The sequence below is a fragment of the Magnolia sinica genome, chromosome 5 (assembly GCF_029962835.1).
Source record: "Magnolia sinica isolate HGM2019 chromosome 5, MsV1, whole genome shotgun sequence".
NCBI classification, from domain to species: Eukaryota; Viridiplantae; Streptophyta; class Magnoliopsida; order Magnoliales; family Magnoliaceae; genus Magnolia; species Magnolia sinica.
The window spans coordinates 3,858,259-4,002,437 of NC_080577.1; the positions used below are offsets into that span (position 1 = coordinate 3,858,259).

The window sequence follows — 144,179 nt, forward strand, 5'->3', positions numbered from 1 at the left end:
TATGTTTAATTAGTGGGACTAATTGTGTAGAGATTCCTTCGAAATCCGCAACGCGCGGTGTTTCTTCGGAATAAACGCTGATCGGCATCTTCTTACCTGGGTATCGGTTCGGTGCGCAAGTTACGGCGTTGGAACCGCGGCGACGACGCGATCACCAAGACATAAGTTTCGGATCGAGCCGACGTCGGTGTGCGGGACCTGGCTTAAGATCGTGCGCAAATACCGAATACGGTGCGAAGGTTGCCGGAATTTGACCGGAAGGACCGCGGAAGCTAATGAAATGGTACGGATTAGGACACGGGTCTTACAGGGATTGACCGTGAAATGCATGAAAATGACCGTGAAGTAAATGAAATGAATGAAATTGATCACGAACTAATTGAAATTGACCGCAAAGTGAATCAAATGGATTTTCAACCATCGACTTAATGGAATCTTGGAAAATAACTAGGTTAGTTGGCTAAAGTAGCTTCTCCTACCCCAAAATCATATAGGGTACATCAAGTAACTAATTTTGATTTAGAAGATATTCTTGTTAAATGAATAAAGAAAGAAATGAAAAAAAGAGAGAATTTTTTTTTATTTATGCTTATATATACATATTTATATAAATATGTACTAGAGAAAATTGTAGGTAGAATAAAGTTCTCCATGTAAAAAATTTAAAAAAAGATAAAAAATTGCGTAGACTTTTACGGACTGAGTTATGGCTACGACTATAATCCGTAGCTATATCTTCGATACATATCGAATACACTTCGATTAATTGAAAATTGCAGGATTTTTTTATGCAAAGTCACTGGACAATTTTGAACCTTTTTCGGTTAATCGAAAGACCTTTGATACATCGCAAAGGACATTTTGAAAAAACATGGGTTGATTATGGCTACGGTTATAATCCATAACCATATATTCTAGGCTTATTTTTTTCCTATTGTAATTCCCACCACCTTTGTGGGTTCTTTTATGAGGTATGTGTTATATCCAAATCGTCCATCTATTTGGCAAACTCGTATTAAATCTTGAGAAGAAAAATAAGATAAATTTAGCTATCAAGTGGATCAGACTGTAAAAGGCAGTGGAGGATTGAACATCTACCATTGAAACCCTTTTTAGGGGTCGCAGAAGTTTTGGATCATTACTAAATTTGTTTTTCCTCTTCATCCAGGTCTTTGTAACCTTATGAATAGATTGGATGGAAAATAAATGCTATGGTGGGCCCTACAAAAGTTTCAACGGTGAAAATCAATTTTCTACTGCTCTTTGTGGTGTGGTCCAGTTGCTCTTTGGATATGATTTTTTTTTGGGGATAATGATCCGAAATGATCTCGAAATATGGATGAACGTTGTGGATATAATAAATACATAACTGTGGGCCCATGTAACGTTGATCTCTTTTGAACCGTTCGTACAACTCGGAGTTCGAGGACCGTCAGCGCTCGTCTTCGAGCAGCGGTCGATCCGCTTGATGGAAAAGGCAGGGGCATTTTCGACCTTTGGGAAGCGTCCGTTCAGCTGGGGCTTATTCTTGCACGGTAAGATGAGGTGGCTTGGTCTCGTAAATGGGCCATAAATGGGTCGTACACTCGTAAATTTCTCGTGCTAATTTAATAAAATTCGTACTCTGGCTGAATACAAGCTCCATACACCGCCCACTCAGAATTACACATATAATAGCTTAAAATAAACCGACTTAATCGTGGGATCCCATGTCGGTAAGTTACACTCCAAGAATCAGGTTGGCAGACCAATTACAACCTCTGATTCGTGGACACTTGATTGTGGAAAAAACACCACTGGATATTTTCATTTTTGGCCATCAAATAATGGGTTTCATGAAAGATACACGGCATGGTGGCCCACAAATAAACCTATGGCTATCATTCCGTCCCCACTGTTTCCGTGGTTTGGCCCACCTGAGTTTTCGATCTAGATGATTTTTTGGCGCAGGTCCTTGAGTCGAGGATAAAACCTGATGAATGGCGCAGATTTTACAAATACAGTATGTTGGGTCCCACAAAACTTGGGTGTTTCAGGCGCTGCCTAAAACAGGCGTTGCAGAGGATTTCGGTTCCAACCACCAATTAAAAAAGAGGCAGTGTTCCAACGAATCTTATCCTCGAGGAATTTTAATCATTTAGCCAAGGATGTGCACAGTATTCTCGAGTATTCAATCGGTAAAAGTAGGGATATGACTCAATGATCGAGACCGTTGATACGTTGGTCCTTCCATGCGTTGAACATGCTTCAAAATCTCACTTTTTGGAAATTCTTAACCTCAATCATGTGGCTCTTTAATATTTGAATGCGGATGCTTGTTGTAATAAATCGAAAGGTTTGGACTAATATTTAAAACTGAAACTTTTGACATTGTTGACGATCCCTGGTGGGCCTAACAAATCAACGGTCTGGATCAGTGAACCATGAGCCACACTTTCTATAAAGCTACAAAACACAAAGTGAACATTCACGTAACGCGCATATTGATCCAGTGCTCCGTAGCGTCGATCCTACAATTACAAATCAGGACAATTCAACGCTCAGGTGGGACACACGTCACACACCACAGGAACGGTGTAAAATCATCAATAAAACCACTAATTTCACGTTGTGCGGCCCACCTGACGTTTGGAATAACGTGATTTTTTTTGGAGTTCCTACATCGGTGGATGAATAAATTGGACGGTTTATAAACTCCAGAGTGGGCCACACAAACAAGTAATGGTGGGCATCCCCTCCTCCACAGTTCCATATGGTGGGCACACGTGATGGACGGATTGGATCGCCTACACGTCTCCTCCACGTGGCGCTCGGTTAGCGGAGGCACGCTTCCTGTGCTACGCGAGTGACGCTTGTGCGGTTCTTAACGACATGAAAGGAGGGACAAAAGCGTCTTTATACACGGCAACTAATCATGGATTTACCGGCTCGGGACGGACTCCTCCTGTCTGAGGAGTTGAGTCCAAATCGCTACTTGCCTGACTGCGGGTAGTCATATGCGCACGTAAGTTTCCTGCATCGCAGAGCCACGTGGGGCCCAAATAGATGTCCATGGAAAATCCACTCCGTCCATCGGTTCTTAAAAATAATTTAAAAGGAAATGGATAAATTAACCAATAAAATAATCAAGTGGGTTACATCATATGAAACAGTGGGAATGGAAATGCCAACCACTGAAATATTTCTCGGCCTCATTGTGATGTTTATATTCCATCCAAACCGTTCATAATGTGAATACCACGGGAATGAAGGGAAAAAATGATTATCAGCTTGATCCAAAACTTCTTTTGGCCCTAGTGTGGTTTCAATGTTCCACGTTCAATACTCACTATTTCTTGTATTGTGGCTCACTTCAGTCTTGTACATGGTTAATTTTTATATTAACATTCTAATATGATTTGGAAATAATGATGGACGGACTGGATTTTACACAGACATCTCGGAGGGCCACATAGCTTTGTGTTAGAGGAACTCTGGGAGGCAAGAAACCGAAACAAGGTGTTGCAACAAACTCGAGTCCATGTAGGCGCGGGAATATTCGATGACGTGGGTGGAGGGATATATTTGGATAAGATCCACTCCGTCCATCAGGTGGGCCACCCTGTTTTTTTGTTGGGTACCAAAAATTTGATAGATGAAAAACTCAGATAGGCTACACCATGGGGACGGGAGGGCCCACCGTTAAATAGTCCAAATTGTGTCTGGGGTCCTCCATACTGTGTAAACTCCATCCAATCTACTCATCTGAAGCCCACCTCCGTGATGAACGTATTCCACGAATATAAGAACATTAAAAACTTATCTAATCCACAAAAATCTAATTTAGAATTTTTAGGAACGAATTTACACAGTTCCCTATGATTTGGCCTATATAAAATTGAATTTATTTTATTTTTAGTATCCACGGTGAAAATATGTCTGAACACCTGATGGACGGGGTGGATCTTATTTTATAATCTCTCACAAGTGATTCTCGGTTAGTCGTAGGCATGCCCTCCGAATGACTCGGCGTAAGTCAGGCGATCGCAGTCTTAAAAAGCAAGGAATGATCAACTAGCTTTCGCTCTGTTCCTTTTCTGCCCTTGAAGCTTTGATTGCAGTTGACCTCTCTCTTTCTCGCTTGAATTATCGATTTCTGCAAATACAGCCGTCTTTCTTCGAAATAATCTGCAGCCTTTAATGCGATCAACCACGAGATTCTCTGCGTGTTTGATTCCGAGGAGTTCAAGAGATTCCACGGTTTGTTCTTTCTTCTGTTTTTTGTTTTTCTTTCCTTTTTATTCCCTGGGGTGCGTTTGGATGCACTATCGAATTGAATTGCAAAAATTAGTGCAATAACGTTGAAATTTGAAATGGCCAAATTGCTTAGAATTCATTATAGTAAGGGACTTAGCTTCCAATTAGGCTTGAAAGGAATGTGCTAGTGATTCACTTAATATCGTTCATCCAAAAGCAGCCTTCGGATATTGATTGAATTCGAATTTGTCGTGAATAGATTTTTTCTTTCTTTTTTTAGTAACTTGTAATGGGTTTTTGTTGAGTGGAATCTTATGATCCCTGGCATGCCGATGTGTTGAGAATACATGCTCCTCGAGTCTGTACAATGGGGCCATGGTACTGTGATTTGGACAGTTGATGTGTTGGGCCCCACAGTGGATGGACCACGCTTCGGAAATCTCCTCGGCGAGATAAAATCCAACAATTCAACTGGTGGTCTTCTAATAGATGGTTAAGAATAAAATAGAGCAATGGTTCACATCCAATGGAAAAATAAAAAATAAAAAATCCAAAAGATTAGATTGATAGGATCTTGCAAGAATGTTGGGGCATGCTCCATCAACTCGGGGCCCATCTTAATCGTGATCACTGAATGATGGGGCCCACTTGTATAAACTCAAGGCCGAATGATGCCATACATATCTTTGGGCGTAGGTTCATATAATCCCTTGTCTATTAAATCAATATTACAATCAAGGTTTGAAATGGGTGTGCTACATAACATATTGTTAACCACCGATGCCCTCATGTATTGCCCCGTTTCATGCTGCTTTGAGCTGTTATGGAGCCAATGCAGATGTATTGTTCATGGGCGATACTGATACTTATCGATCGATCCTTCCCGGTTTCAGACAGTACTTAAACCTTGATTACAATTGAAAGTTCTTACTTTATCCAAATTTTGCTTATATTAATGTTGGTTTTATGGGATTTGATTTTGTTAGCATGGAATGGATAGATTCGCGGTGGTGTGTTATTTTGGATCTCCTTTCACTAGAGTTGTTGTTTTTCTTCTTTTTCTTTTTTATACTGGGTTTTTAGTCACAGTCACATTTATCCATTTTTGTTTTAAAATATTTTATCTTGTTATAGTGTAGTGTATGGCTATTGTAGTTGCTTAGGCCATGTTTGGACACATGTATTCCAAGGGAAAAGAAAGGAAAAGGTAATGATTATTTCCATGAGCTCTATTGAAACATGGATTACATTTTTAGGGGTCTTGTTTGTATAGCAAGTGGAAATCTCATATTTTTGTGACAACAGTCAGCTAGTTTATGTTCCAGGGAATCCAAACAATGAAAAGGTGCAATGATTGCCTCGTGGAATCCTCCAATTTTCTTTGCTATCCAATCTCGGACTGTCACATCAATAGAAAACCGTTTTCCCATTTCCATTGATTTCCATGGAATTGGTGATATTCAAACATGCCCTTAGGGAGCATGTGAAGAAGTTGATGCATTAATATTGCTTTCAAATGTTTGTAAAGTAACACTGTGGTAGTCATTCTTGCATTCCACATGGGCTCTAGAAAGGCATTTGGTTCCTCTTTGCCAAATTTCATGCTTGAATGGCAATGGGGCTCTAATTGGTTGATTTTTTGTTTCATTGTTTTGCCTACTGATGCAGGACAATTAACCACTTGCTCTAAAAGCTCGAACTGTTAGAGCATGGCGAATTAAGAGACCTCCCTCGTGGGCCCCGCCCACCCTGAGTGTGCCCCTGCATCCCACAGGCGACTCCACTCGAGCCCGGTATGAAAATGCCCTTGCATTAATCACTCCTGTTGAGGAGTATCGAACACGAGATCTCCTGCTCTGATACCAATTTGATGCAGGACAATTAACCACTTGCTCTAAAAGCTCAAACTATTAAAGCATGGCGAATTAATTCCTTTATCCCATAGCCCAGGCCCCACATCTCATGGGTTAGGATCTCGGCCGAACCTCCCTCGTGGGCCCTAAATCACATGGGTACCGCCTCACATGGGCCGCCCACCCCGAGTGTGTCCTCGCATCCCACAGGCTACCCCACTCGAGCCCGGTGTGAAATGCACATTAATCACTCACGATGAGGAGTCTTGAATACGAGACCTGCCCCGTGGGCCCCGCCCACCTCGAGTGTGCCCCTGCATCCCACAGGCGACCCCACTCGAGCTCGGTGTGAAAATGCCCCTGCATTACCTACCGGTTCTGCTGAGGGAGGCTAATGAGATAATTCAAAGTATCATTTCAGAACAATGCATTACCTGGTTCCCAAGGGTGCATTTGGATGCACCGTCAAATTGAGTTACAATTACCGATCAAGTAAAGTGGAGTTAACCTAGTTAATTTTCTTCATTTAGCATCCAAATTGCTGGCCTGAGTTTCAAAAAGCAATTATGTCACTTTCAAGCCAGACTTGAAAGTAATGAAACTAACTGCAATTCGAGAGCTACTTCCTCATGTGAATGCTAGGCGGAGGTATCATTATTTTTTGTCATTCGTCTTCATGATTCAATTCCATTGTACGTCCAAATGGAGATCGAGTCATTGTCCTAGAAAGTCTCACCATGAACAGTCACTTAGTTCCCCAAATAAGTATTATCATAATACAGACTATATCTTTTGTATCGGAGTAAGAATGTAATAGGATAGCAACGGACTGTATTTTTGGCATGTCATGTATTCAGTTACATACGCAAAGTCTCACCATGAACAGTCACTTTGTTCCCCAAATGAGTATTATCATAATACAGACTATCTTTATATCTTTTGTATCGGAGTAAGAATGTAATAGGATAGCAACGGACTGTATTTTTGGCATGTCATGTATTCAGTTACATACGCATACAAGGTCAATCTTGTTTTTGACATGACATGTGAAATAAAAATCTCAGAAAGTGACTTTTCAACATGTTAATATTTCAAAAAATATATTTGTTTTGAGAAAGTTTTGGCATTGCTTATAGGGTGTGGAGGACGATTTCAATCTAGCCACTGGTTATATATTGTGGTTTCCTGTTTATAATGATCGGCATTGAAGCAATCAGGCAAGTAAATTTCACTGAAGTCTCAATTGTTTTTTGCACGGCAATTTAATGTTGTTTGATTTAAGAGAAGCAGTTCATTCATTATTAGATTTTATGTTTTTATTTTATAAAAAATTTGGGTTTGCTTTTTTCAGGAAGTGGAGAATGGCTTAATGGATGGCAGTCTAGGAAAAATAGAGGTTTTTCCAGACCACTTTGTAGCTTCAACACCAGAAAAGGATTGTCTTCAGAAAGAGAGTTCAACAAATTCACAACCAAGGACAGACTACTCTTCTAGGTATTGCACAGTGTCTTAGTATGCATTTGGGTTAAATTACAAAATATTCTGGAATGACTTTATAGATTTCTTTACTTTTATATTACAGGTCTCGTAGTCGTTTGTGGGCTAGAAGGGGATTAGTGAGTGCCACAGCTATGCTGAACTTGTTTAGTCCATGGAGATCTGGCAGCAACAGTGACAAGGTTTGGTCTACCGGGCTTTCCACTTCAATTGCCATTAGCGCAATATTTCATTACTGAAGTCATGCCTTTGAGTTGCAGGTTGAACTAACTGTTGCAGAACTAGAATCTCTTCGTTCGGAAATTGTTGCCGCAGAAGAGAGAGAAGCTCATCTGAAAGCCCAGTAAGATCAACTGGATGGGTTGTTTTCTGTTTCTTCCATTTGTCCATCTTTTACTGTTGGTTTTATGCTCTCTGTCATGCATATATGGTTCATATGGAGGAATCGGCACATATATTTAGTCATGCTATACTAATATGTCAAAGAAGGTTTCAAAATGGAACGAAAAGGAAGCTGGGAGAATACTTTTCTAGCTTGTTCTGTTTTCTGACTTTTGTTATCAGGCTGTCGTAATCGGTGGTTGCCATGCATGAGCCAGTTTACTGCTGGTTGGTATTAGCCTTCTACATTTTAGTAATTGTGACTAGGATGAACTATATATTGTATGTGCCGTGTCTTCACGTGGTCTACATGGGTTTCCAATTCTTGCAAGTGGGGCCCATGGTTTGGTAATCCAGGCCATCAGTCTGCCGATTCCCACCTTGGATGGACCACACCCCAAAATCTCCAAGATTAGAAGATCCCAATGATTAATCTTGGGACTTACTGAGGAGATTAGTGAGGAATAATGCATCCATGGTGGGATCCAACATACTAATGGTCTAGATTAGTGGACAATATCCCCTGCTCTTAAGAACTGAATACCCACACATGTGCTGTGCAAAGATGCTGGTCAGGCATAATGTAATTCCATGGTTCTCACTCTTACTACATCTTTTCGTGCCGACTCTTATCAGCTGAATCCAGGATAAACATTTAGCAGCCTGTCTACTGGACTATGTTATAGTTTGTTCTAATATCCCTTGTCAAATTTCTAAAATAACAAATGGAACATTTTTTTTTGAATGCTTGATCCACTACTTGATATTTTTCATCTATAATTCCTTCATAGGACTCTTAACCAGAGGTATATTTCCTTCTTATCATCGTGCTAAAATCTCACTTTGATTCCAGAGATTCAGCACATGTTTTGGATCTTGGTTTTTCACCAAAAGATCCATGTAACATTCACCTGGTTCAAGGTAAAGCATCTTTTGACAGTTGGCATTCACCTATTGGTTGGTATTAATTTGGGTTTCATTCATTTTGTTCAAGTTTGTCTCTACCTTACACCCCCGCCACCCCCCCCCCCCCCCCCCCCACTCTAGATTCTTGAATCATTGCTGATATTCATGTGAGTTCATTTTAAGTGCTTGTTTTGACATGTATTGGTCCAGGAGCCCATCAACCGAATCTGTTGAGGCTTCGGTTTATTCCTTTGTGCTTATTGCCATTCAAGTCCATATCCAACTCTTGCAGCTTAAAAACTAAAACATGTTTTAAGACTGATTCTCCTGTAGACCTTTTAATATTCCATGTTCCTAAATTCAAGCTTTTAGCGCATGTAGCCGAAGTGCACCTGATGAGGTGAATTCTCATCCAAAATTTCCAGAGTTCATGTTTTAAATCGGTAGCAGGCGTACCTGTGGGGAACTGAAATCTTGTGGTTGTTTAAGATAACCAAATCACGTGTGTATATGTTATCAGGATTCTGATGTGCCTGTGTCCAATTTCAGATGAGACAACACGATCTAGGCAGCTATTTTCAGTTACCAAAGCCTGAGATTTAGCTTGGAATGCTAAAGCATGTCATATTGAGTCTGTCGACGAAGGCGTACTGGTGATTTCTTAGTTGCAGGAACCTTCTAACCGACAGGCCGCTCTTCCTTCCTAGGCATTTACAGTTTCTAACATTTTGAATTGGAATATTCCTCTCTTCTGCACCAGAAACTGCTCCTACTTCCCTCACTCATCGTGCGCCTATAGTCAATTTAATGCACTTGGGTAGTTTGCTTCATATTGTTTATCTTTTTAATTAATTCTAATTTCCCTATATTAATGCTTTAACATGCTGCAATGGCGGAATAATTCCACCCTTCGTTACCTCTTAGTCATTTTGCCACTCTAATGTTGCCTTGGAATAATGACAAATTCATACTCGGAACTTACCAAATACTAACTTCTTAGGTTTCAATAGTTCCACATTTTTATATGATTGATATTAATGATTCTAAAGGCTTGGAAACTTCCTCCCTTTCAGATTGGAACATCTTGACGAAGTTTTAAGGTCTGCTCGTCTTGCTGGATATTTGTATATTCGAACTGTAATGGGTTCCCATCCCTGTCTTGATTCACCTTTTTCTAATTGTAAATGTGTACACTTTCAATCTGACTGATGGTTCTCATGTTTTTTTTTTTTTCTTTTTAATTTTCATAGAGATGGACTGCCCTCCCAGGAGAACCACCACCTCTAGATGACGGGGAAGTGGATGATTGGCTTCCGCGCTTTGTTGTTCTTCATGGCTTGTGTATCTTCTTCTACCTGCATTCTATAGGTAATGGTCCTTGACAGTATCCATAAAAGGCTGCAGGTTACTGTGGTTATGAAACTTTTTCCACTTTTAAATAACTTAGGGCTTGTTTGGTAGACACCTAAAAATGAGTTCAACTCATTTTAGTTAATAGTAATTATCTATTGGAGATGATATAATTTGTTGGTTATCAAGATTATTTTTAACCCTACAAACAATCTCTAATACATAATTACTGTTAACTAAAATGAGTTGAGCTCATTTTTAGGAGTCTGCCAAATAGGCCCTTACATTTCAACTACTTTAGATTTGCCTACTCATACGATATCAAAATTTTCATTAGATGTAAGAGGGAATAAGTGTTATAGTACTTTATTAATGAGGGATGCCATTTTCTATCCTTCTACCCTGACGAGGTTTGCTTGAATAAATCCGGACATATTACAATAAGATTTATCAGGACTCATAGTCCAATTAAGAGATTTTATTTGTTGTGTTTTCACCATAGAAATTGAGAATTGTCATATGAACATGTTAGATCATTGGAAGAATACCCAGTTTCAACAGCCGATGTCCAGACGTATCGCATTGCAATATGTCGCGATGTATTCGAGCAAACCTCTACCCTGATTTGGTGAGATGGGTACCTTTTGAAATGTTCATGTTATTTACTCTCCCTCTTTTAATTGCCTTTCAAAAAAATAAAAAATAAAAATAAATAAATAAATGATAATAATAATAATAAAATCATCCTCATTTGATTCACTCCTAGTTTATCATGTAACATGGGGAAGGATTGCTTCTGTCTCCTTCTTATCTATACACATAAATCAAGGGACGCATGGTTTTTACTCTAATGGAAAGATATCTTCCACTCTTTTCTTTCATCAGCATGCCCATTGTCTTTTGTAACCTGTACATTTCTATTGACTTGTGAATTTACAATATGTTCCATGCAGACCTAAGTCCACAAGATTCCACTCTATTGTCCGATGTTGTTGAGGTAGGGCCATTGCCCAGCTTCTTACAAGAAGATCAACAACTACGCTATTCATTTTATATCTTGACTCGTCAAGGACTGCGATTGGAATGCTCGAGTGTTTCTAAAATGCAGGTAATTTCTTTCCCATGCATACCATTTTGTTCTTATCCTGCCTTGCCAGTTTATTTTTCATTTTTTGTTTTCAACGGGTCTTGAATGAAGTTGGGAAGAATGGCATGCCACTAGTCCAAACTCCAAAGTGCCTGTTTGGATGACACCCTTGCATTAAAGGGAATGATTTCTGGCCGCAATTGCGATGATACCATCAAGAATGTAGCTCTCAGCTTGTCCCCAAAAATGATTTGGGGAGGTGGTGTTTTTCTGCCATTGCACACACTTGCCTATGTGTTGCACCTGTACAAGATCAAACTGTCCATTAGATGTGGCGTCACATAATGATACCCTCAATAAAATAAATCAGCTCCATCTGCTCTTTAGCTGGGCCACGAGAGGAAAGTAAATTTGAACCGTCGGCCGACTTCCCAAACAGGCACAAACACATTTGCAGTGCCCATCAGTTAGAAATGAGAAGGAATTGTCTTTGGTTGTCATCGAAACAGATGCTAAGCCGATGAGATTAACTTTGTTCATAGAACGTGTAATAGGAAATCGTCTGCACAATGATTTTTTACCAATATTGAATACTCTCAGGTCACGTTTTTAGGCGTGAGAAGAAAAATCTAGATAGTTGGGAAAATACTGTCTGGAATCAGTTGCCCGATAAACTCCTCTAGGGGACTTTCGTGAACAACGGAATAACAGCATGTGGGGCCAGATTTCTATGATGCATGGCATAAGGATGTATATGCCAATCCTGAATGTCCAGATCATGGGGCCCTATTTTGGGTCGAGCATATTTCATAAACCACACTCATGGGATGATCCTAACCATGCCACTGGTGGCCAACAACTGTACAGTTAGAATGAAAACAGTTATAGCTGTCCAATTTAAGTAGTTTGCCCCATCCATGGTAGGTCCCGCCATTTGGACTGTATGGATTGGTGTCCATGTATGCAATATGTATGGTGGTTGGTGGATGAATTGAGAAATATGCTGGAGGCCTTTATTTAGTTCAAGTAGCCGAGTTTAATCCTCGCCATTCCTGAAAGCCCGTGTTCTCTCTCTTACATTCTTTTCTTGTTTTATGATTTGCTACTGGTGTGATTTTTCAGGTGGATTCCTGGTTGACAACATTGCAGGTTGACTGTTGTTTTGGATCCGATGCAGCCCTCAAGGATGAGATCAAATCATAGTATGCCTTCATGGAATACGTTGTAACCTGTAAATATATTAATATGCTACATAAGATCATTTTAAATGAATTAATGTAGTATAACACCATTGCTTAGGAGCTTTTGACAGGATTATTTCTGGGCTGTGGCTGACATGGTGGGCCCTGCCAGATGAACCGTTGAAGCAACGACCACGTTAATGAAATACTCTTCCCACGAGTCTTGCTTGTTTTCTCCTTCTTATTCTATCCCTGTTCTTGAATATGGTAAGTATCTGATTTTATTTTATTTTTTAATATCGTGATAATAATTTTTAATTTATTGGCTACATCCGGATGTAGGGTACGGCCCATTTTTGGTGTTAGAATTGTTTGTCTACTTTTGCCCCTGAAATTTTTTATTTTTTATTATTATTATTTACGCACGCACACACATCCCCACACACTCACGCTAGTGGAATTTCACCGCCTATGGGTACTTGAACCCTTGACCAGGTGTTGAAACTCCCGAGAGTCTACCACCAGAGCAGGTGTTGAAATTATTATCTGATTTTTATTTTTTATTTTAATATTGTGATAATAATTTTTAATTTTTGTCCAAATTAGAAATTTACACTCTGTATGAATGCCATTGACCAGAGAGAACTGATTGGCTACATCCGGATGTAGGGTCCGGCCCATTTTTTGCAGGCAACAGCACTGTAACTTGCAGTGCATGCGCCTTCTCCTGTCGGCATGCCACTTATGCAGGACATTGGTACGTAGGTCCTGTAATTAAGATGAACTTCTCCAAGATCAGGATGATCCACTCATTAGGTGGGCCACACCAGTATGTTGAGTCAGACCGTCAGTTGTCCAATGATGCCAACATGTCGCATTTCTGATGAGCAGAATGGCCTGATTTTTGGTGATCTTCATGATGGGGGTACCATTTTCGCAGCATTCATGTCTTACCCAGGTGGCATTTTGGCGGGGAAGGATGGAACTGCACCACAAGCTGTAGTATCTTGCCTCTAATTTTTTTCAAGGCAACTGACGTCCGCTACCCATGGACCCATGGTTACCATGTAGGCAGGAAAGATGGCATGGTACAAGTTGGATACCTTGCCCGTATCTGATCAGTTTTCTGAAAATAACAGATATTTTAGGGTCTTTTGGATTCATGGAATGTATGGGATTGATACAGTGTTTCCCATGAAAGTCATTTTCCGCTTTTTAGGTAGGCCTTTGTTTTAAGGAAATTGTGGGAAATACCATTTCCCACTTTCTCTGTATAAAAATAAATAAACTTACTTTTTCATTTTAATCCCTAAAAAATGCATTTTCCAACAAACACTTACATGTGTAAAGAGCCCTCAATATGCTACATTTGCCACTATCCATCATATCTTATGCCTCACATGTGTAAAGAGCCCTCAATATGCTAACGCATCATATATGTCATCATCCATCTTCTCTTGTGCGACATGTCATTATCCATATGTGCCTCACATGGGCTATTGTGTCACATGCACTACTATTCATCTTACCTGTATCACGTACCAAACATCTCACATGCACCAATGTACTATTGTCCATCTTCGATTCTCCAAATATGTATGTCTCGTGCCATGTGCCATGGTACAACTTCAAACACCTCACATTTATCATGCCTGCCACAATTCATCTTTAAGTACCCACATATGTTGTGTATGCTACATGTGCTACTATTCGTCTCTAGTATCCCACATGTGCCACATGTGCTAATCTAGCACATGCTAATGACTACCTAAAATCTTTTCATTTTCTTTTTTTTTTTTGTTTTTTATTTTACCAAATAACAAACTTGAAAATATATTTTAAATTTATATGAAAACCTTGTTAAAAAACAAACAAAGAAAATAATATTTTCTTTCCCATGATTTCTTAAAAATAAGGTTTTCCAAGAAACACTATTTTCTTTACATGCTTTTCACGAATCTAAACAAGCCAAGGAAAATACTTGCGAGTGTTGTGACCAGACCATTGGGTCCCACTTGACTATGTAGTGACCAGAAAATGAAGTTGAGTGAGCGGCCCCACCATGAAAATCAGGCAGATCCTCACTAGGTGGGCCATAATGTTGAGTCTGACCATCAGTTTTCTGCTGATTTCCATGGTGTGGTCCACCTTATGAGTAGAGTGACCTTATCTTTTCTTTTGTTTTTTTCCAGGTGATTTCAGGGTCCTTTTTACACAAACAAGTGTATCAGAGGTTAGGATTGTTCGATGAATTTGATCCTGGGTTTGTGATTTTGGAAATAATGGGGTGCACAATTGAGTTAGTTTTATTTCAATTCGTATATTCCACTTTTGTAATTTCTGAGGGCCGCATATCGACTGTCATACGCCAGCCTGAGTATCATATAACTTCCCTTACTCACAACCGGGAAATGCTCACTTATCAGACAGACCGATGGTCTAGATTGTGGAACCATTGCCCATTTATCAGAATTGAAAACCCTGTGCAAGTGGCCTGCACACAGACAATCTAGACCGTCAAAACTGTGGCCCCATTGAGCACGAAGCACAGCCCGAAGACTGACGAGCATCGAACCACTAATCCGCTAGCAAGGATTGTACCATAGGGAGATAATTTAAAGGCATGGCCTATCCTCTGTGGGGTCCCTCGGATATATAAAATGGTTTATTGACCGTGGGCCCACTCGCACCTACTCATGTCCCAGTAAAATCATATCTCCTCCCATGCCGCAGATACTATAATCCTCAAAGCCCAAGCCCGGCATGGCCCAAAAATCGACTTCATCTTATTTCCAACTAGGAATGATTATCATGGAATCCTATGGAACCCTCTCGTCCAGATTTCATACTAATGGGGGCCCATTGGTTTTATGATGCCAGCTATGGATTGATCATGCTCCAAACAAACCCCTAGGCGAGACAATCCCAACCATTGGCTGGTCTTAAAATAAACGGTCCAAATTTACAGCACTTGTCCACATTCAATGGGTATGGCTGGTATTATCCAATCTTGGACCCTTTCAATGAATGGCATATCTATAAGAGGTCCCATGGGCTCACCGGTCTAGATGGTTGAATTATGGAACCTAATGGCCCAGGAGTTTCTCTCGTCCTGGATGGGACTTCAGCTGCAGGAAATTCACGTCCTCTTAGATATGCTTTATTACTCATGAGACAATTGATACTCTGGTAGCGTGGCGCTTGATGCCTGGGCATTTTAGAATTATGAACATGGCATGTGTTAGTTAAAACTAAACAACAAAATTACATAATGGATTTGCTAATTGATAGTCACGAGGATTCGGATTGGTATTGCCATTGCATGAGAGGATTTAATTGGACGGTAGGTAGGTTGTTGTTAAAGTGGAGTTCAGTTATATAGACTAAACTACTTTCAGACATGACGCAGGGGAGGACGTGAGGTCGAGCACCGTCTTTCTCAAGAGGATAACTATTCCGAATCCACGGAACTTCTCTGGACTCCTCACAGAGACTTCTCGAATCCACGAGGAAAGAAAATAGAAAATAGAAATAAATTCTAATAAATTCGAAATTGATTAATGAATGAGTAAAAACGAGTTCACAACCCTTTAAATAGGGGTACCAAGCAATGAGAGTGAAATCAAAATCAGACTACAACTCAAACTCCTAGAATTCGCGACTTACTATAAATAGTAAACTTACCATTTATAGACGGTCATGATGCCTACTAGTGCGCAAGGTTTTCGGCCAAAAATAGTAAGTGTCCTATTTGGCTTCACAAAACCATTCTCCTAATTATTTTAAGCTCTTTTCACGTTGGGCGCAACTCCTAAAGCCCGACGGATGAAAAGTTATAATCAAACTAAAACTTACTATTTATAGTAAAAACGAAATTAAAATAGGGAAACGACCGTCGATCAAGGGGTTTTTCGCAATTCCGGGTTACGTAACCCGGCACAGCGGGGTTGGTTGGCTAAAGTAGCTCGTTCTACCCCAAAATCATATATTTTACATCAGATAACTCATTCCGGATTGCGAGATACGCCCGATCTAAGGTCCGATGGTCCGGATCACTTCTATCGTCGACCGGGCCTTTTCTGATCCATTTTAGCCATGAAACTGTCCGCGACCCGTTCTACATCAAAACATTTTTTTGTGGCTTTTTCTTTGATAGTGGCATGTTATTTGGCTAAGATATAACAGTTTTAGATGGACATTACAGATATAGTCATGTGCACGTGAGATATAGTAGCATGTTAATGAGCAAAATTTTGAAAGGGTGTTTTGAACATGTGATTTGAAAATAAGCGGTTGCAACAATTAAAGCTACATCAGTACTGAGAATGTGTTAAAGGCCATTGGTGAGATAAGAATGCATTCGACTAAAGGCCAGGCACAATTAAGTGAAGGTAACCGTTACTTCACAGTTAGTAGCATATGAGATCGTTACATAGCCAACGATTATTTTTATGACTTCATTAAGGAATTTATAAATAATATAGGAGAATACAAAGTGAAGCATTCATGATCAATCAATCAAACCCAACATAAGCAACAATTAATCAAGCACAACATTGTTTATCTAGTCCTCTAGGACATTTAGGTTTCTTCACCGCTTTGTAGCCGCAAAACCCCTAATATTTAAAATTAGCTTACTTCATCCATACCTCAAGTTAAACTGACCTAGTGATAGCTAGTAACTGCATTTTTCTTTCATTTGTGCATGTGTTCTAGATCTAAAGGAAGACTTTAGCCATAGGAATCATTCACGTATACCCGTACATTGGGTTGATAGTAAGTTGTAATATCGGTATTACTCGGTCATTAGTAAGTTGTAATATCGGTATTACTCAGTCATTATTTATCAGTGCCCTCCTCCATCCTTGACATATTTCCGCTCAAATGTATAATTGCCACACCTTCAACCGTCTTTAATTTTTAAGGCAAAAAAAGAAAAAAGAAAAATGACCCTCATTGAAGAAATAAAGAAATATCCCTAATATTTATAAATTACTCTAATAGCGCACTCAACAGTTAGTTGAATAACCGTTGGTCGCACATTTGATCCAGCACTGCTCTATTTCCACATCACGAGTCGAACATTTGATCCAGCACTGCTCTATTTCCACATCACGAGTCAATAATTTTAGTTTGAATCAGATCCAATCATTTCTAACATGCCTTTTAAACTCACACATGTACGACCAAATTCCAGACCAACACTTGTCGTCCAATCGAATTTCATCGTATCATACTTGCATACAGAGCTCAATGTATGCAATTTCTACGTGCCTGCACATCATCCATCACCCTCCTCCAGAGTATCTAATTCTTTCTTTTTATCTTGTTATTTTTTTGTTAGAAGGTCCTGGACCTGGTTTGAGCACTGCGCGTTCTTTATTTGGGTTGAGAAATGGCGTGACGTTGGCTTACTTAGTGTGGAACTAGTGTCATCCCTGACGATCGGTTGGATGGGCCAACAGGAATTGAGGAAGCAAAATCACTGGGCCCCACAGATTGACATTGCAGGGTTGATATTTCTTCTTTTTATATATGAATAAGACTACATAAAGAAAGTGGTCGTGGAATATAGAAGGTATATGTAGTGGGAGACCATGTCTTGTATGTACCACAAGTGTCATACAATATTGCAATCAAACCAACCAAATTGTGGGCCCCACCTCAGATGGGAGATATGACGAAAATAGATAGAATAGACCATCTTGATCATCGGCTAATGGACATTTGATTGTTGAAATTTGGATCATGATTTCTTTTTTTCATTTTAATAGTCTATTTGATGACCTCCTAATGTAGTAAAATTTTAATTATGCTGACCATCTGAAGTGGGGCCCAATATTTGAACGGTTTGGATTGAGATGCATGTATTCTAATAATGATACATCTGTGTGTATGAGTATGTGTATTCGTACTCTGCCACCGTATAATAAGCAAAAGGGCAAAATGATCCAATGATGTATCTATGTTCTCTTAAAAAAGAACAAAAGGCTTCGAATAAAAGTGAGAGGATCCTCCCGAAATGGAAGCGCACTTCCTTCGCCTATAACGTCCATGCGCGGGAGAATGTATTGAGGAGGTCAATCGCGATGCACTTGCCATTCTGGCATAGTTGGGAGAGATCCGGACCAATTGTTAGGTGGGATAAAATGTCAGCCTTTCGTTATCCATAAATCAAGATGATCCATTCATCATACAGTCCACAATTGTATTATTAAAATGGAAGGTTAGAAAAAAAGGCCAATAGCCTATAGTCTCCATATACATTTTACCTGTCTGATTAATGGACCAGCATAGTTTTGGGACAGGGTATGTTAACATAGATACCACCGTGATACATGGGGCGGATCTGGCACACGTGTGACACAATGGTATGTGTGCCGCGATTCACCTTTTCAATCTCTTCCTACTTCCTTCAGCACCTATCATCTTCCATCAGTTTTGGACTGTTTATCTCATGGGCCCCACTGTGGATGGGCCATCCTGAAATTTGTGCCAGCAAAGGATCGCAACCATCAAAATGTGGGACCTTTTCCCTTGGATTTGCACTGTTTGGTCACTTTCTTCGGAAGGCCTTGCACATGAATGTCAGGTCCGTGTATTTTTCCATCGTGGCCCACCCACTGGGGGACCGGACGCGGATTTCCTGCGAAAGCCTTTCGCAGGAAGTTCCTGCGTAAGGATTTTGGATGGGCCCACTATGATGTTTGTGAGATATCCAACCTGTTCATCCATTTTTTGAGATCATTTTAGAATTGAAATAAAAAATAAGGTGGATCCAAAACTCAAATGGGCCACACGATAGGAAACAGTGTGAGATTTAGTGACCACCATTGAAACATTTATATGACTACAAAAGTTCTGTTTAGGTCTAAGTTTTTTATATGTTCACATTCTCTCAATGAAAATGACTTTATAAATAGTTTGGATGGCATATAAACATCAATGCATAGCACAGGAAGGTTTCAACAGTTGGCATTCCTTTCTCCGCTGTTTCATCTCGTAGGGCTCCCTTGAGTTTTGGATATTCCTTTTTTTATTTTTATTTTTTTTATTTTATCAATTTTACATGTGATAAAATTAGCTCGAAAAAATAATGGACGGGTTGGATTTCTCGTAAACATCACGGTGGACCCCACCATGCATCATTTCGCAGGATCTTCCTGCTAAAGGCTTTGGCAGGAAATCCTCGTCCCTGGGCACCTGATGGATGAAAGACTCTCTACATGTGACACGTGTAAGCCATTTGAGTCACGTAAGTGCCGCTATTATTAAATAATTAAATAATAAGAAAGACTAATAGGCACGTGGGAATCGCCCTATTCCAAGAGAAGAGAAAGAGACCTTACACAAGCAAATATACGAACTCGGTTCCAATCCAACATCTACACGCATCTACACTTGTAAACCTTAAAAAATGGCTTCATGAGGCCATGTTGAAACGATCCAGACCGTTCATACGGCAGGCCCCATGTGGATAGGGAATACCCAGAACGGAATCTTGAATTGGAATATTTGAACCCTTTGATCATTCAATTCTTTTCCTTTGAATATGGACTGTCTCTTTATCCACCGTTTCCATTTTTGAAGATATTTTTTCGGCATAACCAATCCACGGTGAGGCCCATCTTATGAATGGTGTGGATCATTAGGACATGACCCTAGATCCATTGGCTGGGCAATTGTGCAATCTTCTAACCCAGCTAGCTGTGAAGCATGTGTACGGCAACAAACTCGTGTATCAGGACCGACCCCTGCAGATCACACGTGAAAGAAGAAAATAGACGGCCTAGAAAAAGACTTGCAAGTTCTCTTAGACCATGCATGGTTTCTTAGCGTCTTTTTGGTCAGAACGTCTACATGATGTGTCCCACTTGAGATATGGGTATGGTATGTTACACGCATGCTGACAAGTGTAGCCGCGTGTAGAAAGGGCGCGTGGGGCTGGAAATCCTCTTGTTTTATGTGTACAGAGTATGGATAGATAACACATACCGCCCCACTCATTAAATGGTGGGGGTGATGGTGGAGTTATCCATCAGTCCATTGGTCCGGGAATTTAGAACCTAAGTGGCCATTAGTTCTCTACCGTTTTAATATTCTTCTCTATTCAAAATAAGTATTTTTTTTTTTAAAAAAAAAAAAATTAAAATTATATATATAACTACTTAATATAATTTACATTGTAGTACGTTTTAATTTTTTAAATAAATTATTAGGTGGCTTGGGTGGGCTCCACTGTAATATTTATTAGAAATCTATCTTGACAATCAGGTGAGTCATCGCCTGTTAGGCAAAGGGGCTCAAAAATCAATGCCACCGTGATTCAGATGGAACACACAGCTGAAAAATAGTGTATAGGAAATCTCTCGAGTTGTCCACTTAATAACAAATGGGCCTGATTTCTGGGTAATTTCAATCATGATTTTCGGGCCACCCACTTACACTGTTTGGTAAGTGGGACCATCATTAGGTGACCCAAACCAGGCTGATATGATGGGACCCAGCTTGGATGAGCGATGCCCCGTAAATCCTTTTACTTGGGAGATATTAATTTTTTTGGTTTAGTGACCTACAATTAGAAGGTTTAGAAAATGAGAAGGATGTGTCAATGGTCCCAAAAATTACATTGGTAGAACAATCCTAACCATCTGTTTTACAACTGAATTTGGACCAGTGATCACTTTGCAACCATATAATTGTAGGGACCAATTGTACAAGATTTTTCGGTCAACCGATCCATGCTTTATCACAGACCGGCAAATTGGACGGTCCAGATTGTCATACATCGATGCCAATTCTATAGTGAAGTATGAATTGCCAATTCTAGCGTCGTATGAAAGTAACTTCCCCTGCCACCAGCCCATGGCTGGTCATCGGTGCTCTGTGGGCCACACTATGATGTATGTGTTTCATCCATGCCGTCCATCTATTTTTCTAGTCATTTTAGTGTTTAAGACTAAAATTAGGTAAATATAAATCTCAAGTGGACCACATTACAAGAAACAGTGTTGAATGAACTTCAATCATTTAAAACTTTTTGAGGCTTATAAAAGTTTTGGAACAAGCTGATATTTGTTTTTTTCCCCTCATCTAGGTCTGTATGACCTAATCAACAGATTGGATGCCAAATAAACAGTACAGTAGGCCTTAGGAGGATTTTAATGGTGGATATCCAATCACTATTGTTTTCTTGTGGTGTGGTTCACCTGAGATTTATATCCCTTTCATTTTTGGCATCAAGCCCTAAAATGATCTGTAAACATGGATGAAACACATACATCGTGGTGGGGCCCACAGAGTACCGACCACTAGCCACCGGGATAGTGGCAGGGTGAGTAGCCAATCCGTTTCTTTTTTGACCTCCTAACCAACAACCGTACGCTTCTTTTTGTTTAAAAATGAGGTTCAAACCGTGTCGCATAAGACCTACAATAACTGTTTTGTCCTTATAATATAATTTTTGGGCTAGGCTCCCATGATAGTTGTCCACCAAATATAAATGGTGGTGACTCTTCGAAGGTACACCTGCATGGTTGTGGCTTGAAAATCCAGACTGCCCAAATAGTGAACCATCTGATTTTGCTCTTGAAATTTGGAGCACTCACTGTTTAAATATAACCATTAAATTTGATTTTAGATCCATCAATTGGATAGTTAGCATTGCTTGATTAGTGCAATTTTAGCCTAGTTTCAAAACTCGTTGGCTCTACTCAAAACTCAGCCGAGTCAACCGAACATGGTAAGATTTTGAGCCAGTCGCATGGAAACTTTGTATTAGGCCTGATTCTGCGTGGACGCAGAGAGACACATCAAGTGTGGCGGTGTAGTTGTTGGCTTTAGTTATAATTTATGTTACTTAAGTGTTGTTTAATAACTTGAAAATAAGGTTTGAAAATTAATTTAAGTTCTAGAAAGTTAATTTGCCGAGTTTTAATATTTATAAGTACTAAAAATTTTGTTTTTTAAAATTATGTCTGAACAAAGTTATGATATCTAGAATTAAGCATTTTTTTATTTTTTTCATAAAATTTTCTTTGGTAAATATGGATTATAAATGTTTGAAAAATGACAATTTATCATATTTGCTCTTATTGTCTCAATTTACATATTTTTTAGAGTATGAGGTCAAACTTATTATTACCATGCCACCAAGTTTAACAAACTTATGTTCAATTCATATAATATATATCATGCTTTCGTACGCACCTATGCACGTGCGCACCTTCCACATGTGTCATGGGTGTCGAATCCGAACGGTCCATAAGATGCGGAATCCCATGAAACTTTTGGGGGTGAATTTTAACCCTAATTTAAGATTCTGATGGGCCATAGTAAAGATAAATTCAAATCAAGGGAAGAAACTGTTTGCATTTTTATGACCCACCAAAGTTTTATTTCAAAGTAAAAATTGGTAGCAAGGGGTTTTATAAGGTTCTGCTTTATGTGGACCATTCAAATTTTCGAGAATCATCAGATATGATGATTTTTCAAAAAAGTTCATAAGTAGTCCATGTTTGCAGTTGAGTGTTCCGCTATATATATATATATATATATATATATATAACACAATCTTTCAATGGATGTCCTTAAATTGGACAACTAAATATCTCATATTTAATTGATAATGGTTGATTTGATGGTTAGAATTATCTAATATTTATTTATTTATTATTATTATTTTTGCATAATCCATTCAACGTGGGCTCCATGTTGACAGCATTGTTGATAATGAAACCACTGAACTCACATGTATGAACAAAACCTAAGATAGATATATGATCCACACGCAGGTGATGCATCGTATGGTCATTACTCATTCCTCGGTGGCAGACTCACCAGAGTTATAATACGAGGCCATGAGAAGTACCCTTTTGGTGAAATCCCACTTGTGTCCCATCGAATGAATGAGCCACACATATATAATTTGTTATTTGACAAGTATGTTATGAAACGAAATTTTTATCATCCATCATTTAGTAATTGCCAGGTTATGCAATCATAACCTCCCCATCCATGACGTTCAATTACCACTTTTTATGTGCTGTGGTCCATGTAAGATTTGGATCAACCTCTTTTTTGGTACCATGCCTTAAAATAAGCTGACACAATGGATGGACGGTGTGGATAAGATACATACATCGTGGTGGAGCCCACAGACTGTTGTCGCGTACAATCCATGTGACCTACATGTTGTCATTCCCTCATGCATCCCAAAAACAAATGAGATAGTCCACCTTAATTTCCACATGAATTCCGTGTCATCCCACCATTTTGCCAATCCAAATCTTGGGTCGATGGACGACGTGAATAAACACGCATGTATATATTATGGTGGGGCCCACAGAGCACCGCCATATTCAATCCATGTAGCGTACATGTGTCATTCCCTCAAGATGCTTGTAGATTATGTATGCCTTTTGGCCATTCCGAAAGAACGAGATGACCCACTTTGATGTCTACGGAAAATTCTCACCATTCCACTGAATTTTCAGCTCGAAGTAGATCCAAATCTAAGGTAGACTACACCATAGGAAACAATAGCGATTGAATGCCAACCATTAACAACTACTTAGGGCCCACGGTAATGTTTATTTTCCATCCAACTTGTTGATAAGTTCAAAAAGACTTGAATTAAAGTATAATATAAAAAATTGGTTGACCTGAAATTTTTATGGCCCACAATAAGCTTTTAATGGTCAATGACCACATTTTTCAGTGTTGTGGTCTTCCTGAGATTTGATCTACCTAAGTTTTGGGATCTAGTTCTAAAATGAAATGTAAAGCGGATGAACAATGTGGATATACAACACATTCATCAAGGTGGGCCCCATACAATCAGGGTAACACCCACTAATGTGTTACCTCGGTAACCACCTAATCTTCTCACCGTACTTGCGTTCCTCCTTTAGCTCATTATTGTACTAACGTAGCAAAGTTCAGCGGATCCCACCATAATGTGTGTATTAGATCAACACTGTCCATCCAATTATTCATATCATTTTAGGTTATGAGCTTAAAATACAGGGCACATCCAAAGCTCCATGGTAGGTAAACTGGTTCAATGGTAAACATTTCTTTTCCCACATTTCCCTCTCTAATGGCCCACATGAGTTTTCCATCCACTTCATTTTTTGTCTCGTGTCTTAAAATGAACTAGAAAATTGGAAGGGCAGAGTGGATTTTTCACAAACATCACGATGGGCCCACCTAGCTTCCTAGTGTAGGAACCCGCAATGAGAGCCTTCAGCAGGCAATCCCAGGGTTGTCAACAGACTGGCCTAGGGTTGGTCTCCACCCGAATTTTGAATTGTTTTGGCAGGCACTATTTAAAATTCTAACATTTCACGCTTGGGCCCAGTCCATTGACACTCCTAATTAAAAACATGTCATGATGTGTTGACTTGGGAAAGTTTTGTAAGCCCCGCCATCATGTATGTGTTATATACACACCATCCATTTAAGGCTCAAGTGGACCACACTATAAAAAACAGTGGGGATTGAATGGCTAACATTAAAAACTTCTTCGAGGCCATAAAAGTTTTGGATATGAAATTGCATGTGGTGGTGGGTCACAAGCTATGCGCGAAAGCTTGGTGAAGCTATGGAATGAAGGTTATGTCCTAGAGGTACGGATTAGGACCAAAAAAAAATTTATGCCTCTTAGAGACATAATTACTTAAATTAAATTTCAATTAAACTAAGTAAGACAATTAACTATAAAGCTTCCTTCTAAGCCAATATAGGATCTAGTTACATAGACTTAATTAAATCATATTCCTATGAGACAACTAGTGTATAAACATAATAGTTTATACATGTGTGTAGGATGTGCTAACTATCAAATCATAACATTCATGAAATCATTCAAATATATAATTCATTAATCAATCAAATAAGTATAATAAAACAAGTGCTCAAATGATAATTCTAAACATAAGTATGTATAGTGCTTCAATTTTCCTACTCCACTCTCGGTTGACGTATTCAACCTATGAGTGTACCGAATTTTACTATTAAAGGTTTTAAATTAGGTTCACCTCTAACCTTTATAACCTTACACAAAGACTTTATCGTACACTCCCTTCGAAGGCTCCCGCAAGAGACTTGAGTCGATTTTTTATCGGCTAATCAACAAACTTTGTCCTAATCTAATGACCTATGTTTACACCTACCGGAGGCTCTTACGGAGACTTAACACTTACACATGTAATCACCCATGTCGGTAGCGTTACGGTCTTATATAAGAACATACACGAGTTTGGGTTACAAACTTTACACTCAATCTTACATAAGGAATGAGTGTGTGGACTCTTACAATATAAAAAAGTTTGATTGAGCTATTTTTATAGCGCCGTTTCAAATGGTTGAATTGTTACTCTCCTATGCTTCGATGAACCCCCCTGTGCTCCCCCGATCATTGATGCCAATGTTTTGCCAAAGTTTCTATTTCAATATCAAAAGCCTTACATGTAGTGCTCCTTTGAGGTGACCAAGGTGATAGGAGTTGGGTGAATCTACTACAACCAATGAAATGTTGTAATTCATAGGAGATTCGCTTAGATGGATCTTCTGGAGGATTTAGACAAAGGATACACCAATAGATGTTGGGTTTAATTTTTAGAAAATTGTGGAGTTTAACCACATCTTTAAGGTGAAGGTTGAAATCCTCATTAGAGTATTAATCTCAAAAAGATAACTTAGAACTTATTAGTTTAGAAGCTTAGGGTGAGGGATATGAACATATAATCACCTAGGCTTCTATTGCACCAAAAACTTATCGAAATGCCCAAATACTGAATGCTCTATATAAATGAATTGAGTTCCAATAGTTATAAAATGAGCACAAACGGCTAGTCTTCGGTTGCATTGAATAGAGTTCCAGTCACACCTAATTAGATAAGAAAGTCGTTGGACAAATTTTGACACTTTCAATCGTACAAAATGTGGTCTTTAGTTGCATAAAAAATGATCCTTGATTAGATTAAATGTGTCATTCGGTTGCAGTCGAACGACTCGATTTCTATCGAAGCACGCTGATCTGTTTAGTATATTTCGATGCGAATGAAGGTGTGTTCGGTGAGGCCGAAGGTTATTAAAATTGTACAGTTTTTTTAACAACTCGGGACCTCTAAAGGTAATATAACTATATAAGTATGTTTAATTAAGGCTCCTAGGGCTAAGAGGTGATCAATAAAGGTTTACCTATTAAGGTTAAAATCATTTAAAAGTTTAAGGTAGGGGTGCATATGGAACCGGTAGAACCGTGGAACCGGACCGAAATCAACCTAACGGTCCGGTTTGGTCTAGTTCTAGAGTGCACCAATTTCGATTTCGGTTCCAAAAATCAAAGAACCGTTTAGTTCAATTCAGTTCTCGATTTGAGGGTATATAGAACTGAATCGAACTGTGAACCGATCCTTAGAACCAAACCGTAGATCCGAATAACGGAATCAAACTATGGAACAAACCTAGAATTGAACCTATATTTAAAACAAAAAAAAAACCCAAACCCTAGGTCCCTAATCCCTATTCACGCTAACCTGACCCTGTCGTGGTTGCCCTCTCTATGACGTCGGTCCTCTCTCTCTCTCTCTCTCTCTCTCTCTCTCTCGCCATCGCAAATCCTCTCTCTCTTGTTGCTCCCCTCTCTCTCGCTAGTCCTCTCTCTCTTGTAACCAAAATTGGGTTGTCTGTTATACAGGTGGCTACGTGTTCAGATTGAAAAAACAATAAGTGACCTATAAACATAAGGATCACAAATGAGTGACTCACCGACATTTTTTAACCGTCATTTTAGATGGCCAACGTTTATACAGTTTGATTCATTCTATTGATGTAATTTTAATGTTATAACCAATAATTAAATTATTTTTTGGTATTACCATGTAACGCCCTGGAATTCGGGGGTCACACATTGCGCTCAACTCCCGAGTTTCCGAGAGTCACTTATAACCGACTTTCATTAATGAGCATTTAATCCGGTTTAATTTGTGCAGCCTGGAATTTCCTGGAACATGAACATAACCACACAAGTCTACTGAGATGAAAGAGATCTATCATATATACAGGTCCAAAATAAAAATGGGTCGCACAAAGCGTTGCCCAACCAAAACAACAAAAGAATACTATGTCCAAAAATAATACGGCTGAGCCCACAGCCCAGCAATCCCGATCCTGCCCATCAAGCCGATGGAGAGCCGTCCATCAACTGGAAATAAGATAGCTCGTACTCCTCGTCGAGGCTCGCCTCGCCAGGCTCCTCCAACCCTGGGTCACCTGCATTTATGAACGAGTCTAGTTGGTGTTTTAAAACACCATTCCAGAGTGGGAGTGAGTGATCAACTCAGTGGGTGCTATTAACCTTAAGTTATCATAGAAATCAATTATAATATGATCTTAATGAAAAGCAGACAATCACATACGTCTAAGTAATCTTATTAATGCGCATGTATGCAGCATGACATGATGCATGCCCTCACCACGACGCTCCCTTGAGCGACACCATCTAACGATCGCAAATGACAACACTCCCTCAGTGCGACCTAGACTGCCGAGTCGCCACCCTAATTAGTGCGATGCAATGCAATCGTGTTAGCCGAGTTATTAGTTAGGTCCATTCATCCAGCCGATTGGGGAATCTGGTACACCCCACGTATCAACGCCCTAAACGGGTTGTGAGGCCAAGACCCCCCAATGTGTGAGGCCGATACCCCGCGGTCTGTGATCCCGTCGGGTTCCTCATCCCCGACTTCAAGCACATGAGGAGTGCCGTGAGAAAGGAATCGCTCGCGTCACTACGGGGAGGCGCAGTACCCCAGCATAGGCCGACAGTTTGGACACAGTGTCCCATTCCACCATGCCCGACTCACGAGACTGTGGACCAATTTCAAGTGGGTTATTGATAGGCTACCACGGTTGTAGGGTATTCAAGGTTTCAAACATGTGTGAGCAAACAGGGTTAACAATTAAGGTTGGTTAGACGGTAGGCTAGACCTCACGAGTTAGGCGAGCGTGAGGCGTATGACATCGGGCACGAGGGTCCCATGTAGTCGAACTACAGCCACCCGCACCCGCCCCAACCCACAAGTCCAACCACAGCGTAGTCTTACCGATGGGACTACCGTCTCTCCTCAAGTTCCTGACCAACCCAAGGATAGGAATAGTGACTCATAGCATGCCAACAACCAATGCAACATCAAGTATATTCAACACCATGTTCTCATGTTGCTCAACATACAATTCAAATTTCTCTAACCAGCAACTATTAATATCATGAATAAAGTTTATGTGTGTGGTGTGGGTTGGTGAGGAAGTTAACACTTCCTCCATGTTGAGAAATCATATGTACAAGAGCAATAATCATACATTCTGTGAGGCAACAACACATGAGAAAATCACACAAGGCATGAACATGTAATCATCCATACACCAAATCATGTGAGAGGCAAGAACAATCATCATAGGAGTCAAACCAATAATTCCATATTATTTCAACAAACCTACTATTCCTAGGGTTTCTCTAGATTCTCTAAATATGACATCCAAGCAACTAAAATCATTAATCTCGTATTAAAATTGGTACTAGGCCACCTAAGAACAATAGTCTGCACCTTCGAATTTGTTGAAGGCTTGTGAACGACCTAGGAGTGTGGATTTTTGGGATCGAATTGCTAAAATCCCTAAAGCATACATTATATGTTAGAATCTCATACAAATCTCTCCTCTACACAAGGGTTTCAAGCAAAAAGGGATGAAGGATCTTACCTAGACTATTAACAGACGATCCTTGGGATTGTAGTGTTGGGTTTTCCCTTTGGGAAAAGTATAGGGAGATGTAAGATCGGCTTCCTTAGTTCCCACCTCGATATAGGGTCCACCTTGAATCACCTCCTCTCACACTATCCTCTCCTCTTGGCTCCTTCACTCTCTTTCTCTCTTAGTGGTTGTGGCAAATGAGGGAGAGTTATGAGAGCTAGGGTTTATTCCCTAGACTTGGACCCTTTGGCCTTAAGTTTCCTCAAATTCTCAAAATAGCCTACTGGGACTCATTTTTGGAGTTGGCGTGGCCTTAACACTCCTTTGGCTACCAAATTTGGTGGGTAGGTGCCCTATGGCCTGATTAGGGCCCGTGTAAAATTTGGAAACAAACGGATGGACGATTGTAGGGTTTGAGTCAATGGTTCTGATCTTTAAACGGCCCTTAGGGGTCCATTTTGGTGATTGGAGTGGTTCTGGTGGCCCTCTGGCTATGAAATTTCTAGTATAGTTGCTTTATGGCTCGATGAAGGGCCATACAAAATTTGGGGATAATCGGATCTGGGGTTTGGTCATACGGGTCCGATTTTTGATCGATGGTCACCGTTCCACGATCGGGTCCCAGAGTTGGTGGACAGGTGTAGGAAAATTCATTAGACCTCCACCGTAAATGTGGAAGAGATCCGACGGTTGGATAGCTTGATATCTCGGTTTCATTTGCAAGCGCCAAATTCCGGTCATGACATTGGTGGGGTGCATTTAGTCAGTGCCAGATCCCACTTTTGGGTGTCCGTTGGGTCCGTGGTCCGCGATGATCCACAAGCCCAGTGAGATTTATGCTTTCCTTCATTTTTAGAATTTTCTGACCTTCCTGTGTCACAGTGTAGCCCATACGGGCTGTTGCTAAGGGCAAATGAGCCATCTGGCTTGACGGCCTGCACCGGGTCCTATCATGACCCGACCGGTTTATTCTAATGGGCTAATCCTAGGTTGATTTGCTTGTGGTACCTCACCACGCATGGTTTAAATGATCGGTCCTGTGAAAAATCCTACGTGAATGCCCCAAGACACTGTACTGGTTGGACGGGTTGTTACATACCATCATGCCACATGTAAAATGGATTAAGAGCTTAGTAGCACTTTTGTTGCACGCGACTTTTCCACCTCTAAAAATGAAACAAAAAAAGGAAAAAGTCATTTTAGTCTTATTATGCTCGAACAAAAAAAAAAAGAAGAAAAAGAAGAAGAAGAAGAAGATTGCATTTCAAATTCCCCCAATTTCAAGGTGGCTACAACGACACAAATGATGGATTTGAAATAAAAACCTCCTAAATCCTTCAAATCTCCTCAAATGCAAGGTGTCGAATGTCCCGTAAGCTTAAACAAGTGGTGGCATGCAACGTGCACACTAAGAACTGAAACATAAATCTAATATCGACACGAAAAGAAATGAAAAAAACTAGAGAGTAATTCAGTGTCGAGAGCATACACTGTTCTTTAGTTGGCTCTTTATTTAACATCTTAATACATGATAGGCTGTACAAACATGGTATTTAAATGTGTCATTTGTGCACTTGTTCCATTATATTTAAAATATTTAAATACATATTGCTATAGCGTCAAGATGCATTGTCAGTACATCATCATGAATTCTAACATATAAACTATTTACATATTTTTTATTTATCATTTTCAAGTACATCTTATTGCAGGCTTTTGAGGTTTACTTGCTGCACGCCTACGCTTGCATGCAGCCCGTGCACCAACTTGGCGTATCCGTAAGACTCCTCATTTATATAGCAGAGGTGTCCACATATGATTTGTACAAAAATTAGACTAGTACTAAACTAATGATGTTGGCACACATGTATGAAAACAATAAATGATAAACTAATATCTTTAAACATAAATGGGAGAAAAAATGATGTTTGTAGGTTTTTCTAGACCCAATATTACCTAATCTTTTGGCCAGATAACCAACCCAGTGGGCCCCAACTTGTAAGCAGGATTAGATATCCTGCAGGTGTTCAAGGTGGCTGCATCTTGTAGGGAGAGAATGCAGTGAAGCCCTGACTATGGGGCCCACCTTGACGTATGTATTTTATATCCATGCTGTCCATCCGTTTTTACAGCTTATTTTATTTCATAAGCCCAAAAACGAATCAGATCCAAATCTGAGGTGGACCACACTATAGGATGCAGTGGTGATGGAATGCCTACCATTAAAAACTTACTAGGGAATACCTTAATGCCCGCCTTAATGTTTTTTTTTTTTCAACCCATTGATAAGGTTACACAGACCTGGATGAAGGTTAAAAAAAAGAGACATAACATTGATCCATAACTTTTGTGACACAGAAGAGGTTTTTATTGGTCAATCACCATTGTTTCATGTTCTACGTGAGATCTTCAATTTTGGTATTGTGCCCTAAAATGAGATGAAAAAATAAATGGAGGGCATGGATATACAATACATAGATCAAGGTAGGCCCCACGCTCAGGCCACACCTAATCGACTCCTCTCATGCGCACGGTTGGCAAACCAAATTTTTTTTTTTTAAATTTTTTTTAAAAATTCTTCTTAGCATAACCATGCTAGGTTGGGTCCTTGCTCCAGCTACATTGGTTGACTCTTAGGAGTTTCAACACCTCGTCAAGGGTCCGAGCACCCATAGGTGGTAAAATCCCACTAAGGCGTGAGTGTGTGCGTGTGTTAAAAAAAAATAAAAATAAAAAAATAAAATAAAATACATACTAGGTTTATTAAGGAAAGTAGTCGGTTTGGAAGAAAATTAACGAGAATTGATCCAGTGCTTTCAGTCATAGAGAAAGTTTCAGTACTCCTAGTTGTCCAACTGATGGATCCAAACCGTCCATTAGGTTGGGTTTCTCTTCTTGAACTCATCTGCCTTCTATGCTATGGATGGGATGGTTAGGATTCTGCAGAGATTATGATTCTTCAGAACCACAAGCAATCCATGAAGGCCCAACAAATAAATGGCTTAAATTGTTGGTTAGGCCCCTTTTCCATAATGATCTCGACCATCCACGTTATAGGCTATTGATCATATGGTTAGAATCGTCCATCACTATGATTTTTACTGTGAAGTGCATGATCGGTTGGACTGTTCAAGTGCCCAAAGTCTCAATTTTAACATTGTACGTTGGTTTTAGTCCAATGGAAATAAATACATTGGATAACAATGTGGGCCCAAAATTGGTTTTTTTTTTTCTCCTCCAGATTGGTAGTGTGGATTGATGGACGTCTCTGATCGGATCATGGCTTTAAAGACTCGAAACGAGTCTGATGCAATGCGTCTGAGTTGACTCGGAATCAGTAGTACCCAATCCGGTTTGATACTACCGTGAGTCGCCCCAACTCGGGCTAGTTGGGCTAATTCAGCCCCGACTCTGGGGAGTCTCGACTCGACTCACGACTGGATGAGTTGATCCAAGCCCACCGAGCCTTTTAAATGGATCCGACAATGAGTTCGGATACACCCAAACGGGTCCTCTGTGTTTTTTTTTTTTTGGGTATGGATGGGACGCGGATTGCGTCCTACCCCCGCCTGGACGGTAATCCGTCCGGGCAGGACTCTGTGGGGTCCACCGTGATGTAAGTGTTTTATCCATGCTGTTAATCACTTTTTTCAGATCATTTTAAGTTTGACCCCAAAAAACAAGGCAGGTCCACAACTCCAGTGGACCACACCAAAGGAAGCTGCAGTGATAATGACACCCACCGTTGAATCCTTTCTAAGGGCCACCGTGATGGTTTTTTACCATCCAACCTTTTCATAAGGTCATGTGGACGTGGATGAAGTGAAAACACAAATATCAGCTTGATCCGAAACTTCTCCGGCTCCCAAGAAGTTTGCAATGGTAGACGTTTAATCCCTACTTTGTGGTTCACTTAAGCCTGGAACCTGCCTCTTTTTTTGCATCATACCTTAAAATTATCTGAGGAAAACGATGAACGGCGTGGATAAAATATTTAAATCACAGTAGGCCCCACAGAGCCCTGACGCAATCCACGTCCGAATGAATGGGCCAGCCAGACCCTGGATTGGCCGCAATCATAGAGTCCTAATCGTCCAATGTGGACTAAGATATGGTTCATTGACAAAAATGAGCAGTAGCCCTCGGTGAAAGTCTTCTCCACGTACCATTTTCCCTGCATTGCGGCTTTTGGTTTATGGTCCATCAACAGTGGGGCCCACCAGATTAATGCTATTAATCTGGACCACGTGTACGTGATTCTCGATGTAAAACGTATGGCTTTCGATGCACGTGGACATAACGATTTAGTTGAACCAATGAGAGAAAGTATAGGTACTTGAGAAAATCTTTGATACTCGGGCAAAGTGTGATGGATGATACGCAGGCACTGAAACATTACTTAGATATTGCAAATTTGCAAGTGTGGCATACAAGAAATTCATATTTAAACTTGTGTCCCAATTTAGATGTATCATGAACCAAAAACTACCGCTCGTTTGATTATCTGTTTAGTGGACGGTTAAGAATGAAAATATCAAATGGCCGTATTTCAACAAACACGTGTCCACAAATCAGAGGTTGTGATTGCTCAGCAAATCTGATTTGAGTGTATGAGTGCCTGCGCATCGAACTCGCTGCCAGAGTATAAAATAAACCTGAGTTTCCTTTGGGTGTCTTTGCAAATTGCAAGAAAGCTCTGCCGATTGTTCAAATCCATAAACATGGCATGGATGAGATCTCGACCATCCATCAGGTGACCCTTGCTTGGAGGTCAATCAGATGTCCGAATCCACTGGATCGATGGGCCACAAATGCAAGGATCGTCCACCGCATCTGATTTTGAAGGCCTGGATCGATGGGCCACAAATGCAAGGATTATCTACCGCATCTGATTTTGAAGGCCTAGATCCAGCCACGGTATGGGCCAAGTTACGAATCATCCAGATCTTGTCTCTGTGTATGATTATGCGTGGAGGACAGAAAGTTCTCTGTCCTCGACTCTGTATTATCAGGGGTTAGACTGCAATGTGCGTTCACCACAGCTCCGTGAGATTTGCCAGCTCATCCATTATAAACTCCGCACACATGCACCCATGCAACATCAATCTAGACCACCATAGTCACGGCCGTGTGTGAAGCTAGCATGGCCCAAAGATTACATGATCGCACAGTTCTAGCCATCTAATCGTCTTTGAGTGGTCTGGATTTGGTGAGAAAAATTGAGTGGTCAATACCATTCGGTCTGGATGGTTTTCTCACTATTCTCCGTTTGAACGAAGGGCCCCACAAATTGGAGAATCCAGATCGTGGTGCATGTTTGCCAGGTGTACAGATTGTGCGCTTCCACAACTTAATGAGTTGAGCTTGACGCATAGTTCCTGTCTCTCCCTCAGCTTATCCTTTCATTTTTGTAGTTTCCATGAAAAAATCGACAATCACAAAATACAGATTTGTAAAAAAACAATTACAGCGCAAGAAAGGTAACTGTAAGTCCGCCCTATTGTAAAATACCATCCGTTTCTTACTGTTTAATCTCAGCCCTTCATTCCTTATCACACCCTCTCCCTATATTCATCTCTCTCTCTCTCTCTCTCTCTCTCTCTCTCTCTCGCTCTCTCTCTCTCTGCTTTCAAATCCAGTTTCTGTGACGTAGTCCTCCCTCTTCCAATCCCCGTCCTTTAAGCTTTAAAGTAGCCTTAGTGGTGGAGATTTGAAGGCCACATCTTTCAATAACTCCGCCATTAAAGAGTTGTTACTCTTTTATCCTTCTTTCTGGTAAATTCCTTCCAAGTCCCTCTGATTTGGAAACTATATTAACAAATCATGTTCATGAGAAAGTATAAAAACCATGTTTTATTGCATTTTCTACTGATTGGGTTTTTTGGGTGTGGTGTTTTAAGTATGCCTTTTGATGTAATATTTCTTTTGGGTTCTTCCAATTCCTTGTTTTAGCTTTTCCAATCGTGAAAAAACAAATAGAAATGCTCTGTTTTAGTCATTTCTAGCTTGTTTTAATCAAAACCATGTTCTTGAAGTTGTCTATTGTATCAGTTAAATGATTGTTTTGGATGTATAGATGAAAGATAAATAGATATATAGCTTACCAGAATTGAATTTCAGCTAAGCAATCGAATTGCAAGGTGAAATGGCGCCTAGAAACAGCCGTGCGAAGGCGAAAGGCGAGAAGAAGAAGAAAGAAGAGAAGGGTAATTTCATCATTAGAATGCAATATTTCTATGTTTGAGAGTAATCTCTCTATCATTTTTTTAATTTTTAATTTTTAATTTTTGCAGTTCTTCCTGTTGTCATGGACATCAAAGTCAATCTTCCAGACAATTCTCATATAATATTAAAGGTATATTTTGTTATATTCGCAGGCGAATTTGTAAACAATGAGAAATGAATAACGGCCAACAGTATGTTGGGAAAACATCCAAGGCAAAAAACTAATGCAGATTCTCCATTTCTCTATTCGGATTGTAGAATTTAATGAATTTTGCAAAAAGATTAAATTTTATTTTCTCACTACAGCATACTATATTCGCCAAAACACGTTTTATTAGAGAAAATCCATTATCTTAATACTCATTTTGAATACTTTTTTTTTTTTTTTTCCTTTTCATCCATTTTCTATTCTACAAGAGAAAATAATCAATAAAAAATACATATCAGATTAGAAATTGATTATATTTTTTCTCATGCTTATTTCTTTAGAACAGTTTTATTACATGTTCTACTCTAAAAGAGAAAATAAATTCAATTGCATTACAGATAAGGGTGGCAGTGGGTGAGGTAGCCCAGATGAGCCCAACCCATATTTGGATTGAGCTTGGACCTACTAGATTGGCATGTGGGTTAGGCTTGGGCCTCACATGCACTGCCCAGTCAATATTCGGGTTAGCCCTGGGCTTGAGTCATTTTAGCCCAACCCAACTTGGCCTGACTAGACTTTTTATGTGTGTTATATCCTGAGAATATTGCCACTCTGTGATGTGCAGTGTTACTTTCATTCTAGTAAAATATTCAGTTTTTTGTGCATGTGTGGCCCACTTGATAAATGGAAAGGTAAGGAAAATTCAAGCGAAAATAGGGATTTTCTCAATTTTTTGGTTGGGTTGATCCGGTCATGCCAACTAAGATTTTTTTATTTTGGGCTTGGGCCGGGAAAGCCTGGCCCAGCCCATTACTACCGCTGTTTTATAATGTTTTGAGATAAAAATAAATTTTTATAAGGAAAACTGTAATACTCTGGTGCAGTGGGGTGAATGATATGCAGGCAGTTAGAAGTTAATTAGAAAGTGCTTTACTGTTTAAATTATGAGTCCCAATTTAGATGCCACATATTTATAATTAATCTTATTTGATTATCTAACGATTGGATTGGTGGGCATTTATTGGACGGTTGAAATAATAATAATCCAATGGTCCTATTTCAACCAAAAAAGTGTCCACCAATAAGATGTTATAATTGCTTAAGTGGTATGATTTCATGACTGCATGCGACTTAGTTAGAGTGGGTTCTGCAGTTAGAAGGTTTAGTTTCGAGTCAATGTATGGCACGTGTTAAATTTCTGTCAGCTTGCATATCAAAGCTTAACTTCTGTCAGAGTATTAAAAAAAAAAACTACCGTTATCTGCTAGAGCTTTGCTAAGTTTAGCTAAAATTCTGACATTTGCATGCATTTAATTCTTCTGTATTCTCGCTTCTGTTGGACCGGAATCGTCCACACACCTGTTTTACTAGCCCGTGAAACACCCAACGTCTGTGGGGCCCACCATGTTGCATATGTAAGATCCACACCTTCCTTCAGGAGAGAAGTATTACGTTAACTGCACATCCAAAAGAGCAGTCTAACAGACAATTCATTTGGGAAACATCAACGGGAATAATGTAAAGTTACTCCATGAACCAGTTAGTTCATGTGGTGTGTCCCACCCAAGTTTTTGTTCAGGATATTTTTGTATTTTTATTCTTCATCCTCTTGAACTAAACCTGATTAACGGGTTTGATGAAAGATACACACCATGACACCCCCACACGCAAACCGATGGTTGTCATCCCATCTCCATTGTTCACTGTGGCGTGGCCTTCCTGATTTGTGGATCTTGATAAATTTTTATCCTAAGGCATAGAATCCAAACAAGAACGCAATGGACGGAGTGGATTTTACATATATGCTATGGCGGGCCACAAAAAGTTGACTGTTTTAAGCTTGGGTAAAAAAAGACGGACAATAAGATAATGATATATAAGCCCATTTTTTTTAACACAGACATCTTTCTCTAGTTTTGGTATGAGAACATACCAATCTTGGGAAATCCTCCTATTTAGCAATTTAGTGTATTTTTTGGTATCTTTAACATCTGATTAAACTAATTTTGAAGCATCTGATAAAAACGTGGACAGGGAATATCAACGGATAGGATTGTAGACGTACGTCGGCTATTGTGTGTCAACACGGTCACTAGCAGCATTACAAACTATTCACTGTCTCATGAGGTAAGCCATTTTCATGTCATTTTCGGTTCATTTGTCTGTTTTTCGGCTTCTTTGTGCTTACTAGAAGTAGTGTATCTGGACACGCAACGTGCATTGTTAGTCAAGCATTGTATAGACAGCTATGTAATTTTGATTGATTGTGATGAAAGTAAGGGTGGTTGTCTACGAGTCCTCATAAAATGAACTTAATTTCCTACAAATTCTGTGTGTGGCCCACCGATCATGCATATGGCATCCGACAGATTAATTGAGTCCCATCATAAAAGTCGGACAACCCAAGAATCAATCAGGCCAATCCAAGTATCATTTGGGCTGTCACTTGAATTTGGAGGTCTTTGAATAGCCGTCCATTTATTTTTATTTTTATTTTTGGTGGGTTAGATGGTATTTTGTATATACTATTCAACCGTGAATTATGGAATGATAAAAAACGACAGACAATTATAAAAACTAACAATGTAAAACTACAAATAATTTAAAAAAAAAAAAAAAAAAACCCCTCCAAATTAACATGGTGACCAAATAAATATAAACTTAATCAAAGCCCAAATATTAAATTATAATTTTTTCTGTTGTTGATTTTTAAATTTAAAAGTCCCTCCCCAATCCATCTCAAATTGAGAGGAGGTGAAGATTATACATGTAGATGAGCGGATTGGACCACATGTATAGAATGTGTGATGGAGAGAAGAAGTGAGGGAGTGGATCACTCTTTCTTCATCTCTCCCTTATGTGACACTCAAGAAAATGAGCGATAAAGGCTCTCCGTTTGTTGTACTCTCTCTGTCTAGGATATGATTTATTTAGGACCCATTTATACCACCAAATAAGCTAATTTTTCTACTTATAGTAGATAAGTAAGTTTGATTTATGATTAGTTATAAGTAACTTTTTTTTTTTTACTTAAAAGTACATAATCACTTAAGCTAATCTTTAAAAAAAAAAAAAAAAACTTTTAGACTTTCCATAGGTTGTTAAAGAGAGGCATCACAAGAGATGAAAGTGAGGAGAAATCCATAAATATATTGTATGCCAAACATACTTATCTTATTAATAAGTAGAAACTAAAATAAACTATTTATGGAATAAGTAGCTTATCTTAAGTAACTTTTGATCCAAATGCCCTCTTATGAAGAAGAGCAAGGGTTTTAAAGAGACCAATACTAATACTCTACTGCTATCCAGTCTTTTATTTGCCCCACTGCCATAATCATGCTTTATTTCATGCACTTGTATTTGATTCAATCATTCTACTTTCATGGTAATCCGCTTAAGATCTAAAACCATGCAGATCAAGTGACAGACCCTCAAATCTAAACCATCAAATCATTATATGCGATCAAAATCATTCTAACAGTCAAAAGAAAATTTTAATAACTGAAGCACTTATAAAACCTTTTTGAATGGACCCAATGAAAAATTACTTGATAAACATCTGATTTACAAGATCGAATGTGTAAGTATTTGAAAAACTAGTGAATCACTTATTGGTCCATATTAGTCTCAACAAACCTTGATGAATGCATGCATCTACACCCACTTTTATTAATCACAGGATGGCAATGTAAAATGAGTCAAATCACATATTATCAATACCTTCAACCCTCATACATACTTAGGTTTAAAGATTAATCATATCTAATAAATCCTCAAGTCAATTATAGTTTAGGCATAATTAAGAGGCCTCTCAGTCTATACATTTAACTTCGATCCACTAATGTAAATGCTCAATAAATCTACACATGAGCCTTTATCCAAAGAACACTCATACTACCATGTAAGATAGGGTAAATGCACACTGACTTGCTGTCGTGTTTGATGGCGGAGAATTTCTATCCTGATTCATCGTAAACTCCCTTACATAAGACAATCACATATAGAAGAATAAGCACATGTTCATCCCGAAACTTGTTAAGTGATCATGGTACAATATGATACTGAGATCCATTGTATCTAATCTCACATTCTCAAGGGTTAAAAATAAAATCATTCTTCTTTAGACTATGTATATGTATGTTTACATATTTTTATATATTAACTAAGGCATAGTCATACATTCACCTAATACCTTGATTATCATGATCTACCTCTAAAATTATTGATATCACATCCGCATTGTCAGTGGATAAAGTTGAATGCCATATGCATGCTGTGGTAGGTCCCATCGTCAATCACCGTGGATGACTCATTTTACAAGGACTAGAAAAACTAGTCTCTAAAATTATATTACATAAGAAAAGAATTGAAACTGTGCATCCATGAAATATAGGAAAATGATAATTTAAAGATAAATAAGATAGTGTTAAAAAAAAAATACAGCTATAGAAAACAAAAGAAATGAAAAATCCAAAAAATAAAAATAAAAACCAATATTTAAGAAATAGTAGAAGAAAATTAAAGATAAAGTCACATCAGAGGTGGGCCCGAGCCAACGGTAGTTTGGACTTTTGAAAAATGAATACCGGTTTCGTTGCCAACCCTATCGCCCCTGTAGGCCCTGGCCCATTGATTGTAACAGTTCATACGTTGGTCCCTACACGGGTTGAAGAGAAGAATATAAATAAAAAGAATCTGTCAGGCGAGCTGCAAGTGGACAGTTAAGTCCAAAATGACCAATTGTCTACCTTTAACTGGCGAAATTCTGTAATCGATTGGACGGTCAGGATGGTCAGGTTAGGGCCAATGCTTGTGTGGTCAGTCTGCAAACGGAAGATATTTTGTGCCGTGGCCCACCCATGCTGTAGTCAGCCTGACAGCCTGTTCAGGCGACTGTCTATGGTGGAGATTGGGTGGGGCCAGCAGTTTCCCGTGGTCGGTTGGGCAGTTCCCAACCCAAGTGAACGGCATACGTCAGTTTGCAATCCATGCAGCTAGGGGTATTTTGGGAACAAAAAGGTAAGAAATATCCCATCGCTTATGTTTATAAATAAGCATTTGCGACGCAATGCTGTGGTAACCTTTCGCTGGGGGAGTTATCTGATACTCCGGTAGCAATGACGCTTGATACGCAGGAGCTCAGAAATTATACACGTGGCATTCACCAAACTCGAAATAAACTGACTAAATTGTAGAACCAACTGTTTCTAAGCTAGAATTCTGAAATCAGATTGGTTTAAAAATTCCACCTCTGATTCGTGGACGCTTTAAGTTCGTTGAAATAGGAACTTTGGTTATTTCAATTCTTAACCGTCCAATTACCGTCCACCAATCTGACAGCTAAATAATCAAATTAACATTTTAGTTCACGGTACATCTAGACTAGGACCTTAATTTAGACAGTTTATTTTGAGCCGATTTTATCCCATGTATACATTTCCTAACTAATTTCTAAGCGCCCATAAAGCATCCACCACATAATATAAAAAAATTCCTTTTACTGAGGGATTTTGCGTCATATAGACTCAACGTACTATCCGTCTTTTTTCATTCAACTCGAAAAACCCTAAAACATCAAAGTAGACGGCTATTTGTATTGATGAACCTAAAAAGATAAAAAAACTCCTACTTTTTCAGTTGCTTAATCCTAGTAGATAAGAATATTTTCATTAAAAAACCAACATCCATACCTAAAAATCGAGTTTAGTAAGATAAGTTTTTGGGCGGTGTAGAAAAAAGGAGGCATTGTACAGACTTGCCTACAGTGCTAATTTTTTCTTTTATGGACTGCCAGAAGCTTTGCCCCATCTGGCCTTTTCAAATGCATGAACACAATTCAATGGTACTGGTGCGAATTCTCAGCCACAACTGCTGTACCAATCTGTGAAGCAGTAAGGCATGACGTGGTAAGATTTTATTGGAATGCGGCACTGTCAGCAATAGAGTCATATAAAGTGTACTTGTTTCAAAGTGGTAGGTAGGGTTAGGCCAATCAAATCTTACCGTGCCATATCAGCCGCTAACTCAGAGCCTCACAAAACATTCAACGCCTTGTATCTCAAATGATGGACAGAGTAGAGTGGATGTCACCCACAAGGTGGGCCTCAAAGGTAGGGCTGTCAATGGACCGAGCTTTGGGTGGGTTTTATCAGGATTTTGAACTGTTTGGGCCAGGTGGGCTTCTTCAGAATTCTTATTTTGACAGGCCCAAGCCCAGCCCATTGACGCCCTAGTCATGGGGGCCTTTTGTTGCGAAGATACTCCCAAAGACTTGTAGGAAATTGAAGACCATTTTAAAGAGAGTTCCCCTTGCCTCTGTCGAGATTCAGATCTAATGTATGTCGCAGCACATTTTAAAATGATCAGGACTGTTTATGAATGTGGGCTCTTTTCTATCGGGCCACCGGAAAAAAGGTCTACGCTTCTAGAACAATGAAAATAAAATTTTCAATGGTTCGTATTCAACTCTATAAATCAAAGGCTAGGATCATCTGTGAAGTGTGATACGGGACAAATAGTTTGTATACAGTAGTAACAAAAACATGGACCGTTCAAATCAAAGGACCATCTTAGCGCATGGGCCCGATGTGATTAACTGCCACGTGGAGGTTCGTCAATAACAACAATCTTTTGCAGGTTCGTGGGCCGCGATTGAAGGACACGGTCGACGTGGCCGCTTTAAAGCCTTGCGTTCTGACGTTGGTCGAAGGTACGGACAAAAAAAAGAAGAAAGAACACTGTCCCAATCCCAAATTCAGAATATGAAAGTCAAATGAAACGCGAAGGCGATTTGCGTGATTATACACTGAAGGGCGGAGGTTTGCAGCCTCGCACGCCTCTTGAGCGACCCTTCACAGCCACAAGCAAACACGCATGCCGCCGTGGCACGCGCGTGGGAAATATAAGCTTTCCATCAGGTGGGCCACCTCGTTCAGTTTTCTTGGCATAAAATCCGGGTCTTCTACGCTCCTCGGTGGGCCACGGTGTACAGTATAACGAATGTCTAAAACAAATTTTATAGCCATCCATTTATTTTCTTGAACGGTGAGCACGGCCTGTTTTTATGCGAGAGGATCCAAACAGTGTGGCCCACCTACTGGGAAGCTCAGTTATCCCATCTGCTTGTATGCGGACGGGCAGACCCTACGCACGAGGCCTATCTGAAATGCTTCTCTTTATAGCCGTTCCAGTGCAACCATCCATGGATAAGCCCTCGGACAAAATTTGGAAGGTCATCTCATTGAGTGGATGAAAATGAATGGTTGGAAGCAGATCAACGGCCTTTATTCAGTGTGGGTATGGTCGGATTGACGACTGGACAAACTAACTTTTGTATTCGCAATGCTCACTGTGGGCCCCACCGGATGAATGGTCTCGATCTCGCCCATGATAAATTCCAAATGGAGTTTCGGAGTTTTGTAACCCAAGACTCTGAGGGCCCACCACCAAGATGTACATATGATATCCACTCCGACTATCAGTTTCTCCAGATCCTGTTACAATGAGATCAAAAGAACGAAGAAAATGTAAGACTCAGGTGGGCCACACCACAGGAAGCAGCTGGATGGAAATGCTCACCATTGAAACCTTCCTTTGGCTCACCGTGGTATTTATATACCATCCAACCCGTTCACAAGGTGATTTCTACAATGAGGAAGGTAAAATACAAATATCAGCCTCATTCAAACTTTTCTGGGGTGATTGCAATGGTGAGAGTTCTATCTCCACTGATTTATGGGGTGTGGCCGGCTTGAATCTTTGATCTGCCTGCTGGGGAAACTGATGGGCGGTGGAGATTTCAACTGGAGATCTTGGTGGCCCCACGGAACTCCATCACGTCAGAGGTATTCGAAGAAACTCGCATCCCATAAATTCCACGCTGGCGGTTGCACCACTCACAGGCTCTTCATTCTATATTCGCGCATGTCGCTATTAGCATTTGTAAAAATGAAAATTACGAAAATCTACCCAACGCCCAAGTTCGCCCAAGACGTGCGCGAAATTACCAAACTACCTTGCATGAAGGGTGTCCAATTCAGTTAATTGCGAGAGGGTGTTTTCGTGAATTCGTTGAGAGATGAGGGTGCTTTTTCGACAAGTTCGCGCCCGAAAATCTTCGCGGTTTCGTTGGGAGGCGAAACGTGACACTGTAGAAGGCTCTGTCCACAGAGGACTACGACGAGGATCGCGCAGTGGCGCACGTTAGAAGGCTGCTGGATATCTTCGCCTGCACTACCTGCTTCGGCCCTTCTGCGGCCAAAGACGCGGCGGCGGCAGCAGCAGCAGCTGCGGACAAGGACTGCAAGTGCGAGGCTGGGAAGAATGCCGGCAGTGCGCAGGATAAGGTCAAGAACCCCAGCAAAACGCAGGGGAGCAAGAAACCCTCTTCTCCTCCTCCTTCTCCGACGTCGACGAAAGATGCTGTGGCAGAGAGCGAGGATGAGATGAACGGGGCGTGCCCTAGGATTGGGGCCTTCTACGAATTCTTCTCTCTTTCTCATCTCTCGCCTCCCATTCAATGTAAGCTCTCTCTCTCTCTCTCTCTCTCTCTCTCTCTCTCTCTCTCCGTGTGTGTGTGTGAGATTTTTTAGCTAACCTGCGCCAGGACGGTTCACGCGTTTTAGCGGAGCTGTTCGATCCTCGCCGTTGGGCTGGCTTACGTCCAAATTGAAACCAATAGTCACGTGCATAGGACACCCATGTTGGACATCGTTTTGCGGGGGGGGGGGGCGATATCTGGCGGATCCGCCAGATCCGTTCATCAGGTGGGCCGCACAGTAGCAGTGGGTTGCAATAGACAGCCCGTGGATTGCGTGGACGTCCGCAGTGACCCTACGCAGCTGGATTTGATATGCCATGCAAAGCATATTTGTTGGGATTCATCGGACACTACCTGGCGGGATTTGATTGGTAAGCACGAGGCAGTCGCGCCACTAATCAACCTTAACACATGCTTTGTTTGGGCAGTATCCAATCCTTATCCTACGAACACATGTTAACAGACAGCCACACGTGATCCAATCAAATCTCGCCGCATCATAGGTTTGGACGGTCACCACGCCATCCGCATCCCATGGATTTACTTAATGCAGGCCCACCTGATAAATGGATCAACCTGATTTCTTCACCCAACTATCTTCCGGGTTGGGGCCTACCTTCTCAGCGGTTCTGATATCGTGTGCAAATGACAGGTGGGCCTGCATGATTTTCGATGGATGGTAACTTTGTTGTCCGTTGAGATGGATGTGATGAGTGCTCACTATTCGAAGTTCAGGTTTTGCTAACATGCGCCAGGGAGGGTCTGGGTTATTTTGGTGCAGATGCTTGATCTGACCGGTTGGGTGAACCCGTGGGACAGTCGAGCCCAGTCGAGTTGGCTGATAGATTGGGTTTTCATACGGTTCGGATAAAGTCACTTGGGACGGTGCTCCTCAGCGCATTTTAGCAAGGCATGCCTGGGGTGTCTAAAATGCGCCGTAGCAGAGGAATGATGGTTAACTGAGCCTCGCAAGTCATGCTGGATCAGGCAACAGCTCAGGATCCCATGTTAGCTGATGTTTCCCTAGTGGAGCTTATTTTCCCTCACTTGGGAGCATACCCGAGGATATGGGTGTACTCAGATTCTCAGTTTGTGCAAGTGGGCCCATGTTTCAGCAATCCAGACCATAGGACTGTTAGAACCCAGAGTGTATGGACCATTGCCAGGTCTTCTTCACTGGATAATCTTGACCTTTCAATCTGTGGCATGTAAAAAGATGGCCAAGAACAGAAAGAACAATGGTCCAGATTCAGGCGAGAAAAGGCCTAGGATTGATGGCTAGCCTTATCCAGTCCACTAGATTTCTGGGGCATGGTCCATTGAGTGAGGTCCATGTTTCAATGACCCAGAGCATTTTTGTTTGGGACCCACATTGGATGAACCATTGGCAAATCTCCTTCATGGTATAATCCTAACCTTTCAATTGGTGGCCTGTTAAAAAAAAGGCCAAGAGGAGAAATAGAGCAATTACCAGATTTGGGTGAGAATAGGCTTAGGATTGATGACTGGCATCATACATTCCGGTAGATTTTGGGACATGGTCCATTGATGGCGTAGCCCAACAGACCAACCTTCTAGATTATTAGAATCATTGACATGTGTCATTGAATACGGACAGTCGAGATGATACTTTTAAAGGCTTTATATTCAAATCCACAAGTCGATGTTCATCATCATCCTTTCTCAGCGATTATTAAACCACAACCATGTTTAATAATGCCCCATAAGATGTTAAGGTTCTGATCAGCTGATTTTATCTTCATGTGGACCTTATTGATTCATAACTACTGTCGACTCTTGCATGTTAGCAGTACACTCTAGAATCTGTCTAACATGTGCCAGATGTAGCACATACACATCTAAGACAATCTTATTATACTTATTTATTTGTGATCTTTTAGAATGAAAATAAACAATGTAAATATGCTGTGAACATTGCAGTTGTAAGGAGGATCACGAGTCAGCAATGTGATGAGCAGCTTTCGGAGGATCATCTCTTTTCACTCCAAGTAAGATTGCTGATTTGAATGCATTTCATTCTTTATGCGATTTCAGCTGATGTGTTGCTTGTTATCTGCGAATTCAAAGTCTTTTATGACCATCTTTGTTGATTTGCAGGTGAAAGTTTGCAATGGGAAGCTAGTCATCATCAAAGCTTGCAGTAAAGGATTCTGTAGTGTCGGAAAGCAGCAGCTACTATCCCACAACATCGTAGATTTGTTGCGACAGCTTAGTAGAGCATTTGACAATGTTAGTTTCATGAGTTCCTTAGATTGGATTCTTTAGACAGAGAGCAAAAAGGATAAAATCTGACATGTAGCACTCAAATATTTGAACACTCGCTGCTAGATTTTGGCATTGAAATGCACGATAAGTAGTTTAATTTGGGGAAGATGTCATATTCAAGCGAGAGCGCATATATTCATACCCATGCAAATATTCGTCCAAAGTGTCCTTGTGGAATCTAATTTAAGGACTGTATACTAAATTTATTTCGATACATAAACTTTTCAAATTCGTGTCATAAAAACACTTAGGCATGGCAGTTAGGAAAGGTTCTCAAATTTTCTTTCTTGATCTTTTGTCATCATCATCATCGCCTAGCCCCAGCTATTTGTGGTCAGCTTTGGTGACCGGTTGCCTGCGTAACATCACCCTCCTTTACCAGGCTTGGTCACTACCGTGATGCTACCAGCCAGAGCTTATGTTTTCTTAGCCTTCTGTTGTGATTTGTATATTGTACATGGTATTAATGTACTTATCTAGATTCTAGACATGTTATTCGGTATACAATGCTTATATAATCATCCCCCCTCACGGTATGCCGTTGTCATCATCCTCATCCTCATCCACATCATCATCTAAGCCTGATCCCAAGTAATTGGGGTTGGCTATAGGAACTATGTTCTGCCATTCCACTCTATCAAAGTCCATATCCTCAGTTTTATCAAATCTTTTCTTATTTCTTCCATCCATGTCCTTTGGGCCTTTCCTCGCCCCTATTATAGCCTTCAACTCAAACCAACTCACTCCTATACTTCCTTGCCTTTTGCTTATCTATGAACATGTTGTATAGTTACATATGTAGTTATACAGTTATACAATTAAACACACACACACACACACCCACCCACCTGTGAGGCCATGTCGGCTTGTCGGGTTTCATAAACGTCCACATATTTGACTCATCATGTCACTGTCCAAGTTGAATTAGCTAACAAGGCTTTCTTCTTTCTTATCGTATCTGACATGGCTTTGTTCTTTAGGTTGTGTCTGTAACTCTAATACTTTGTATGCCCATGCTTTTACTGGCTTTTTTACTCACATTTTCCATCAGTTGTTTCTTCTTATTAATTTGTTACTGTATCAAGGGATCCAGCTTCAGAGCATCTATGATCTACCTAATCTCTTTCATTTCCTATGTTTCAGGCTTATGATGATCTCATGAAAGCATTTTCAGAACGTAACAAGGTTGGTAGATATATACGTTAGTGTAATTCTGTTTCTGTTGAGAAGCTTGCTGTTTTCTTACATGTCAAGACTATTTTTTTTTTTCCTTGCAGTTTGCAAATCTTCCTTATGGATTCCGTGCAAACACATGGCTTGTTCCTCCTGTTGCTGCGCAGATGCCATCAGCTTTTCCTCCACTTCCGGTAGAGGACGAAGCTTGGGGAGGAAATGGTGGTGGTTTGGGTAGAGATGGTAAAAGCGATATGATTCCTTGGACGAATGAGTTCTCCATTCTGGCATCTATGCCTTGCAAAACAGCAGAGGAGAGGCAGATCCGTGACCGGAAAGCTTTCCTGCTTCACAGTCTATTTGTAGATGTTGCCATATTCAGAGCTATTTCTGCTGTGCAGCATGTGATGGGGAAACCAGACTTGACATCTTTGAGTGAAAAAGATACAATTTTGCATTCTGAGAGAGTAGGGGATTTGAGCATCACTGTCACCAAGGATGCATCTGATGCAAGCTGTAAGATAGATACTAAGATTGATGGAAATAAAACAATGGGAATGGACTCCAAGCATCTCACAGAAAGAAACCTACTGAAAGGAATCACTGCAGACGAAAATACGGCTGCCCATGTAAGATCAATATTCAAGAAACGTTCCCATGCTGTTAATGGCAATGGAATTGCAGAAAAATGGGGTTAGCTAATCCCACACACATCAACACATGCACCCACCTACACAGAGGCACATGTGCCAATATGAGCTGCATGGGCCACATCCAAGCTGCCCATCAGTCTGGTCATTTGTCAATGACCTGGCACAGAAATCAGGCTGGTCCACTTATAAAGCATGCCCTGTATGTGTGAAAAAATGGATGGTAGAACAAAAGGGACCAATATGACATGTTTGCAAAGACCACCTGATGGGTAGCGCGGTCTGATTTTAGGCTGGATCCTGTGCGTGATGGGGCCTGCCTGATGAGTGGCTTGGATTCACACATGTTGGCACTTGGACCTGCACATAGAGATGTGAATGTGGAATCAAACATGTTCATGCAAACAATTAGATTTTTTTAGGGGCTGCTTATCAATTAGATTGTGGGATTTCAAGTGCAGGATGTTGCCACTCTAGGTGTAATCAATGTAAGATACTGTGGTTACATTGTTGTTGTGAAAGTTGACGGCAATAAAGAAAGCAAAACTGGTCCACTGCAAAGCGTTGACATCAATGATCAGCCTGAGGGAGGTGCCAATGCCTTGAATATTAACAGGTCCTTTTTCTTCTTCTTCTTCCTTTTTTTTTTTTTTCAAAATGCTTTTATCATTCTATTGTCTTAGGTTCTGCTTGGTAGACGCCTAAAAATGAGTTCATCTAATTTTAGTTACCAGTAATTATGTATTAGAGATCTTGATCTCTAATACATTATCACTGTTAATATGAACTCATTATGTATTAAAGATCAAGATCTCTAATACATAATTACTGTTACCTAAATTGAGATCAACTCATTTTCAGGCGTCTACCAAACACGGCCTCAGATTTTTAGGAAGTCTTTCTCCAAAATGCGACCATTTAGGTGCTAATGGAAATGTTTGTGGATTTCAGCTTAAGGATGCTTCTTCACAGAAGACCAGCACCAGGACACATCAGAACACTGCCCCATTCACTGAACTCAGAATGTGAAGAGCTCAATTCTGCCCGTGATATTGTGAAGAGAGTGTTGGAAAGGAGTCTAGCAAAGCTTCAGGAAGAGGAACCTCACCGAGACATTTTCATGAGATGGGAACTTGGAGCTTGCTGGATACAACATTTGCAGGATCAAATCACTGCAGAAAAGGATAAGAAACAGTCTGGTGAGAAGACTAAAAATAAATCAACTGTTGAGGGGCTTGGGAAGCCTCTTCGATCACTTAAAAATTCACTGAAGAAGACAGAGGCCAGCAGTCAAAGTACATTACCCAGTGATGGAAAGTCTCCCAATATGGTAGTTGGTGGGGAGATTGAGAATGCTAAATCTCCTTCTATAGAGTCCCAACGTGAAACCAAGGCGACTGAGAATGAGCTGGTACTGAAAAAATTATTACCAGATCCAGCTTTTACCCGATTAAAAGAATCAGAGACAGGACTTCATCGTAAGGTATGTATTAGAATGAGTGTCTGGATTATGGTAATTACTGTTTTACTCCAATGCTTACATCTCTGATGCATTTTCATTGTATACGACAAGAAATACATTACATGTTTTTCGTGGCTTGTGTTGATTATAGAGAGCTTTGCTAAGCCCACATGCGTTTACCAGTCAGCTAATGAACATGCCCCTACAATTGCCAATGCAGCAGACAGGTGCAATATCCAAGCCATCCACCATGTGGGCCTCACTGTGTAGACGCTACTGCTGAAAGATAAAGGTGGTCTGCTCAGTAGGTGTGCCATGATAGAAAAAAGTGGATGGGTTAGAAAACTTCCGCCCTTTTTTTTTTCACAACCGTGCACTTGTTCAATTAATTGTGGCCTATCTGACTAGTGGACCGACCCAATTCTTGGGATGGAGAATCTAAATATTGGTGCCTTTCCGATGGTTGGATTGGATATCTTACCTGTCTTCCAAGCTGGCATAGGTGATGGCGTGTGCATTAGCTGACTTGTACACGTGTGGGCTTATCAAAGCTCCGATGATAGAAATAAGATCCACTACAAAGTAATATAACAGATGAAGCTATTAGAATGCCCCCTGCATTTGAGCCTTTATAATCTCCTTGTTCATATTTTTAGACTAGTTTCTTAATAGAAAAGAAACCTTTTCTTATTGCTGCTGTAGATTCTGAGTACCTTTTTGTTGTTTGTATGTTACTTATCCTTAACAAGATCATTGGATTTCTGTCTCTACAAAAAATGCCCATGCCGTGTTTTAGATAGGTGTTGTTTTAAGTAATCTAAATTTTGCATGAGGTTTCTGCAATTTTATGCAACAGGTTTTTGTCAAGAAACACTGATGATCTTCCACTTGTTATTGACAGTCTCTGCAGGAACTAATTGAGATGGCTCAGAAATATTATGACGAAGTAGCTCTTCCAAAGCTGGTAAGCTTGGAATGATTCCAACAACAATTTATTTTTACTGCATCTAAATATTGTGACCATGATCTTCAGTAATTATCCTGTGTGATGTATTTCAGGTTGCAGATTTTGGTTCCTTGGAGCTTTCTCCCGTTGATGGACGGACTCTGACTGATTTTATGCATACTAGAGGCCTGCAAATGCGCTCTCTGGGTCGTGTTGTAAGTATCTTACCTTTCTTCATCTTTCTACTGCTGTTGTTGTGATAAGAAATATACAACTACAGCCCGGCACAGTTTTTTCAGAAGAAATAACCATTAAGAATCTTGGATTTTTATGCCTTGACTGCTGACTACAATTTCTTGGCTTTGAGTGATGCATTGTGTTCCTTCTTTTAACCAGGTTAAGCTTTCAGAAAAGCTTTCGCATGTGCAGTCACTCTGCATTCATGAGATGATAGTAAGAGCTTTCAAGCACATTTTGCAAGCAGTGATTGCAGCCACTGTTGATAGTGGAGATTTAGCTGTATCAATAGCTGCAGCTCTAAACATGATGCTTGGGATTCCTGAAGTTGGAGAATCAGATCCCCCTTGCCACATTCATGCTCTCGTGTGGAAATGGCTGGAGATGTTCTTGTTAAAGAGATATGAATGGGAACTGAACAGCATGAACTTCCGAGATGTAAGGAAATTCGCCATTTTACGGGGATTATGCCATAAGGTAATGGGTTCTTGCCTGTTAATTTCAATGCCTGGCGATGATCTGCAGTTAGTCACTGCGACAGAGACATCAATGCATTTGCATTTCTTCAGGTGGGTATTGAGCTGGCTCCCAGGGACTTTGATATGGATTCTACAAACCCTTTTCAGAAGGCAGACATTGTTAGCTTGGTACCTGTGCATAAGGTTAGCTGTCCCCCACTTTTTTGAACCATGATCCAGATTCTTATGTTTTCTAGGACATGATTAAGACAATTGAAAGGGTCCATACGAATTGCATTTGATTTCCTCTGCAGCAAGTTGCATGTTCGTCAGCAGATGGGCGGCAACTTTTGGAGTCATCGAAAACAGCTCTAGACAAGGGAAAACTTGAAGATGCAGTCAGCTATGGTACAAAGGTATTGTATTTCTCGGTCATTTCTATTTCATCAATATCATAACAGGTGCTGGCGCTTCATTTGAGTGCTTCTTCTCACATTATTGTCATCTGTTTTGTGCACATGCAGGCTCTAGCAAAGCTTGTAGTAGTATGTGGTCCTTACCATCGGATGACAGCTGGAGCCTACAGTCTTCTGGCAGTAGTTCTCTATCATACTGGAGATTTTAATCAGGTCTAAATTCTAACTTAGCCTTTGGATATTTAAATGATACACAATATCCTTGATCATCGACTGAGACTCATTTCCTGTGAGCATCCTTAGGGCTATGAGTGTATAACTGGATTTAAAGGTGGAAAGTTTCTTTATTATTATTATTTTTGTAGTGTGATAATTTTTTTAATTAAAAGATAAAAAGATTAGATGAAGGGAGAGCATTTTGAAACAACCAAGTTTTTACATGGATGCACCGTTGCAGGTAACCTTTCGACTGTTTGGATGCAGCTATCACTTTAGACATAGGTGTCCACGAAAAGAAAATATTGTGTCCATCTTGTAGGTTGGAATGCTGCTTTCCTTGGGGAAAGGCTTCCACAAAAATGCTCTCTACTTGACATCCACACTGCAATCATATCCCAGATGGTGCACCTCACCAGCATATAGCCTGGATTCCAGAAGAGAGTGTGTTCACATTTTCGGACTATACCCAAATTTCGGTAGAGCACACTTTCACATTTTAGGACCTGCATATTATAGGGCCCAGATCTCATGCATGTATGCCATTTGGCACACATTCCAGAGCTCTCCTCTTCAATATATGCTGCTGCAGTGCAGTCATAAAGAAAAAAGTACTTCCAAGAGATGTCATCCAAATACAATCTCAACATCCATGAACCACCCTATCCACACATAACAAAATGAAAAAAATAAACAACACTCCAGATCATGGTAGTCCATGTCCTTAAGGATCTATGGATATGGACACCCCCTTCCACACCCTCATCAACTTTTCCAATGATCCCTCAAGAGTCCAGATAAAGATATAATAATTCAAACCGATATTCAATTGTTGAACCACTTTGTTTATTCCATGCATCATGAGTTCGCGACTCTTTAGACATCTCAAAGTTTCATCCTTTTGGTCCCATATGATGCATGATGATTTTTTTATATGTGGTTTTCCCTATTTTCTTGATTCAACCCTCAAGTCGGGGTGTTTATTTTAACAAAGCATTTCCAGATAAGGTTTCATGCAAGTACTTATCCCATCCGCAGGCCACAATTTACCAACAAAAAGCTTTGGATATCAATGAGAGAGAACTTGGACTTGACCATCCAGATACCATGAAGAGTTATGGGGACCTTGCAGTGTTCTACTATCGGCTTCAACACACAGAGCTGGCTCTAAAGTAAGTTGTTGTATAAGTTGTCTCTTTTAATCAAAGCATTTCCAGAAAAGGTTTCGCATGAGCATATTTCAAGCTAATGTTTTTACTACAAACAAAGTACAAACTATATACTTTATCTCCAATTTAATTTTCTTTATTGAGACATTTCAAAGCTGTGTCATACGATATCCATCTTAACTAAGGCATCGATTGCCATCCTATTATGAAGATATTTGTTCTCACACTTGTAATCATATTTTCTGTGAATCAGGTATGTGAAGCGAGCACTGTATCTTTTACATCTTACTTGTGGTCCATCCCATCCAAACACAGCAGCTACATATATCAATGTTGCTATGATGGAGGAAGGCCTGGGAAATGTACATGTGGCCCTTAGATATCTCCACAAAGCTCTGAAATGTAACCAAAGGTTACTTGGTCCAGACCACATTCAGGTCCTGTTCTATTTTTACTTCCTTGTATTCTTTCATACAAAACTCATAAAAAGTACTACAGCTGAGTATTCTCCCACTCTATCATTCAGTTCTAGAATATCTGTACGTAGAATTTTGTATGCACGTTTTCCAATCATACACATTTCTCCAGCACTACTGACAACCTTGGACCGAATCTTTGTGCTTGAGCGATATATAACTTCCAGTAGTTTCCCGTGCAAAATTGCCAATATATTCAAGTGACTCTGGAGCACGTTTCAAAAATTTTATTCTACTCTGAAGACTTTCCACGCAAAATTCAGTTTTTAACAAAATATCTCGTGTACTTTTGAGAACTAATTTATCTCTGTTTTCAATGCTCTTCAGACTGCAGCAAGTTACCATGCAATAGCCATAGCTCTTTCACTTATGGAAGCGTACCCTTTGAGTGTTCAGCATGAGCAGACAACCTTGCAAATACTTCGGGCCAAGCTCGGTCCAGATGACCTTCGTACACAGGTAGCTTTCTTATGAGTTTGTTCAATATGAATTTTCATTTTGGGGTTACATACCTGTGACATACCAGAATCTCAAGGTTAATTTTAAAATAACTCCAATCCAATTGAGCTACAAACTAAGTGTCATCCATGCGATACTTCTCAAAATTTAGTTATTCAATTGCAGGATGCTGCTGCTTGGCTTGAGTATTTCGAGTCCAAGGCTTTTGAGCAACAAGAAGCTGCTCGAAATGGGACGCGGAAGCCTGATGCATCCATTGCCAGCAAAGGCCACCTAAGGTATAATTAGCTTTTCAATGGAGTTTACTTTTGTCAAATGAATTGAAAAATTGTAGTTATCGGAATGGAATTAGTACTATGCTATTTGCATTCACTATTAATGTTGGCATTTAGAAGGGAGCTACTGTGCATGTTCAGATAGAAGCACCTGTGAACTCAGGTGCACACACATGCCTATGCAGACATTGTTGGGAATCCACAGAAGCAAACCCCAAATTCGGATCACATGAGATTAAGCAAACGAAATCAAGCAATAACAAAGCACACTCATTTTTACATGGAAAAACCATTGCGGGAAAAAACCACGGCACAAAGCAACAACGAATCACTATGAAAGCAAAAGTACAGGAAATGGAATCACTTATAATAATCTGAAAACCCTTGTTTTTGTCTTCCCTAAGCCCCTGAAAATGTTTTTCCCTCCTTGGAATAGCTTAAAAAAACTTGGAATCACCTCAATCTCGCAATAACACCCACATATAGTGTCACACCCGGAATAGGAAACAATTCCCGTAATTCTGCAAAACTGCACGATTCTGTTGATGGGATTGACAACCATCGAAGGCTATTCAATGGGATTGAAGTCACCTTCGATCATATCGATTTGGACCCAAAAACAGTCCAACGACCAAAGGGAATAAATCGAGATTTTCTCGATGAGATTGAGTGGGCTGTCGATGGGATCAACAGTTGCTCAATAGGATTGAGTGGTATGTTGATGCCATCAACAGACCCAATTACAGACAAATTTAAGACATCCGATAACAATCTCCACCATGTCTTCAATTGTCACAAACCACGGCTCCATCTCTAATCACCTCTATCATAGCTTCACCATCGTTGTCGCTTTTCATGCACACTCTGTCATCATCAACCTTTCGCCAGACCCATAGAAGTCGAACAAAATCGGAACTTCTCTATGGGAACTACCTTTGTCAGTATATTCATTGGATTCACGCTCGTGTGAATCTTCTTTGGAGTGACACCGCCTTCTTCAAGCACCTGTCAGATAAAATGTTGACGAACATCAATATGTTTAGTTCTAAAATGATAAACCAAATTCTTCGCCAAATTGATCGCGCTTTCGCTATCACAATTAATTGGTACGACCTCTTGCTGAAGCCTAAGTTTGTTCATCATTCCACGTAACCAAGCACCTTCCTTGAATGCTTCTATTAATGTCATATACTCAGCTTTTGTTGTGGAAAGAGCAACCGCAGACTGAAGCTTCAACATCCAACTAACCGCACCACCCACTAATATAAATAAGTAACCGGAGGTCGACCTTCTGTTGTCCACATTCCCTGTGTAATCTGAATCAACATAGCCAACAAGCTTTCCCTCTGATTTCTGAAATGTCCAGACATAGTCCACTGTACCTCGTAAATAACGAAGTAGCCATTTCACTGCCTCCTAATGTTGCTTGCCGGGGTTTGACATGTATCTGCTACAACACCGATTGCATGTGAAATATCCGGTCTCGTAGGGACCATGACATACATCAAACTGCCAACTATGCTCGAATAAGGAATACGAGACAACCTGTTTTTCTTCATCTATGATGGGACATTGCTCTGAAGAAAGGTTGAAGTGAGCAACATGGGGTGTGCTAATTGGCTTGGCCTTGCCCATCCCAAACTTCACCAATACATTCTCAAGGTATTCTGCCTGAGATAACTATAATGTACTCATTTGTCTATCTCTATGTATGTCTACGCCGATAATCTTCTTTGCAACCTTTAGATCTTTTATTTCAAATGACCCTAACAACTGTGTCCTCAATATATTGATTTCAGACATGCTTTGACTGGCGATAAGTATGTCATCAATATATAATACTAATAGAATGAATACTCCATCACTCAGTGTCTTAAGGTAGACACAACGATCATATTTACTCCTGATAAACTACCGGCTCATCATGAAAGTATCAAACTTCTTGTATCACTGCCTAGGCGACTGTTTAAGGTTGTACAACGACCTTCTCAACTTGCAAGCATTATTATCTGATCCCTTTTCTTCGAATTCCTCTGGTTGCTTCATGTAGATTTGCTCTTCTAATTCCCCATGTAAGAAAATAATATTTGCATCCATCTATTCTAGCTCAAGGTTGCATTGGGCAACCTGCACCAACACAAACCTAATAAGTACTTACTTGACAATCGGCGCGGATATCTCACTGAAGTCGATACCTTTTTTCTGAGCATACCTCTTCGCTACCAACCTTGTCTTGTATTTGTCCAGTTTTTTCTTGTAAATCTACTTGGACCCGGTTGCTTTACGCCTAACAGAGAGCTTCACCAGTGTAACACCCTGAAAATCGGGGGTCATGCATACGCTCGACTCCCGAGTTCCCGGGGTCACTTAAAATCGATTTTCTTTAATATGCATTTAATCGGGTTTAAATGCGCAGCCTGGAGTTCCTGGAACATGAAGCACAAATGCACCTGTCGACTGAAATGAAAGAGAACTAGCATATTTATATATACACACATATACATGACCAAGAAAAAATAATAAAGGGTCGCACATGGTGTCACCCAACAAAAACACAAAAGAGTAATATGGCCAGAGAGAATAGAGCTGAGCCCTTTGCGCAGCGATCCAACGACCCATCTACTGATCCGACGAGGTCCTACTCATCAACTGGAAGTAAGGGAACTCGTCCTCCTCCTCGAGGTTCGCATCGCCAGGCTCCATGAAATCTGTATTACCTGCATCTATGAACGGGTCTGGTTGGTGTTTTAAAACACCGTCCCAGAGTGGGAGTGAGTGATCAACTCAGTGGGGGCTATTAATCTCAAGTTATCATATGCATCAATTTTAATATGGTCTTAATGAAAAGCATACAATCACACACATCTAAGTAATCTTATTAATGCGCATGTATGAAGCATGATATGATGCATGCCCTCACAACAACGCTCCCTCGTGCGACAACATCTAACGATCGCCAATGCCAACACTCCCTCAGTGCGACCTCGACTGCCGAGTCGCTACCCTACTAGTGCGATGCGATGCGATCGTGTTAGCCGAGTTATTAGTTAAGTCCATTTATCCAGCAGGTTTGGAAATCTGTCACACCCCACATATCATATGCCCTGAACTAGATGCGAGGCCAAGGCCCCCCAATGCGTGAGGCCGAGACCCCGCGGTCCTTGACCCCGTCGGGTTTCCCCCATCCCCGACTTCAAGCACATGGGGGTGCTGAATGTGGGGTCGCTCGCGGTCACTACGGGGAGGCGCGTCACCCCAGCGTAGGCCGACAGCTCGGACACAGTGTCCCATTCCACCATGCCCGGCTCACGAGGCTGTGGACCATTTTCCAGTGGATTATTGATGGGCTACCTCGGTTGTAGGGTGTCACAGGTTCCATACAGATGTGAGCAAACAGGGTTAACAAACATGGTTGGTCAGACAGTAGGCTAGACCGCACGAGCCCAGGCGAGTACATGGCGGTACGACATCGGGTGCAAGCAACCCATGTAGTCCAACTACTGTCGCCCACACGCACTCGCCCAAATCCGCGGGTTTAGCCTCAAGGCGGTCCTACCTACGGGACCGCCTCAGCTCTCCTTGCTTTCTTGACCAACCCTAGGGTTTGGATGATGGTCCACCACAAGTCGACAGACAGGGTCATCATCTAGCAAAATCATCATCACATTCTCACACACCCACATACAATTTAAATTTATCTACTAAGCAGACTCATGATTTATGAGTAATGGTGCATGTGTGTTGTGTGTGTTAGTGAGGAAGTTGCTCACTTCCCACAACTCATGGAAATCAAATTTGCACAAGAAATAATTAAGGCATGCATGCTATAGGGCAACATCATAAGAGCGATCCAACAAGACATCAACAAGTAATCAACAAAGTTACATTAAGTCATGTAAGAAGCGAGAACAACATCATGTGAGGAAATCAAATAAAACATATAATTCCACACCACTCCAATATGCATAAAATCCTAGGTTTTTCTCTATATTCTCTAAAAACATCGACCAAGCAATCAAAATCATTAATCTCATAATGAAATTGGTGCTAGACCACCTAGGAGTAATAGTCCGCACCTATGGATAGTTGAGATCTTGAAAAACGACCTAGAAGCGCCAAACTCGATGTTGATCGGCCGGAATCCTAAGACAATACACTTGCATGTTAGGATTTCATACAAATCCTAGCTCAACACAAAGGATTACAAAAAGGATGGGTGCTTACCTCCCTAATCGGATGGAAATCGCTTGCATTTGTGGATGTGGGGTTTCTTGAGGAAAGGGAAGAGGGGTTTTTAGATCTCACCTCCCTTTGGCCCACCTTTCTCTCCCTTCTTCCTTCTCTCTTTCTCCTCTTTTCTCTTCTTCCTCTCTTCCTTCTCCTTTTTCTCTCCTCTCTCCCTTTACTCCTTAGGGCAAATTCGTATGAGGGAGTGGGTGCCCCAAATAAGGCCTTTTATAATGCCAGATTTGGTGACAATGGCCCCAAGTGTTGGGTTTTTACTATACTAGACCTATGAGAGGGTCTTTCTAAGCTCTAGGGCCCACTATGAGGTGTACAAGTCAATATACACCGTAGGATAGTTAGCCCTAATGATGATTTACGTATGGATATGATCGGCCCGCCATTTGGATGCGCCGATCGACAGATATGATGAGAAATCTGTTCAACGGTCGCCGATGGTCGATCGGGGCCGCGGCTATACGGATATGAGTAGGGAAATATCCTTACTTCATGGGTAAAGTTTGGTCGCAAACCGACGGTCCGAAATCCTGAACTTTGCATAAGAGTGGACGACTCAATACACTTAAGTTCCAATTCCTTCCTTTAGGGTATTTGCACTTCTCATGCACTCGTCCTTCGGCTCAAGTTGAGCGGTTCTGGACAGTACCCAAGTCCGATTCCCGCGATGGACGTCAAGCCCAATGGGATGGACATTATTCTATAGTTTTGGAATTTGTGGTCCACTAACGAGCGGTCTAGAGCTTGTTTGGATAACCGGGGCAGTTTTGGTGGTCCTTTGACTATGAAACTTATAGGATAAGTGCTCCATGGCCCGATGAAGGGTCATGCAAAATTTGGGGATGATCAAATATGGGGTTTGGTCGCACGGGTCTGATTCGCGATTAACGGTCACCGTACCACGATCGGGTCTTAGAGTTTGTGGACGGGCGTAGAAAAATACATTAGACCCTCATTGTAAATTATGAAGAAATCCGACGGCTGAAATGTCTCACATTTCAGTTTTTATTTACACGTGCCAGATTCCAATTTTGGCATTGGTGGGGCGCATCTGGCAAGTGCCAGATTACACTTCTGGGTGTCCACTGGGTCCGTGGTCCGCGATGGTCCTCAAGCCCAGTGAGATCTATGTTCCCCTCAATTTTTATAATTTTCTAACCTTCCCATGTCGCGGTATAGCCCGCACGGGCTGCTGCCAAGTGTAAATGGTCATTTGGCTTAACGGCCCGCACTTGGCCCAATCACAACCCGACTGGTCTACTCTAATGGGCTAATCCTAACTTAATTTAGTTATGGCACCAAACCATGAGTAGTTTAACCGAACGGTCCTGCGGCAAATCTTACGAGGACCCCTCAGTACACTGTTCTGGTTGGACGGGACGTTACATGATTAACCGGACTTGTGCAGTTCTTCACTGGTACACCCTGTATAAACTGACATTGAGTACTAATGGTCATTAAGTAATATTTAGGTTAATTAAATAAAAATAAAAATAAAAATTGATGGATTTTTGGAAATCCAAAACAGTGAAAATCAAGGATGTTACAACCAGCTCCCACATCTCATTCTTATACAGAGAGTCAATCTCATCTTGCATCACCACTATCTACTTCTGAGCATTTGGATCATCCAATGCTTCCTGGAAGGTGGACGGGTCCCCCTCATTTGTCGCATGGGCGAATATAATGTTCGAGTCATCCCCTATCAATTTCAACGCCCATCACTGCTGATTTTTCTGATTCCTTGTGATATTGCTTAAGAAACAAATAATTCTCATCAAACCTAACGTCTTGGCTAATCATGATCTTCCGTGTGACCCCAGTCATACAAGCTGTATCCCTTCACACCATCACTATAGCCAACAAAGATACACTTCTTAGCCATTTGGTCTAGCTTATCTCTCTTAACTGACGGTACATGAGAGTAAGCATCTCAACCAAAAACTCGTAGCCCCGAGTAATCAACATCATAACCACTCCACACGTCTTTTGGAATTTTACAACCGATTGACGTAGACGGGGACCGATTCACTAGGTAACAAGCCGAGTTAACAACCCTAATCCATAGCTCCTTGCCTAACCTAGCTTTGCTCAATATTCTTCAGGATCTCTCCAATAGAGTCCGATTCATTCGTTCTGCTACACCATTCTGCTCTGGTGTATGCCTGACTGTGTTATGTCGCACGATCCCTTCATCTTTACAAAACTTGTTAAATTCTTTAGAAGTGAATTCACCTCCATTATTTGTCCTCAAAATTTTAAACCTCCGCTCTAACTATTTTTCCACTACTGTCTTCCACACTTTGAAGGTTGTAAAAATGTCTGACTTGTATTTCATAAAGTACACCCACACCTTTCTAAAATAGTCATTTTATGAATGATACAAAGAATGATGACCCTCCTTCAGAAACAACGGGTGAAGGCTCCCATACATCAGAATGCACATAATCTAAACAATCCTTACTAACATGTTTTCCCAACTTAAAAGATAACATTAACTGTTTACCAAAAATACAATGCTCACATATATTCGAATCAATGCTTTTAAATGTATGAATTAAGGAACAATCAGAATGTACATTCATGCCGCGCTCACTCATGTGGCCTAGATGTGTATGCCACAAACGTGTCGACGTAGACTCCCCTACAGACGTTGTAGCTCTACCCGATACGATATTCCCGATCAACCTGTAAAGGTTACCATTTCGATGCGTCTTTCATCACTACGAGTGCCCCTTTTGAAACCTTCAGGATACGATAAAAACCGGTGAATTTACACCCAATAGCGAGAGCATCCAGAGAGATCAGATTCTTTCGTAGTCAGGAACGTGTCTCACATTCGTCAGGATGCGTTCCATCCCATCAGACATCCTGATGCGCATCGATCGAATTTCAACGACCTTACAAGAAACATCAATGCCCATAAACACCTGGCCACCAGCACGGTTGTTGTATATGGTGAACCAATCCCGATGCGAGGTCATGTGGTTTGACGCCCCCATATCCAAAATCTACTCAATGCTGAGATGGGTGGATTTTAATGCAATCAACACATTATTGGTGTTTCCATCCTCACTCGACTCTACTGCATTGGCCTCTTTCATCGCTTCATCTGCCTTATCTCCCTTTTGGGCTTTAGAATTCCAACAATTCTTCCTCATATGCCCACGTCTTCCACGGTTCCAACACTTCATCCGCCCTTTGCCCTTAGACTTGGACCATGAACGCGAAGAATTACCATTCTCGCGCTCTGAATTCCTTTCCCTAGTTACCAACACATCTGTGGAGGAATCAACGCTATTGTCCTTCTTTCTCAATACCCTCGACTGAAGAGTTGAGATGACAGTCTCAACATCAATGGTCTCTCAACCGTGACATATACTGTCTATGAAGTTATCGTGAGACTTTAGAAGGAAGTTCAACAAAATTAGGGCTTGATCTTCCTTGCCCATCTTCACTTCTACGCTTGTCAATTTGCAAAGGATTTGATTGAATGCGCTGATGTGTTGATTAAGATCCGACCCCTCCGCCATCTTCAGATTATAGAATTGCTTCTTTAGATAACGACGATTCGACGATTTCGTCATATACAAGCCATCTAACATCTTCCAAAGTCCCATGGTGGTCTTTTGATCCAAGACATTGTAAAATACATCGTCCGCCAAACATAGTTGGACCGAGGTTTTCGCTCATTTGTTCAAGCTCTTCGCATTCTTCATCGTTCATAGATGTTGGACGCTTCTCAATACCAAGAAGTGCACGTTGCAATCCTGACTGAACTAGATGACTTTCCATAGTTCGAAGTTGTTTTTCCCAGTGAACTTTTTTGTTTCATACTTCATGTTTGATCCCTTAATTGTCATGATGCCAACTTGAACTTGAATCCCAACGTACTCTCCGATACCACTTGTTGGGAACTCGCGGAAACAAACCTCGAATTTGGATCACACGAGATTAAGCAAACGTAAACAAGCAATCACAAAGCATACACATTTTTACGTTGAAAACCCCTTATGGGAAAAAACCACGGCACAAAGCGACAACGAATCACTATGAAAGCAAAAGTACAAGAGATGGAATCACTTACAATAATCCGAAAACCCTCTTTTTCATCTTCCCTAAGCCCTCAAAAACATTTTGCCATCCTTAGAATAGCTTAGGAGTACTTGGAATTACCCTAATCCCGTAATAACACCCATATATAATGTTGCACCCGGAATAGAAAACAATTCCTGCAATTCCGCAACACCATGCGCTTCTGTCGATGTGATCGATAGCCATCGAAGGCTCTTCGATGGGATTGAAGCCACCTTCGATCATATTGATTTGGACCCAAAAACAGTCCAATGGGCAAAGAGAATAAATAGGGATTTTCTCGATGAGATCGGGTGGGTTGTCGATGGGATCAACGGATGCTCGATGGGATCGAGTGGTCTATTGATGCCATCGACAGACCCAATTATAGACAAATTTAAGACATCTGATAATAGACATAACCATGCTCGTATTTGGACATTCATCCCCCCTCGCACACACACTCACACACAAAGGTTTGGCTCATTTTATTTGAGCATTGTTGTTTTCATGAGCCTTACAGGTGATAACTCTTGCTACTACTGTTGATTTATTTTACTTGACAGTGTGTCAGATTTGCTTGATTACATAAACCCCGATCAAGATATCAGAGGAAGAGATGCTGAGTCAGGGAAAAAGAGAAGTTTTGGGACAAAGGTATGGAGATTCTTCTCCAGTCTGTATATGTTCTTAAGCTGCTTTCAGATTTGACAAAATTTTGCAAATTATTGACTGCCTTAGCTGTTGTGAAGAGGAATGTCCTCAATGTCCTTGAAGCCCACAAAAATTGGTGTCCCTCAATAAAAAGAAAAAGCTCATTTTGTAGGAGATCTATATCAAGGATTTAAATAATGGTTTTGGAGTGCGACTTGCATGGGGAGCAGTACCACTAACAAATCACCCCAACTCGTCCATTTTGGTCTTGTATCATTCGGTTTGAGTCCCTTATCTGTCTGGTGACTTGTTTCGTTATGGATGGAAACTGATGTAACTTGGCGATACTGAGTTGTATAGGATGATATTTGAAACCATAATGCAGACTACTCGTCAGTGGTCTATAATATAGATGAATCGTAGCCTGAAAACATGATGATTGGATGATCCTAATGGAGAAAGGTAATTCCAATAGATGTTGGAAATCCGGGAGAGTATGAAAAGATAATTCTATCAGATATATAGCTTCTATTAGATCCCTAAGAGATTTCTGTGAATAGAGAGACTCATAAGAGAATTATAGGTTAGTGGAGAAATATGAAGTTGGGATTGGGAAAATAATCTGTTTTAAGCTAAGTCCATCTTCCAAAAGAAGAAGAAGAAGAGGAAATCAGCTCTTTTAATGATCTTCTAAAGCTATAATTATATTGGAAAGAATTAAAATGATTGCTGATATGCACCATTCTTCAAGTTCCACAGCATGTTCTATTTTCTTACCTCAATTTTATTAAATTTGATGTTTGTCTTTTTCCAGAGATTTTAGGTTGATTTTGTTTTTTATGTCAAAATTTATGTCAGGTTAAAGGAAGGTCCACCCAAAACCTCAGCTTGCCAAGCTCTGACAGTTCTCCAAAAGACTCACTTGCCGCAGCTTCAGATGAAGAGAAGCAACCAATTGTTAAACTTAAAAGTAGCCCGACGGATGACCAAACTAATGCTCTGCTGGTTCAATCTAAACATTCTGTTGAAGAAGTTGTAGCTGAGGTGCAGCCAACCATTGTCAAAGAAGTGTTAACAGCAGCAAACACAGAGGGAGAAGATGGATGGCAACCTGTTCAAAGGCCAAGGTCAGCTGGCCTAGCCGGGTATAGACTCCGACAGAGACGGGCAAATATTGGAAAGGTCTATAATTATCAGAAGAAGGATGTTATTACTGAAAATTCCCTCTCCAAAGCAAGTAATTCTTATCCAAACAGTCGTTATTATCTCTTGAAAAAACGAACAGTAACTCCTGGAAGCTACACTGACTATCAACCTGTGAAAAGTTCCTCACCTGGAGGTGCCAAATTCAGCCGTAAAATAGTCAAGTCTGTGACGTACAGGGTCAAGTCAGCACCTTCGTCAAGTAATGCCGAGGTGGCAGATGGCTCTACAAATGATAGTAAGACTTCCAATTCACCTCTAGAGCCTCGGCCAGGTTCTGCATCGAATGATTACCGCATGCATCCGTCTGAAGTTACAGCTCAAATGAAGAAAAATTTGACCATAACTCTTGGGAGATCCCCTTCTTACAAGGATGTAGCATTGGCACCGCCAGGCACAATTGCTAAGAATATGCAAGTCAGAAATCTGAAAGAAGACCTTTTGGACAACAGACAACCACCGAGTGGAAAATCTGGAAAAGAAGCAACAGAACCGATCGTTGCTGACAATCCTCTGGAAGATGCGTCTAAAGCAACGGAAGTAGACAATGCAAAGGAAAAGAACTCTCAGAATTGCGTTCCTGATTCCATAGCTAATGGAAAGGAGGAAACTGGACCTGTTGATAAGAAGGAAGAAGGCAAATCAAATGATGAAAAGAGAAATGACCTTTCTGTGATGGTCTCTCCTGATCCAGGTGCAGTTGCTTCTGGCCATATCTGTATAGAGGGCAATCTGAGCATTGATGCTCTTGGAGGTGAGGATCATGAGGTAGACAGCAGCACACAGACTGATGTGATTACTAGTTCTACTGATCCGACCAATGGAAAAGAGAGTCAAGGGTATGATTTATCCAGAAGCATTCAGATGGAGAGTGAGTCAAGCTCCGAAGCATCAGCAGAAGGCGGTTGTGAGAAGGCTTCATCTGGCAGCGTTGAGCCTGAGAATAACTCAAGCTCTAATGCACAAGTCGGGGAGGATCATGACAAGGTCAGCACCATGGGAGCCAGAGGCGATGACCCGGAAGGGAATTCTTCAGCACCAAATTCAGTTGAGGTGAAAGACATCCCCAACAGGAAGCTGTCTGCATCAGCTGCTCCCTTCAGTCCGTCTGCAGCCATACGTGGCCCTGTGCCAATGAATATTAGTCTCCCCCCTGGAACAGGTGCAGTTGCACAGTGGCCAGTAAATATGACCCTTCACCCTGGTCCTGCAGCTGTTGTTCCAACAGTTACACCCATTTGCTCCTCTCCTCACCACACCTATGTGTCATCCCCAAGATCACCTAATGTTATACATCCCTTGCCGTTCATGTACCCTCCTTATCCACACCCCCAAGCAGTACCAAATGGCACCTTTGCCATGAATAGCAATATGTTTCATACCAATCATATGCCATGGCAATGCAACATGAACCTGAACACATCAGAATTTATTCCAGGGACAGTATGGCCAGGCTGTCATCCAATGGAATTCTCTGTATTGCCAACTGTCATCGAACCGGTTACTCAACCCACGTTGGAGTCAAAAATGCCGGCTGACAATTTTGAAGTCATGACTTCAACTCCTCCAGGGGAGACTAAGGAAGGGAAAAACATCAAGAAAGAAAATGGTGATGCAGTATCAGGAGTCATAGAGAGTGGGAGTGTAGTAGCTGAAAATTCGTTGGAAAATAAGCAAGAAGATGGTGACTCTGGTTCTCATAAGAATGAAATGGTTAAAAACGAACTGATTTCTGTAAATGTTCCAAAAGAAAACACTGAGAACAATGGTGAGAAGCACATGCCGAGAAACAGTAATAAAAATGACGGAGAGGGGAGCTTCAGCATTTTGATAAGGGGGAGAAGAAACAGGAAGCAGACTCTTAGAATGCCAATAAGTTTGCTCAATAGGCCATATGGGTCACAGTCGTTTAAGGTTATCTATAACAGAGTAGTCAGAGGGAGCGAAGTTCCCAAATCCACGGATATTTCTTCAAGTGGAGATAGCACGTCCAATGTTCCATAGACAGATTTTACCAATAAGTTTAGCCGAAAGGGCAAGGAAAGAATTAGAAGACTAAGTTGTTTTTGTTTTGTTCTTAAAGATACTGAAGCATCTGGTTCTGGCTTTCATGGTCGATATACAGACGTCTTTTTTTCCGGCAACTGATGTTTCAGATGTTGCATATCATCATTTACCCATTTGACCAATCTTGCAGACAAAAGTACAGGTTAGTCCTATCATTATGGCTATTCAATTTTAGTTTTTTTATCAATCGCATGCATATGTATGCAGCTATGTAATTTATTTTATATCTGCATGCACATACGCATGTGATTGATAAGCTCAGTGTTGAAAGCCTTCTGTCCTGTCCTCCGAGGCAACAGGTCCATTTGAACTTAATAATCTTAGATAACTATGCTTGTTCTTATTCATTGTCATTGAAACCTAAAAGCCAATGCAGGTGTTGATTGCTGAGATTCAACTGGTCTCTACTCCATGCATAATCACTTTTGATGAAGCACAGTGGATTTTCATTTTACATCAGGTATCACTCGATTCCATTTTCTGCTTTTACCATTGGTCTCTCTGCAAAAGACAACTAACAGAAAAGCCCAAGATCTAGTATATACTATCTATTAAGACACAATCATAGAATAACATCAGAGAAGATCTTTGCAATCAAAACCACACCATTGGGCTAAGGGCCTGTTTGGTACATGGGCTTAGGTGGGATGGAATTGCATTTGGTCCCATGTGGGATTTCCGGTGGATTTTGAAATCCACTACACATGTGGGCCCCACATTGATGCATATGTTTTATCCATGCCGTCCATCCATATACACCCTTTACACGTGACATTCTAGTTATATACGTGTTCAAGTGACTGACATACAGTTATGAATTTGGTTCGTTGATTAAAATTCCATGGTCCACCAAACGGGGTTTTGCTTAATCCAGTATTTTTCCCATAGCAAGAATTTTATCCCAAACATGGGGATTGGATGGCCAAAATTCCATGGTATTTCCAGACATGCAATCATTGTTCAATAATGGCGTTAAACCCATCTAATGCAATTCAATACCATTTATTCCCACGGACCAAACATGCCCTAAGAGACATTCATTGTAATTAACCCTGGGTTTCGTGTCAAGTTCCACTGTCTAAGATTCTTGCATAATTGATGATTCCCCCAAATTTGATGGCCTAAATTAGCCTTCTTTGTTAGTGTTGTGCAAATAGTCTACTTGGGTCACTGTTCCCACTTTGGACTCTCAAGATTCTTGGATACCTTAGGTTATCAAAAATTTCTTGTATCTTTTGTTTCCTCTCCAACTTAATGCTCCTGCTGTCACTCCAAGGTGTTCCATAACGGTAATGGTGGCCATAACGGCTACTGTTGTTACCATTATGATATGGGTGGTAACGGCCGTTACGGCCCCCATAACAGCCGTTACAACATTTTTATTTTTATTTTTGAAAAAACTGTTTCGGGACCATTATGGGGCCGTTAGGCAGTTTTTTCCATAATGGCCATTTCAGCCCCGTAACGCGTGACGGTTATGGCCGTTACGTAACCATTTTTATATACTATGGCCGTCACATACAGTCACTTCTGGTAAACAAGTTCAAGTTAAGAAAGAAGTGCTCTTCTCCCATGTGTTTATGCAGTGTTATAGCAGCTGTGAAGGACAAGGCTATATTGTAGTGTTTCATTGTAAGCCCATACCGTACATATTGACGAGTGATTCGTACACAATATAATCTTCTTCTTGTTTTCCTTTTGTGTGTGTACCATTATAAGATTTCATGGGGTTGGATATTGTTCTTTTCCACCTGAGAGTTGCAACTGGAAAATCATCAGCATAGAGAATGGGGCAACTAGAATTTCCAGATCCTATACATCACGGAAATGGAGAGGCAATCTTATCAAAACCATTTAGTTGATTGGATTTTTGATCCAATGTCATGAGCAGTTTCTTACGACCTTGAGGTTTGGCATCCAACCTAAAAAAACTGATGGATTGTAGTCTTATGTGTTTCTTTTACCTTACATGCAGTGGGTAATGGGCTTAAGATGCACCTTCGGGTTTCTGCTTACAGCGGAAATCTGGGTTTTTAAAGAAGGCTAAATTATCTTGATTCGTCAATGCATGAGTTAGGATCCATGCACATTACATGCATACACATGAATAAGCATACCAAAAAAAAAGAAGCATGTGTATGTATGTATTCTGCATGTGTGCATGTACATACGTACATATGGAAAATGATCAGAGTGCAAACGTTCTCACAAAAATTGGGGTACAAACGATTTGTGTGGGCCCTACTGTGATGCATTCATGACATCGACCTTATCCATGTTGAACGCCATGGGCCCAAAAATCAGGCCAATCCAAGACTTAGGCAGACCACACCATTGGATATACTTGAGAGGGCATGTCCTCCCCCTCCCGACTGTTCTGGATTGGCCTGATTTTTGGGCCCATGGCCAAAAGTGGATGGCGTGCATGATGATTGGAGTGGATGTCAATGTCATGAGCACATAACAGTGGGGCCCATGCAACTTGTTTGCACTATAGCTATAATGAAAACATTTGCACTAGATGACTATATATGTATATACATATGTGTGTGTGTGTGTTAAATCTTTCTTCAAGTTTGTTAGAGTTTGATTGATATTTTCAGATTGGTGTGCAGGTTCTTCCAGGTAATTTTGTTTTCCGGATTTGCAAGAGGGTCTTAAAGCAGCGGTCCTTAGGATGAAAACTCTTGAGTAATAGTTTTGACTTAGTTTACATGAAATTGCATTGGAATTCTTAAAGGGATTTTGTCATGACATTCAATTGCCTACTACCTGTTGCATAATATTGTTTATTACTGCAACTATGGTGGCAGAATGAATAATGTTGAAAATTTTTAATTTCATGAATTTCCATTTAACAAAGATATCTGGATGAGAGGAGAGGAGAGGAGGATCAATTGATATTGATGCTCTGGTAGAGTATGATGCTCGATATGCACGCATTCTGAAATCATACACGTGCCATATACTTCTATTTTGATTGTTCAAACTAGGACATATGCTGAGAATTGGTCATCATTGGGTTGGAGCCCGAAGCGTAGCGTGTTTCAACGCCCAAGCGCAATTTTTCAAAAAAAAAAAAAAAACAAAACAAAACAAAGAAGGGAATTGGTCATCATCAAAAAATCATATTTCCTGGCCACAACACGACCGTGTTGGATTTGAAATCGTGACTTATACAACAATTTGTGTTGGGTTCGAGAATGGAGAAGATAATCGGGTCAACATTGATAGATTTGTGTTGGGTTCTAAATGATGTAGATTGACTACAGGAAGCTTGTGGACACCTTAGATCGAAGCTCGGAAAGTGATTGGCCGGTGGGTTCGCAGGTTGAAGTGTGCAGCTGTTGCACGTGCGTTTTCGCAATACAGTAAGAAACGACGCTCTTCCAATTGGTTGTTGACGATAAAACGTGCTGGAGCAATGGATGCCTTAGAATGGAGATGCTTTCTAAATGACCGAACGACTTAGATGAGGGTGGGAATTGTACGCGGATTGCCAATGCAACAACGTCAAGCAGACCCAAACTCAAAGTGAAATTGGATGGCGTACTAAGTTTGTTAATAGGCTTTTATCGTACTGACTAAACTTTGTGGGCCCACTATGAATGTACGTGGTTTGTCTACTTAATCCATCCATTTTTTAGCTCATTTTAGTGTTGAGCCCAAGATTGAAGTATATTCAAAGCTAGTGGACCTCACCACAAGAAACAATGAGAATAATGATTTCCATTGTTGAAACCTTCCTAGGGCCTAGAGTGATGTTTATTTGTCATCCTTTCATAAGATCACACAGACATGGATGAATGAAAAACACAAATATCACCTTGACCCAAAACTTAGGTGGCCCCTGAGAAATTTTCAATGGTGGAGGCTCAATTCACACTGTTTCATGTGGTGTGGTCCGCTTGAGCTATGGGTATGTTACATTTTTGGGCTCAAGCTCTAAAATTATTTGGTAAAATGGATGGATACAACGGATAAAATAAATAAATCACAATGGGCCCTTTAGAGCTAAATATACTAAGTTACTCAGTACACAGTCCGCCTCCCACTCAAGTGAGCCACATGGCATGAAACAAACAATGTTAAACATGAATTGTGAAAAATGTACCATAACTAATTTATACTCTCATCGATTGTGAAAATTTTAAGATCACTAATGTATACTGTCACGTATTGATAATTTGTCATTCTTGAAAAGGAGATGACCAATTATTATAAATTAATTGTCTGTATCATACTTAAAAAAATCATAATGACGGTCATTTTATATTACTTAAATGTCACATCATATTCAAAATAAATTATAGTTAATGTTTAGTTAGAGGTTTTTACTATAATTATAAAGTAAGGAGCAATAATTATAAATTTCCTACGATAGAAAACCTTTAAGTAATGGAAAAGGGGCCTGTACTTGGATTCCATGCTACCCCAGTACAGCGGGGAAGCCTTAACTATATGTGGTGGGCCCACAAAGGTAGGACCACGGGCACTGATTGGGTACTACCCCCACCAAGTCCTAGCTAGTGGATGGACGGTCATGTCAGGGGATTTATGGGGCCTATTGACAGCGAGGTGGGCCAGGGACCTGATCCCGTTAACGCGATTGGATGCAGACTGTCTACTGACAGCAAGGTGGCTAGTGACAATGCTCCAAGGCCCCAGCATGATATGTGTGTCCTATCCATGTCATCTATTCATTTTTTTCATACTATTTTATGTTATGAGCTTAAAAAATGAAGCAGATTCAAATCTCATATGGACCACACTATAAGGAAAGAGTGGTGATTGAACACTCACCATTAAAAATTTCCTAATGGCCACAAAACTTTGAATTAAGCTGATATTTGTGTTTTCTGTTCATCTATTAAAAATTTTCTAATGCCCACAAAATTTTGAATTAAGATGATATTTGTGTTTTCTATTCATCCAGTGACCTAATCAACAGGTAACAGGTTGATGACAAATAAATATTACAGTGAACTCTAAATTTATTCATTTATTAATTTTAACACCCTGATCCATAGCAAGTGGTAGATTAAGTGAAAGATATCTAGTTTCAACACTGAGGTGAATCTCCACTGTTTTCTTCTGTTATGGTACACTCTACTATTACAGTGAACTCTAATTTTTATTTTTATTTTTAAATAACAGCCCTTCAATCTCCGCATCTCCGCTGTTTTCTTATGGTGTGGTACGCTCTACCTTTGGATATCCTTCATTTTTGGTATCATTCTCTATAATGATCTGGAAAAATAGATGGACGGCTTGGACAAAACACATGTATATATGGGCCCACGGAGCATTGTCAGTAGCCACCTCGCTACTGAGTCTGTCCGGACGTGGACGCGGATTGCGTGCTTTTGGCACGCGTGCCTGTAAAGGTGCGTGTGGGGTAGCAATGCACTGGAATCGCATACAACACCTGTTTTACACGGCAAGTAAAACACCGAAGCTCTTTCGTCCTATCAAGCTGTATACGTGAAATCCACTCCGTCCATCATGCTATAGTCCTTATGACACCATAAATACGAAATATCAGCTCCGTAACGAATTTACATTGGACACATCACTTGGTAACAATGTAAAATTGCTCATAAAACTTCTAAGTTCGTACGTCGCGGCCCGCCAATATTTTAGATAATGCTGAGTTCCGTTTTTGCCTTCCGTCGTACTGATGAGTCACACCTGGGGAGCAGGTTTGAGGAAAGATACATGGCGTGGTGGCCCCACACGCTAACTACGGTTGGTTTACCATACTCATTGTTCCGGAAACGGATTGGCCACTCCCCCCGCCACCATCCAATGGCTGGTGGTCATCACTCTATGGGCCGCACCATGATGTATGCTTTTCATCCATGCCGTCCATCTACTTTTCTAGATCATTTAATGGTATAATACCAAAAGTGAGGTATATCCCAATCTCAAGTGGACCACATTATAGGAAACAGTTTTGAATGAACCCTGTCCATTAAAAACTTTTTTGGGGCCATAAGGGCTGTTTGGCCGGACAGATTGGATGGGATTGGACGGTATTAGAGTGAATTGCACGGATTTTAAGGTAATGATAGCTGCGTTAGTGGATTGGTGCAAGATCTATGAGATTGCTATATCCAGGGATTTGTTATATCTAGTCTGTTTGGCACGGTAGCCAATTCCAAGATTAAACTTTTCAATCCTTTTCAATATCTCAAACCAAACACGTCCTAGACAATTTTAAAGGGATTAGGGTGGATTGAATGAGATTTATAGATAATGATGGTGATGTAAGTGGATTGTCTTTAGATCCATGGGATTGCTATGAGATTAGGGTGGATTGGATGGGATTTAAAGGCGATGATGGTGATGTAAGTGAATTGTCTTAAGACCCATGGGATTGTTATATCCCGAGATCATGATCGTGCGTCTATTTGGCACGCCTGGCCAATTTTGGGATCTATCTTCCAATTCCTTCCAATCCCATCCAATCTATCCCGCCGAACAACACTAAAAGTTATAGATGAAGCTGATATTTGTTTTTCCGTATGACCTAATATGTTATTGGATGTCAAAGAAACATTACAGTGGGCCTGAGGAGGATTTTAATGGTAGATATCCAATCACTATTGTTTTCCTGTAGTGTGGTCCACGTGAGATTTTTTTATCTCTCGTTTTTTGGATAAAGCCCTAAAATTATCTTTAAAAATGGATGATCGGAATGGATGAAACACATATATCATGGTGGGGCCCACAGAGCACCGACAACCAGCCACGGGCTGGTGCCCGGGGAGTAGCCAATCCATCTCCCATTGTTCCCTGTTGTGTGGCCCACCTAGGTGGTGTGGAAGTAGATGGATTTTCTATCCAAGATCTATCATGGAGGCACCCGATGCACGGAGTGGATTTTACCAAAACAACATGGTGGCCCCACAGAGTGTTCCAGAGTATATGGGTCCGGTACCAATCCTCTGCTCAGAAATCGATTTATGTACGGACTTCAAAGCTCCTCCCAATTTCAGTTAAACTTTTGGATTAGAATCCACCGAGCACTTGCCACCTATAAATGTCGGTCGAGGGCAAAAGTTTTTTAATAATATCTTTTAGCGCGTTGTTTAAGAGAGAGAGTTCGTCGCGTTCTCACCACGCGGAAAGCGTTCTTCGTTTTCCCTCACCGCTTTCTGTCGCCTGTTTCAGAAACCCTAGCTTTTCAGAGAAGGATTCTCTCGGATTCTCCCCGCTAGAGGCTTGATATCCTGCTATTCCAGTTCTAATCGGTGAGTTTTCTTGTCACGAATTTCTTTCTCTGCGCTTGTTTTCCCTAGGATTTTTTTGGGAGAAGTTTCTTCGCAGCATATGCTTAGATCTGTAGTATTCTTTTCTCTGGATTTGGTCTTTGATCGATCTATGTTGCACGGAATCTTTATTGATCTTTTGGGGCTTCCGTTCGGGTTTCCGTTTTGTTTCCGAGACCCTAGATGTTCTTATCCTGTCATCTGATGTATATGCACCTTTTGTTCTGTTTCCGTGGGAGGATTTATCATAGATCATATCTCATGTTTCTTTTATTTGGATCGTATATTGTCTGTAATTATTTTTCTGTGCTTGTATCTCAATGCAAAAGATGTAATATTGGATCTATATAGTGCTTTTGTTCGGCAGAGATCTTGGAAGTTTATGTAGTGCTTTTGTTCTGGCATGTTTGGCTTTTGGTATCGTCTTGTCATCTGTATCCTCTTGAGATTGGATTTGTATGTGTTTTTAGCATTTCTTGTTGTCTTTTAGGGCTATGTTTTGGCATCTTTTGTTTTGAGGTTCTAAAAATCGGAGCTGTTTAATTAATTGATCAGTATTCAAGGGTTTCTATAGGATCCAAGGTTTCTTTTTTGTTTTGTAGTTCTAATTGCTCAGGTGGGACGTTTTGTTGTGCGTGACACATGAAGAATTGACTTATTGCTTCTCCCTAGGCATAAAAGGTTGGGAGGGGAGGAGAGGAGGCTTCTTCTTCTTCTTCTTCTATGCTTTTACTAATGAAGCTCTCTCCTTTTGCTTAAGAGCTGTTAAACTTGTTTGTGTTGGAGTTTCAGGTTTAGTTGGTATTTTGCCGATCAGACTCACTCAATAGCGTGCACATTCTTTTTTTACCCGCTGCTACACTAAATTCCTTGTATGCTTATTCTCTATCATTTTTTTTCGAAAGATGAAACTTTATTAGGCCGAGGCCAAAGGAAAAAACAAAACAACAAGCAAGAAACAAAACAAAAAAGAAAGACACAGAAAAGGCTGAAACTTGAACAAAACCCACAACAGACCTAGAACTAAAACTAGAAATACAACAACGGCCAGCCCCGTGGCAAGGAGAACCACAGAAGACTCAAAACACCAAATCAAGGAGCCCAATCCTGGAAAAGGAGGATAATCTTATTAAGAACCCCTGCGAATGAGGTGCTTTTATTGAGGAAACAATTGATTATGCCTTTCTCCCCAAATTGCCCACATGACAACAAGTAGAGCAGTCCTCCATCTCTTCCTACCACTTCTTCCCCCATCATCCTCATGCCCCAAGGAAAGGAGATCCTCAATCGAAGAAGGCATAACCCAATGGACATTTGCTTAGGCTAAGATACCTGCCCAAACATCCAATGAGAAGGGGCAATGAATGAACAAATGATCTACCGATTCAGCGTCCTCGTTGCATAGAAGACAGATATTGGGAAGAACTATTCCTCTCTTGCGAAGATTATCAATTGGGAGAACCCTACTCCTTCCCACAAGCCACACAAAAACTGCTACTTTTGGTGGGGCATAAGTCCAAATCACACTTGTCGGGCAGTAATTGCTACGTTAAAGGTTTGAAGTATTGGCTCAAATTGGTATGTATTGTCTAGTACATAATGCTTTCGGTCTCAAACGATCTGTTGCACTTCTGATTGAATGGGATCATTTGGATGACGCTCGACTGTTAGCTGTGTGAGGCTATTGTGATGTGTGTTTGAAATCATCTGAGCCCAAAAAAAAGAGGCCAATCCATGCAACAGTGTGGGTTGTAGTTTGGATGCTCACTGTAGAAAGAACAGGTAATGTGGAGGGTGTAACAGTTCCAATGGGACAGCCTTTTGGAAATCATTGATCCATGGTGAAACACAAGAAAACAATGTTTTGGATAACACAAGAAAACAAAGTGTTGGATCACATCCGACCATAGGCCCTACTTGTCAACAGTGTTTGTATATGCGATTGCATATGCCATTTTGACTTCATATGCCACATATGCTAGTGGCATATGCAATTTTATGATTGTTGGGCTTTATGTAATCGCATGTGTATGCCATAGGTATGCGTGATTATGCCATTGCATACTTTGTATGCTGTGGCATTATATCCCAACATCATATTTAGTTTGCTTATTTTCCCCTCCTTGCTTATAAGTAGCCACTCTCCACCCCCATTTCCTTACACTTTTACTCTCTTGTTCTAATACTCTCGTACTCTCTCATTTGAGCTCTGGTTTTTTACTCTCTGATATCTCTCATCTCTCATTCTAGCTCTAGTTATCAACTCTCATAGTATTTAGTGGATGTAATAAAACTATAAAAAACTCATAGCAAGAAGGATGAGCATTTCATGCGGCGAAAATGGGTGCATAGAGGGTCAAGAGGATGAATCTGAGGGGCCGCTCCGCAGATCCATTCTCCCGGGCGAGAAGGAACCAGGGAAGAATGCAAATCCTTGGATAGAGGTGGGAAGGCGATCAAGGGTGAGAGCATTGAAAAGAAGCAAATATGACTCCTTGCCCACTCTTTTCGTTAAAGGCTATCCGTACTGCTGGTTTCCTCTCAATCTCGAGAGAGTGTTTGGGAGGGCAGGTGCAGTCATGGACGTAATCATGCCCTGAAACAAGAAAACTGGCGATTACAGGGGTTTCGCCCTCATCAGGATGAGCTCTGAAGCGGAGATGGCTCGCACGGTTGAGATGTTGCATGGGCAGAGCTTTGGAGGGGAAAAGATGCTAGTGCAAAGAGCCAGATTTGGACCAGAATGGAATATTAATAGGCCCTCCTTCAAATCAACTACAGTAAACAAGGCCATGGCTGCTCCACCTCCTGTTCCTCTTCCCCAACCCCTTTCTTTCAGGGAAGCGCTACTTAATACCCCATGTCACAAGTTCCAGATTCCTTAGCTATCACCCTCTACTCCAGTTCAACATGGCGGTTCTGACCCGCAAGTGCCGAGCACGCCTTCTGACTCTAACAACCCCAACAACTTTCCTATCCCCCCCCCCATTCGCATCAACTCCGAGGATCTCCCGAGGGCAAAGGAAGCATTGAAGGACACGGTGGTCATATTGAGCCACGACCATGCCACCATCGGGCAACTTTCCGACTGGATATAAGGGTGCACCAACATTCGAGCCGACTCTTTCAGCCTTCGGCCCATTGGCTACAACGAGGTCTGGGTAAAAGGGGACCCGGGCGTTAAGCTGGATCCTTTGCTGATAGCAGGAGCTATTCACAGAGACGAGCTGGTTAGGGGAGTCATTTCCTGGGACGATTTTTCAGCTTTCGGTTGTGAGGTGTGGATCCTTCTTCCGGGATGTTGCTTCGCGCTTGGGATCCCTGATCTCAAGACAACTCGGGGAGTGGAGATGGGGGTGATTCATTTTCGCATTAGGAGGAAAAATGGTCTTCCCCTTCCATCTTCAATCTCGATCCTAGCTGACGATAGATCCCTTGAGTTTCCTGTCCAGAGAGAAGGGCACGATTCCCCCCTCTCACGTTGGGGGGACCTTTGGTGGAGTAGGGCTATTTTTCACTAGCCGGAGGTTTCCTCCGACAGAGCTACAGGCACTGATGACCATTGTATTCGGTGCACCCGCGGAGCACTGGATATTTCCAATGGGGTAGGTGAGGGAATTAATTTTTCTCCTGCGAAACGTCCCGCTCTTTTTCCACGTGGCAAAAGCTCTTCAGCCTCTCTGTCTCGAGCCGCGCCCTCTGTCAGCACATCAGCTCCATCCTGCTCACGTGGTGAGAGGAGGCACATATCCCTGCGATGACGTCATCCGTCTACCATCGCCAGATATTCCCTTCGAGACGGTGGTTGCCCCCCTCGTGATGATCGCCATGTGTCCTCCATCCTGACCTCCCCTCTGCCCTGCTCCCGATCCCTCCCGTCCCTCTTTTGCTGGGGTCAAGGGATTTTCTCCCTTCGATCTCAACCGGACACCCGTATCCCCTAACCTTCATTTCACCCTGCGGTCTCTCCACCCTTCTCATCCCTCAGACCTGGCTATTCTATTGATGGAGGAGGATGATTGCCTCAGCAATTCAGGGCCCTTAATATGTTGGAAGACAGAATCTCTCACCATCAACTTATACCTTTCGACGCCCCTATTGTCTCTCCGTTTTCCGATGAAGACTCTTTTGTTCATCTTCCTTTTCATCCTTAAAGACCTCTAAATCCGACTGCCTCTCTCTTCCTTTCAAGGGCTCCGATCTGAACCTCCTCTCTCTCTGTTTCAGGACCACTCAGCTGCAGACGTCATAACAACAGAACCTATTCAGATGAGATCAGCCACCTCAGAAGTTGGCTTGTTAGAGAATGATCATAGGGCCTTACTAAGCAAGAAGATGCAGAATAAGAGGTGGATTCGGGACGCCATGGGCCACATCGGTAGAATTCTGGGTCTCTCTTTCAGCGATTGTCTTGAGGATTATCTTGCCCTTTTCCAGTGTAGAGAATAGGGGTCGTCCATTGGACCCCAACAGATCCTCTCAGAACCGAACTCCAAGGGGCAAAAGGAAAATAGAACAGAAGTAGAAATATTCCAGGTCAGATATCATTCCAGCTCTTTCTAACGAAACAGAGACCAAGGGAGCGTGGGGAAGTAAAGTTGTTCCATGAAGATTATTTCTTGGAACGTTCGGGAGTTGGGGTTCAAACAAAAAAGGAGACTTATTAAGTCTACTTGCAGCAGAAGCAACCCCCAGATTCTCTGTCTTCAGGAATCCAAGATCAAGGTGATGGATAGTCGGCTCATGAGATCCATTTGGAAAGCTTCTGATGCTAGCTGGGTGATTAAGGAAGCTTCAAGAAGTTCAGGCGGCATTATCATTGCTTGGAGAACCATACATTGGTCCCTTTTGAACAGTTCGGTGGGTTCTTTCTTTATTTCTGCTACTCTAAGGAATAGTATAACGGGATCTGGTTACCTCATTTGTTTTGTCTATGGGCCCAACGACATCAATTTGAGGAGCGATTTCTGGAGTGAACTATCCTCAGTCTGCCAGAGCTTCAATGGTCCTATTTGCTTCGCTGGGGATTTCAACACCATCAGGTTTTCGGCAGAGAAATCTTCGGGGAATTCCTTTACTTCCCAGGTGGCTGCTTTATCCGATTGGATCGATAGCAACTCTCTGATCGACCTTCCCCTTCTAGGCTCCCGTTTCACCTGGACGAATGGCTGGTTAGACCCAATTATGTGTAGATTGGATCGATTTCTTATCTCCACCGAATGGCTGAACCTCTAGCCTTCCTCCTCTCAGTCGACTCTTCCCAGGACAACTTCTGATCACTGGCCTTTGATCTTATCGGCTGAGGAGGCAGACTGGGGTCCGAAGCCGTTTCGTTTTAACATTGCTTGGCTTCATATCACAGGTTTTAAATCTATGATAGCTGATTGGTGGCAAGCAGCGTGTTATCAGGGTTATGCGGGTCATCGTCTTTGCTGCAAATTAAAATTTCTGGAACAAAAACTCAAACAATGGTCTAAAGAGGAAAAGTCCCGATCGGAGCAAGAGCTTGACTCCATTCTAAGCGAAATTCAAAAGATCGACTCTCAAACTGAAGGCAACCCAATATCCTCCCACATTCTAGCGAACAATATTCGGCTAGTTCAAGCTCTCTCAGCTAAAATTTATCAGGAGGAAATCTCGTGGAAACAGAAAGCCCGTTCGAAATGGATCAAGGAAGGTGATAGGAACACGAGTTACTTCCACAAAATTGCCTCAGTTCATGCTTAGGTCAATCGCATCACCTGTATGTCTTTAGATGGCGTCTGGACAGATGATAGGGATACGATCAGCAGATCCGCGGTCTCTTTCTTTCAAGGCCTTCTCCAAAAAGAGAAATGGACTAGACCTCGTTTGGACAATCTTCCTTTCAATCGAATCAGTGAAGAAGATGGTAGATTTTTGGAGTCTCCTTTCTCTAAGGAAGAAGTCCTAAAAGAAGTGATGGATTTGGAGGGCGATAAGTCTCCCGGACCCGACGGGTTTCCCATTTGTTTCTTTAAGACTTTCTGGGATCTCCTCCATGTGGAAGTGATGTCCTTTTTCAACGAATTTTTCGAAAGAGGAAGATTGTCAAAAAACATTGGTGCTACGTTCATCGCGCTGATTCCGAAACGGCCGGGTGCTTCCGAATTGCAAGACTATCGGCCGATTAGTCTCATAAGTAGTTTGTATAAAATTCTGGCAAAGGTGCTCGCTAACAGACTGAAGAAAGTAATGGATTCGATTATAAGTCCAAATCAATGTGCGTTCATTCCAGGAAGACAAATAATCGATGTAGCCCTTATCGCCAACGAATGTCTCTACTCCAGTCTGCAATCGAAGGAGAAGTTCATTATCTGTAAATTAGATATGGAGAAGGCGTATGATCACGTCGATTGGGAATTCCTCCTTCATCTGAAGAAGCGGATGGGCTTTGGTGACCATTGGAGACAATGGATCGAGGAATGTATCAACTATGCCCATTTTTCTGTCATTTTAAACGGAACCCCGAAAGGTTTTTTTAAAAGTTCCTGTGGCCTTAGACAAGGGGACCCCCTTTCCCCCCTCCTCTTCCTCTTCATCGGTGAAGCCTTATCAGCTATGCTCTTGCAAGCTCAATCGGAAAACATCTTCAAGGGAGTCCGTATGAAAGGTGTGCAAGTCCCGATATCCCACGTCCAATTCACGGATGATATTCTAATTTTCTCTGAAGCAACCCCTAAATCAGTTGCCAATCTGCATACTGTGATCAGATGTTTTCAAGCTGTGATAGGATTGAAGGTGAATCTGTCCAAATCCAAACTATTTGGGGTCAATTTGGAGTTTCAAGAGACGGAGGTGTTAGCTGATCTTATGGGATGTGGTGTGGGATCCCTCCCAACTGTTTTCGTGGGACTTCCCTTATGTGCCGAGCAGCCTAAAAAACAGTATTAGGAAAAAGTCTTACAAAGATTCAGCAATCATTTAGCAGGATGGAAACGTCGTTACCTATCCATGGGTGGGAGACTAACACTAATTAAAGCCTCTGTCTAATCTTCCCACATATTTTATGTCTTTCTTTCGTTGCCCAGTCGCGGTTCTTAAAGCTATGGACATGCTCCGGCGCAATTTTCTTTGGAGGGGCAATGAAGATAGGAAGAAGTTCAGTCTGTTGAATTGGAATAAAGTCTGTAAACCCTTCAAAGAGGGTGGAGCTGGTATTAAAGACCTCGACTTGATGAATCAGGCCCTGTTAGGTAAAATGGATCTGGGGACTTGGTTATGAAAAGGACAGACTTTGGAATATTATCATTAAAGGAAAATATGGGAGTTCGATTGTAGGCTGGTGGACGATCGATTCCTCTCTTTATAGGGCATCCGCGATGTGGAGAGGTATCAGTCGGATGAAAGGAGGTCACCCGATGGATCAGCTTTGAAGTGGGTAAGGGAGATTGTATCCAGTTCTGGCAAGACACGTGGATAGGAGACATGCCATTGAAGGATAAATTTCCTTCCATCTTCCGGGTGGCGAGCAAGAAAAACAATTTCATAGCCGATAACTATACCCTTGTAGCAGAGAAGCCTGTTTGGAATATCCCTTGTAGGAGGAACCTTCAGGACTGGGAAGCTGATCAATTTGTTGAATTGTTACATTATATTCAAGAAGTGTCTCTTAGTCATGGCCGCAAGGACTGCATCATCTGGAAACCTGACAAGTCATCTGTTTTCATGGTAAAGTCTTTTTACACAATTCTATCGGCCAACAATGCTGCTGCCCCCTCTCAACATCCCCACTTCCTTTGGAATTACGCTGTCCCTCCAAAGCTCCAGGTGTTTGGTTGTCTGGTTGGGAACAATCGAATTCTAACCCTGGACAATCTTAGGAAAAAAGGAATGATCGTCCCCAATGTCTGTTTATGCTGTATGTCCTCGGAAGAATCTGTTAACCATCTTTTGATTCATTGTCCATTTGCGTATTCAGTTTGCTGTGCCTTTTTTTCTTGTTTCAAGATTAGCTGGTGTTTTCCTAAGGATGTGGACACCCTTCTTAAAGCCTGGCATGGGGTCAGATTAGGGAAACTCAAATCCAGGATCTGGCGGACTGGAATCTTGGCGATTTGGTGGACTCTGTGGATTGAAAGAAACAAGAGATGCTTTCAGAATGTAGCGAAGCCCTCCCACTTAGTGTCCTATTATGCTAAATGTCTAATCACCGAATGGGAGTCCCACATGGAAGGGACCAATGTTGATCTTTCTTTTCTTCTGTCCCTAAGGGGCTGCCTCCTCAACAGTTCCCTTCTTTTGTAATTTTCTATCTTTTAATATAATTTATCTTTCAAAAAATAAAAAAAACTATAAAAAACAATTCCCTGCACACAATATTTATATATGTTTGTTTTTCCTTGTTTTTTCTATGTATTTTTTTATTTTTCAAGTTTTTTGGGGGCTGTGCTGTGCGATGGCATAATGGGTTGGATACGATTGCATATGCCATTTGACAACATTGCTTGTCAGAAGTGAAAACCTTTGTATAGTGGGAAAGCTGTTGTTGACACAAACTTGTTGCAAGGAAGCTCTCATGGCCCTGTCTGTGCAATTGACGGAGAAATAGTGGGTCACATGTGATCACACGTGGGCGATGATGATAGTGTGATTAGGATCGAGTCATTGGTAGTTTAGTTATTTTTATGTTTCTAGTAATAAGACTTCACTAAGTTACCGTTGCCTAAGGCCCCCATTACGAACTTACTTGAAGAGGATATTTTGGTCTTTTTGCCCTCATTAGGGTTCTTTCATTTTTTAGACTACATAAGGCTCTAGCTGGACGTGTTGAGCTTATGATTAATTGGATAAAAAGATTTTTCTTTCATCTCATTGATTGCCAAGGTATTAGGTAATGATAATGGTTGGTGCCAGCTTGTTGGCAGATATGATATGACCCTATAATGGCCAATTTTATTTTTTTAATTTTTGGGAAAAAATCTTGAAGTTATTTGTAAATTTCTAAAAAATTGTGAGGATCCCAAATATGTATTCCTTTTTTTTTAGACATGTATTTGATGGTGTAACAGGCCATGTAAGAATGCTGTTTGTCATGAGGTGCCGGATTGTCAGCTTGACCTGCTGTAAGTCTACCAAATAGGGCCCCAATCAAACACAATTGAGCATGATTTAGTGCATTGGGGCCCATTACGTACAAGTACAGTGAAACAAAGATAGCAAAAAAAATAAAAAAGAGTGAGTGTGTACTCTTTCCTGCTATGCTATTTCCTAAAAAATAAGTATTCAATAATGGCAATGGTGGTTGTATGGCCATTGTAGTTACCATTACGATCCAGGCCGTTCCATTGTTTTTTGAAACTGTATTGGCCCTGTAAAGAGCCATTTTTTTCTGCAATGGCTGTTACAGTCCTCTAATGTGTAATGGTTCCCACTGTTGCCATTATGTAACAGTTTTTTAATACCTTGCCCAAAATGTTCTCCTCTGCTTTGCTGAATTGAATCACACTGAAATTGTGTTTTGATCCTCAAATAGTCCTATGTTTAGTTTAAACTTACTTTCCAAGCTTCCTTCATGGTTAAAATAAGTAAAGTAGAAAAATGAAAGAATTTGATGTGGACCCACCATTGATGTGGGCTGTCCACCATTGTCCATTGCCCATCATGTGGACCCACCATTGATGTGGGCTGTCCACCATGTGAGCACCATTTTTGAATTGGGCTGTCCATCATGCAGGGCCTGTGTTCGATGTGGGCCATTGATCATTAGGAGATTCAATGTGGACCGTCCATTATGTGGGCTCACCTTGATGTGGGGCACACCATCAATGTTAATTGTCCATCATGTGGGGTCCACCTCCAATGCCACTGCCCATAATTTGGAGCCCACTTTCGAAGTTGGTTGTTGATCATACATGGCCTGCTGGATGTGGGCCATTAATCATAGGGGTTGACCTTTGATGTTGATCGTAGGTTCACCTTAATGTGAATCATCATCATATGAGGCCCACCGTAAATGTTGATTGTTCATCATGTCGGGCCCTCCTTCGATGTGCACCGTCCGTCGCGTGGGTCCCATCCTCAACATGAGCCATCCATCATCCAGGGCCACCTTTGATACTAGCAGTCCAATTTGAGAGGTGTAAATTTTGCCCAACCTATTATGGGACAAACAGATCAGATGGAGGGCGACAAACTGATGGTTTCTCTCAAGCCTAAGCAGTAAAACAAACTGCTGTTGAGGAATGTAGGCACCTCTTGTGTCAAGAAAAGGCTTGTATATAATGCAAATGTCATCTGATTTCTGCCCGAGTTAGAAATCAGCCCCCTTCATCACGGAAGGCTTGACCGTCTACTACATGTTTTGGGAAGATAAGAGTGAAGAAGGAGCAATATCAGTGCTGGGATTCTCATGACAACTTGAAGAGACAATTGAAAGTGTGCTGGATGATCAAATTGTGTTCCCATGCCAAGGGGGATACCATAAGTTCTTGGTCAAGTGGAAGGGTTGACCAGTGTTTGATCGTACGTGGATATCTGGGATGGAGTTCCAGGCATCAACATATTGATATGAACTTAGCAGAGCCAAATTCTTGTAAGCCGGGGTGAATTGATGCAACCAAATTCTCATGGCTGTGTGCATGCTAGTGAGAACATGCAGTGAATGAGATCTGTGGTGTCCTTTGGCTGATTTCTGGTGTCTACAATGCATCATTTCTTAAGAAGAACGTGCAGAAAGAGCTTCCTCCTATTCTCTCTCTGGAGATAACCGTAGAATGATGCATTATTTGTTTCAAGGCCTGTGCCTTTTTGACACACACACACACACACACACACCCCATAAAATTCTGCCTATATTTTGGTTGCCTCTTGAGTTTCATGGTTACCTAGCATCTTGTCATCATATATGCCTGCGTACTTGCGGTCATTTGTTTGCATAATCTTCCTTCATATTTCTTTTTGTTTCCTCCTTCCAGATGGCAACTAAGCCAGCAATGACAACTGAAGCTATTGCCCTCACAGAGAAGAAAATGGACATGACCTTAGGTATGCTTTGTACCATCTCTGGATACTATCAAAATCTCATTCTCGTGTTGTTTGTAGATCATATCCGAGTTCCTTTATCTGATAACATGTACGTCTTCATTGCAGATGATATAATCAAGATGTCTAAGAAATCTTCATCGAAATCCACAACACATAGGCCTTCGGTAAGCCATCTCTCTCTAAAATAATGAACTTGTCATCTGGCGTGGTTTGCTATTGTAAAATAGATGTTGTTTGTGTTTTAAATTGGGAAATTTTGTTCCATAGAATAAAAGCCGTGGATTCTTGAACACTGGTAATGCTGGTGCCTCCCGAGGGAATACCGCAAAGGTGCAGCGGTTTATGGATTCTAGATCGTCTCTAAGACAGGTATTGTGATTGATGACATCTTAATCTTTTAGACATACCTCCTCTTCCTATTAAGGATATCAGTTCATTCAATCATTTCTCTCTTTTCAAGTTCTTGATGTTGGTTCTATGTCATGCATGTTCTGTATGCAGGGTGTGCTTGCTCAGAGAAGGTCGAATTTCCTAGGCAAGAATCAGTTCCCGTTAGCAAAGGAAGCTGCCAGGAAGGCTGCTTTTACTCCTTTTCGTAACAGAGCTCTAATTCGCAACAGAATGGTTAATTGGGACAAGTCAAGGTATTCCCTGATCTCCCTGTTCATTACTTTGATTTCCGGCAATTTCTCCATGCAGTCGATTTAAAATTTAGTTATTTCTATTTTACAGGTAAATCATGGCCCCTCTTTGTCAATGATGATATCCATCTCACACGCTTCCAGTTAGTAGATCATCATGTGCATGGAGACTTGGGCCATTAGATGGGATGCCGTATAGGGTTGATTGTGGCATGCAAGCTCTTGCGGGCTAGTTTGATCTTTCTCTCATGATTGCCAAGATATGCTTTCTGTATATCTTTGCTTAAGTTGAAGGATATGTATCATGCATTCTGTTGAGGAGATTCCAGATTTTCAGAAAATTGGATGATGTTGTTTGTGCTGTTTGGTGAACCAATAAATCTCGAATGTTGTGTTGATAGTCAATGTTGTTGCTGGTATTGGGATGCAAGTGGAGTTCTGGTGCAACGCGGTATCGAGTTCAACTGCTAAGACGGCCAGCTTATATTTGCAACCCAAAGTGGAAGAAACATGGGTTTGTTGTGCAGATGAATGCATCTAGATATGCCAGTTATGACTGTGCGATGTTACACTCTGTCCACCTTTGGTGACTTGGTAGAGTTTCCCACCTCGGCTTTGGGTTCACATTGCTACTGTCTTTCTGGTTTTAACTTTTGAAGTTTAAGGATTCCCTTATTTGAGGCAGGTCTGACCTTTGGAGTTTTTACTCCTGTACTTGCGGTGAATGTGTTTCGATTGGGCTGTGGATATATTCTCAATTATCCTGTGTCCCTCTCTTCAAAGTGTCTGAAATCATCAGCCTTCATTCATAGCCCTTACTGGTGGCTAGAGGTTCTATTCTCTGCATCACTTCCGAAGATCGAGCTTTGAGAAATAGGGCGTCCATGGTCTTATCCATTCCTAGATGTGTCAGTTTTGCCAGAATTCTGATTCCAGTTAAATTTGTTGCTATAGGAATGGGTTCAAGCTTTTGACAGTTTCTCGTGGCAGCCTTCTGATCCTTTGTCTGCAGATTGCACTCTCTTGCTCATCGTCTCTTAGATATTTGGATTTTATCCTTCGTATATGACCCACTACATCATTGCTTTTTGGAAATACCGTTAGCGAGGCAGTCAGGAGATGGAGATTGTGAATGCCGTGGGGGCTTTCTCTTGACATACACAAAAAATCATCTCGATTGTTGGTTGGTGAAGTTTCGAGGCAGGACTTAGTGTGTGTGGTGCATCTCATCATTTAAATGCTCGTGACTAGTTTGCCCATGAGCATGGTTTCTCAGCCTTAAGTGGAAACTTTTCACTTGTTATCAGTGACAATCCTGCATAACCCTTTGGCTACCAGGATGTTTTACTGCAACACTGCGTGACTGAAAAATAAGGTGGAGGGTGTCTGCACAAGGGTGAGAAAGCCTCTTCCGTTTGTTGGAAGAGTAAAAGCATGATCATTCTATGTTCTTTGCTGGAATATGAGGTTAGAGAAGAGGCCGCATTTCTTGTTCTTAGGAGCTCTACTTCCTCTGAATGAGTTCTTCGAAATTGGGCCTTCCATGGTTAGCTCAATACTGGAGGAGAGTGCACCAGTGGGCGGAGAAAGCACTATTCGTTCCTCTGATTCTGTCACTGAACTCCTTGTCGGTTTGTCTAAACTCTGTTAGTGTAATTCTATGAACTGTTTGTGCAATGGTAAGTTTGTTCTCCCCATAGTTAATGAGAAATATATGGTTTGAGACAGTAAACATCATTATTTTTGTGCTGAGTGATAATGGTGGCAATTTGAAGAAGAATAAGGAAAAAAAATCGTTTTGTTGATCCATAATCTCCTATGGCGTCTTATGTATCCAAATTATGATGGTTGGTTGCCTGTTGATGCAGGGTTGCAGCTCCGCCAGTTCAGAGGAATACTGCTGAGAGTGCCTTTGTTGGTGGAAGGGTATGGCTTTCCTTTTGGTTTTATTTAAAGATATGATAGCTGGTTTTCCACCTATTTGTATAGAAAACTCTTTTATTTTGGGCACCAAATTGAGACTATCAAAAAAGATATGAGGCCTGTTGCAATCCGGTGCTGCATATCCCTTGTAAATTCTAGTTCGGAACTTAGTTGCAAGATCCTTCTAACTAGGTGCCATTCCTGCTTTGAATCACGCTTCGGACTCCCACTCCTACTTCCTAATATACTTGTTTACATTTTGAAACAGACGCTTGCCTGCTCCCACAGCTGAATTTCTAGCCGCTTCATGCAACTATAGTTTGGAGTTATTTGATATTATGACAGAGAATGATGAATGATATGTATGCACTTGCACTCGTGCACTTGCATATATATGACTCAAATTTAACCATCGAAATCATGGAACCCACTGTAGGTGTGTTGCAAGCATGGTTTTAAGATGTGAATGGGTCTGACATGACTCGTCTAAGTTTACTCTGATATTGTAGAACCTGATCTGGTTTGATACTTTCACTCCTATCAGAGTTGTGCCAATTCAGCCCTGACTATAGTTGCATCTTTAATTATGAATCCCGACACAACTCCGGACCAAACGAGACGGTCTGATTTTTTTTTAATTTTAAAACCATGTTTAATAACCTAAACTAATATTAAATGGATAATTGTAATTTCGATTTATGAAAATATGTTTTGAATTACAACTGATGTTTATCTTTCATGTTTACTATCCATTTAATATGGGCAGCACTTCAGTGTCATTCTGGTTTTGTAAACCACCTAAAACAAGGCCTGCTGTTAGGGCAGGTTAATTTGAGTTCCGCATGTGTCACATTCAATTTCTGAGTGCCTTTGTATCATCCACTGAAATGCACCATATTATCAAAAAGTTGTTGTCATGGTTTGAGGGGCAGATATGTTTTCATGTCATCTTAAGTTTGAAGGAGAGCGTTTTTAATTGAACATTGGTGTGCGCAGGTAAACGTGGTTCCCAAGCAGCGGCCACAGACATTGGACTCGCTTTTTGCAAATATGAAGGAGCAAAGGATGAGAGTGCTGTCTCAACAGCAGACACGAGGGGGACAGAATGTCCGTCGTCGAGGAGCTCAGCAGCAGCAGCAGCAGCAGCAGATGAGGGGTGGTGGTAGGGGTTATAGAGCTGCAGGTGTTCGCCCATTTGGCAACTTTGCCAAGTAAATGTGCTGGAAATGGGATCTTCTCAGGCTGGTCTCATGGGCACAAGCACAGCCATCGAAACTTTTGCACGACCAAAGTCCCCAACACACCAGTGGCAGAGTGTTTATTATGGCCCTCTGCTCCTTAAAGCACCTTTTACCCGTTCACTACGAGACTGGAACCATGGCTGGAATATCTGTCTGTTCTTTCCTACCGTTTTCTTCCCATCCTGGGTGTGTGCTGACGGTTGCTATGATCACCTCTTGCCTTTTGGACAATATGCTGATTTGGTTGTTTTCCCTGAGAGTGAAAAAGGGTGGTGAAGCTATCAGTTTTTTTAAAAAAGAGAGTCGTATCTTCAGTTTTTCATTTGTTGATGACTTGCCGCACCAGCTTTCAAAGAAAAAAAAAAAGAGTGTAGTGAATGTAATGGCCAGGCGGACCAATGATGTTGATGTTTATACAATGGGAGAATATGGTTAGAGATAGGTGAAAAAGAAGCTACTTTTGCATTCGAAAAGTTCTGTTGATAATTCTTATTCTTTGCCTTTTCTTTTTTGTCCTTTTCCCCATCACTGAATGAAACACACTGTCGATAAGAGCGACAGTGTCACCAACTCGTTAGCATCATATTACTTGCAGAATCAGGCTTGCTAACCCCCTGTGTGTCGTGCATTAGGTGGCTTTCCCATGTTGGATGTGGGCTGTTGGCAAGTTTGTTTGAAACATCCACCCGTTTAAATACCAAGTATTGAGTGTAACTGTGCCCCCTTTTTATGTACGGTCGGCTGCATTAAAGTTGTGAGAGGAGATTGTTCCATGCACATTACCTATTTGGCCTCCATGCTGTGGGTGAGTGAAGCTTGGTCTATTTGCTGCCTTTTGAGTTGATTTCAAGGTTGTGCTCAGAACCCCTCTGTGAATGGAGGGTATTATATATATATATATATATATATATATATATATAAAAGGAAGGATCCCTACTTAATAATGTGTGCCTGCTCATGGAGAGAGCCCTGATTTTTTTCCTCGAGGCTGTAGGTCCATGTAAAAATTCAAGTTTCTTTTTCTTTTCATCTTCTTTTGGAGGCATTCGACCGCATTTTCACTCCTTTCACATGGCATGTGACCCATAACACGATCACATGGAAACTTCACCCATACGGGGTGGGTTATTCTTCTTAATGTTAGGCCATTGATGAATCATCTATTTGGAGGCCACCAATCGGACAGTCAAGATAATCTGACAGAATTTAGGGCATGGTTTATCTATAACAAGCCCCATAGTTAGACAGGTCGTAACCACCAGTTTACAAGGTTAGGATCAACTTTAATCGCTTTGGTCAGCCATTTGTTATCTCAAAGCTTTGCCACGGTGGCCCCAAGGCCGTGAAACCTCCGTACTGCCCTCATCAGCTGATTGCTACAAATCATGTGACTGAACCGAGAACAGGTTGAGCTGTTGGGAGAAAGATCCCTTCTTGGACCACATGCATGGCATCCAAATCAGAAGAATTTTTTATTTTATTATTATTTTTTTTTAAACACAAAGGATGCAAACTGCAAGATTTACATGGTTCCCTTGGATTCACACCAATCCAAATGCTCAAAGGGAGCAAAAATGAAGAAGCAGCTCTTGATATAATGATGGCTCTTCACTCTCTTATGACATATATATTGCCCCAAACAAAAAATGAAGATGCATATTTTTGCCTTAGCTGTAAATAGATTACAACTTTTAGTTGTAACCTAAAACTTGGTAAAAAGCCATGTTCCTGATTACAGGTAAATTCTTTACAGCTAAAAAGGCATCACAAATATTAGAACACAATGGTTAATATATACTCATAATGTGGGGCCCACTGTAATGTGTATGGTACATCCCAATCTATCGATCATGTACTTCCCTTGAGACTCTCCTGCAACTTAAAAAAAAAATAGCTCGTCCATTATCAAATGGACCGCACAAGGGAGCGGACATCCACTATTAAAAACTTCTAAATTACATTTGGAGCCCATTGTGATGGATAGAAGATATTTAATCTGTTTAGTGTGTACATGCTTTAATGCTCTCCTCGAGCCTTAAGAAAAAAACAAGTCTTTCTTATGTGATTTGCAGATTTTGGAAGGTTCACCACCCAATCTCTCTGGTATGAATAACTACTTTATTCATTGTAAACACATTGGAGGCTAGCCAAACACACAATCTGTTTGCTTGTAAACAAATTACCACTTAAAAGCCTAATGGAGTATCATGTAAACTGATTACACCTGAAACTCTTTTCAGTGTAATGTGTTTATAATTAAAAAAATTACAGGCATCCAAACGACCCTAAGATTTACATAAAAATTCCATATAAATGACAAATTTGCCCTCTGGACCAGGGTCATGCCCCAGACCTCTGAGCAAAGGGGAGCTTAGCATGAAGCTCAACCTCACCTCCGATGATCAAGCTCTATAGTGTTGGACCTAGGCCAGTGGGGCACATTGGTGAGCAATCACTAGTAGGTACGTCCCATGTTTCTTCCGGCCTTTTCCTTTTCTGTTATATTTCAAATTCAACTTTAAATTTGATTTATGATAAGAGATATGGATAAGATTGGATGATATGGTCTCATCAAAACTCTTATGCCTTCCTATAAAATGGATGTGACTCTCTCTTGTTAAAGCATTATAAGTAATACCGAGAGTATACGGAGAGAGATATATTGTGCACAGTAGTCTGTCCATTTTGGCTTGTCCTTGGGACGATCTAATCCATAGATCGCAATCCGGGGCCACTTATACCGTAGGATCAGAGGTGTGAATAGATCCATCTGCTCCAGTAGTAGATAGGCGGGCCGTTGGAGCGTCAATCTTCTGCTTTGTGAGGGTTCCAAAACTCGTGTAGACCGTCAGATCTTGAGGGCTCACCTTCCGCGCTTACCAACAGTGGTATCAGAGCATTCAACGACGGATCTCTGATTATTTTCATCTAAAAAGGTAAGTGGCCCGTCCTTTCTTTTTGGATTGGAATCCATGTTTGATTTTAGGCTGTACGTCAGAAATATAGCTGCTGTACGTCAGATATATTGCTTCTGTATTGACGTCCATCTATTCGGCGTGTTTGTTTTTAGGCTTGAGAAGAAAAATAGAATTCAGATAACAATGGTGCACTTGATGCATATGAAATCTAAATCACTTGATTAGCTGTCATGCTTGATTTATGGCAACAACATATTATATCAACAGTAGATTTTCATACGAATGATTAAGATCTTGCTCTTGTTCCCCATATCAATGGAGTGGGCCGCTCATGTATACCAAAATTTTAACCAACGGTTAAATATCTAAGGTTCACATGTGGCCCAATTGATTTCCGGAATGGACAGTTTCTTAGCCATTAATGCTTGAACTAAAAATGATCTACCAGCACTTTATCTTTGGATATGATTTTTTTTTTTTTTTTTCGTTGTTGTAAGCATGCCTTAAAATAAGCTGTCGAAATGGACGGACGGCATGGATGTATACATTCCGGTACTTTACATAAGTTGTTGTATTGAAGTACATACGTGTACATCTCACCCAGTATACAACAATACTTGTTGTATTAAACTACACCATTAAAAAAAAAAATAGATGCTGGTGACGTATCTCTCAACACGTGCACAGCAACTATTGGCTGATGTATCTCTCAACGTGCTGGTGATCAACAGTATTACACGTGTTGTACTGGGAGATAGCTTATACACGTGTGTACACGTGTTGGCTGATGTACACGTGTGTACATATGTTGGCTGATGTGCTCGTGTACACGTGTTGGCTGATGTGCACGTGTACACGTGTTGTTCTGGAAGAGCTTCTGCTACATATATATAGCTTCTGTACACGTGTTACACGTGTTGGCTGATATGCAACATACAAGCTTATGGTGGGCCGAACAAACTGTACATGTGGGATCCACCATCCAAATCATCGTATGATCGGCCCCACAGTGGACAGGAAATACCATCCTAAAATGATCCTAGCCATCCAACTTGGCACCCATTCTTGTACACCCAAATCCCATGACGAAATACCAGATGACCACAGCCACCTGATAAAGAGATACAATGGTATGGTCAATCCAAAGATGGGGTTGATGGACGTACCATCTTTTCCACCAACACGCCTCAAGTTTACCACTTGTTTTGAGGTACCGTACCACCTGTATTCCTTGGGTCTTACCACCAATCATCAGGCCTAATTATGTTTTGGATTTGTTGCAAAATATCTTAACCATTCATATGTTTTGGATTTGTTGCAAAATGAGTGCACATATCTGTTTTGGATTTGTTGCAAAATGAGTGCAAAATATCTTTTGCAAAACACTGTGTAGATATGTTGCAAAACGAGTGCAAGATCCATTCTAGCCACATGTGTAGATATTGTGCACATATCTGTTTAATTACGAGCTTCCTATCTGTTGTATTCATGTTTAATCTACAAAACAATAATGTGGACCACATTCAAATATGTTGCAACCTGAATGTCTTACCCTGATTTATGGATTTGAGCAAATAAATTTCTACTTTATGGATTTCTTATGAGATGATGGACACATATCTCATAAGAAATACATACAAAAACAAATGATGGACACGTGTCTTGATCCTGACATGTACATGCATATGAATGTTGTTTTAAAATATTTTCTTCACTGTTGATCAAGAGATCATTAGTGATCGAAATGATCATCAACCATGATGATTAATGTTGATGAAAGGATCCATCATCAACAATGATCATTAACGGTAATGATCGGATCCATCACTAATGGTCATTATCACAGGTGATGATTGAACTCTCTTTATGGCTATGCACTTCATTATTTTTTCTGATGATAATGTTTATATGTGTATGATATTATCAAGCTTAATGTGATTAGATCTAAACCCTCCTTATTTTTCATTGGAAAATATAGATAAACTTAGTGCTTAGGTACTCCCTATAAATAAAGGTTGTGCATAACTTGAGTGAGAGTTTATTCTCCTCCACCAAATGATGCATGCAACTAAGTAATGGATGGTTGCATGTTATACAATTAGAATTTTATAAAAGCATCAATTTCATCCTAAATAGAGGACTTGATTGTTCTAAACCACCCATTCGGGTATGTGGACTTTTAGATCTTGTTAAGATATATTGATTACTTTTATACTCTGAAAATTTGTATAACACGTAGAAATGCTAATGATTAGTGTCAATACCTTAGATCATAGCTAAGTAGTGATACTTATACAATGTAGAGATGGTCACCAAAGCGTTAATCGTTGAACAGCTGAAAGGACAACATTTCGACGGCAACAACTACAAAAACTGATCCCGCGCGGTGCGATGCCTTCTAGACGAGGACGACATATCGCACACACTCGATGAAGTTCAAGAGGAACCCATATTGGCTGAAAACGAAAATTTACAAGAACATAGGGTTGTGATGACTAGCTACAATAAGTGGCGAAAACAGTATCGTTCAACTCGTAATGTCCTTCTTAGCACTATGCACAAAGAACTCATACTTATGAAATGCATGAAACCGCTAAGAGAATCTGGGAAGCACTGACAAATGCCTATGCACAGAAGTCAGATGCGAGAGTTCGGGTAATGGAATTGGAATTCTAATAGTATAGGATGCCAGTCAGCTGCCCTATCAAAGATCATATCCGTAAGATGGAGCAAATGATAAGTGCCCTTAGGAATGTTGAGTGTAAATTGACTGAAAATCAAAAGATTATAGCCATGCACCGTTCCTTGCCTGAATCTTGGGCCCACATCAAAAGAATTCTGAATCATACAGATTCGATCACTACGTTTAGAGACTTTTGTGGCCACTTGGTACGTGAAGTTGAAATAAATGCAATTCAGCCAGGTACGGCCAAGGCCTTTGTAGTAGAGACCCATAAGCGGAAAGGTAACAAGAAACGGTTCAAAGCTCGCAAGAAGGCGAAAAAGAATAACCAAGAACAGAAGACCACAACACCTCCTCCAAATCTCAAGAATGGAAATAGAAAGAAGAAGCAAAAAAAGACAAATGTAGTTTGTTTTGTTTGCGGAAATTTCGGCCATTATGCTCGGAAGAGTGCTCATAAAAAGACGGTAATTTCTCAGTCATTAGATACTTTGTATGTAGGCGTTTGTTCTAAAATCCTTTCCGTTGATACTATATCTAACGAGTGGATTTTGGATTCAGGCGTAACAAAGCACGTGACACAGAGTCGTCGAGGACTCGAAGAATTTCGACCTATAACCAAAGGAAGTTACAAGCTCTACATGGGCAATAACGCTATTGAAGACGTACTAGGGATTGACGTTTTCTATCTCCGTATGCGCATAGGGCAAATAATAATCCTCCGTGATACTCTTTATGCACCGGGGATGCGTCGTAATTTAATTTCTGTCTCTAGGTTATTATTTGATGGTTTTGATATTCGATTTTTCGGGACAAGAGTTTCTTTGAGACTGAATAACATCATCTTTCCATGGAAAAATTTAATTTCAGATTTATTTATTTTGGACGTAGATTGTGATAATGCCCCTCTTGCTTTATCTGCTATGTCGAATGAAACTGTAGTATCTGAATCTAAAAAATGGCACGCGAGGTTAGGTCACATAAGAAAGGATCGTATGATAAGACTAGTACGTTCTGGTCTGTTAGACTTCTTATACAAAGTTGATTTGCCATTTTGTGAACATTGTGCGTCTGGGAAGACTTCGAAGAAACCATTTCCCAAAGCGGCTAGGTCCAAAGGCACACTAGAGATAATCCATTCAGATATCTGTGGACCTTTTAATGTACATGCCAGAAACGGATGTCAATACTTTGTCATTTTCATTGACGATTACTCGCGCTATGGATATGTGTATCTCATTTAACACAAATCTGAGGCTTTTCATTGTTTTCTTAAATATAAAGCTGAGGTGAAAAATCAGCTTGAGAAAAAGATTAAAATCCTTTGATCTGATAGAGGTGGCGAGTATACATCTGAAACGTTTAAGTCATACTGTGAAAACGTTAGAATTGTTCGGCAGTACACAATGGCTTATACTCTACAACAAAATGGTGTTGCAGAGAGAATGAATAGGATACTATTGGACATGGTTAGATCGATGATGGCACAAGCCAATCTCTCTACCACATTCTGGGGAGACGCACTGTTAACAGCTGTCTACGTTCTTAATAGACTCCCATACAAATCCATTCCTAAGACCCCATATGAGATGTGGTCTGGGAGGACTCATTCTCTAGCCAACCTACGCCCTTGGGGATCTTTGGGATATATTTTGTTACCTACTCAGCATAGAGGTAAACTTAATAGTAAAACCATTGAATGCGTATTCATAAGGTACCCTATGTATTCAAAGGGATATGTTCTAGTTTATGAGGACCATGGACGATTGATTGAGATAGAATCCCGATATGTGACCTTCGTTGAAGATAGATACCCCAGCTGAATGAAGCAAAAGACTCCAATAGAACTTTTTGAAATACCTGATATATCTCAGGAGAGTGGGAGTTCTGCTCCTCAAGATGATGATGCTCCTATAGTTCGTCAAGACAGTAGGAGGACACCTCAGAAGACTCCTGAGTTACGTCGAAGTGAAAGAGGATTGATTCCCTGGAGATACTTCGATATTGAGGGGCAAACATTCTCTTGCGTTGCGGTTGATGATGATGAACCTGATTCGTATTAAGATGCATTATTATCTTCTAACTCGGCCGATTGAGTGAATGCTATGGAAGAAGAGATCGCTTCCATAGAGAAAAATAAAGTCTGAGAACTTATTGATCTGCCTTCCAATCGTAAAGCGATAGGTAATAAATGGGTACTAAAGATCAAAAAGAAAGGCAGATGGTACAGTTGACAAGTATAAAACACGATTAGTTACTAAAGGTTTTACACAACAAAAAGGCATTGATTACAAGGAGACATTTTCACCTGTTGCAAAGTTCTCCTCAATCCGCATGATCTTGTTCATTGTCGCAAGTTTAAACTTAGAATTATATCAGATAGATGTAAAGACTGCATTTTTAAATGGTGACTTGGATAAAGAAATATATATGCAACAGCCCATGGGTTATGTGGACAAAAACATCTAAAGAAAGTTTGCAAGTTGTTGAAATTTATCTATGGGCTGAAGCAATCTTCAAGACAGTGGTACATGAGGTTCCACTTAGCCATCACCACTTTTGGATTCACGATAAGTGAAGAAGATCATTGTGTATACATGAAACGGTCTGGAAGATCTTTTTTGATACTATCTCTATATGTAGACGATATCCTGTTAGCTGGTAATGATATGCGATTGTTGATATTGACTAAAGATTGGTTATTCTTGAACTTTGAGATGAAAGACCTCGGTGAAGCCAACTTTATTCTTGAGGTAAAAATCATCAGGGATCGCCCTAAGAAATTTTTAGGTTTGTCTCAGGCAACGTATATACAAAAGATTTTAGAGCGGTTCTTGATGAAAAATTCAAAAGCTATTGAAACTCCTATGGATAAAGCTACCAAGCTAGACAGGAAATCGTCTCCAAACTGAAGCCGAGAAATTGACTATGTCCTCAGTACCTTATGCAAGCACAGTAGGGAGCTTAATGTATGCAATGCTTTGCACCAGACCGGATATTAGCTATGCAGTTGGTATAGTCAGCCGATATTAGAGTAACCCGGGACAGTCTCATTGGCAAGCCATCAAACGTATATTCCGCTATCTCAGAGGAACAAAAGACCTAATGTTGTGTTATGAAGGCACAAGCCTCAAGCTCAAAGGATATTCTGATGCTGCTTGGGGTAATGACGCCGACGAGAGAAAGTCTACTTCAGGGTATGTATTCTTACTCGGAGGAGGAGCTATCTCATGGTCGAGTAAAAAACAGACATCCACATCTCTTTCATCTATGGAGGTCGAGTACATTGCATGTTGTGCTACAGTTCAGGAGTGTGTATGGATTCGCAGATTTCTATTAAGTCTGGGTGTTGTACTAAGCATTCGTCAGCCTATATCACTGAAGATAGACAATACTTCTGCCATTGACTTGGCAAAGGACCCTAAACACCACCAGAAGTCTAAGCACATTGAGATTAAATATCATTACGTCCGTGATCAAGTGAGAGATAAGAAGGTCGCCCTCAGCTACATTCCTACTAAGGAGATGATGGCTGATCCCATGACGAAACCTATAGCTAGAGATCTATTTCAGGTTCACGTCAGGCAGATGGGATTGAGGAAAGTTTGACTGATGTACTTGTTTTGTAATACATTCGATCTTTCATTAATGAATAATATATTCCATTTATTCAGTATTGAACACTAATATGAACTAGGTAAGTAGATCATCAGCATTTACCTTGAGATCATGTAGGATCTCTATCTTTGTCGGTAGGCCGGTCACCCACTCGCACGGGTTGACCAACCTTGAATGTACAAAAGACGTACATTCGGGGCCATGTTTATACATTGAGGTATGAACTTCTCTTTATTTTGAATAATAAAGGATGAAGATATGAGTGAGTCATATCCGCCTACAATCTTATAAAGATTGAAGATGAGACTAATAAAGTTGAATAGCATAATCGCACCATTCCGTTACATGCGATCAATGTTATGACCTGAATTTAAAGTCAAGTTATGAGGTTATGAGATGAGTCGTACTTCTTATAGAATGACCTGCGTATTGTAGACCCGACATTCACCTAGTATTGTCTACTTTACGACATGGATTGTAGACATGTGTTGAGACCTTTTACCTACAGATTGCTTTGATTTGATCTAATCATTACAAGTGCGAGTAGCCAGTCCCGTTGGTGACTCTTTGTGTCCTTAGCTACCCTCCTCTTGTGTATATGAGGATGAGATTGAGTATCGCTACTTTAGTGTACTATAACGAAAAGTCCTTGATCGGCCAGACTCAGTTACGCTAGGAAAGCGGCTTGATTAATTACAAATTACACATCTGCGTGGGGAAGATCCTGTGACAGCTATACCAAGTTTCTAGAACTATAACTACACACTTGAAGACTTATCTGCCAGTAGTATTGAGTTGTTTTTTTTAGACTTTTGGAAACAATATTTTTTCATAAAAAGCATATATATATATATATATATATATATATATATATATATATATATATATATATATGTATGTATGTATAAATTTCATATGCAATAATAGCTGGGGTAAGGATATCTAACCCTTATAAGTTAGATAAGAGCGTATGTTGGCTAAGTACTCCAGATCGGGAGTTAATTCCATCCGGTGTGGTCATACGGACTAGGATAGACATTGCAAAGCTTGGGTTATTGAGTACTAGTTAGGTGGTCACTTAGTACTTAAGTACCTGTGAGAAAATTATGGTGATTCAGCTGGTCCCACACCTCTGATTCTTTTAATCGTGATGTTTGGTCTTTGATTGTTATTAGACAAGTCAGATGGACAAATCTTTTGTGCCTATCTCACAATGTGATTGAGTGGGAGATGTTGGACCTAGGCTAGTGGGGCCCACTGGTGAGCAATCACTAGTGGGTACGTCCCATGTTTCTTCCGGCTTTTTCATTTTCTGTTATATTTCAAATTCAACTTCGAATTTGATTTATGATAGGAGATAGGGATAAGACTGGATGATATGGTCTCATCCAAACTCTTATGCCTTCCTATAAAATGGATGAGCCTCTCTCTCGTTAAAGCATCATAAGTAATACCGAGAGTATACAGAGAGAGATATAGTGTGCACAGTAGTCTGTCCATTTTGGCTGTCCTTGGGACGATCTATTCATAGATCGCAATCCGGGGCCACTTATACTGTAGAATCATAGGTGTGAATAGATCCATCTGCTCCAATAGTAGATAGGCGGGCCGTTGGAGCGTCAATCTTCTGCTTTGTGAGGGTTCCAAAACTCGTGTAGACCGTCAGATCTTGAGGGCTCACCTTCCGCACTCACCAACATATAAATCATCAAAGAGGGAGCTTAGCACGAAGTTCACCTCCGATGATCAGGCTCTATAAATCCTAAAACGAGTAACTAGAGACAATAACGGATCTAAATCTGAACTTAGATTTTCTCTCATTCATGAAATGCACATGAAAAAAAGAAAAAGAAAAAGATAAAAGAAGAAGAACCGAGCACGAACATTTCTTTCAAGCACAAGAACAAAAACCCAAGTGCCAACATCTTACAGTCAACAAGGATTTCAAGCCCCTTTTTATTCATCTCTCTCTACAGTGCCAACATCTCTCACTCAGCAAGGATTTCAAGACCTCTTTTATTCATATCTCCATACAGTGCCAACATCTCTCAGTCAACGAAGATTTCAAGCCCCTTTTTATTCATCTCTCTCTACAGTGTTACTGTTTCATGTTTGCATACAAGAAGTTAATGTTACAGCAGAAAAGATATCCAGAGATGGCAACAGGCTCTGGGCAAACTGATATGCTTCTCCAACAACATGCAAGGGATAACAGCTAGCTGACCCCCGCTTCCTTGATATCATTTACCTTAATGCAATCTACTTTAACGAGTTCAGAAGATCAGCTTCTCCAGATTTTGCAAACCTCCCACGGCATCTTGGTTGATTATCTGCCAGAGCTTTCCTGCAAGCATACTGCAAAAACCACTGTCATTGTTCCTGGAGGCAGATGAACCATTCTACAAGTGGAAAATCCAAGGAAAAAGTTTTATACAGTCATGGTGGTGAAGAGAGGAACAATGACATAATCCAAACAGCAGTTTATCCCGAAACAGGGCAGAAAAAGATGTAGCCCCCACATTGGCACAAGTATTGATTAGCCTTTCAAAGGGCCAATTTGATTTGGTGCACAGATTTGACAAGACAATGAAGACCATGATCCACCCTTGGATTTTCTCACAAATTTTCCAATTTGATAGGGATGCATTTCCATCTTCCATTTCCGATCAGACAAAAACTTTCTTTCAACATCAGGGGAATTATAATCACTCCCTCCTCGACCATATTCAACAACAAAACTTACGAGTAACCTAGGTAACGGAAATAGTTAAAGTCAACAACAATGAGAACGCTTGAATCATGTCAAATGTGAATACGCACGGTTGTGCCATGGTATATCCAGACTTGTGGTTGCACATGGAAAGAGAGGAAGCGGCTTGATGTGGGACGGGAGGAGAAGTGTCGTGCAGAATGCCTTGGATTCTGCAGGTTTTGGGAGGCGGATCGGGGCATTGTTGATCCAACCGACACAGTGGCAGGATTTCTTGGATGGAGCAGAGCAGGACGCTGTCGGTCTGACTGACAGGGACTCAATCTGACCGACAGTGAGTTGTCGGTCTGACCGATGGTGTGTGTGGATTAGCATAAGTCGGGGTATTTAAGTCTGATTGTGATTAAGGCTTAATTAATGCGAGTGTTTTCTCTCTAAGGGCAAGGGTTTTGGCAAGGTGAGAGGGTTCTCTACACTTCTAAGGGATTGGGAATGGATTTTCTCAAGGAGCCAAGGTTTTCCTAGCTGCGCATCACAAGGGGAGATCAAGTGATTTTGTAATTGGAGAAGGTGAGTAGTGTAAACTCTAATGCTTTTAATTATAGTGGAAATCTCTGTCGCTTTAAACTGTAGTTTTTTCCCACAAGGTTTTTCCACGTAAAATCGGTGTGTTTTATGTTTGCTTGCTTGATTGTTTTGTTATCTATTTGATTGTTCTATCTTCGTTGAGCGTATTTCCACAAAGTGTAGGACTGATTGTGGTGTTAGATCCAAATTTCTAATACCTAGGGTTGATCCGGGTTTGTTGTGGCTTGGAATTACATCATAGAGGTGTGAGATAAGAGCTGGTCAACTCCAACAAGAAGTGGTTTTAAAAAGTGGACTACCCATATAGAGCATTTGAAATGCATAAAGAAAAACACCTCGAGTCCCATCTAGTCATCTACACTTCACTGCATGTGCCAGCATTGAACATGAAATTAAAGCTGTCCATCAGATGGATCCCACTTTGTAGATGCTCTGGCCTAAAAACCAGGCCTATCCACTCATCTGATGAGGCACAATTTACGAAAAAAATTGATGGTTGAAATAATGTCTGCCAAATTTTTCGAAGCTATCCACCTGTTTCTAATATTTGCAGGCCACCTGATGAGTAGAAAGGCCTAAATTTTGGGCTGATGTTCCACACAGCCGTCCCTTCTGACGGACCGTAGACGGTCTGCCTTATAGGTGTAGGGACTTGAAAAACCTCTTCGGAAATAATGCTTATTAATTATTACCTTAATTTTCCTGTCAAAGTTCCTCCTGGTCTTCTTCTTTCTGTATCTGGATAGCTTTTGTCTGCGGTCTTCAATTGGGTAATTGCCAATGGCTAACATCCGCTCCAAGTGTGAGTGGACTGGGTTTCTGTTACCATTTCCAAGTGTCTGTCAGAAAAAAAAAAAAATAAAATCAAAATCAACGACCTCGTAGATCATGTGGGATGCCGTATCTTAGAGTGCATATGTTCAAAGGTTAACATATAATAATTAAATAAACTGAGTTTAGCGACTGCGAGTTCACTAAATTTCAGCGGAGTACTGACATTTGGGGGAGAGCACGGTTATGGTTACTTCATAAAATCCAAAACCCTGGTTCCACAATACGAAGACTAGTGCTTCGAATTTCCAAACATAAAGTTCCCAACATCCCAGAAAAGAAAAATATCATGGCAGCATCATTAAAATGTTCTGGAACTAATGGGCAATACAGTGATACCAGACAGCAATGTATAATAACCAATTACAATATCGTGATTCCATTATTTAGTTTAGCGGGTGCTCACAGAAAAAATGAGCCTTGTTAGTACTGTGACTTCAGCCTGCATATTTGAAGAAAAAATAATAATCCATCATCATCTCTGGAATTCCAATCCAAAGAAAGACTAACACGCTGCATATTTGAAAAACATTCTAAAGCCATTCTAAACCTCAAAGTGACTTTATAGGCAGACGCTGAGGTTTTTCCAATACAATATGTTCATTTTCTCTCGATACAAAACATAGGGCATGTTTTTGTTCGATTGCAAACTCAAGCCATTAAAAATAACATAACTTGGTATTGGTCATTCCATCAAAACTCAGGAAGTAACCCTTAAAGGTGGTGGTAACTTCAAAGAAAATATCATTTTTGGGGTTTGTGTGTGTTTATTCATTTCATTCATTCATGTGTTATTATTTTCAAAACCATGGGAATCTAATTACTTCCAAGAAATGCATACTCTGGCTATTTTGAAGGCAACCAGTTGGATTCTTCTCAGGAGTGATAGCTTAAGATAAAATAGAAAGGAATTGCAAGAAAAGCAAGACTTCTGACCTGAATATCTCCCTCACTAAATGCCCTCCTCATCCCAATAGCAGCTCCCAAATCCATTGCCTGAAAATCCAGAAACCTTGGTCTAACTGGTGCTCTACCAATCCACTCCATCGAGCTAAGAGACTCAGAGCTGATGCTTTTCTGAACTGGCCCTGCCACAACCAACCTGTGTCTTTCTGTGGTTGAATCCTTGATCGGCATGACAGGAATCTTAACATCTGAAACCTCAGAAAAAGATCCATTCATTGCAGATTTTTCCAAGAGGTCCTTCTTGCACTCATAGAACACCTCATTCAACAGATGCTCCCTCTCAATAGATTCGATGTCTGCGACCTTGATCGTCTGTGTGGAGATGACATCTTCACCACTGGAAATCATAGGAATGGCAGCTGTCATGGTACCAAACCCTGGTGCTGGTTCTTCAATGATAGTCTCTGGAGCTTTGAATAGATCCCCTCCTCCATGATCATATTCGAATGCACTGGAGGTCAGAACTAGGCTTCTCTACAGACGAAGAAAAAACAAGATGTTCAAATAAGATTCAAGGAAAGAAACAAAGCCAAGATTTTTGGGAGACCATTACTTGACTCTTTTCTCCATAAAAGACCTCATTCAACAGTTGCTTGCTTTGAATTGATTCGATGTCTGCAACATTGATTGTCTCTGCGGAGATAACATCTTCATCACTGGATATCATGGAAATGGCGGAGGTCATGGCATCAAACCCCACCACCGGTTCTTCTAAGATGGTTTCCGGAGCTTTGAATAGATTTCCTCCTCCCAGGTCATATTGCAATATGGTCGAGGGCTGAACTAGGTTTCCCTGTGGAAGAAGAACAAGAAATTCAAGTCATTCAAAAGAAATAAGAAATTCCCAAAACTAGGATTCCTATCGCTTCGTCTACATTTCCCTTATTCTGGTGAACCATTCTCTACCACTACAGGGATTGAGGCAATATCACTCTTAGATAGTAGTCTTCTAGCTAAGTGAGAATGGGGAAGTTGACAATGTGGCCAGTTCTATGTGACCATACAGATGGGTTGAACATGGACTGCATGTTGAAGACGATGAACTAGCCAGATGAAAACAGTACAAGAAATCAAACACGAATCAGATTCCATCTGCATCCAGCATGCATTTTCCCATACATGTCGGGCTTCAATGTTTAGAAAGACTTTGGAGGCTGTAAGAATGGAGTTTAGATCTTTGAACCAAGGAAATTATACTGCATGACTTCAATGATGTAAATGGTTTATACTTAAAATGTTGGACAATTGGATACAAATCATCTGAGATGTATTAGATTTTGGTCCTGAATGACATGGAACATTTTTTATTTTTATTTTTTAAATGTATTGTCGATATCAAACGCAATCATATAATATAATTTCTGACTAATGATACAGATTCTTTGATTTCGCGAAACATATGTACCCACTGTCAACATCTCGGCATATAGGATTTTCAAAGGTTGCTGCATCTAACACCCGGGTTTGTGCCCAAGTCGTTTGAATCATCCATGACTTGAGAGGTTCCGAAGCATGGGATTCTTGGAATTTCATCCCAATTCGTTTTGTTTTTCCATGTTAAGAGTACTTCAAATGGATCAATCAAGTGCATGTCTTTAATTATTTTATTTTTCTTGCAGAAATGAACACTATGATAAAAGAAAGAGCTTGCTAAGCCCACACGTGAGCCCTGCCTATCCATGTACGGTGTGAATATGGCTTATGAATGAGATCCACCATTTCCATCATGTGGGCCGCTCCAGATCAGGCCATTGCACTCCTCAGGCCGGCCGCAATATACAAAACAAACTAACAGCTAGAACATTACTATTATTATTATTTTCCATGCGTCCATTGTTTCGTACACTGTGACCCACCTAACAAGTGAAATGACCTGACTTCTAGGCCAGAAGATCTAAACAGAATGCTCCACCTGTTGTTAAACTCAGATCCTGCACACATTTCCCATGCTGGTATGTGTGTGGAGTGATCATTTCCATCTCAATGGATGGTGAGGTCAACGTCTGTCTTTTCAAATACAGTCAACATGCTGCGTATTTATGTCTCAGAGACGTTGAAAGCTTTGTCCTGGTCTGGCCATGAACATCATTGGCCACCAAAATTAGGCTGATCCAACGATCATGCTCGCTGCACTGCCGAACATATTTGAGGAACGACTCAACATGTGCACCATGCCCACCTGATTAGTGGACCGGATTGATTTCTACGGCTAGTCACCTTCTTGGTGGGCCCCACCTTTTCAGGTGTCATATGCCCTGGCCGTATCAAGGTTGATACGATCAGGACCATCTTTGTGCTTGATCATCATCATGGTCAGGGTGGCAACTGAACTGGGCCAGAATCTCCAAAGCCCATGAGCCGGATCCTGGCCCCAGATTCAGACAAGACAACTAACTGGGCTGGACATAAAGGCCCAATAACCAGGCCCAGATGGGCCAATCTTGGTTGAGCCCATTTGCCACCCGAACCATGCAAGGCTTACATCAGGGGAATCGATGAGGAATCAGAATCCCTAAACAGGGAAACAACGCGCCTATGGCGCACGTTAGATTTTCTATCCAACGCGAAACGGCCCCCTCCCAATTTCGTCCGGCCAATTACGAAATTGCCCCAGCCGCTTCCCAAATTACCAAATTACCTCTGGAGCAAATGGATGGAATTCCCCTTCTACCCCTCCTTCACCTTCTGAAACGCGGCGAAGGAAAACGGAGAAATGAATAAAGCCGTCTAAAACAAATGTAAATATGAGCAGAGAGATGGCAGAGCAGGACAGCCGTTGATTTCTCTCTCTCCTCCCCATTTCTCATATTGCGGGGAGATGATGAGAGGCTATGAAGGCTCTAATCGGATCTCAAACCCGATTCAGAGACTACAAAATGAGAAAGCGGAGGGATTGGGGAACGAGTGAAAAGACATCCGTACCCATGCGCCGGTTTTCGGGACGAAGTGTTGGAATTCATGTGGGAAGCTCTGCAAGTAAGGGAGGAGAATCCCAGCTTCTGCATACATCTTTCTCACTCTCTCTTTCTCTCGAGCAGAAGAAGAGAAATCAAGGAATGCAACGCCCTTTTCTCTTTTACCCTTTCCTTGTTTTCAGATGGCTTTTATAGAGTAAGCGAAATCGACAGATTTCCAAATAAGGACAAGCGACATGACCGTGATCATGGGGCCCACCTAAGTGCTCCGTGCGCCCGATGTGCACACATGCTTGCGTATGCACCATCATGCATTATCCACATACATGCATGATCATGTATGCATACCTGAGAATTATTTGATACTCCGCCTGCGTATGATACTTGATACGCAGTCACTCGGAAATGGTATAAATCGCATAATCTAAAATTAAACTTACTAAATAGTGGAAAGCACTGAGGTAAGTCACATGAACGATATCAGATTGGTGGAACAATCCTGACCTCTGATTCGTGGATACTTGTTTGTAGAAATAGGACGGTTATATTTTTTTATTTTTTATTTTTCATTTTTAACGACCCAAAAAATGTTACCAATCCGACAGTTAAGATTCACAACATCTATACAAGGGGCCCATAATTTCAACGGTTTAATATTAATTACTTATATGTCATCGTATGCAATTTCTAAGCGCCTCCGTATCATCCATCGCGCTCTGCCAGAGTATCAACGTTTTCATCAGCGAAGAGTTGTCGCGTGGGCAGTACAAGGGACCGAAACCTCCGCAGCACCGTTGCAGGATGAGCGGGCAACGATCAAGCTCTGTGGGGCCACCGTGATATGTTAAATCCTCTCCCTCCATCAGTAGTGGAACCTCATCTTCGGATTGATCTAAAAAAATCAGGTTGATGAAAAACTTAGGTGGGTCACACTACAAGGGAAAAGTGGGAACGGTGGATTCCCAACCGGAAACATTCGTTGGGCCACCGTATTGCTTATATCCATCCAAACCGTTCATCAAGTGGTGCCCACAAGGATTAAAAATCATTCTAAGAATATATTCCAAGACTCAGGTGGGCCATACTGAGTAAATTTAGTGGCTTTAGGCGTAATCTTATATTATTCTCATGGCGTGGCCCATCTAAACTTTGAATTATGCGTGTTTTTGACACGTACCGATGAAATGATTCTGGTCAATTTATCGTGACTTTTCTCTTTAATCCATCGCCCTTTTCCACCGGGAATCCTATGTAACACCTGCTTTAAGCAGCGTGTGTACAACAATATATGCGAGACATCCAGTCCGTTCATCAGATGGGCCACTCGATGCTAGACCCTGAAGCCAAAAATAATCCCGATTCTCAACTAAGATGGGCGATCCAATCCGATCATCAGGCGTGGCTTACTAAGATGAATAACAAACATTTAGAAGTCAGCCTCATCAAAATTCAAGCACACCACACCTTGTGAATTTACATTCTTCTCCGTCGCCAATTGACGCTGTCGGTAGCCCGTAGCTACTGGACGTTGCTATGTGGGCCCACCATGATGTATGAATTTTATCCACGCCGTCCATCCATATTTCCAGATCATTTTACGGTATGAGCCCAAAACTGTTTTGAGGCAGATCCAAATCTAATGTGGACCCATATGATGGACAACCGAGATTGATTTTTGGACTTTTTCTGCTCGACATAGTCCACTAACTCTCTTGACCATTGATCACATGGTTAGGATTGTCTTGATATGAAAAAGTGGATAGACCGTCTATATCAATGATTAGACCCTTTTCCGTTGTCCATTTTCCTGACCACTATTCATATGGTTAGGATCACCCCATTGAAGTGATTCTTGAGAGAGACAATATCAAAAGAGGGCCCCACATAATGGACAACCATCATCAATAATCAAACATTTTTCATTGAAGGTGGGGCCAACATGATGGATGGTACTGATCAATTTCTTTGTATGATTGACCTATCCACTTTATCAAAGCTTTGATCGAATGGTTGAATATTGAGAGGCGTGTGTAATCCAAGTGGGAGTGTGCATGTTGTTATAATCAAAGTGGTTCATCTATGTTATTGGACAGGGAATTGAGGGTTAGGATAAACTTGATTAAAGTAACTGACAGTAGATTGGTGGCATCCGTTGTAGCCAAATCTCACAAGAGTTTCAACAATGAGGACGTAGGTTTTATCCATCTTATATAGTCATGCTTGGCCATGAACTTTATGGTATTATATCTCATATGTACTAATCTAGGATGTACCCCTTTATTGTATTAACCTATTTCTTAGGCTTCATGTGGTCTTTACAGATTTGGGTGTAGTGTCGGGTCTTCCCACAAATATAGCAAAGATCATTGAGTTTGTCGTTATTTTTCTTTTGAATCTTCTTAAAAACATCTTGATCTCTTGTTAGGTTTTAGGAATTCATTCTTTTCAAAGCTATTAGTCTTTCATAGTTTTTCCAATGTATTCACCTCAGACGAGGATGCATTGTTGATGTCATCTTTCTTATTTCAGTTGCGAGATTCTTTCTCAATACGATGATGTTTTTTATTTTGTTCTAAAGCGAACTTTTTTTTATTTTGACTTCTTTTTATAATCTCTACAGCTTGGAAGTAATCTTGTTATGATAGCTACAACTTGAAAAGATTTAAGTCGATTTTTAGTGCTTATATTTTATTTATGATCAATTGTAATTCATGAATTTGGGTTATTAAAGGTTATTGTCTACTATCGTAAAATCGAAATACCCAATAATTAAAAATTTCTGTATTCTTTTTTATTTAGCCTTATACTTGTATTCCAATATAATTTAGATTTCTTTCGCAGAAGTTGTTCCCGTGTATAAGTCGAATAGCTGATCAGACAGTACATTGCGGATGCAGCCACGACACATCAGTTAGTCTTTTTGTCGTTTGACTCTGGTAGCGATCTGTCCTGGAGTGTCGTTGTTGGTCGCTTTTAGTAGCGACAATAAGTTGGGATCCATAATATACGATACCCTCAATGGCGGTAAGAAGAATCTTCAACTTATCTTGTCATCAGGTAAACTTTGTACCTTCAAATCGGTCTAGTTTATCAGGTCCTGATTCATCAGTTTGAGATTCTTGAAGATTATTTTTCACAAATAAATTTAGAATTCAAAAATAAAAAATAACATTAATGATATATTGTTCTTAAAGGTTAATTTGCCTATCCTCTTATTGATTTAAGATCATCAATAAGATTATGGGTGAATCACTTTTAGGATATAACAAGCTTCCATGTGGTTCTGTGTACAACAATTATGAAGAGATTTTCACATAGACTTGGTTAACGCAGTTTTTTTTTTTCCTAGTAGGTTCATTGAGTGCTCAAACTCAACGTCTCAAAAAATTCGAGCAACTCTATTATTTTTGAGTAATCTTAAAAGGATTGTTTAGAGAGCAAAGATTATATTATGATTAAATCCGTTTGTGTTGGATGGTTTTTGGACTCAAAGGGATCAATTTATATAACATTTGAGGTGTGGATAGTTGTTAAGTGGTCATCAATGGTTCAAAATGAATCATCACGATCCGTCCATTTTTGAACCATTTCGACTATTAAGGTTACCATCCATTCTCAGAAACAGTTGACGATTTTTAATCATTGATACGACGGAGCCCAACAGCCTATAAAAGCCAAGCCACCACTCATTCTTCCACCTGTCTCGCATTATCTCGCGACGGTTGCGTACATGAAAAGTGCACAGTGCGGCATTGCAAATATACCACATCACTGTCCATGCTCGTGCACCGGCGCACGTGCATGCGTTACAACCAAAGCATCTGTCTCTCACTTTCGCCGCGTAACAATACTTAATATGAAATGGTTTATAAACTAAAAGTTTTCTCTCCCTATTTGATTTGAGACTAAATAAATATATATTTTCGTTTAATTTTTCAAAATTTATTTTGCAAGAAAACAAAATTTTCAAAAATTTTATTTGTTAAAACCAAAATTCTCAACAGACAATACTCACCCTCTGATTTTTCCATTCGAGTTTGGATGGCTCATTATTTTACCTTTAACCATCCATTTGATGGTAGCCATTATTGGACGGTTAGGATTGTTAGATCAGTGTGCTTCCAGATAGATGATCCCATTAACATGGTACCTATGATCTGGATAGCTTCACGTCAGTGCCACTCGTTTAGAGGACTAGTCATTAACGTACACAATCCGGGGTAGGGACCCCGGATGCAACGGACGCTGATTGCCTGCCAAGGCCTTTCATAAGAAATTGCGGTATGCTGGGACCCATCGTGATGTTTGTGAGAAATCCATCCCATCCATCCGTTTTACAATATCACGCCAGGACATAGGCCAAAAAATGACGTAGATCCATAATTCAGTGGCGGCACGACCGGAAAAGGCGAGTGGGAAATGTCTACTGTTTAAATCTCCCTGGACTCCACCGTGATTTTATATCCCATCCACGCCGTTCATAAGTTCATTCCTACAAAACACGAAATTGTTAGCCTGATCCAAAACTTCTGTCGCTCAGTGAATGTTTCAACGGCTGACGTTCAATTCTCACCGTTTCCTGTCGTGTGAATTTGCCTATGTTTGGCCCGTATTCTAACATGATCTGAAAAAACGGATGGATGGAGTGGATTTCTCACAAACATCACAGTGGGCCCCATCTAGCTTTCCCTCGCAGGAACTTCATGTGAAAGGCTTCCGCTGGGGATCCGCGTCCGGGATGCAACGGTCTACTGGTCTGGATTTGGATTGTGACCGTTTAAGACCCATGTATCAGTGCGTCCGTGTGATCATGTACCAACTTCTTACACTCTCAACACACGCACATGGAACTTGTGTGAGATCTGAACCGTACACTGAATGCCCCACATCGCTGATGACCATATCTAAAATAGAGAAATGGCTTATGCCAAAAGATGAACTATAAAAGGATATGATAACTTTTTATAAACCATCCATCATTTTCTTGAAATCCAGCATTTGTAAGTATCTGACCAGCACAATGTTAGGATATGGCGATCTCTGTGAATGGGCCTTTCTGACAAGCGGCTCAGATCTCCCACACATGCGCCTCGTTCACGCGTGTCTATGCACGAACTACATAACTAAGGGAACGTCATGTACACGTCAACATGATTAAAAAATACACGGAAAAGGAAATAAGCCTTTAAGAGGCAGATAGCTGTAAAAGAAATAAAAGTTGGATTCTGTTCCCCAGTCGTTCATAAGATGCGAATTCCGGTCTAAATTCTCTTTCAATATGGAGAGAGGTTTATTCGTCCACTTAATAATTTATTTTGAAAATAAAAACAAAGAGGTTGGTTCCTCAACAAGTAACCGTGAGATCCATAGGAGTGTGTGCGTGAAATCCAACTTGACCTACAAGGTGGCCCACCATAAAAAAAAATGGACGCTCCAAAAATCAGATGGATTCAACTATTATGTAGGCCACCATGTGAATTTAGAGGTATTTTTTAGAAATTTTTTTATTTTCATAAATGGTGTGGTTCAAGAATGATTGTGTGTGCTTGATTTTTGAGACGTCTTGTGACTATGACAGAACTGATATACATAACAGAGTGGCCCCACCTAAGAAAATAATTAAAAATCGTACAAAAGCCTTTCAATTATTTTGGTGTCTTACACGATGAATGGATTAGATTACTTTTTGGGTGTTGGGATTTTACAATAGAGCTCACCTAATGTATGGTTTAGATGCCATACACACAATCTGATATGTGCCGCACTTGCTACAAGGATTTTTAAGAAGATCCGGCCCCACATCATAAAATAACATATATACCAATGTCGGCAATGCTTTTCTTTCTTTTTGTTTTACACTTAAGTTCCTGACAAAATCTCACGACTACAGAAAATTCTCCGATTCAAATAAATTTACAAGGACCTCCTTCTCTAAATGCATAATTACTCTTATCATCCTTCGCCATCTGCCCATCTCTAAAGATTTTATCTTTCTAAATTGGCTCACCCTTTCCCAAAATAATGACAAGTGAGCTTATTGGTACGTGGGAAAATCATGCCCAACATCCATTTAGTGGGCGCATTGCACACATGTATGCAATCTAAGCCATCTAAATGAGTGGACATGTCTTGTGAGGAGTAAGCTAGAAGATTGCAGCAATGCATTTTATGCAAAGAGGCCTGAAAACTACATGTCATCGATTCTCATCCATCCACACACACCGTCTTTAGGATGGGGATCAATACATGAAGATCTAGATCACTGAAAATGCATGTGTTAAGTATGGCTGATGATGGATGTGGACCGTTAATATATTTTGGTATAGTGCCTTAATACAAAGATTTTTTGGATCTTTTTTGGTGGGGTGCTTTGGTCAATAGATTTACATGCTTCTAGATAATTAACCATACACATGGCATGTATGTGAAAGATGGCTCAAATGGGTGGGTCCATAGGATTGTAGGATGTGTCATGCCCCAAATTCGGAAATCGGGCTCACAAAATTTTCGATCATCGAATTCGGCGCCACAGCCTCCGTAGTACTCCATTCTTGGCTTCTGGTACCCATTTACCATGTTCCGATCCTCGGATCCTAAAAGGAGGATTTTCAACATCAGTTTGACTAGAGGCATAACCCACAAACAACAACCACAAACTCCATCACATTTCCACTATGATCAAAAGCTTGTAAATACAGTCGCATAAAAGGAAATACAATGATGATAAACAAAAAGCTCCAAGATGATCTGCTATGCGCTCCTGCCTCAGCGTTACTATGGTCTAACGTCACCTGCGGTTCAACGTCACCTGCACGCAGCGGTCGTGCATAAGCTTATGGAAAGCTTAGAGGGCGGTGAAAGTGTGTGCGCAATGTAGTAATATAACAATGCAATATCAGAGTAATGCAGAATATGCTGAGAATCCATGAATACTATTCGTTGTACCAAGGCCATGCGATGCAAGACATGAATGATGTCGGGCATACCAAGGCCATGTAATGCAAAGTGCAATCCAATCACACCAATCCTCATTTAAGTCCACATATTAATACAGCTCAACTCTGGGATATCACCGGGGTCTAGTACACTTCAAACCAGATTGCCGCCCCATCGCGCCAATAAGGTGAGTGGAAGAAACCTCACTATCTGCCTGCCAATATCGGGTCCGGCTCATCGATAGTGGACCCATTCCTCGAGCTGGTCAAACTCAGCCTAGCTTTGTCGCCTCCTCTCGGGTGGGTAAGGCCGCACCCCATTCCAACCGACCACGACATAGTGGAAAGCGCGACCATCTGGTATTTGGCACTTGACGCTCAAGCATCCACTCGGTGTAGACGTTGGAGCAACATCCTGGTACCATAAGGGTTTAGAGACTTTCTCCTAGGGATATCTATAATACCCCATGTAGAATAAGATTTTCGGTATCCAATCCTTCCAACCACGATATGCCTATGGAAGTTACGGCCCTAATGTCTGTAGGACGTACAGTAACCATGTCACACGATGCGAAATGCATGAATCACACTATCCAGTCATGCAGCAATCCTGCGCGTATCGTGTGCTCATGTAGGGCAACACCGCCTATCCAGGAGCCCATAAACAATCTGCTTGAAGACATATGTTATGATCAGTCACTTCTCATATCAGGCATATATATGATGCGTATGAGCATGAATCATGGAACTATACTAAACATGTTATATGGTAATGGATTTTGTTCGTAACGAAGATGGGCCTAAACGACCTATATGCTACAAGTATGGGCCTAACAATGGGCCCTAGGGAGAGTTACAATGCGGACATTTAACCATTATTGTTCTTACAATGTGGACGTCAAACCATCATTGCTCCCAAGGCATGACCGCAAAAAACATCATCACATAAATTATGATGGAATCTCACATCGCAATGGGCCTCATATATATCACATTCGGTCCACATAAAGACCTCACATACGTCTCAATGCGCCTCATATACATCAAATGGGCCGATTGAATGAGCCGAATCAAATGGGCCGATCGAATAGGCCGAATCAAATGAGCCGATTCAAATGGGCCCAAACCAACCCACCATTCATCTATTGCTAGAGATTATTTTAGAATATTATCACAAAAATGAATCATACATCTTGACCATACCACACCTAACAGTGGTGATGATGATTTCCACTATTAAATTCCAGTGGGCCCCACCATAATATTATTTCCCATCTAGTCTGTTCATAAGGTCACAAAGGCCTGGATATGGCGGAAAAACAAATGTCATATTGGTCTAAAATCCAGTAACCCAAGGGGTTTCAATGGTGGACGTTCATCCTACTGTTTTTTGCAGTGTGGTCCACTTGATATCGATCTGTCTTATTTTTAGTCTCAAGCCTTAAAACTGGCTCACCAAATAGATGGCGGTTGGGTGAACCATATACATCAGGGTGGGGTCCACGTACGTGGCCCACCGTAGAGCGAGCTCGCTAAATGGGTAAACAGTTTGGATGTCATATACACATCATGGAGGGCCCACCGTCCAGCCATCTGGACGGTGGGATACAAAACATACATTACGGTGGGGTCCAAACCACTGCTAACGTCATCAGCAGTGGGCCCCACATATCTTGGTGGCGTCAATACACCAGCCTTGTGCTGGTGTGCAGTACCCATCCAAACTGCTGGATAGGTGGGTCCCATGTGGGCCACCACAATACCTGATATATATAATATTATATTAATATATATGTATTATTTTATATATTATATATTATTATTGTTATTATTATTATTATTATTTTTAAAAGCTATGCTGCAACGTCCAACATCCAGATGGATGGCTGGACAAAGTATATACATCATAAGGCCCACTGTCCCATCCCTGTTGGACGAACAGTGGATGGAAGGCACGATTTGTATACATACATCAAGAAGCGCCCCTCCCATCACCATCCAGGGCTCCCACGTGGTGTGGTCCCACCATATATATATATATATATATATATATATATATATATATATATATATATATATATATATGTATGTATGTATATTATATATATATATATATAATATTATATTAATTGTTACTTAACTTTCTTCTTAGTTCACCTACACTGCTGGCCAACGTCTAGTGTCTGGATTCAACACGACATCATGGTGGGTCCCACAAGGACGTGGCCCACCTATTTGGACCGATCTGATATTTGTGTTTTTCCTTCCGTCCAGGCCCGATAATGGGCTGGACGGTGTAGATCCAACACATCCATCAGGTGGGTCCCACAAAGGTGGATGACATGGATAGGTTACATACTTCATGGTGGGGGTTTATTCGGGTGGGCCATACGGCCATATCATCACTAAAAATAAGGAAAAAGAGGGAGAGAGAGAGAGAGAGAGAGAGAGAGAGAGAGAGAGAGAGACGAGTGATGGAGGGACCTCAGCACTATGGGCCCTCCCTTCCATGATTTACAACATACATCAAGTGTGTCCCATTACATGTGGGCCTACCGATCAAAATCAACGGTGGAGATCCTTTCTCCACCAAAATACAAGGTCTAGATGATCCTATCATACAAGGAAAAATAAACATCATGATGGGGTCCATGGAAAATGGCCCCATCATGGAATGATCATGAGAATCATGGTGGAACATCGGCCACACCTAGGGTCCAAAGTGGGATCCATACCATCAATCGGTAGGTCCCACTTGGCCCATCATCAAAAGAATGAAATCTAGGCCTAAGAAACACCCACCGTTGATCTTCTTGGTCCGATGGAAAGGTGATCTCCTTGGCTTCGATCTCAATGGAAGATGATGAAGAATGAAGGATTGAGATGGGAGATGAGAGGGTTAGGAAGTGGGCCACACACAAAACTCTCTCATGGAGATTTGGGAGAGCTTGAACGTGGGACTCTTTGGTTGCTTGGAAAATGGGTTTGAGAAATGAAAGAGAAAGGGTTGTAAGGAGAGAGAGGGATGGGTGATGGAGTGATGGGTGAGGTGAGAGATTTGTTGACTTTTGGGATAATTTGTGTAAGAGGGATATGGGTTGTGTAAGGGATTGTTGACTTGTGGGGTTACTTAGGGATGTGGTGTGAGGTGATGTGTACTTGACCCTTGATGGGATTGATTGATTGATTGATTGATGTGAAATATTGTAGAGATTCTCTCAGAATTCGCACGCATGACGTTTTTTTTCAAAATGAACGTGGGCCCACATCTCTTGGTCTAGGTATCAGATCGGCGCGCGAGTCGCGGCATCGAAACCGCGGCGACGGCGTGGTCGCTAAGGTATAAGTCTTGAATTGAGCCGACTCTTGTTTGCAGGACTAGACTTAGGATCACGTGCAAACGTCGGATACGGGTCGAGGGTTGCTGAAATTTGATCAGGAGGATCGCGGGAACCTACGGAATGGTACGAACTAAGATACAGGTCTTACAAGATGTATATGATATTTGGAACTTCGTTATTAAGTTGAAAATGGATGGTTTACATCCAACTGTTTGTTTAACTACTATGGGAGTAGAGATGATTTTATCATCTCTAAATTTTATGGTTAAAATAGTCATTGGATTATGATCAATGGCTGGAATCATTTAAAGGTGTGTTGGATAAATGAATTGGGTATAAACTCTCCTGCATCTTTTCTCTCTAAAAACTCTTAAGGTTTGGTGATGTAGAGTGGGTCGCTGACACTTTCATGTCCAAGATGGATCAGAGAAGGCCCAATCAGAGGCGGAAGTCATCAAGACCGTTAGAACCTTAAAATACGCATATCTCGCAAATCGGAATGAGTTACTCAATGTAACATATATGATTTTGGGGTAGGATGAACTAATTTAGTTGCTCACTCGAATTTGCGAGATTTCATTATATCGACGACCGAATTCCATGTTTAATTTTGTTTTTACTATTTATAGTAAGTTTTAGTTTGATTATAACTCCTCATCCATTGAGCTTTAGGAATTGTGTCCAACATGAAAAGTGCTTAGAATAATTAGGAGAATAATGTGGTTAAGCCACATAGGACACTTACTATATAAGTAAATTTACTATTTATAGTAAGTTACAAATTTTAGGGAGTTTTAGTAATAGTTTGTTTCTGATTTCTCTCCCATTGCTTGGTATCCCTATTTAAAGGGTTGTGAACTCGTTTATTTCATTCATCGATCAATCAAATTTTGAATTTATTAGAATTTATTTCTATTTTCTTGCTTTATTTCCTCGTAGATTTGAGAAGCCTTTGTGAGGAGTCCAGAGAAGCTCCATTGATTCGGAGTAATTATCCTTGAGGAAGACGGTGATCAACCTCATCACATTCATCCTTGCGTCATTTGCCCATGTCACGTCTCCCCCTTCTCAATTCTATTTAAAATTGAATTTTGGACTGTGATTGACCTCACGGTGATTGTTTTATAAATTTTGGAGAGATGGTAAATTTTTTTTATTTTTATTTTTTTAAAAAAAACAAACAAACAAAACAAACAAAATTGATGGACCATCCACTGGTGGTTGCCCACAAATGGGCCTAAGGTGCCCACATACAACAACATGACCAAGACATGTACCACTTAGCTTATCATTTCCTCTACGATCATTAATGGAATCCATTTGATAGGGCAATTTCAATTATATAACAATGTATGATATGTTTTGTCCTGAACATTTGTAAATGACTCATTATGTTTAAGATGGACAACAGTAATTGAATGGTTCTAATTTTATCTATAAATGCCTTTTTTGCATGGTAAACATCACGAAGGTACAATATGCATCATGCATGTAGAAAGCACTAGATTTATAATGAAATTCAAATGATGTCCAAGTTAGAATAGAACCTAAGTGGACCATATGCATGTATAAGGCTGTTGGGACCAAATTTGGTAGCACCAGATGAACGGTTTAGATCAAGCCACATGGCAAATACAATATTTCTATGATGTGCGCTGAATATATGGAGGACAACTCATTAATGAACAAATCTTTAAAAAGATGTATTGCTGATGTGATTTAGAGATAATGGCTTATAATTGTTAGGACTACCTTAACACTGAAGAACATGCGAGAGACAATGGACATAATAAGGATGCATTCAACAAAAAGGCCATGCATGATCAAATGGAAGTAATTGCTACTTTACACTTGACATCATACAAAATTGCCACATAAGTAACATTTATTCTCACGATTTCATCAAGCAGTCTATACATAGCAGATGAGAACACAAGGAGATGGATCCACTATCAACCAATCAAACTCAATACAAACAACTCAATTTCAAGGCAACGCTGTTTATCCAGTCTTCTGAGATATTTAGCTTTCTCTATCACTTAGGAGCCGTGAAACCTTTAGTCTTTAGGATTAGCTCAGTTTATCTGTAGCTTAAGCTGGACCGACTTAGCGATGGAAACTAGTTGTAATTCCCTTCCATTTGTGCTTACGTGTTGGATATGAAGGAAGACCATAATCTTAAAAATAGTCCACTTACACTCATATGTTGGGTCAATAATAGCTTGTAATCTCGGTATTGTTTATCTCTCTCGCTCATTAGCACGCTGCTTAGCAAAACACCCCACTGCTTTCAGCTAGGTTAGTGATTCCATTTTAGTGGTAAGTCATGCATTTATACATCTATTTTGACTCATTTCCGTTCAATTTTATAATTGTTGTAGTTTCAAAAGTTCTTAATTTTTAAGGTAAAAAAGAACTCATTGAAGGAATATCAACAACCTCAGTAAATCGCCTAATAGTACACTTGACAGTTGGTTAAATAGGCTGTTGATCACACATTTGATTAAGCATTGCTTTATCCTGACGCAAGGGGCTGGTGGTTTTATTTGAGTCGGGCCCAATTGATTCTAACACAACCTTAAATCTCGCACGTGTATCACATAAATTTTAGACCAACAAAGGTATAGTAACTAAACGCTACCAAATTTGTCAGTTCAACATTCAAGAAATCCACCAGATGGGGCTAACCATATAGATGCTCTTGCTAAAAAATCAGCCTTGGCCACTCATCATGCAAGCCACCATACGTGATTGTGGCCAAGTTTTTCTCAATTGTACATTAATTTCATAAATTCTGGCCCACCTCATTAAGGAATATGTGATTCTTTGGCCCACCCTTACAATGGTTGGATGTGATCTTGATCCATGTATTGTGTTGGCACATCTGATAGCACATGAGCTGGCTTGCATTTGTGGGCCTACTAAAGCTCATTTTGAAAAGGAAAGTATTTTCATCTCATGAGAAATAACACTTGGAGATGGAGAGTAATATACCAAAATGAGGTACTTAAATATATTTAAGCGAGGTGAGGTAACTATGAATTTGAGAGGGGGGCATTTTTAATTTTATTTCAACCAAAAAGTTTATAGAGTTATATTGAAATTTTGTGAGGTTGTCTATAATAAAATTTTCTTTTTCTTTGAGGGCATGTCTGGTTTTCCAATTTCATGTAAAATGCAAGGTAAATGAGTTATTATTATCATTTTAGGTTGTTTGTTTAAATAAAAATTATGGCTCATAAATTGAGAGTCAAACATACTTATAATAGAAGCAGGAAAAGTAAATTGTGTAATCAATACATTTTTACATTATAAAACAATCATTTTTATAATTATTTTTAGGCGAAACAAACAATGTAATATAATCATTATTGTAGTCAAATTCAAGTAATGTTATAGCATAATTACAAGTGAAAATAATCATTATCCATTTACCATCCTTTACTATTGTATTTGGAAAACCTGATAGGTCTTTGGGGGTCATTAGGGTGCCTATAAAATTTAAGTTGTAAATGCTTTTCAAACATAAAGTATTTCATATATAATGTGTTTGTTCATGGGTAATTTATTGATTCGACGAACTTGAAAATTTTAGACCAGGCAAAAAGTGGGTAATCGTATCATAAAAAGCTTGGACCAGTAAATCCCACTAGAGTCTTGAAATCATCTCAAAAAAAAATCATATTTTTAAACTTTAAGAGAGCATTGACGAACACATATGATGAACCAATTAGATGTCCTTCACCCATCATTGTGGGCCCCATGTTTCTTAATGATGGTGTCCCATTGAACTGCTCCTTCTCGTGTGGCCCATCTAATCAAGCAATTGGCCTATTTTTTGGGGTCTTATGAGAGCAGCAAGGAATGCATATGATGGATGAACTGGATGTTGAGCCCCATGGACAAGTCCTGTGTATCAACCATTGTGCCATGCTATGTACAACGTCATGGCAAGTGCAATCCCTTTATTTGAGATATGAAAAATGGGGTTTATTACCTATGAAAAGGGGTTGTTAACTTGTAAAATATTTTAGCCTTAAATACTTTATAAGTAAAATTTTCCAGCCAAATACTACTTGCAAGCCCTTCATGACTAAAAGATTTATAGGCATCCAAATGACCCTTAAAGGGAGGTTGGAATTGCCGGTAGAAAATTGGTTTATAAAAACCATCTCTATCATCTAGTAATTCAAATAATCCAATTAATGAGCCACTGCTGAAATACTGTAGAAAAAGTTTCCAATGGGCTCAAAGTGGTGTTAGGAAAAATGGTTTTAAAAAATAGGAAAGAAACTTTTAATATTTTCCCTTTTCCATATCATCTTGTAGTATTGATTATTCTCCTTTGTTTTGAAGTACTGGTTCTGGTTGGCATTGAAAAGGAAGGGAGATGAGAAGAAACAGTGTGGATTGAACGCTTGTAGGTGACGTAAATTTTGTATCATGATGATATTTATTTCTACAGTTTATTTAAGTCGGAGTAATCCTGTGAATGGTTTGGATGGCATATTAGCTTCAGGAAGTTTTCAATGGTGGATGTTTCTGTTTCCATCGATTTGTTGGCTTGGCTCACCTGAATTTTGGATCTGCCTTATTTTTAAAATCATATCCTACTATGGTTTTTCAAAACATATGGATGGAGTGGATTTGTCACGAAAATCTCTACGGGTTCCACACAGCCTTGGGCATAGGGTCATAGCCAATCCCTTTCCAAAGAAAGAGCCACAAATTTAAATGGTACTTTTTATGAGCATGCACAAAGTGAACTCCAACACTCTTAACTTTATTTTCTTTTAACACATACTCACACCCCTACACACACTCACATCACAATAGCTTATTTATACCATAATGGGTACTTGAAACCATGACCTCTTGAAACTCTTGTGACTCTGATCCTGAGCATGAGTGAGGACATTAGATAGAGCATAAATATCAATCTTGTCATGCAAAGCTTGGTCATTTCCATATCTTTAATTTTTCAGAAATAAAGTATATGTGTAATCACTAGGTGTTGGAGAAGTAATAATCTAGAATAGAATGAGGATATATAAAAATAATAATGAGACAATTAGATCTATCGAGTTCAAGACTCAATTTGAATAGTCAATTTTTCAAGACAGATTTGTTGTCCTCTTTCTGGTAGTTCCAGTAAGTACAAACGAAGAAAATCTGCAAATTATCTTCAAGATACAATGAACTCTCAATCCAAATTTCAACAAGAAAATTTACACATTTAAGTGTTGAACAGATCTTTAGTTTTGATACCTATATGCCTTTTTAATGCATTGGAAAAACATAATAAGAGGTCAGATTTAAGAGCACTGCACAATCAAGAGAGAAGAATACTTTTCTGGATTATAATATTTGGGATTTCATCAATTAAATGGTCATAGAGTTCTTCCTGTAGAGATGTCAAAGTGCCTCTTCAAAACAACCACACTCATTTATAGCAAAAAACATCCTTTTATGAAAAGACATGACCCTTTGTCTTATTTTTATACCTTTTTAGCCACATGTCTTGTACAACCATGTCACAGTCACTCTCAATCAACACTAATATTAATAATATTTCAGGGTAGTCAAGTCGCATTATGGCCAAAAAAAATTGAACCACATGCCAAAAAGACTAAGGCCCTTTTGGTGTCATCGCACGTGCTAAGTGCTAAGTGCTTTACACCGTCCTTGAGGAGATTTGAACCCTGGTTGTAGAAGTAAAAATCTATTCTCTTACCGACCAACTATACACACTATTTATAGAAAGTTTAAATAATAAATATAATTATTTACTTTATAAAAATAATTTTTATTTTTGAAATTTATTTTTATTACAAAAAGACAATACTAAAAACCAACAAAAGTATGCATTAGAGCATTCATGTATATACAATTCATTAAAATGGATAGAAAATGGAGGATTTAATCCCCAAATTTGAGGAAAAGATGGTTTAATACAAACTAAAACATTAGCCACCATATTACCTTCTCTAAAAATTACTAGCTATAGTTAAGGATGCCATTGCTTTCCTTGAATACTACCTTGCCTGGTTAAACGACTTTAAGATGAATAGAATTCAAATGGCTAGTTTAAATGGGTTGAAAGAGGTGGATGATTAAAGTGGACTCTTAAGGAAATGCTTAGTTCTGAAGATATTGAAAAAGAGCTGCTAATGTCCCACACGCACCCAGAGCCAATGAGTGGAAGTTTCATATCATGGGTTATGTTTACTTTTTCAACCCAAGAAATCATGACCATCTGAAACTCAAATAGGCAGACCCATGGAAAAGGTCGAGGACACCAACCATTAGTTTTGTGTAGGGCCCACCATTTATGCCCCATCTAATCCATCATTTACCTCATCATGAAATCACCGCATTTCAAAATTTAGGTGGACTACATATAAATTTAGAAGTGTTTTGGTATGATTCTATGCGGTGGCCAACTTGATTGTTGAATCAGCCTAATTTTTGGGATCAAGGGTAAAATTTGGTTGATTCACCTGATGAACGGCGTGGATTTCATGCACGTGGAATATTTTCTCCCACGTTAGGGAGAGCCACTCCGGTAGTTACCTACCCGAGGTGTTACGCGAGGTACACAAGTCTTTCCCATTGAAAAATGAGAGAGCGCCGAAATTCGAAAGCACACGTGCGGATATTTAATAGCCAAAGAAGCCGGTGACTGTAACCTCGACGTCATTATTAATATTTGGCACATATAGATCAGATCTGAACCGTCAAATTCGTGCTTCCTATACTGATTGATCCATGGTCCAAAAATAATAGCAATTATTGGGTTCTGTCCCTTTACTTGCTGGGAGCGGTTAACAAGAAACCCAAGTGGGCCAAACCATGTGCAAAAACCTCTAAAAATCACAAGGTGTGGCTCACCTGAGTTCCCAGGATTGCATGAATTTTTTGGATGTCCATTCATCCTTGTGGGCCTTATCTTGTAAATGGATTGGATGACATATAAAAAAACACGGTGGACTGTGGCACAATCTAGAAGATTTTAATAGTAGTTTATATATCACATCTGTTGCTATTGTGTGATTATGACATTGGATACGGCGTGAACTTGATGGGCCACACCTTATGGACGCATTGGATGCGGTTCTTACATTATAATGAACCTCACATCACATGATGTGGCACACTTGAGTTGGGGAAGGTCCTTATTATTATTTTTTTTTTTATTTTAGGTTAGCTTGCTATTACACACTGCACTGTTAGCCACCCCCACTAGGGATCCATAACAACACCTCAAGTGTTGAAACGATTGTATCTCCACTCGTCTACCAGTTGAGCTATGGATCAGAGTGTAGTTGGGAAAGGTGCTTAATCCTTGAGTTTCAATTCATCTTCCACACGGATTCTAATTCAAGCCTTCTCATAACTTCTATTTGATATCCTCAGTTGCTTCAACATACATCCTATCATTTTAGGTCTCTCCCTGCGGGCTCCACCGAGAAGTTGAATACTTAGAATGGAACCACGAAAATTTAGAAAGTTTTTAACGGTGGTAATCTCTATATCCGAACTGTTTTCTATGGTGTGGCCCACTTGAGTTTTGGATCAATATGATGGGGCACACAAGTAGAATTGTACATAAACCAAGTTACCTCAGTTAACATGCTCGATTCAACTTAGAAAAGTTTGACTTAACTCGGCTTGAAATTGAGTCGAGCTGATTTTTTGAGCTCGAAAAATTTTCGAGCCGAGTTCGAACTAGACCGAACTCGACTTGACTCGAACTCAACTTGGTTCGACTCAAATCGGGTTCACTTAGTGTGTGTGTGTGTGTGTGTGTAAACTTAAACTCAACTCATAGGCTTGAAAGATCGAGCTCAAGTTTGGCTCGAACTCAACTCGAGTTGGCCTGATGATCGAGCCATGCCAAGCTGCCTAATCAGGCTTTAGGATCAAGCCGAGCTAAATTCAAGCTTGGGTGGCTTGTTGGCCGAGCTGCCAAGCTTAACTCTGTTCAACTCGTGTACAACTCTACACACAAGGCAAATAAATAGACATCATCCGCACATTATAAAATTTTCCAATAAAATATTAAAATTCTAGTTCTCTCAATATATTGTGTATATATATATATATATATATAGCATATAAAATCAATAATAGAAAACAAGTAAATAGTGAAAGTAAAGAGTATAAGATGAAAATTTTGTACATATAGATAAGAGAAATGTTACCCCCACACTTTTTTCTTGCCTACATGTTGCATGTTCAGAATATCGGATCCATGAAAAACATGAACCATGTCATGATGGGTACTTGATATGAAAATCAGTCCAGACCAGTGCTCAAACTTAGATTGTTTGGGCCTAATAGGGCTAGGTTTGCTTGTTGCTGGCTTTAGCTTTTTAGATTCGGCTTCACTTTACCAAACAACGCCTTTGACTAATCAAAGAGGGGTGAAACTACCAACATGCCCTCAAATTTTTATTTTTATTTTTATTTCTTTAAAAGTGGAGTAGTTGAGAATTATGATATCTAAGCCATCTAATATATGTACCTCACCATGATGACAAGATGAACACATATCTAGCTATCAAATCATCAAATGTGCTACATGTGAATTTAGATTTTTTGGGTGTATATTATTTTTTTATGCCATGGTCTACTTTATTAGATCATCCAAATTTTGTAATCATCTAATTATCATGATGGGTTATACTTGTTGAAAGGATTAGATGTCATACATGTAACACATGAGCCCAACAATTCTCGTCTCGACTAACTATTAAAGAAATAAAGAGGTATTTTGGTTATTTTATTCCTTAACAAACACCTTGAAATTTAGATAAATTAGGGCACTATTTGGTCAATTACAATTAGTGAGGAATTTTATGGTAAAGTTTCAATTATTAGGAACAAAGAGAAGTGCGCATCTAATAGAAATGGGAGGATCCGATGCTTAAACATGAGATGAAGATGTTTTAGTACAAGTTAAAGCATCTACTGTAGCATTACTTTCCTTCATTATTACACCCCTAAATAAGGTGAGAATTAATGGAGAATTTGAAGGTGATGTGGTGTTTTAAAATGTGATAGAGACAAGCCTAAAATGCATTGCCACAAATATCATTGAGATTTTGAAAATCTTACTATATAAGATTGAAAGATATTATTAAAAAAAATAACAACTAGAGATTTTCAAATTTTCAAAGTTGCATAATTTTCTTGATTTTTTGCAGGATTATCAAGATTTTAAGGGAAAAATAATTTCAAAGTCAGAATAATTCAGCTAATACATTTATATTCATTTTTTTAATTAATTTTGTTTAGTAATTTAGAATATATATATATATATATATATATATATATATATATCCGTCGATATTTTCCTGACAGTGTTACAAGGAATTCCTGAGTCTAGAAACTACAACGAGATTTGTTAATATGCTTGAATCCCTTCGAACGGAAATTGAATCGTATCAATGTCAACATGGCTTGCTTTGGAACTTTGGGTGCAGGGTCGTACATGTATCTCGTACATCTCGCGATATGATCTCCTCCAATTTCTCGGCTTGATGGTATCTCGATTATTTCACGTCCAAAATCCCCCGCAGGAAATTGGATTATCGTACTGAGTAAACTCAGTTGGGCCATGTTGAATGTATGTGGTTTATCTACACCGTCCATTCATATTTTCATCTAATTTAAGGGGTTGAGCCCAAAATTGAAGTATATCCAAAGATCAAGTGGATCATTCCACAAGGAAACAGTGGGGATAATGATTTCCATTATTGAAACCTTTCTTGGCCGCACAGTGATGTTTATTTGTCATCCAACTTGTTAGCAAGATCATGCAGACATGAATGAAGGGAAAACACAAATATAAACTTGATCCAAAACTTCTGTGGCCCCCAACAATTTTTCAACGGTGGACGTTGAATTCAAATGTTTCCTGTGGCATGGTCCATTTCAACATTGCATATGGTTCACTTTTGGGCTGAGGCCCTAAAATTATCCGCTAAAATTAATGGAAAGAGCGGATCAGATACGTAAATCATGGTGGACCTCATAGAGTTTACTCAGTATTAATGTTGAAAGTTAGGCGTGTTCAACCCAATCGACTCGTGACTGACCCAACATTGAGTTGGGCTTCGGCGGGATATATTGGGTTTGGTCTTAGGTTTGGACCATGCAAACACTAACCCAATAAAACTTGGGTTGGGCCCAGGTTGAGGTCTCGGGTTGCTCAACCCAACCCAACCCAACCCAACCCAACCCGACCCGATTAATATATATGCTAGTTATAAATTAATTATAATTGAGTGGGGATCATCTTTGTTGAAGGCATAAAAAGTTCAAATGATATCAAATTTTATTGGTTCACATCATTCCTGATTGTTGAAACTAACAAGATGCGCTGGATTTCTCTCCTGAATAGATTCTATGATACACTATATGACTTTAAAAGAATAATTATCCTACATTTTAACTCGTTTGTTTAGAAAAATTAAATATCTTTATAATAAATATTTACATATATAATTAATAAAATCATAGGTGTAATAACAAAAATATTAGCATATATCTATCTAACCAACTCGACCGGATCCCGCTTGGGTTGGGTTTTGGTTGAGAATTTTCAACCTAAGGTTATGCTCATGTCATAAAAAGAGGTTATAAAACAAATGAACAGTTTAGATATAACACATTTGTGTTATTCTCGGTAATTTCAAATAATGGTGGGTATTTCCATTCAGTGTACCACCGTATTATCAACAAATGAGGGCATTAATCTAATCCCATGGCAACAAAGGACAATTCCTGCCATGGGTAATAATTATGTTTTTTTGAATCCCATCCCACCAAATCCCCTCTAATCCCACTGCCCAAACAGACCCTTAGGTTGGGCCAGGGTTGACCACCAACCTGGCCCAGCCCGCCCAACTTCATACTCAGTACACTAGGGTACCTGTTTTAACGAAGCGGAGAAAACACCCCCGTTTCGGCCCCTTCATATTGTGTGTGCTACATCCACTCCGTTCATCAGGTGCATCCCTCTATCTTAGGTCGTGAGAGATGAAATAAGCCTGATCCACGACTCTGATGCGACCTAGTCATGAAATTACAGGTTTTAGACATTATTGTACATTGTTAGATATGGTGGCCCAGGTGAGCTGCACATCGAACTGATTTTTTGAATATAAGGTGTACATGAGATGATTAACTTGATGGAAGGAGCAGATTTCATATTCGTAATATGGTGGGCCTCTCTAAGCCTGGCTGTTTTGCAGGCTGCTTTATACTTCCAGATGTTGCAGAGGAATCTGGTACCCTCAATTATGACGCTGACTGGCTGTGACCCGGATTCAGTCAGGTGGGTGCGACTCTGACCGCGGGACCACCTCAATGTATACACTTCATATCCACGCGGTGCAGGTTTTTTTTTTTTCTTTTTCTTTTTCTTTTTTCTTTTTTATCACACGCCCTGCACTCACGTCACATTCACAATCGGTGCTCGAACCATGACCTCGTGTTCAAACTCTCATGAGTCTACTATTGCAGTATAACGGTCCCACGCATCTACACCGTGCAACTTATTGAATCCCCACCGTTGCATTCTTCTTAGGGCTACCAAGATGGTTATTTGTTATGGGACTTGTTGTTAAGGCTATATATATATACATAAATAATAATAATAATAAGTCGCATAGGCATGGATGAAAGGAAAATACAAATACTGATCCAATTTTTTTCACCTTCTGATAAGCTTTTAAAAGTGGAAATTCAATTTCTAATGTGTGGGCCCTCAATTTTTTTAAGCTTTTAAGACATACCCATCTAGAAGGGTCTACTGACTGTCAAAATTGGACCCCTAAAAAATCGAACTGATTACCAGGTGGACCACCATATGAATTTGGAGAATTTTGGGTGGCTGTTAATTTTGTGTCGTGGTCCACTCAACGACTTGATAGGGCTGATTCTTGTAAACTTCCATCATCATAGTGGGGCTCACCTAATGAGCGGATTGGATGGAATACACACAATATGGTGGGACCCATGTAAGCAGGTGAGTAGGTGAATCACTTGCTGGATAAGCTTCTTCGAAACAGAATTTCAGGCTGGCACTCAGCCGCTGAAATTCTCGAGGAACTAAAAAGGAAGGGTTGAGATTCTCCAAAAAGAACCCGTCACTCTCGATGAATGAGCCAAATGTATGTAGTCATCTTTTTGACGCTTTGCATCTGAGTATTGTGGGCAAGCGGACGCGGGTTGCGTCCTACCCCCGCCCCTATCTTGCCCCGAACGGGCAGTTCTGTGGGTGTGCCCACAGTGATGTATCTATTTATCCAAGCCGTCCATCTATTTTCTCATATCATTTTAAGGCAATAAATGCGAACATAACGCAGTTTCAACGCTCAAGTGGATCACACCAAATAATAATCTTGGTTGCATTAAATGCACAAAGCATTAACAGCCAGTTGCATTAAATGCAAGATTCATACATGGTGTGATCCATTTGACGGTTGGATATATCTCATTTTTATGTTATTATCTTAAAATGATCTTAGAAAAGGGATGAACGTATTGGATAAACGGATAAATCACGGCGGGCCAGCCGACAGAATTGCCCATTCGGGGCTAGAGACGGGTGGGGGTAGGACGCAATCCGCGTCCTGGGCAAGAATGTAGCTCTACTTTTCAAACACATCCTTCCAACAATGATCTATAATACCTTTGAGAAAGATCCTCGCTAGAGTAACTTGTGCGAGTAAACCGTACGTGTGCCTATCGCTAAACAAGAACTACGTATGTAAGATCCATACCGTCCATGAGTCCCTTTACATTATTTTATATGTGAATTCAAAATTTTAGGAAGATAAAAATCTCATATGGGCCACACTATTGAGAACGGTTGGGATGGTGACAACCATTGTTAGTTATGAGTGGGTATAACTGTAGTTTTTTTATGCCATCCAACCCATTAATATAATGTACCTCATCGATATGAAATAACTCAAGAAAATTAATAATATTTAAAAACTAATATGGGCCACAAGAAGTGAATCTATAATTTTAAGTCATGATTTTACACTGATGCATGTAGTGTGGCCTAATTGAGGTTTTGATCATTCTTATTGTTTGTTTCAATGCCAAAAAAATATTTTTTTCACCTCATGTACGGGATGGATTTTATTTAAATTAAGCATTTACGTGTATATCAGCGTTAGGTACACCCCTTGTACCTACACTCGCTTTTCGTTCTTAAAATGGGAATAGAGATAGCATAGAGACGCCGTCGACGGAAGGATGATTGTGACAACGCATACCTGTAATACATCTTCGGAATTGCTATTGGAATTGCTTTGACACATGGGCCCCACACGGTCTATGTCACTTTTGTATTATTTGCATTTGCTAATAATTTTATTAAAAATAAAATAAAATAAAATAAGAGTGGAATCAACCATATAGTAACGTGTGGTAGTGTAAGCCTCTGTGGGGCCTACTGTAATGTTTACATCAGATCGATCCTGTCCACTAGGTGGATCCTTTGATATAAGACTATTGGATAAAAAACGAACCAGATTGGTAACTTAGGTTTACTGCCCCACGGATAAAAATGGGGAGGAGATCCCTAATTAATGAAACCTTTGAAATTTTTTCTGGAGCCCACCATGCTGTGAATATGCCATTGGACCGGTGATCTGATGCAGGCTAAAAGGATGAAGTAAGAGACCATATATCAAGCCATTTTAAGACGCAGGTGGGCCACACTTATAATCATATAGATATTATGAATGATTTTCTGCTCTCCCATTTGGTGTGGCCCAATTAAGTTTCTGATCAACTGAATTTTAGGCTCAGGGGTGAATACAATGGCACACACATGATGGACGGAAAGGATTTGTCCCATAGAATCACAGCCGGGGACCCACTTAGATCGATGCTACAAAAAAGCCTCCCATGGACCCTGCGGGAATTTCTATCAAAAAACACCACATGATAGAGACGTGATGTGGACAAAAGTAAAGTGCAATGGAATTCAGCCATCTGGACAATTGATGGCTATGTGAGTTGTCCAATATTGCAGCGGCCCAAGCGTACTTGACAGAAGGTATATGTTGGTGGGCCATGCCACAGCACTTATGCGAAAGCACCACCTTCATGGCATGATATGGTGCACTTGTATGTGCCATGTACAAGATGCCGCGTGGTACTAGCATGTCATGACTTGTTGTATCTGCACCCTGCAATGCTGTCTTGTTTTGCCAGCTTAAAATCATTGCATCGAGTATCTTATCATTCACCACCGTTGAGTCAGTCTTCTCCTACAGTGTACTGCATGGAGGCCATTGTAGCAATACAGCTGTATATTTCATGGACGGGTTTTGTAAAATGCAGTCCAGCGCTTTATGAAAGCTCCATTTGTGCCTCTAATGAATGGGACTCTTAGGGAAAAAGACAATGTCTCATCTTGGAATCTTTCTTTTTCATAATAAGGTCACGTCGTTATGCACGAACATGGTGCTTCATCAATAGTTTTGATTCAATCTCGAAACTTTAAAACTTAAGTTGAAACATTTTTAAAAGTAAGCTAGCTCCCGAGCGATAAGATTCTAAGAATCCCTATCCATATAAGTGTCATAAGACCGAATCCATTCATAAGAGACGTACCACTGCATATGGATGTTGTGGCTTTCAAATCAGGTTGTTCAAACGGTAAGGCGGGCCAAAGTTTAGGAAACAAATGTATGGTTGAGAAAAATATTACTTTGCTCATCCATACGTTTATTATTAACTCAATGACACACATGTCACATTTCAATACTAAGGTCATGGGTTCAAGTGCTCATGCAGTGTATGTTTAAATAAATAAAAAATAAAATAAAAAGAAAACCTTTGAGATTTATTTGCTAGGTGGACAAGATGTATACAGTAGGGCATGAACATCTGCATAGTCAAATCTACCTTATGAATGGCTTGGATTTGGAAACCACTTTCATATGTGTGAGAGACTTTGATGCTACATGGATGATGCGCACAGGCACTTAGAAATTGCACACATGGACACATATATGTCATTATGTAGTGTACCTTGTGAATTTATATGCTATATGCCAAAACTTAGGTAATAGGTCGACTGAGGGAATCATAAATTTGCATTGACCTTTAGAAATATTTTAACCGTCCATTTTCTGGCACGAGTTCAATCTACCTGACCCACGGATGAATCTTGTTTTATGTTGAGCGTGAATAGTTGCCAAATCCTCCAACATGCATGTCAACCATGGATCAGTACTAATGCTACAAGCCCTTTCCTTGGCCCTTTCAATAAGAAAAGAGTTCTTATCATCTAGAAAATGTAGACCTATATTACGTCTTGCTTTTCCAGCTCATCATGATAACTTAGCTAGGGCTGTACACGAACCGAGCTAGCTCGGTTAGCTTGCTCGACTCGACTCGAAAAAGCTCAATTCGACTTGGTTCGAATCTAAGTTTGAGCCGAGTTGAGCTGATTTTTTGAGCTCGAAAATGAGTTCCAACCGAGTTTGAGCAAGCCCCAACTTGACTCGACTCGGATCGAATCTAGCTTGAATCGAACCGGTTCAGTGACTTGGTTACTTTGCCATTGATGTTGCTTACCAAGTGTTTGATAAAATGACTCAAGGAAGTGTGGTTGGCGGCAAGGAAGGTATGTACATGAAACAAATACTTTTTTTTTTCTTGGTTTTTATGTTGCTTAGAAGGTGTTTGATAAAATATCTGTAAAACCATTGCATCTGTTTCACATACAAATGGATTTTGAAGGTACAGTCCAGGTGTTTGTGGAAATGCCTCAACGGTGAACTTGGCTCGATCTTGGCTCGAACTCGGCCTGAGCTATCCCGAGCTACTGACCAAACCAAGTCGAGCTGCCCAGCCAAGCTCAAGGACCAAGCCGAGCCGAGTTCAAGCTGAGGTTAGCTAATGGCCGAGTCGAGTCAAGCTAGCTCAATATACACCCCTAAACTTAGCCGTATCCACTTCTTTGCATGCAATCCCTTTGAATTTTCCTCACCAATCCATGCAGCTTTCATGGAAGCATAAGGATTAGAAAGGTCAGATAAAATAAAATTATAAAAAAAAAAAAAAAGATTCCTGGGCTACTATATATAATATTTGTGTGACATTTACTTCATACATCAGTTGTGATACGTCACGTTAGGACATCAGCACAAACGAAATAAATCTAAAATTTAAATGGTCCACAGCATCAGGAAATGTGAAGAATAATTTCCCATCATTAAAATTCCTTCCATAACACCTTTTCTTTTCTTTTCTCTTAATGATTATAGCTCCTACCCTCCTCGCCTCCCTTGCCCCAGAATCCTCCATCGTTCATATCCATTGCAGGGTGTTACTCCATTTAGTTAAAACATAACTCGAGGTACTAAATTCCTAATAAGAGTCTGTACACCGTCCATTTTTTTTTAATAGCACTGGATCACTTATAGTAGTGGCACCTTTAAATGCATAGACCCTAATCCATAGCTCACGTGGTTAACTGAGTAAAACTACCTCGTTTGAATGCTGAGGTCTTGGTACCGATTCCCAGGTGGGGGTGGCTAACAGTGGAGTGTGTACTAACAATGTAACTAAAAAAAAACAAAAACAAAAACACTAACTGGCCAGACCATTCATCATTAGCTGGGGTTCACTACCGAGCCAGGCCAAAGATGGATGGGACCATTGGATTAGTGTTATTTTTTCATGGGATTCCATTGACAATGACCGGAGAGAAACAGACGATTAGATGGATTGGAGCATTCACGGAGTAGGAATTGAATCGGATTCCAGCCTTGCTTGACTACCAAAAGAAAGTCACTCGTTTAAGAGATCTAGCCTTCTCATCCGTGTATGTCCTTCTTCCTAGAATGGAGTGGCCCTCTCAACAAGTGGACCACGTGCGTTCGAAACAATGGATGGCTAAACGATAGACAGCTGTCCACTTCTAACTTACTTGTGTGGCTTACCTGGTCGAGTATATAATCCGATGATAATCAGATGATCGGATTCCACCCTGATCCATAGCTCTAACTGGTAGACTGAGTGGAGATACCTCGTTTCAACAATTGAGGTCTTGGTATCTATCCCTAGTGGGGGTGGCTAACAGTAGAGTGTGTACCAACAAGCTAACCCGAACAAAACAAAAATAAAAAATAAAAAATCAGATGATCGGATTTGATAGCGTATACATGCGCCGCCTTGGCCCGTATCACTTTGGAGCACCTGTTAAAGCCGAGCGATTGTTTCAATTTGAGTTAATGAAGCGATGTAGTGGTCCTGGGAGTGACGTGGGCACCTTTTGCGGGAGTTGACATCTGAAAATGGCATACCTGTCTTTTTGGGAATCTTCGTCTGTACTTGCTCGTGTGAGATGAACAGTGTACTTCCCAGCACACGTGTATGAGATCCAAGCCATTCATCATGTTCGGTACGCTACAAGCATGCGTATGCACTTGTCTAAATTCGGCATGGTCCATTCATGATGCGGGCCACACTTTTATGGGGAAAATGCATTCCTTCCGGAAAAATGACCATATTTTCCTTGTGAATATGTTGACTGTCGGAAGAGTAGGCAGGAGTTATTTCTGGTCCATACGCTACCACTACAGTTCGCCCTACGTGATAAACGGCCCATATCTCGCACATACAAGCCCCATTCATCTCACACAGCACATTTTCCGTTCCTCTTGTCTTTTGTTTGGGCTACTCTACTTGTGCCTGGTATAAAATGCGTATTAATCACCTCCAGTGAGGAATATGGAACATGAGATCTTCCCTGTGAACCCCAAATTACATGGGTTACTTATCTCGAGTGTGTCCCTGCATCCTACATGCTACTCCACTCGATTTTGGTGTGAAAATGCCTCTATAAAGCCTGCCGTGATGTATGGGTTTATCAATACCGTCCATTCATTTTTTTCATAAAATACAAGCCCAAAGATGAGGCAAATCCAAGGCTCAAGTGGACCACACTACATGAAGCATAGGCAATAATGCTTCCCATCATTGAAACCTTTCTAGGGCCCACTGTTATGTTTATTTTCCATCTAACCTGATCATGAGGTCACATAGACTAGGATGAAGGCAAAAAACAAATATTAGGTTGATGGAAAGCTTCTGCGCTCTCCAGAAATTTTTGATGATGAAAGTTTGATCCCCACTGTGTGGTCCAATTGGGACTTGGATCTGCCTAATTTTTGGTTTTATATATTAAAATGAAATTGAAAAATGGATGTATGGTGTTGATGAACCCATACATAACGGTGGGCGGGGGTAGTACCTAATCCGCGTCCTTTGTGCATAAGACACGTGACGAGAACAACGACAAGAGGGAAAATAATAAGGAACATCTTTTAGTGCGCAGACCCACGCGTGAATGTGGGAAACGTTAGCAGGATCGGGTCATTCAGCTTGATGTGCATTCGTTCAAATCAGTAAGTCCACTCATCTTGTGGCCTTTTTGTTTTTTCTGAAAAGAAAACCGACGTTCCATATTTATTTATTTAGTTTCTGGAAAGAAAACCAACGTTCCATATTCAACGTACACGTATCACCGGCGTGTTTGAGATGTCGTTGGGCTGTCTGCAATTAGCGTGCAAATATCATTCATACAGTTGAAATGAAGAGAGAAATGTGGATGAAAATGACTTGTAGGCATCGACGCAGCCACTGGATAGTCAGGAATTAGCATATCAATCATCGAACCCGTGGGTCTACCGTGATGTTTGTGAGAACTTCTATCTCGTTTCATTCATTATTTTTGTGTTTTCAGTTCATTCTTAGATGGCAACGGCAGTCATTTCCTTTTCCGCCTTTTCCTGTGACCCACTTGAGTTTTCCATCTTTGTCATTTTAAGGCACGTGTCCTAACATAACCAGGCAAAACGGGGTATATTTCTCACAAGCATCATAATGATTCAGCAGGCAATCCGCATCCTCCGTCATCTAACATTCTGAATTTCCGGGCCCGCCGGGGTATTATCCAAAAAGCACAATGAAAGCTTAATCCTCAACGTTTTAAAGAAGAAAATAAAAAAGTCAATCCATTTGTCTAAACTTAATAGAGGTCCTCTGATCAGCCGTTAGGATTTTCCAACCATTTAGATTTTGGAGCTGTATTACGTTGTCCATTGGCTGACGCCAGGGACCCACCTGACGCAGGGAATGACGTTAGGTCGAGCACCGTCTGGGGTAACTGTTCCGAATCGACGAACTTCTCCGGACTCCTTACGGAGAAACCTCACATCCACTGGAGAAGAAAATAGAAATAATTTGAAAAAAATTCGAAATAATTTGATTAATGCTAAAAAAACGAGATCACACCCCTTTAAATATGAAATATGGATACTAAGCTATGAAAAAAAAAATTAGAATTAAACTACAACTAAAACTCCTAGAATTCACGGCTATTTCTAGACGTCCGTATTTCCGTACTTATTCTAAGCACTTTTCATGTTGGCCTGGGCAACCCGGCTGGCGGGTTGGGTGGCTAAACCAGCTCGTCCTACTCCAAAATCATACATGGTATGCCCAACTGCTCATTCCGGTTTGTGAGATACATCCGGTCCTATCACTCTTGTCGTCATGGACCGGGCCTTTCCTGATCCATCTTGGCCATGAAACCGTCTGCAACCCACTCTACATCACCACCCTTGAAATCCTGCCATCTACAAATGGAAAGTCCTGTGCTCAATCCAGCGGCGAGACTGGGACTCCTGTGCTCAATCCACCAAATACCTACCCCAAATCATGCAACGTACTTAAGAGCCGACGGACCAAACGGATCATGGGCCCTGTTGGTGTCCACCAGTAGAAGGAATGGACGGTAGAAAATCTGAACGTCCATCTGTTGAAAGGGATATGAAAGATGAGGAATTTCAGAGAGCTGACCCTGATCACAAACATTGGCTGGGAGGCACGTTCATCTCAACCATGGGGAATGATTACACGTTCGAACCTATGCGACTTCACATGAGCTTGATCTTCTTTGGGCCCTACCGCAATGCGTGTCGAATCCAAACCATGCAGCAGGTGCGCCTCTTGATACTCGCCGTACAGGCCAAAAGATCATGCTGATCCAAGATTCAGGTGTGCCTCACCACAGGATTTTTTTATTTTTATTTTTATTTTTTTAAGTACAATCACACTCCGGGAACTCTAAAATCATGTGGTGCGGCCCACCTACTATATGGAATGGCCTGATTTTTGGAGTGTCCCTTCGCCCTGCTGGTAGGATGCGTCTGATCACTGGATTGTATATGTAGCAAGTTGGGCCCCGCACACAATCTGAAAGTTTATGGTGGAACGGTGCCCTTTCCATTGCTCCCCACTGACCCCCGTGTAGCCCACCTGAAGGCATCTGATTGGAAAGCACAGACGCATCAGAGTGGACCCTCAATCGTATGGGAACTCGGACACATTCTAACCCGTGTGATCATTCCCCCTCAATCAATACCCAACATGCTCAAATTCGTAGACCAAAAAATTCAAATCTGCATACTTGCTGCTCGGCAGATAGGGGTCTGTGGCCTTTGGATTGATGAAACTCACCACCAACATCATGACCCAAAAAGCAACTCTACAAAAGCGGCCCCACGTCACAAACATACAGCACCCGATCATTTAAACTCCCCTCACATTCCAAAAACTGGTCGGATTAAATATTCATGCCTTCACAACAAGGGCTGGCTCAAGCGTTACGACTCATCTTACTAAGAGCTGTGCTCACTGCTCTTTTCATTAGCAAGCCTCAAACACGAATTCTAACATTTTATATCTGCATCTGTCAAATGAATCATCTGGTGGGTGAGGGAAGAACCAGCATTGTTTCGGCCCCCACAAAAAGGGGAAAAGAAAAAGGTGACTATTTCCATAAAATCAATACAACAACTACTCACTCTTTCCTTAAATACACTCTCCACAGGAAATGCACACCTCAAAAACACTACCAAAATCACTGCCTTAGCATACTAGTGCACAACATATTCTATTGGAGGAATGCTGCCAACATCTGCTGAAGAAAACTCAGACCTTTACCTTGAGATCTCCAATATCGCCTTCTTTTCCCTCCAGGAATTCTTATTGAGGTGGCATTTGGAAGCTTGGGGGTTCAGCTGCCTTCTTGGGTCCTCTGAGGCACAGCATCACTTCTAATACAGAAACTGTGATTATGATGACAGCAAGGCAAAACCCATAACCTCCTTTCCAACCATTTCCTGCACCTCCAACTTGAATCCCGAGGACGATATTCACTGCTGCTAGGAAGAGTGCAATCCTTCCAACCCAGTGGTGGTACCAGTTCCAGTACCTACGAACCTTGGAGTCTTTCTCAGGTCGCAAGAAGAAGGCTAGCACCTGATAAATTCAAGAAGCAAATGTGGTCAGACTAATCTGCCTTGGACAATGTGTTTAAAAACTCGTGGTGAACAAGTACATCGGTGGCAAAATAAAAGAGAGAGCAAAGAATTTTGGGTGACAAATTCCTGTGCCGGAGGTACTGTTCGGCAACATATCCAAATCACGGCTTGTGGATCTTCCCAAAGGCACCAAGGGGGTGTTTGGGAATGTGAAAATCCCTAGAGACGATATCAGTTTCCATGGAGACTCGGTTGTCCTTTGTTTGAGAACAACTAGCCTTGGAAGCCGATTGCCATTTCTCAGCTTTTCCTCAAAAACTGTAGACATTCATTCTCCCAAAAACCAGGAATTAGCCATGCATGGGATCTACGTAAAACTAGAACCCAAAACTAACTACGGATGGAAAATCGAAATCCATAGTTTTTCATTTCCAGAGGATTCCAGATTCCAGCTTACATTTCTTTCTTTCTTTCTTTCTTTGCATTTTTTTTTTTTCCTGAAAAGTGGATTCGAGGTTGCATTTCCTATCCATTTTACATAACCACAATTGTGTTTGGGCAGCATGGCAAACACAACCCACAGTTAGCAGGCCGCCTTTTCCACCTCCCATCAGAGGACAGATAACAGAGGAAGTTTCAAATCCAACCATGATCTGGTGCATGGGCCTTATATTGCCCTTGGAAATGGCAAGTGCTCTACATAGCTAACAAAATTACTTGAGCATGCGCATGGTGAGAGATCACAGACCTGAAGAATAGCAAGCACAAAGACAAAAATTCCAAGGCCTCTGTGTGCCAAGACATTCACATGCAGTTTATTATATAGTGAAACCCCAGCCACCAAACTCGCAAGTGCAATGAGAAACCCAGCAAACTGAATGACCGCGTGAAGATAATACCACAGTGGATCAAATTGCCTAAAGTATCTTGCAAAAATTGCCCCTACTGGTAAGAGCACACCCCATGCAAATATAGCCAATGCTCCATGGGCTTTCTTCAGCTGGTGAGGGTAGGAAGAAATGGACGAAGTGCCTGTAACAGAATAATTCCAATATCAATTACAGTAACTTGCATTTGCATGGGAATATAAGCTCTTGTGTTGCCATTAGGTATCACCATCTCCATCCAAAACGTATATGAAAAAGGAAAGAATGGAGCAGAGAATAGCAGAGGTTGATGACTAATTGAAATATGAAGATACATAACAAAAGGCTTGACAGCTATAAACATTAGAAAGATATTTCATGGCCAGTAAATACAGTTCCAACAACCCATGAGAAACTTGATCCAGAAGCATCCCTCAAATCAGACAGCAGCTGATTTAGTTGCATAACAAAATTAGAAAGAAAAAAAGTACCTGTTGTGAGTCTTATAGCGGGCAAGAAGTGACTGGTCAGCACCCCATGGTACATAAGGACTAAAGTGAACACTAAAGCTAGTCAAGATTCATAACTTGTGTGAGAAGAATGCACACTACACTCATTCCTTGTCCCCATTGCAATCTCTCTAGTACCATGAGAAAAAAAAAAAAAGGCTCCTCGTACCATTTTTCACTTTTCGAGACCAAATAAAGTGAACACTAAAGCTGGTCAATATTCATAACTTGTGGAGGAAACGCTAGCGGAATATGTTTCAGAGGAAAAAAAATGAACAAATTCCTTCCTTTCCCCATCTTTTTTTTTTTGAGAAATTCCTTTCCCCATTGTTTCCCGAGTTTTCTCAGTCCTCACTACTCCTTCACGAAACTTTCACACATGGTTTTAAGACCCTTCCAAGTCACAACTCGTCCGAGTTGACTTGGCCTCGGAGGCACCTGATCCGGTTCAAGACAGTGTAAGAAAAGAAAATAAAAGAAAACAAAGATGCCTCACCATGTGTATAAAAGTTAATTTCCAATATCAGTTATAAGTACAACACATTCAAAGGTTGCTCATTATACAGAGGGAATGGTGACATTACAAATTAATAACTAATGTGCCCTTTATCTCCTGATTGATTTAGCTAACAAGCACTACTGAATGTTCCACCTAATAAGGTAAGGAATATAAGTTAGGCCATGCCAGCATCTATGCCTTTAAAAGCACGGACAAGAATACAAACTGTCATGGGATGCATGGGTGGGTTTAATGATAGTGAAATGCATGTTATAAATTCTTCAAGTTGCTTTAGTGGTCTGCATGCAAAAACAGTTATCTAGCCCGAAACAAACCAAGAACAATTACAGAGAGGAACAAACCTGCTGAGAAGTCAAAGAAAACACTTGTTTTATCTTCATGTTCTTTTAAACGGTAGTGGTGAGGAGTGGCAGCCCCAAAGGCGAATAGGAGTGATTGCTGAGTGATAGGAGCTAAAAACTTCAATTGAAATGCCAAGTATATGGTGGCTCCGTTAAGAACAACAGCAGGTGAAACATCAGTGCCTAGCAATTGGCCCTCGTTTACTCTGACTTCCGATGAAGACTGACCACGCAAGAAGTACTGTCTGATATGTGCTCTGCTTTCTTTACCAATCCAACCCACCATAGCACTCGAACCCACCATCATTCCATCTCTTGAAAATCCCAACCCAACCCATCCGCTGGTATATACGGCAGATAGTACAATGTTCAAAACATTATCTGGGGCTTTTGAGTACTGGAACAGAACATTAAGACATCATAAAAAGGATTTACATCTTGAATAAAGTACTAGATACATCAACTGCACAAGAAAGAAACACATGAAGGATCATTTTCTAGAGGTTGGCCTGCCGCACATGCACCCACTCCTCGCATGCACCTTTACACACAGCACATGTGCCAACATGGACAGTGCATATGACAACTGACTAGTGCATGAGGTGGGACCAGCCATGAAGATGAACACTCACATGCACACGCACACGCAAAGGTGGTTGAATCATCAGGTAAACAACACATGTACATTGAATGTGGACCATTGGCAAGTTCTTTTAATCCATAAGCAGCCCAACTGATGAGTCAACCAGCCTACACATAAGTCCATCTTCATGATCAGGACCAACTTACACACACGTCAGATGTCCCACACACTTGACAGGTTTTCATGAGTGCTGCTTGTGGGGCTAGCAAACCTCCATTTTCAAATGATTCTGGATCTTTACAAGTCCTACATTACCTTTTATGTCATATTCTTCATGCACCTCAACTCAAAAGAACATTTCAGTGTTTTAAATAGCTACACCGTGCAGTGTGCAGCTTACGCTACATAGCGTAGCTTAGCTTAACGCTACATAGCTCATGAAAATCGCTTAAGTCGTATGTAGTCTATGCTATATGATAATTTGCATACGCTACACGCTACAGAGACTATATGCTACACGCTATGTAGCTTACATTACTAGTTATTTTTCACTACAACATTAAAATCAATTAATGTTTTCAATGATTTATAACAATTTTCTATTTTCAATAATTAAAAAAAAAAAAAAAAGATAATTTTTTCAATGCTTTTAGTAAAATAATATAAGTAACAATATTAAATCAGTTTTGTTGCTCTTCTTTACTTTATACTTAATCATTGTCCTTTCTTATTACTTTAGGCTGCATTTGGTTGCACCAAATATCATGCAATTTTATTAAATTTCATTATTAATCAGTATAATTTGGTGCGGCATATCATGAAATTGGTGTAACCAAGCACAACCTTGAATAAAAATCTAGTAGCGTGTAGCTTATGATACACGCTATGTAGCTTACGCCTCACGCTTTAGAGGGGTGAGTGCTACACTACACACTATTCGCTATTTAAAACACTAGAACATTTTAAGCTCATGAAACAGGGTCTAGGTCCATGGCTCAGTGGTAGATAGACTTTGTTTCAACACTGAGACCATAGGATAGAGTGCCCATGTGTTGAGGGTGTTGTGTGAGTGTTTGTGGTGTGGGTGTGTGTAAAAAAAATGCTCGTGAAACAAATCAAACATGGTACACAAGCATATGCAGCACACATGAGAGCGCCAACTTGAAAGTGATGCAGATGAAACTCAGGCAACACAAACGAAGCACTACAAAAATCCCTAAGTACTGTCAGTGTACCAATCATCTGTCAAAATTAAGCTTATGCATATAATGTATGTACATGTCATCATCTACCAAATCCTGCCTGCAGGTACAATCTCCATATCTAGATTCCTAGAATAACGGGATTTGGCAGTTCCACATATGTGTGGAGCCCTGCCCATCCACATGCATAAAACCTACCAATATGGAGCACGTTTCGAGATCTGAGCTTTCCATCTAGTTGGAAATAATGCTTATTCTACATATTTCAAAGATCGTTGAAATAATTTTCTAGCCGTCCATTTGTTTTTTATGTTGTGACCCACCTGAGGTGTGAAATGGCCAGATTTTTAGGCCAAAATATCTAAACAGTGTAGCCCACCTGATGGAAACTTGATACATATCCATATTAGTAGATGTGCCTGAATGTGGCTATGGATATGGAATTAGCAAACCTCCTGGTCCAAAATATTCCTCTCTAATATAATGTAATTTCCTATGAATCTTTTCAGAAAAAGATCCTTCTTAGAGATATCTCCTGATGGAATCTTGATACATATCCATATTAGCAGATGTGCCTGCATGTGGCTATGGATGTGGAATTAGCAAACAATCCCGGTCCAAAATATTTCTCTATAATATAATGTAATTTCCTATGAATCTTTTCAGAAAAAGATCCTTCTTAGAGATATCTCAAAATTTAATATGTTAGATAAACAATAATTCAAATGGTCAGAAGATAAGGCAATGGGGTGCAAAATATAGAAGCCGTTTCCATACAAGCCCTTCTAACTTTTTACGGACATGTTTGAGAGCCACTTAAAATTGAGTTCATCTCAATTTAGTTAATTATTAATTATGTATTAGGGTTCATAGTTTATATAAATTGTTGGTTAACAGTTTTTAATCCCAACCAAAGAATTGATTTCTAATACATAACTACAATTAATTAAAATGAGATTGAACTCATATAAGTGACACCCAAACAGGCCCTAAGTAAAGATGCAATCAGAAGCCATTAACTGAAGCGACCAGAACAAGTTCTCTCAAATTGATAATAGCAATAATAACCTTACCGGTAACTGTACCCAAATCCAGATATTTTTGGGTATGTGTCAAGATCCATGCAGCCAGCATGATTTTTGGGCCTTTTGGATTTGGAATCCAAATCCAGGCCAAAATCTTGTGTTTGGCCCCTAGAATTTGGTGGATTCCAAATTCCTAAAAAGGCCACTTTTCGACTCCTCTTTAAAAGCTGGGTTTCAAAATCCAAAGATTTTCAGTCCCCACCAACAATCATATTTCAAATGGCTCTCTTGCTCTCTCTATAAACAAGAGAGTGTAGTGTTGACACAAGCACCAAGGAAAGGAAATACTTGCACATGTTTGTTTTACTGGAGAAACTATGAAGGGAACTGCTTTCTCTTTCCATTTGCTAGTGTTTAGATAGCAATTTTCAAAGGGAAACCTCTTTTACCTCCAATTTTTGCCATTTAAAACGTCCCATCAGAGGGAACCTCTTTTCTCACCAATTGACTTCTCAGAGAAGGTTTTACTCCCTTTCTGATGAAAGGAAATCTATTTCCTTCTCTTTTTATATTTATCAAACAGAGAAAATGTCATCTCAAAAGAAAAATGTTTGCTTTCCTTAATTTTCCTTCATTTTCCTTAGATCCAAAGAGGCCCTAGATTGAAAATCCAGTTTTCCAAACAAAGTTTCTGGGTTCCGCACATTTAAAATACATGTTGACAAACAAAACTGCAGAATGAAAATCTCAGGGATTTCAAAACCCGGATTTGGATTCTAAAGTAAAAATCCAAATCCAATCCAAATCCATGCTGCCAAACAACCCTTATGGTAAAACCGAAGTAAAAAGTTGCAGTATCTATTTACCATAAGTAGAAAGAATGGATGCCGATATCAATAAGAGCAGACATAGGTAGCGATTCCCTAATGTGAATGAAATACAAAAAGTAGAAAACAAAGTTCCAAGAAATACGTATTCCGTGAATCTCAGTTCGAATCCAAGAAATGATTAGAAAGAACCGGAATGATCCGAATTCAAGCAAACAGCATTTCTCCACAAAACCAAGGGCAGAAACCGCAATTCAATCAGGTAAAACAACAAAACGGAGAGGTAAAACCCTCTTACCCGCAGGACGAACGTATTCCAAACAGGTCTGCAGGTGAGAGCAGAGGAAGAATTGAAAGGGAATGGAAGGAAGCTGCTCAGATCGGAATCGCAGCTGTCCGTCTGTGCTTCGACAGCTCTGATCTCATCATCCAACGAGAGGAGGAGGAGAACGGCGAAGGCAGAAGCGCGGAAGAACATATGCGGCGACACCGTTCGTATTTCTCCTGCCATGGGGATCGGATGGAAGGAGATCTATTGTTTTGGGGGGAATGATTAGGGTTAGGAAGAAAGAGAATCTTAGGTGAAGTGGGGTTTGGAAGCGGTTGGAAAGTTGCAGTCTCTTGCATTTCAAGAATCCCATGATGGTGGTGGTGGTGGTGGTGGTAGGAGGTAGGTCGATGTAGGGACTGCCCATCCATCGCTCGCGCCATTTTTCA

At 40.5% G+C, this 144,179-nt stretch overlaps 6 protein-coding genes across 8 annotated transcripts in view; 4 read left to right on the forward strand and 2 right to left on the reverse strand.

Moving 5' to 3' along the window:
- Positions 1 to 4,060: 4,060 nt before the first annotated feature.
- Positions 4,061 to 12,711, forward strand: LOC131245165 (uncharacterized). Of its 2 annotated transcripts, XM_058244435.1 has the most exons (9): positions 4,081 to 4,239; positions 7,226 to 7,310; positions 7,445 to 7,583; positions 7,672 to 7,768; positions 7,847 to 7,929; positions 9,947 to 10,010; positions 10,124 to 10,241; positions 11,177 to 11,331; positions 12,433 to 12,711. In XM_058244435.1, coding segments are annotated over exons 2-9 (738 nt in total). In that variant the 5' UTR covers positions 4,081 to 4,239; positions 7,226 to 7,309; the 3' UTR covers positions 12,514 to 12,711. The 2 variants fall into 2 exon arrangements, with proteins under 2 accessions (XP_058100417.1, XP_058100418.1); XM_058244434.1 differs by lacking the exon at positions 7,226 to 7,310 and having other exon boundaries at positions 4,061 to 4,239; positions 7,441 to 7,583.
- A 22,145-nt stretch (positions 12,712 to 34,856) lies between these two features.
- On the forward strand, positions 34,857 to 69,474 carry LOC131245166 (protein REDUCED CHLOROPLAST COVERAGE 1). Of its 2 annotated transcripts, none has more exons than XM_058244437.1 (25): positions 34,857 to 35,024; positions 35,370 to 35,455; positions 35,543 to 35,604; positions 37,657 to 37,749; positions 42,262 to 42,334; positions 43,795 to 44,145; positions 46,106 to 46,173; positions 46,283 to 46,414; positions 47,594 to 47,635; positions 47,728 to 48,252; positions 48,735 to 48,889; positions 49,225 to 49,756; positions 50,637 to 50,699; positions 50,795 to 50,896; positions 51,078 to 51,395; positions 51,488 to 51,580; positions 51,691 to 51,792; positions 51,901 to 52,005; positions 53,047 to 53,180; positions 53,431 to 53,614; positions 53,981 to 54,112; positions 54,278 to 54,390; positions 63,270 to 63,360; positions 64,216 to 67,087; positions 69,231 to 69,474. In XM_058244437.1, exons 2-24 carry the CDS (start codon positions 35,395 to 35,397, stop codon positions 66,562 to 66,564), a joined length of 5,880 nt encoding a protein of 1,959 aa, XP_058100420.1. In that variant the 5' UTR covers positions 34,857 to 35,024; positions 35,370 to 35,394; the 3' UTR covers positions 66,565 to 67,087; positions 69,231 to 69,474. The 2 variants fall into 2 exon arrangements, with proteins under 2 accessions (XP_058100420.1, XP_058100419.1); XM_058244436.1 differs by having other exon boundaries at positions 69,243 to 69,474.
- Positions 69,475 to 73,697: 4,223 nt separating this feature from the next.
- LOC131245167 (uncharacterized) lies at positions 73,698 to 89,183 on the forward strand. The gene is made up of 7 exons (XM_058244438.1): positions 73,698 to 73,883; positions 84,836 to 84,905; positions 85,011 to 85,069; positions 85,173 to 85,274; positions 85,407 to 85,549; positions 87,415 to 87,472; positions 88,466 to 89,183. The coding sequence occupies exons 2-7, from the start codon at positions 84,836 to 84,838 to the stop codon at positions 88,682 to 88,684; spliced, it is 651 nt and encodes a 216-aa protein (XP_058100421.1). The 5' UTR covers positions 73,698 to 73,883; the 3' UTR covers positions 88,685 to 89,183.
- LOC131246882 (uncharacterized) lies at positions 78,507 to 79,628 on the forward strand. Its single transcript, XM_058247341.1, has 2 exons — positions 78,507 to 79,072; positions 79,166 to 79,628. Exons 1-2 carry the CDS (start codon positions 78,507 to 78,509, stop codon positions 79,626 to 79,628), a joined length of 1,029 nt encoding a protein of 342 aa, XP_058103324.1.
- A 10,672-nt stretch (positions 89,184 to 99,855) lies between the features above and the next one.
- Positions 99,856 to 106,115, reverse strand: LOC131245169 (uncharacterized). The gene is made up of 5 exons (XM_058244439.1): positions 105,947 to 106,115; positions 103,578 to 103,817; positions 102,995 to 103,498; positions 101,920 to 102,066; positions 99,856 to 100,284 (listed from the first exon to the last, which is right to left on the reverse strand). The coding sequence occupies exons 1-5, from the start codon at positions 106,031 to 106,033 to the stop codon at positions 100,189 to 100,191; spliced, it is 1,074 nt and encodes a 357-aa protein (XP_058100422.1). The 5' UTR covers positions 106,034 to 106,115; the 3' UTR covers positions 99,856 to 100,188.
- A 30,870-nt stretch (positions 106,116 to 136,985) lies between these two features.
- LOC131245170 (cytochrome b561 and DOMON domain-containing protein At3g61750-like) overlaps positions 136,986 to 144,179 on the reverse strand; it is a 7,218-nt gene continuing 24 nt past the window's right edge. The window contains exons 1-4 of the mRNA XM_058244440.1: positions 143,761 to 144,179; positions 139,826 to 140,222; positions 138,338 to 138,621; positions 136,986 to 137,587 (exon numbers count right to left, since the gene is read on the reverse strand). The exon at positions 143,761 to 144,179 is cut by the window's right edge and continues 24 nt beyond it. Coding sequence (XP_058100423.1) covers positions 137,312 to 137,587; positions 138,338 to 138,621; positions 139,826 to 140,222; positions 143,761 to 143,973 — 1,170 coding nt within the window. The 5' untranslated portion in view covers positions 143,974 to 144,179 and the 3' untranslated portion in view covers positions 136,986 to 137,311. The remainder of the gene's footprint in view (positions 137,588 to 138,337; positions 138,622 to 139,825; positions 140,223 to 143,760) is intronic.

Excerpts from the sequence above, each read along its gene's own strand:
- LOC131245165 (XM_058244434.1), top strand. The coding sequence starts at position 4,180 with ATGCGATCAACCACGAGATTCTCTGCGTGTTTGATTCCGAGGAGTTCA. Across the intron at positions 7,584-7,671 it reads AGGACAGACTACTCTTCTAG|GTCTCGTAGTCGTTTGTGGG; the intron begins GTATTGCACAGT and ends TTTATATTACAG. Across the intron at positions 11,332-12,432 it reads CGAGTGTTTCTAAAATGCAG|GTGGATTCCTGGTTGACAAC; the intron begins GTAATTTCTTTC and ends GTGATTTTTCAG.
- LOC131245166 (XM_058244437.1), top strand. The coding sequence starts at position 35,395 with ATGGCGCCTAGAAACAGCCGTGCGAAGGCGAAAGGCGAGAAGAAGAAG. Across the intron at positions 44,146-46,105 it reads TCTCTCGCCTCCCATTCAAT|TTGTAAGGAGGATCACGAGT; the intron begins GTAAGCTCTCTC and ends TGAACATTGCAG. Across the intron at positions 54,113-54,277 it reads CAGATGACCTTCGTACACAG|GATGCTGCTGCTTGGCTTGA; the intron begins GTAGCTTTCTTA and ends ATTCAATTGCAG.
- LOC131246882 (XM_058247341.1), top strand. The coding sequence starts at position 78,507 with ATGAAGATTATTTCTTGGAACGTTCGGGAGTTGGGGTTCAAACAAAAA. Across the intron at positions 79,073-79,165 it reads TTCACCTGGACGAATGGCTG|GACAACTTCTGATCACTGGC; the intron begins GTTAGACCCAAT and ends GACTCTTCCCAG.
- LOC131245167 (XM_058244438.1), top strand. The coding sequence starts at position 84,836 with ATGGCAACTAAGCCAGCAATGACAACTGAAGCTATTGCCCTCACAGAG. Across the intron at positions 85,070-85,172 it reads CCACAACACATAGGCCTTCG|AATAAAAGCCGTGGATTCTT; the intron begins GTAAGCCATCTC and ends TTTGTTCCATAG. Across the intron at positions 87,473-88,465 it reads GTGCCTTTGTTGGTGGAAGG|GTAAACGTGGTTCCCAAGCA; the intron begins GTATGGCTTTCC and ends TGGTGTGCGCAG.
- LOC131245169 (XM_058244439.1), bottom strand. The coding sequence starts at position 106,033 with ATGTATGCAGAAGCTGGGATTCTCCTCCCTTACTTGCAGAGCTTCCCA. Across the intron at positions 103,499-103,577 it reads TTTATGGAGAAAAGAGTCAA|AGAAGCCTAGTTCTGACCTC; the intron begins GTAATGGTCTCC and ends CTTCGTCTGTAG. Across the intron at positions 102,067-102,994 it reads TTAGTGAGGGAGATATTCAG|ACACTTGGAAATGGTAACAG; the intron begins GTCAGAAGTCTT and ends TTTTTCTGACAG.